The following is a 140,384-nucleotide window of genomic DNA, read 5'->3' on the forward strand; positions in this document are numbered from 1 at the left end:
ATTCAGGGTGCAAAGGTTTAGTTGAGTCTGATTTCAGGAGATCTCTTGTACAAAGTGTCTCCAAGTGTCCTGTCCTACTGAGATGTTTCAGAGCAACATCCTAACAGCACAGCTGAGGAAACGTGTTGGTTGGAGATGTTCAGGAAGGAAACTGCACATGTGGAGGTGACTGCTGTCACTTTTCTTTCTCTCCTTTTTCTTGAAGGTAAACATCCACCTTCATGCTGCCAACCCTACTTTGCATCTTCTGGGACAGAAAGCAAAGCAACATGTTGGTTTTCCTGAATCTTCTCCAGCTGCAGCAGTTTTCCACCTTAAAGCTGCTTCAGGGGAAATCTGAGGTAAAGTGGAACTGAGGAGTTCAGGAAATGTTAAAGCTTCATGTCTCACTGCTAAGCTTCATGTTTCTCTTCATGTGTCCCTGCAGGAAGCTGCTCCTCTCCCTCTGTGTCCTGCAGCAGCGCCACCTGCTGTCCAAACCAACTAACTGCAGCCATCAATTCTTCATGTTTGAATCTGGTTCAGTTCTTCTTTGAACCATCCTCTGTGTTGTTGCTCTGCTGGAATCAGACAGGAATCATGTTGGAAAGATCAGACTGTCTGCTGGAAGGAACTCAAAGATCATCTGAACGCAGTCAGATAAGACGGAGAAGCTTCAATATTCAGGAGTTTAGGAATTGTGATTTCCATGTTGTAACCTACAGATAACGTTGACTTCCAGAGCTCACCCTGGAGGATCTTCTCCCCCATCACTGTCACTATTTAAATGGTCAAATCAAGCATCTGTTTGTACAGATAGAAAAAGTCAAACTGTCAGTGAAGCAGATTTTAAAATGATTACAGTTTTTTCAATTGATTTGGCAGAAACTCAGAAGAATTTAAAACATCAGACAGGAGATGAACTGGACCTATAGGATCATTTTCATGAAGAGCAACTATCCAGTCCTCCACTTCATGTCCTCCTGCATGTCCCTGTCCACAGCGCTGTCCCTCCTCTCATTACTGGACATGTCCACTAATAAAGTAGGAAGAATATTTCCTCTGACAGGTGAAAAATCTGATTATGTTGATGAGACTCATTCATCTGAACACCAGAATATGCTTCAGTGAATCCATGGACCTTCATGCTAGTGACTACCTAAATTAGTCAACTTTGCCATTTCTGTTTCAACTGTAGCACAGCAACCACAAAATCCATATAGCAAGCCATAAGCGGAGGCTTTAGTCCTTGACGTGGCCATCCCGGGTTCGAGTCACGCTCCCGGCGACATTTGCCGGATGTCTTACCCTCTGGTCAGTCACTGTGTGAACGTCAATGATAAACTGTTCAGTTAGGAGCCAAGTTGCGTTAAAAACAGCGTTAACGTGGTGTAGCGGTGCATTGCTGCTGGTTGCAGCAATACTACAACAGCAGCCATTAGTCTGCACTAATTTCCTGAAGCTAAGAGGATCAGAGCTGCCTGGATCATAGCTGAAAAACTGAGGAGGGACAAAAAAAGTACCAAAGGCACAGCCAGTTTGTGATTGGAGGACTCTGAATCACCAGAAAAATTATGTCAGAGGTCAGATATCTGACAGACGAAGGAGAACGTTAAAAGCAGATGCCATAGCCATGCTGCGAAAAAATTGCCAAAGAAAAGGTTGTTGCTTCCTGTTGCTAAAAAGATCAAGACTAAGCAGGTAAGATTGCCTCCATCAGCCGTCCGCATGCCGCAGCACTGGTGCTCTGCCATCTGATGAACACGGACTTTCTTTTGACTCTGCTGCGTCTCTCTCTGATAGTAACTGAAATATATCTAAAGAAATATCAGATTCTTTGCTGCTGTCTGTGTTGCTGCCATTGTAGCAGCAGTCAGTTTACGTGCCGGGTTCCCTTCTGACATCATAAAAGAGCGCTAAGGAGTAGTCTAGAAATGCCTTTTTAGTGAAATTTATGACCATATATCTCAACTGTTCATAAATTTACAAATATTTTAATCAATGTTTCCTTTGCATACATGTAATTGGATTTATCGAACAAATTTGATGTCACAGGCACTTTAAGTTTTACTAAGAAACTAACCTGTGCAGAGCAGCGCCCTCTGGCTGCAGCAGACAGAACAGCACTGACCAGGAAGCAAAGTCCTTATGGGACTGGAACCGACATCTCTCAGTCTTCAGCCTTCATTGCTCCATGATCTCTGGGCCAAAACATGAAGAAAAGCAACAGCATGTCAAATCAGACCAGATGAAGGTTTTTACTCAGAGTCCAACAGTAACAACTGCTCTGATTGGTGGATTTTTCTCCACCTCTGTTACAGGTCATCCTGAAGCTTTCAGCACTCAGCAACAAGAACTTCTCAGATGTTCAACAAGTCTTATTAGCTTCATCTTTAAGCTTCCAGTTTCACTCTCATATTTGGAGACGGTCATTGATAAAGTGGAAAAGGCTCAGCCATGATGGAGACATGGACACCAAAGCTGATTATCACTGGAAATGCTTCAGAAGACAATGTTCTTCAGCTCCAAATCAGACTCACTGTTCTCCACTCAATTGTTCTTCAGAAACTCCTCCTGGTTCTTTAGAGCTGATTCTGTTGAGAAGCAGAACGAGGAGAAATAACTGGGTTTACAGGTTTACAGCTGGAAGCAAACCTTCAAAGAACAGCTTCAACATTCCTTCAAGAAGCCTGGAGAAGTTCTCCTCAAGATGAATATCAGATGTTCCCATAAGGTTTGTCTGAGAAACTTCTGGCTGGGATGAAGAATAAAGGAGCTCAAAGCAGATATGGACCTTTAAGGCAGTTGGGAATGTACCAACTCTGTTTCTGATTCTGGGTTCAGTTTCTGTTTGCACATGTTTTAATAAATTTCCTGAAGCTATTTTAGATTCTCCAGAACTAAATGTGAGGAAATGAGGGCTGGTTCAGGACATTTCCACAGAGATGGAAATGAAAACAGATCTGAAACCTGCTTCTGAAATCCTTAAATCCGCTGAGTGCAGGAATCTCCTGGGACGTCTGGAAGTTGGTGTTTGGATTAGAAGAGGAAAAGTGAAGCTTCAGGGACAGCGAGTGAAGCTCTGAGGAGGAGTTGGGTTTCATGCAGGAAGTGAAGATCCTGGAAGATCCACTCGTTCGAAACGTTTAAACTGAGAAGCTGTGTTCTGCATCAAGACCTGCAGACAGAACCTCAGTGTTTGTCTTTGGGCTCATCTGATTCAGACAATGACTGATCCCAGCTGGAATGAAGACATCACTGATGGATGAAGACAGACGAATTAGGGAAGCCAAGACCAGAACCTCCAGAACAGGAAGAACATGAACAGAATCCTTGTTTTATCCAACTAAACTGTCACATTTTGGTGGATCTAGACGTTCTAGATTGAAGCTTCACTCATTATTGCTCTTTGCTTGATGGAAAGTCTTCATTCAGGCTGAAAGAAACACTTTCTAGTTGTTCTTGTTTCCATGGTAACAGTTTCTGTGTAATGTTGTCATTGTCTCCTCCGAGTCGGGTCAAAAGATGGAACCATCTGGTCTTCCCAGGGTGGGACAGCAGCAGATGATCAGATGGAAGATGTAAAGTCTTGAGAAGCAGATGGATGAAGCTCGGCCCACTTTATAGAGTTAGAACCTTGTTCTGTTGGTTCTGTCATTAAGCTAGACAGCTTTTCTCTTCTGGACACATTCTACTGATCCATCAATGGACTCAACTAAGGAGAGTTAATGAAAAAGAATCATTTGGTTCTGTTTAGTTTGACCCTGATGTGAAAAGTCCAATAAGTGGAGCTGATTCCAGTTTTGAACTGTTGTTCTTTAACAAAGTTCATTCTGATCATTGTCTCCACCAGCAGAAGGTCCAACTCTCTTTATTTTAACATTTCAGAAGAACCAACAGAATCATTTAGGTGGAACAAGGTTCCGACCCAGTCAGAAAAGTCACTTTAAGCACCAACAGGTTGATAAAAGCAGCTTTTCATATTTTCCATAAAACCAGGAAGAAAAGAAAATTCCTGACAAGTTCAAACGTAACAAAGACAGAAAACAAACCAAGTGTTGGTTGGACTCAGGACGTCCTGGAGGAGGACAAACATGGAGACATTTTTTAACTTCAAACCAGGAATAAAACTGATGAACATTTCTTCAGCAGCAACATTTAAACTCTACTCAGATTCTCAGTTAGTTAAAGGCTCCACCTTGTGGCTGAACAGGGAACAACATCAACAGTTCTCTTCATTTTCTGCCAGTGACAGCAGATCCATCATCAACAATGTTTTCAAACATACAGAACTCAGAACCACCAACAGGGTCCAGACGTTCCCAACATGAAGCTGAAAGCAGCACAGAAACACAAAGAACCAAGAACAACAGACCAACTGAGACATCAGCTGAGACACTGAAGCAAAGATTAAGGCTCAATCCCATTTTCTACCCTGGATTAGCAGGAAGTGGGCTGTTCCAATATTTACTGTGATGGGGTGGGGGGGGCTTTTAGACCAACATGATGTTTTACATGTTGGAGGGAGGACATCCCATCTGGTTCTGAGAAACACTCACTAATGTATTTCCTCTGTTGAAATGTTGCTATGGAGACTAAAACCTTTCTAATATCTAGTTTCAGATGTTCTGATAGACCATGTTTGGTTTCTTTGTCATTTATCTATAAAATCCATAAACAGTAGATGAAATATTAGTAAATAAACCTATTTTAGTGTAACAGAACCATCAGGTTTAGTCTGATGTTCTCTGGTTTCATTTTCAGTTCTTCTTAAACACAGAAAATGATTCATTTCTCTGCTCAAATATTTTATTGTCTCTATAAGACAAATATAAATGGCTCTAAAATGTCTGCTTTGATGGATTCTGATGGATCATGTTTGGATGTTTTTGTTTTTTAATAAACAGAAGAAAATGATGTGTGCTGGCATCTGTTGATGGCTTGATAACTGTCTACAGAACATTTATGGGTTATTTTTAAGTTCTGGTTCTGTAGGAGGACTCTGGGACACATGATGATGTCCTGGTTCCTCAGTGGACTATTTTACCTGTTTGGGACTAGAGTTCAGGGCCCAGGGACAGAGACCAACATGAACATAGGGACAGAGACAGCAGCAGGAAATGGGGTTGAGCCAGAGGCCCTTCAAATTAAGAGCTCTGAGCTGCATTAACAACAAACTCAGAGATATTCTCAATGAAGATCTTCTGTCTCAACAACCATTGTAAGGTCTCCTTTGAGGAACTTTGATGTATCTGAAGCTTGTTCAGTTTGTCCCTCTTCCTGAACAAGCTGACCCGGTTCTGCTGCTTGCCACTGTTAGCTCTGGAACTAGTTAAACAGGCATCAACAGGCAGACCAACATATCTGATTATGAAAAGCCATGTCAGCAACAGCTGACGGCTTCTTAAAGAGCCGTCTCCTTCCATTACTGAATGATGGAACTGCTCCCTGTTGTAACTTTAAATTAAAGGTCAAAGGTCAGGGTTCACTGGAACAGTAGGATAAACACTAGGAACATGAACTCTGTGAAGTCTGATCTGGAGGCTCTGAAATTTCAGGAAGACTTCAGGGACTTTTCTGGAAGCTGGGGAGGTGAAACCTTTCCCTCCATCTTTGCTGAGCTTCAGGTTGTCTTCACTGAGCTTAGATCTGGAACTTTGAAGGTTTTTCTTTGCTGACTTTTCCCCCAGAACAGTTTGGTTCTCCATCATTACGGTGCTGGCTGGGCTGAGAAGTGGCTCCATCTGTGCTGCTCTGCTTCTAAAGGAACAAACATACAAGGACAGTGGAACTCAGGGTTCCTGCAACAGTTTACAATCATGGCATCAAGCTATGACTACAACTCTGAGCTAAGGAGAACTTCTACCCTGAACATTTTCAGATTGATGCGTATTAATAAAACAATCCTCAGAAAAGGGTCCTGTCATTTAGAACCAGGCAGATCTTTACCAACCTCACAGTGGGCCTCCAGACTGCTGGCTTCCTGCTGTGGGTCTGCTGGTGTCGTTTTAGATGACCTGAAAGCTTAAAGGTCTTCCCACACTGATCACAGCTGTATGGTTCATCTCCAGCATGGACATGTTGATGAGCCACAAATGATGTCTTGTGCATGAAGAGTTTCCCACAGAGATCACAGCAGTATGGTGTCCCTCCCGTGTGGATACTCTGATGTGTTTTTAGCTGGTTCCTCTGAGTGAAAGTTCTCCCACATGTGTCACAAGAGAACCTTCCTTTAGCATTGTGGATGAGGTTGTGTACTTTTAAGTTTCCTTCCTGAATGAATGATTTTCCACACTCCCCACACCAAAATGGTTTAACTCCAGTATGAATCCTCTGATGGCTTCTGAGATTTGATTTTCTGTAGAAAGCCTTCTCACACTGATCGCAGCTGAAACGTCTCTCCTGAACATGAAAGGTCTGATGTTCTTTTATTTGTCGTCTTGTTGTGAAACACTTTCCACATTCTTCACAGCTGTAGGGTTTAACTCCAGCATGAACAAGCTGATGGGATTTGAAATCAGGCTTTTGAACAAAACCCTTTCCACACTCAGCACAGACGTACGGTTTCTCAGCACTGTGGAGGCGGCGGTGTGTCGTTAAGGCAGTGTTGTATGTAAAACATCTTCCACACTGGTCACAGCTGTAGGGTTTAAATCCAATGTGAACATTTTGGTGTTCTGCTAAGTGAGGACGGTTTGTAAAGGTTTTCCCACACGTGTCACAGGAGTATCTTTGTCTTTCAGTGTCTGCGTTTGTGGGCTTGCAGGTATGATGAACGTTTGAAACTCTTTCCACACTGATCACAGTTGTACTGTTTTTCTGTTTCTCCTGAGTGGGTCTGCTTATGGAGATAAAAGCTGGATTTGTGGCTGAACATCTTTTCACACCGATCACATTTGAAAGGTTTTTCTCCAGTGTGGATGACACTGTGGGCTTTGACTCGACTCTCCGTGCGGAAACATTTTCCACAGTCATGGCAGCTGTATGAATCATTCCCACTGTGGATCCGTTCATGAGTCTTTAGGTCCCTTTTGAGTTTAAAAGACTTTGAACACGTTTCACAGGTGAAAGGTTTAACCCCACTGTGGATCAGTTGATGTGTTTCTAAAGCTGTGGAACAGATGGAACCTTTCTCACAGCTGTATGGTTTCACTTCACAGGGAACACTCTCCTCCATTATGAGGATCTACAGAGGAAAGAAATGTTCCACATTGGTCAGAGATGTTTGGTGTTGATGGGTCTTTGTGGTTCTCCTGAAGGTTCTGAGTCTTCACTTCTTCTTTGCTTTGATGTTCCTGTAGAGACAGAGAGACAAAGAAACACATGAACAGGTCCAGTCAATGACTTGTTTCCTTTCAGAACTGCAGGTTCTGACTGAACAATATTCAACCTTCAGGAGGTTCTATGAATGTTGTTAAAATTCATTTCCCTGCTTTAGTCAGAAAGGAAGGCAGCTGTATGATTTCAATCAGTTTTTATTCAGTCTGATGCATCTATGCATGATGAAGAAAACCCAGTTTGCTGACATCAGTCTGAGTAAGCAGAGAAACATGATGATGAAGCAGCAAACGTGTTAAATGTCACTTTCAGAGCAGAAACAAGACAAATATGATCGACTCCAAGATGAATCATAATCCATAACGTCAACAATAATAATCTGTCAACATCACTAGTTTTTAGCAGTTTTCCTGCAAACTGCTGAGTGAGCAGAGACCCCTGTGTGTGTGTGTGTGTGTGTGTGTGTTCATATAAAACAGGAATGTCTCTGCCTGTAAATCAACAGTAAGTGATGCAACAACCAATCACTGCTCAGATCACTGATGATGGGCGGAGCTCTGCAGCATCTCCAATCATCTCCGTGGTTTATGTTAAAGTTCTGCTTTCTAGAGGTGTGCGATACTGGGAATTTTGACATCAATCCAGTACCAAGTAAATACAAGGCTAGTATCGCCGATACAAATACCAATACTTTACTTGAAATCATGATCTTTGAATAATTTTATGATTTTGTCTTTAGTAAGTTGATTCTAATTATGATAAAACAAAGGACAAAGATTTTAGCAAATAAAAAGGTATTTATTAACTAACTACATCAATATTAAAGAATTTTACAGTGCTAAAATAATAAAATAATTTCCTTATCCATGTGAAATAAAAAAATTATTATGATAATTAAGTCTGTAACTGTGATCTGCATGTAGCCTTAATAGAAATACTATTTTTCCTTCAACAGTTAACACAAAGGGTTTTTATATTCAGCCATATTTACATTTCAGGGTTAAGGTGTACAGGTCCTTCTCAAAATATTAGCATTTTGTGATAAATTTCATTATTTTCCATAATGTCATGATGAAAATTTAACATTCATATATTTTAGATTCATTGCACACTAACTGAAATATTTCAGGTCTTTATTGTCTTAATACGGATGATTTTGGCATACAGCTCATGAAAACCCAAAATTCCTATCTCACAAAATTAGCATATCATTAAAAGGGTCTCTAAACGAGCTATGAACCTAATCATCTGAATCAACGAGTTAACTCTAAACACCTGCAAATGATTCCTGAGGCCTTTAAAACTCCCAGCCTGGTTCATCACTCAAAACCCCAATCATGGGTAATACTGCCGACCTGACTGCTGTCCAGAAGGCCACTATTGACACCCTCAAGCAAGAGGGTAAGACACAGAAAGACATTTCTGAACGAATAGGCTGTTCCCAGAGTGCTGTATCAAGGCACCTCAGTGGGAAGTCTGTGGGAAGGAAAAAGTGTGGCAGAAAACGCTGCACAACGAGAAGAGGTGACCGGACCCTGAGGAAGATTGTGGAGAAGGGCCGATTCCAGACCTTGGGGGACCTGCGGAAGCAGTGGACTGAGTCTGGAGTAGAAACATCCAGAGCCACCGTGCACAGGCGTGTGCAGGAAATGGGCTACAGGTGCCGCATTCCCCAGGTCAAGCCACTTTTGAACCAGAAACAGCGGCAGAAGCGCCTGACCTGGGCTACAGAGAAGCAGCACTGGACTGTTGCTCAGTGGTCCAACGTACTTTTTTCGGATGAAAGCAAATTCTGCATGTCATTCGGAAATCAAGGTGCCAGAGTCTGGAGGAAGACTGGGGAGAAGGAAATGCCAAAATGCCAGAAGTCCAGTGTCAAGTACCCACAGTCAGTGATGGTCTGGGGTGCCGTGTCAGCTGCTGGTGTTGGTCCACTGTGTTTTATCAAGGGCAGGGTCAATGCAGCTAGCTATCAGGAGATTTTGGAGCACTTCATGCTTCCATCTGCTGAAAAGCTTTATAGAGATGAAGATTTCATTTTTCAGCACGACCTGGCACCTGCTCACAGTGCCAAAACCACTGGTAAATGGTTTACTGACCATGGTATCACTGTGCTCAATTGGCCTGCCAACTCTCCTGACCTGAACCCCATAGAGAATCTGTGGGATATTGTGAAGAGAACGTTGAGAGACTCAAGACCCAACACTCTGGATGAGCTAAAGGCCGCTATCGAAGCATCCTGGGCCTCCATAAGACCTCAGCAGTGCCACAGGCTGATTGCCTCCATGCCACGCCGCATTGAAGCAGTCATTTCTGCAAAAGGATTCCAGACCAAGTATTGAGTGCATAACTGTACATGATTATTTGAAGGTTGACGTTTTTTGTATTAAAAACACTTTTCTTTTATTGGTCGGATGAAATATGCTAATTTTGTGAGATAGGAATTTTGGGTTTTCATGAGCTGTATGCCAAATCATCCGTATTAAGACAATAAAAGACCTGAAATATTTCAGTTAGTGTGCAATGAATCTAAAATATATGAATGTTAAATTTTCATCATGACATTATGGAAAATAATGAACTTTATCACAATATGCTAATATTTTGAGAAGGACCTGTATATCTTTAGGGAAGTGTATATTTTGGAGTTCCAATAAACTATTAAGATTGTTTTCAATGGGCAGAATATATAATAGTTGATAATAGTGTGCTAAACCTGTATCTCTGATCACTAATTTCACTGTAGAAAACATTTCTTTATGCTGGAGATTATCTGGATATTCCTGATTTTTGACTGAAAGCTTTTGCCAGAAACCTTTGTCAGTGTTTGGGGATCTCCCTCCTCTTCCTCCTTCCTCAACAATTTTAACAGCTCGGAGATCTCAAGTGTTTTTATATGTTTCTGTAAATGGGTGATGTTCCCACAGTAGCAAATGACTTTTCTGCACACATCATGTGGCAGTGTCCTTATCAGCTGCAGTGAATAACATCCACAAAGTGCTTCTCTTTCTCTCCGCCATCACGGGCTCCTCTTATTACTCTCTGCCAGCAGAAAAGGGAGTTGGACGGGCAGTGGGCAGCAAGGAAAGAGAAGCTGTGGTCGCTGAACTCTGTGAAGAAATTTGAGAAATCTGGTGGACGCATAGAAGAGAATCTGACACTAACGTATCGATCTCACCATGTTAGTACTGATCCCAACTTGGCCTCGATGTTATCGATATTTTGGATTGATGTGCCCACCTCTACTGTCTTCTGCTGCATCAGACGGTGGCTAAATTCTTCAGGTCAGATGGGATGTTCTCTCAGGTCTAAGAGAACCAGGAACCAGCAGTTTCTGATCTCTGACCAACAAGATGATCACAGTGGAAACCCCTGCAGGACTGTTTAGTGGATGTAGAATATAAACCATCTATGTATGTAACTGACATGTGTACATAGAGCAGTGGGGTTCAAGCTTAGGGAGTGAAGTAGAGAGTCCAAAGTCATAAATTAGTGAAGGACAAGGAATCACCGATGGGGGAGAAGAAGACAGGGGAGTACAGCGCACAGAGAGGGCAAGGTCATAAATTGGGGAAGGAGACAGGGCTGGAGCCAGACACGATAAGTTTGTTATAGGAGAAGGACTAGAAGTACTCCTTATTTGGATATGAGGTTATATGGTTGATGGGGAGATATCCACAGATAGAATGATTGTGTATGTGTACTGCATAGCAGCGAAGGGTATATAAAGATATTGTGGCCCCTCCAAAACGGACAACACACAGACGTTTCCAGGTACCAGTGTAAATGTGTGTCTCCTCTCTGAATTCAGATTGTTTTTAATAAACTTGTGGAAACGTACAACTGATCTCTGACTGAGGATTGTCCTTTAGGTGCCAAATAAAAGAGTCGATGAGAGGTGAGGAGTAATGTAAGAGTTAACTGACGGCCAGTAAAGTTTTCCTACCTCAACATGGACCTCACCACCTCTCCTACGTCTACATTAATGACCACAGTTCATCCAGATGGAAGATCATAAAATAATAAAAACGTTTGACTTCATAAACTCCTAATATTATCTGAATATTTCTGAATGTTCTTACAGGAAGCTCTATTTATAAAACACTAGGAATGAAAACCTCGAGAACTTTGTAGTTTTTGCTCTCAGGACTCTTCTTCTACAGTCGTTAAAAGCCTAGTTTTTATTTCTAGGTCCTTGTTAGCCTAGCATGCTAACTGAGCACCCAGCTCAAGACACTTTCTGCTTCCAGCTGCTGAGAAACTCTTTCTGAAGCAACTTTCTACCTGCAGGATCAACATCATTGATCATCAGTTTCTCATAAAAAGGATTTTAATTATTTTTCATAAACAGCAAATCACAGAATCTTACCTTCTGCTAGCATGCTAACTTAGCTGCAGCTAACTAGCTAGTGATTATCATGCAGCTGGAGGTTTAGCTGATGATATAGAGGTTCATTTCTCCACAAATTCACAGCGTCTCTGAACTTCATTTCCCTCCAACAGAAGAGAGATGAAGCAGCAGAAGAAATAGTTCAGCAGATAAAGAACAACTGTACTCAGGCTAACGTTAGCATGGAGATTACCTTTGGACGAGTTCCGATCCTTCTTCTTCTTCTTCTTCTTCTTCTGGAGTTTAATGGCGGTTGGCAAAACTCTGCAGTGGTGGCATTACCGCCACCACTGGTATGGAGTTTGGTTCATCATGGATTAATATCTTATAAAATAAAATTCTATTAAGTAATTTTGTTCTTTTTAGAAATCGTGAAATAATTTGTATATGTTTGCTCCCTATTTTCTTTTGCAATGTATCTATTATGCTAAACGTTTCTTAAATTCTTTTATATTTATTATTTATTATTATTTATATTCTCTCTCATTACTCTTCTTTCCAGCTCATATTTCTGGCACTCCATAAAAATATATTGAATTGTTTCATTTATCCGACAGTTGTCACATTTTCCTGTATTGTGTTTTAGTATTTTAAACAGTGTATAATTAAGTCCTGTATGTCCTAATCTTAATCTTATTAATATTTCCTCCTTTCTGCTCCTTCTTCCAGTTCTTATTTCTCCTACTGCCTTTTTAACCCTATAAAACCATCTTCCTTTTCTTTCTCCATCCCACCTTTTCTGCCATTCTTCCTTCAACTTTTTGTTTGATGATGTTCTTTTCCTCTGATCATTGAAATGTACTGTAAAATTGACATGATTTTGTGTTGCCTTCTTAGCCATCTCATTTCCTTTAACTCCAATATGTGCTGGAACCCATAAAACTATTATTGATAAACCCATCATTTGTAGTCTGAATAAAATATGCTGTATTTCTAGTAAAATCTCTGGCCTGCTGTCTGAATGGTTATGTTTTAAACTCAACAATACCGAGCTTGAATCTGAACAAATTATTGTTTTTAAAGGCTTATGTCTTCCACCCACTGTACTGCTAAAAGTATTGCTAACATTTCTCCTGTGTATTCTGATAAACCATTTGTGATTCATTTTCCTATTTTTAATTGATTATCCAGTACTATAAATGCTATTCCTATTTTATCATTTGTTTTTGATGCATCTGTATAAATCTGAAGGTATTGATAATAATTATTAACATATTCCTGTACTATATTTAACTCTAATATACATGTCCTTTTCTTTTTTTTCCATTATTGACATATCTACCTGTGATTCTGGTCAAATCCAGGGTGGTACAACAGCTGGTGACAGTATCGGACTTATTACTATATTTTGTACATACAATTCTTCTGTTATCCTTTTAATAATCCATCCAAAACTTCTTGTATCTTTTTTTCTTTTTCTCAGCATGGCATCTTGTGTCGGATGATCCGGGTTATTGCCTTATAAATTTACCCAGTAATTTATTGTCAATTGTGTTCTCCTTCGATCTAACGGCATTTCTCCCATTTCTACTTCAAATGCTGCTCTTAATGCTTGATGTTGCATTCAGTTCAATTTTTCCAGATGTGTCTTTGCTGCTGAACCATATATAATACTTCCATAATCTATATTTGATCTGATCAATCCTGTGTTCATTTGTTTTAAAGCTTACCTGTCTGCTCCCCAGTCACTGTCAGCCAAACATCTCATAATATTTAATACTTTCTTACATTTGTCATTTTCTAACAAATATGTATATTCCATAGGATTTTCTCATCAAACCATATTCCTAGAAACTTTTACTACAAACTAAGCTTTTAACTTGTTTTAATTCTTGATCATATAATTTAAATTTTATTTCCTCTCTTATTGTTTTCTGTGTAAATACCATAACTTTTATTTTCTCAACTGAGAACTTGAATCCCCATTGAGACGCCCACTCCTCTATCCATCTTATCTCAGACTGTATTTTCTTTCCAGTTATCTTTATATTTCTCCCTCTTTTCCATATGGCTCCACCATCGGCAACAAGTGAACAACCTATTTCTTTTCTAATGTCTGCAAATACATCATTTATCATTATGGTGAACAATAATGGGCTTATAATACTACCTGGAGGTGTTCCATTGTCTATGACATATTTTGTTGACATTTCTTGATCTATTCTAACTTGAAGATTTCTATTTGTTAAAACGTTTTGAATCCAGTAAAACATTTTCGCAGTAATTTTCATTTTATTTAATTTAATCAGGAATCCTTCAACCAACATCATGTCATAAACTTTCTCTTTGTCAAAAAATACAGAAACTACACTTTCTTTATTAACTTGCGCTCTTCTGATTTCATGTTCTAAACATAACGTTGGGTCATTAATATTTCTCACTTTTCAAAAACCACTTTGCACCTTAGTAATGTACCTGTTGCTATTCAAATAATATGTTAATCTATTATTAATCATTTTTTCCATTATTTTGCATATATGTGATGTTAAAGCAATGGGTCTATAATTTTCTGGTTTCGTGTTGTCTTTTCCTGGTTTAGTTATTGGTTCGATGATTGACTCCTTCCAGCTCTGAGGCAGCTCCTCCTCCTCCCAGACTTTATTATAAAGCTCTAATATGACGTCTTTAGATGTTTCACTGAGATGTTGTATCATTGTGGATCAGATCTGATCTTTACCAGGTGCTGTATTCTTTATTTTCCTGAGTACAGAGTTGAGTTCAGCTTTTGTAAACCGTTCATTCATTAAGTTATTTGTTTCTTCATTGTTCTGTAGTAAATCTTTGTATTGCCTCCCTTTCCTTCCCTCATCAATAATGTTACTTGAACTATGAATTTTACCAAATGTTTTAGCTAGTATTTCAGCTTTTTCTTCTAGTTGTGTTATCTACTTCTAATATTGGATATTCATATTCTTTCTTAATACCATTCATTCTTTTAATTATTTTCCATATTTTATAAATTTATGTTTCTCTCTCGACTGTAATAAAAAGTTCCTCCAATATTCTCTTTTTGCATTTTTAACAATTTTCCTCACCATTGCTTGTTTTTTTTTAATATTCAATTAAGTTCTGAAACATTGGAATTATTTTAAGTGCTTTAAATGCTTTATTTCTTAACTTTATTACTTCTCCACATTCACTGGTCCACCATATTTCACATAAATAGAATATACTTAGTTTAAATGCATCTGGATAAATTATATTGTGTGTGATTTAAATACAGAAAATTACATATATTTATTTTAAAGTAAATAATAAATAAATAAAATAATTAACATGATCACCTATGTGTGAAATGTGTCAGCTATAAATGATATATTAACATGTGTCAGTGACTTTTTCAGTGCACCTCCAAGTGATTTGGAAACCTGTTCTGGTCTGGGTGAGGTCTCCTCAAGACTGAAAAATAAAAACGGGTTACGACAGCATTAGGAGGAGTACTCTGTTCATTTGGATTAGAAGGTTTGTTATTGTATATTTGAAATAGTGGAGAAACTTCACTGTTGGCGTTGAGATATTTATAAAAATGGTTCCTATTTTTAGGAGCTCCTCACCTGTCTCCACAACAGCTGGCATGGATCTGTAAAATATCCAGCAGATATTCCTCTTCACATACTGGACAAGCTGCCTCAAATTAAAAACTAAAAAATGAAATGGAGAAGTTGTTTCTTAGTTTGTAAAATGAAAGTTGTTCAGTTCAGCAGCTTTATGGACAGATTTATTCAAATAAGTTTTTTTAGGTGAGATGCTGTATTGTGTAAGTTGTTGGTGACCGAGTTTAATATTAAATTAAAGTTTAAAACAACAACTGGTATGACACTAAACTGCTGTAATATTTAGTACAGGTTATGAATTAAAAAGGACAAAAAAGTACTTATTATTTTTGAACATACAGTATGTTTCCTGCCCACTATATTAAAAGAGGTACAGGTCATACAAAAAGAAATGTTTCCAAAGTTAACACATAGTCCTGCATTACCAGATGTGTTCCAGGGAAACTGGCATCATTTGTACTTGATGTTGATGCCACTGGAGTACCTTCATTAGCACTGCTTTCATGATGAGAATACTTTTAAAATATATTTTTGTAAGAAAAAGTAGAAAAATAAAATAAAGAGCATAAAGATATTAAAAAATCTTAGAGATTTCAAAGTCGTCTCCTGAAGATCTGAGGTCAACACATGATTTTACACGGACAGCCAAGACTTACAACTGCAAGGTAACACTGCAAACTTCCCATGATGCTTTAGGCATGCTTTGAAGTTCTAGAGCATCCAGAGGAAGAGGAGACATATCAGTTTTCTCCTGAAGTGGAAATATGTAGATCATGTTTTTTCCTCCTACTGTCACAGTTTTCAAAAGGTTTCCATGGTAACCCTCAGTCTCTGGAGGTATAAGTGAAAGTTTTCTCCGTCCAGAACCTCCTACAAAAAGAAATAAACAAGCAATATAATAGAAGAGCACAAATAAATTCTGTAAATAACAATTTTACAGTTTTTAATACTTAATGTTTATAAAGCAGCCATCCCCCTGTTAGATCTTGAAGTTTTGGGTAGTGACTGGTCAGATGTTCTGAAATCTGTTCATGGAAGCTAGCTGGAAACCAGCTAGCTGCTGAATCAGACTAGTGCCCTCTAGTGGATACAGTGTGTAACAACAACCAAAGTAAGGTTAATTAAAAGTCTAATTGCTCCATTCTTGATTACAGCGAGCAGAGACTCCAGCTATTGCTGCAGATACTCTTCTAAGTATTCACCTCTGTTGATAATATGCATTACATAAACGTGGGGTATTATGGTTGTAATGAAAACAGTTTTAACCGTCAGCTGTTGTGTTAAACTTTGTATAAACAGGATGTTTCTGTTCAGACTGAATTAAACCCTGCAGTGAATCTTATTCGTGTTCAACAACTGTAATTTAAGATGATTTTATCTGACTTCATAAAAGTGAAAATTATAACAGAAAGATAAACAAAACATCCGCTGAACAATTGATGAGAGAAATATCTGTAGTTACAAAATATCACCACCAGAGGGCAGTGATCTGTCATAATCAAACACAAAACGGTTAAACTTCATATTTTTCACTAAATACTTTTTGACTACATCTACATTGATGTAATCCTATAAATAACAATATACATATTTTATAAATGTATGTTATTAGAGATGGAGATTCATTATAAACATAATCTTAATGACTACATGGTAAGCAGTATAACAGGTACATAGAAATTATAATTTCTTTTTATTTTAGACAAAAAAAACAAAAACAAAAAAAAAAAACATTGAAATTTACTTCAGTTAAAATCATCTCAGAAAGATTTGCCGTTGTTATTTTGACAATCAAGGCCTGGAAAATTTTCAAATTTATTAAAAATATATTTTATAGTGATAAACAAATGCTACAATCAGGGCTTTATGCAGGGCAGAAAAATCTAATTTAAAAAATCATAGATAAATCTTCAGTAAAATGTTGCAAATATTACACAACTGCACTAAACAACTAACCCTAAAATTAAGATTTTAATCATTTTAGCCCTAAACTCAGTCTTGAAACCGCCCTCCTGTGATAAAAATGAAAAACACAAACAAAAAATAAACAACTTTTAAATTTATGTCAGTAAACATCATCCCAGAAAGATTAACAGTTGTTGATATTGAAAATCAAGGCCTGGAAAAACTATAAATATTATTAAAAATCTATTTTTGTGATAAACAAACACTGAAATCAGGCCGTTCAGCAAATTTTTATAATAATAAAAATCTTCAGGTAAATGTTAAAAATATTACACAACTGCACTAAAATAAAAAATAAGATTTTAATAGTTTTTGTCCTGAACTAGGTTTTTATACCACCCATCCCCTCCCTTCAGAAACTGGACCGCAGGGCAGCTTTCCAACATAATAACGACCCCAAACACGCCTCCAAGACGACCGCTGCCTTGCTAAAGAGACTGAGGGTAGAGGTGCTGGACTGACCAAGCATGTCTCCAGAACTAAACCCGATTCAGCATCTGTGGAGCATCTTCAAACAGAAGGTGGAGGAGAGCAAGGTCTCCAACATCCATCAGCTCCATGATGTCGTCATGGAGGAGAGGAAGAATAATCCAGTGACAACCTGGAAGCTCTAGAGAAAATAACATTTTTCTAGATATTATTCAGACATTTTCTCTTAGGGGTGTACTTACTTTGTTGCCACCGGTTAAAGAGTTACTTTCAGGTGTCAGTAATTATCTTGTTATACAGTATAAGTTTATACAGCTGCACAATGACTACTTTACATTGTATCAAAGGGTCGTATCTTCAGTGTTGTCCCATGAAAAGATTATATTACTATAATATTACTAAAATGTAAGTTTCATTTCTGCTCAACAGAAATTAATTTGACCTGCAGTTCATAATATTATGAACGCTTCAATAAAGTATTTGTCTTTGACTCGTTGTAATGAGTCAGTTCAGCAAACGTTGGTAATCTTGACTTTTCATGTAATCTTCACTAAAGTGAATTAAACACCATGTTGGTCTGAGGTGATATGATGTTAATAGATGGAGAAGGAGTTAAACAAGCTGAAGATCTGTTAAAACTGAGAGATCCTGATATCATTTATGCTCTCATCAGCCTCCTGAATAATATTTCTCTGTTCAATTGGTTGCAAACATAAACTGGAACCACAAATCAAATGGCAGCAACTCATTTAGATGTCTAGACGCGCTGAAGTTCAAACTGTGCATCAGAACGGAGAAGAAAGATGATTTCAGGGACTTTGAACAAACTAAAATACAAAAACCTCCTTGCATGCTGGTACTTTAACAACAATGACAAAATTACAAGTTTAGTAAAAAACTGCATTGATAAAAACAAGAACTTTACACAAATTAAATACGTCTTTCTGCAAAGTTTTGACCTTTTTTCATTCTGTAACCTTTAAAATCCAGTGAAGCTGCTTCATTGTAGACGTGGAGGTGGGTCTTCTTTGACCTTGGCTGACCTTGTCTGATCAGTGGTTTATACAGAGTGCAGATGGATTAAAATTAGGACACATCCACAGTTAGACAGTGGGACATTTTCACCTGTAGAGTGAAGCTTTGAGACATGGTTGTGCTGCAGCTGAGCTGCTGGGAAACTGCCTGGAATGATTCCTTAGGAGTCAAACGTTGGAAGAGATCAACATGTCTGTGAAGCATTTTCCTCATCTGAACCTGTCTGTGACAAACTGAACTAACTTCAACATTTCTGTCCTGCAGCTCAGAGTCTCAGCAGCTGTTTAGTCCCACCTCCTGACTCAGGTTCTGTAGCGGTCCAGTCAGCCTGCAGGGTCATCAGAGGTGGAGCTACACAGGTGGTTCTGCTGCTTTGTGCTTTAAGGAAATGGATCTTGTTGGACTCTTGTTGTTTCTTCTTATCAGGATGTTTCAGGAAACCTGAATGATTCTTGTCTCAGTTGTTTCTAACAGACTGAATTTAAAAACATTACCGTAATAAATGTAATGTCTCCCTCTGCTGGTCAGAGTCACACACTGCATCAGTCACATTAACTAAATGAAGACAAACTGCTGCTTCAGATTTATCAGCTCATTTGACCTCTAACCTTCTGCTGAATGTTTCAAACTTTAATGCCGCCTTCTTCTCTGAACCAAAACTCTGTTGGACAAACTGGGAACAAGAAAACTGTTCTGGGATCAAATAAATCAAGAATAAAGTGGTTTTTACTAATCATGGATGCTGCAGAGAACATCCACCTTGTTATTAGAACTTAGTTCAAACTCCAGCATCTCTGCTGGTTTGGGAGGATGGATTAGTGTAAATAAACAATCAATCAATCCTTGGATATATTTACAGGTTTAAGAGCAGCATGTGCTTCCATCCAGACAGTGTTTCCTTCAGAGAAGACCATGAATATTTCAGCTAAACAACATTAAACTGCATCCATCATCTATTCTAATGACAGATCTTCTAACATCATCTTCAGAAACATGTTCTTCACAGCTAAACTTCTTCTGTTTTCTCTCTTTTAAAGCAGTTTTATTGCTCCTTAAAGGGATGATTAAAGCAACCTGTGAAGACAAAGTCAGACACGTCTCACAACAACCAGCCTCTAGGATCAGTTCCTGCAAACAGGTTTTTCTGGGTTTCCTTCATAGTTTCTGTTCAACAGAAGAATTCAACTCAGGATAGAAAGTTCAAACCTTTTCTCTGGAAATGAAAGATGAAGAATGTCTGAGAAGTTGCTGCTGCTCCTCCTACCTGTCTCTTTAGGCTCCGCCTCCATCTCAGGTGAAGCTCTGACTCATTCCAGGAAGCAGCTCACCTGTATCTCAGTCCAAGTTCACACATCAAGTGTCTTCAACACTTTCTGAAGCTCTAACAAACTGTAAGTTCATTTTTATTCATAGTTAAACTTTGACTTTAATCATTTTTAACTCTTTTATGTTTGGAAAACTTTTTATTTCAGCTCAGAGTTTCAGCAGTTTTATGTTTAAAGGAACATTTACAGGATTATTAAATATCTGAAATCAGTCAACATGATGAACAGCTGATGTTTAAATATTTTCTTCATTAAATAAAATTAATCTTTTTTATTATGAGAAGCAAACTATCATCTCCATGATTAAAATCAGACACCACAACTTCCTGCTGCTTCCTTTAATCCTTTCAAAATAAAATGACATTAAATGAATTAAATTGCTTGATTTCAATGAGGTAAAGTTTGTTGCAGCTTTAAATGAGCAGATAATCCAGTTGTTTAGTTTGATGGTTGTGAAATAAAGTAGTTTCAGTGTTTATTCTGTTTTAGTATTTGAACTGGTTTTATTGAGCAGCTGCAGCAGGAAACAGTCTGACTGATCAGGATCTACAGTCTGGGATCCTGCAGCTCCTTCAGTCAGACTTTAAAGTCAAACTGGAATCACTTCATTCCTTCAACAACTTGTTTTTCTATCGTTTAGCTCAAACATTGAGCTGTTCATTCAGTTTTAAACTGTTAAATATAATTTAGTTTCAGACTCTTTGTCAGTGATGCCTCGTTGTTGTTGATTTATTAATTTGTGACCTCAGTTGAGATTTATGTGTCAATGTTTGGAGTTGCTTTTCTAAAGTCCTGTTAAATTAATTTATATGTTAAACTGAGTGAATGTGATGGTCTGAAGATTCTAGTCAAAGTCAATCTGTGTGTTGGTGCTTTGCAGTTATGATTATTTGATTATGAATATTTAAAAAAATATAATTCTTGATTTATAATTTCTAACCAAAATGACCCACAGCAAATAGATATTAGAGGTACACTATGGGATTGTGATTACTCAGCTACTTTAACAATAATTAATGATTATTAGCCAAAATCAAGCTAAATGTAACTATATCAGACCATTAACCAAATGATACAAATAAAAGTCTTATTGACACCAAATCACTCTTATATATGGAGCTTTAGTGGCTTCCAGAAATGTTTTGTTCAGCAGGACTGAGGCTAGAAAAGGTTTTTTTAAAAGGTTTCTGATCCCTGGTCTGTTTATTCAGTTACTTTTAGAAACTCTGGAAAATGTTTTATTGCTTTGCTGTAAAATATGTTTGTGTTTCTATTTATGTATAAAATATATTTTTATTTTATCTTTAAAATCCTGGCCAACATGGGTCTAATTTTTGTTTTGTGCACATACTTTAGTTGTTTATATTTTTAAAGTAAGTTTTGTAATATTTTCTCCTCCTTTTATGGTGAAACATTACATGAAATCCCTTTCGGGGTCAGACTGGTCTACGTTCCTGAATGAAACAGACCAGTTTGACACAGAATAGAAACTCAGAAAGTTAAATCTAAATTCTGATGAAATAAGAGTAAGATGTTATTTAATGGGGTTTTAAACATTTATTCTTTTTAAAGTTATTTTAACAATGAATATTTTTTCATGGAGGAAGTTAGTTGTTAAATTCCTTCTCCTGCTGAATGACATCATCAGTCATCTGACTGATCAATATCTTCACATCATGCAGTGTTTCAGTCTGCAGCTCCTTCATTTTACAGTCAAACTGCAATAATTTCATTCATTGAAACAATCTTTTAATCTCTAACAAACGTCCAACAATCTGTTTTTCTCCAGTTGGATGATCTGATCTTAAAATTCAATTCAATTCAAAATCAAATCAGAGCTTTAAAGTTAGTTTGTTTGTTCATAACTTCATGAGTTTAAGTTACCTTGAAGTGATTCAGAGCTTGTTATTTTAGGCAGAATTAGACCTTCATCATAGCTACATTGTCCTGTGATGGTTTGGCGACCTGTCCAGGGTGAACTCTGCCTCTCACCTGTAGACTGCTGGAGATAAGCACCAGCTCCCCACTGTGGAATAAGCGTAGAGAAGATGAATGATGAATGAATGATATCTACAGTTAAAGTTTTCTATGCCTTTCTGCTGAGAACATACATTAGGATCAGCAATATTCACCTTCTGATGTTTCCACCTGCATCTTTTAGAAATAAAATAACATTCTTACTGGTTTTCCTGCAGGTAGAACAGACTGGTTTTGCTCCTCTTCCTCCTCATGCCTCCAGATCAGGTGAAACTGTTAGAGGTTGTTGTTCATAGAGGTCGAGCATCTTCAGCCTTTTGGACAGTTTAACCAATCTGTAAGTTGCTCTGTTTCATATCTGATCTTAGTTTTTAGAGTCTTTCCTGTTTATTTCTGCTCTCTGATGTCTGGAGAAAATGTTCCCTTCTTATCTCAGCCCAGTTTAATCTTTCTGCTTTTTATAAAGACAATTCTAAAGGAGTATTGATTAACCATCAATTATCAATCAAACAAAGTATAAAAAGCTGATAATTTCACTTTTTTACCACAAATAAATTATATTTCAATCAGACAAAACACCTTCCTGTTACTTCCTGTATTGCCTTATAAGGTCAATTGATTTTCAGATTAAAACAGTCCATGTATGAATTGTACGTAGCTGCCTGTGAAATAAAGTAGTTTCAGTGTTTATTCTGTTTTAGTATTTGAACTGGTTTTATTGAGCAGCTGCAGCAGGAAACAGTCTGACTGATCAGGATCTACAGTCTGGGATCCTGCAGCTCCTTCAGTCAAACTTTAAAGTCAAACTGGAATCACTTCATTCCTTCAACAACTAGTTTTTCTTTCGTTTTAACTCAAACACTGAGCTCCTCTTTCAGTTTTCACCTGTTAAATATAATTTAGTTTCAGACTCTTTGTCAGTGGTGCCTTGTTGTTGTTGATTTATTAATCTGTGACATCAGTTGAGATTTATGTGTCAATGTTTGGAGTTGTGAAGTCAAACACGTCTCACAACAACCAGCCTCTAGGATCAGTTTCTGCAAACAGGTTTTTCTGGGTTTCCTTCATAGTTTCTGTTCAACAGAAGAGTTAAACTCAAGATAGAAAGCTCACACCTCCTCTCTGGAAATGAAAGCTGAACAAGGTAAAATGTTTCTGAAGATGTCTGATAAACTGATGCCCATCCTCTTACCTGTCTCATTAGGCTCCGCCTCCATCTGAGGTGAAGTTCTGACTGGTTCCAGGAAGCTGCTCTGCTGCCTCAGAGTCTGTTTTGTTCAAGTCTTCTTCTGTTCTCTGTCTTGCTTAAAGAAACCGTAAGTTTACTTTATTTCATAGTTAAAATTGATTTGAACTTTAATCATTTAATAGTGTGTTTCTGCTCTCTGGTGTTTGGAGAACATGTTCTCCTCTTATTTCAGAACCAAGTTTTAGTTTTACTGTATATGAAGGAACATCTACAGGATTATTAGATTATTGTCTGAAACAGTCAACATGATGAGCAGCTGATGTTTGTTTTTCACTAAACTAACAGCTTCGTTTTCAGGTCATTCAATCAAACTTTTATTTTCACCTTTAAAGTCACAGAATAGCTGCTTCCTGTCAATCATTTCAAAATAAGATGACGTTAACGTTGTTAAAATGTTTCATGTTATTAAATGGTGTGAAGCTTTAATGGAACATATAATCCATCTGTATAGTTTGATGACTGAGAAATCCAGCAGGTCCAGATGTTCAGAGTTTGTTCTGCTTCATTTTGTGGAGCTGCAGCAGAAGAAGTTTGACTGATCAATATCTTCACATCATGCAGTGTTTCAGTCTGCAGCTCCTTCACTTTACAGTCAAACTGCAATAATTTCATTCATTGAAACAATCTTTTCATCTCTAACAAACGTCCAACAATCTGTTCTTTCTATTATTAATGTTAAATATGGTTTAGTGTCACAATCTTTGTTTCTGGAATAGAGGAACAACAACTACCTAGACTGTTCATTTGTAGCTACAGGTGTGTGTCAGTGAATGAAAATGTATCTTCATCATGTGTGTTCTTGGCTGCAGCTCCATGTGTGTGAGCTGATGTGAACTGAGCAGCATGGATCAGTGTGAGGACAGAGAGGACAGAGTCCCTCCCTCTAAAACCACTCTGTGTGGAGAACATGAGGACCAGAGCAAAGTTCAGAGGTCAGATCACCATCTCTAACTGTCCAGGACTCTTCTCCATGTCAGAGCTCAGCTCTCACATCACCAAACCATCTTTATTCACAGGAAACGATCAAAATCAGAACCCGGACCCGGACATGAACCCAGCTGTGTGTCCTTAAAGAGAAACTGGTCAAATGATCCTATTATTGATTTTAAATCAGCTCAACGTTCAGCTGCAAACAGGTGAGCTGTTTCTAAATGTTCAAACTAATTAGTTGAAACTAACTTCATTCCAACATATTAATGAGAAAACAACTCTTTCTCACACATGTCTGTGTTCACATGTGAAGCAGTGTGTGATGGATGCTAAATCATGGAAATAATCAAACCATTGTATTATTGTGATGATATGAAATGATCTTGTTAGATGATATTGGAGCTAAAATCAGTTGTTCTTCCATCCAGTTGAATCATTCTGTATCACCTTGTGTCACATTAGTTCATCAGAGTTGGTGCTTCTGCAGAGCTTAAGGTGACTGCACATGTAGGCAAGTCATGATGCTGATTCAAGGATTAGATGTCAACTAAATAATCCAAACTAAATCTGATGGAAAACATGATCTCTCACTGTTATATGCAAACATCAGTGAAATCAACAGCTTCTAAAGTACATTTGTGTTCATTCAAAATGATCATCAGTCTTATTATCAGCAAACTGCTCCACAGTCTCCTTCAGCAGCCACTAAATGTCATCAACAATACAAGATCATCTACGTGCTGCTGTGATGAAGTCTGATGATGAGAACAAGATCAATGTTTTAGAGGACATTTAGTGTGGATTACTTGATTTATGAAAGGTCCTTGAATGCACCACCATGGCCTGTATGACCATAAAAAGCTTCCAGAAGCTCAGAAATGATGAGCTGAGAATAAAGCTGCTGCTCTAAAGAGGTTCCATCATCAGTTTAAGACTAGAACAAGTAAAACAAACGACAAGAAGATAAATGAACTTGTTTCTCCATCAGCAGTTCTGACTCTGATCCAAAGGAAGAAAGTTTGTCAGGATAGAAGATCAGAACACATCAAACACTGTTCTACAGAAAAACTTTCTGATTATTGTTCAGTTCCTACTACCAAACCAAAAAATCATCCCTTAGTGAGAGAAACATATGATGGAGTCCGCACAGTTATCTGGAAAAGTCATCCTTTGGAGCAACAATGAGGTGCAAGCTTTTCTGGCGATCAAAGGATTTCGGTTTATATCTTCTTGGAATTGAAGAAGAACCCCAATCAAGCTCACAAATACGACACATGATGCTTTAAAGACGCGCCTCCAGGAGGTGTTCCCTTCAGTGGAGCGAAAGCGGGTCTATGGAAATGCAACACACAACGTGCAGAGCCTTGCGGAGCTGTTCCGGGCTGGCCAAATTGAGCCAGTGGAAAAGGGGCATAAGTCCTTAATGCAACGTTCTGTATGGCAACTTTTAAAAGTATCACCAAAACAAAACAGAGAGGACTCCCAGCTGTCACTAATCTCTGCTAATTGGGAACATTACGGTTTCTCATGCAGCTACAGTGGAGAAAGAAATGAACTAGAAGATTTAATGAACTAGAAGATTATGTCAGTGTACCATCTTTCATCGGCAATGAGGTTCATAGCTGCTCTGCAATTAACTGAATATCTCACCTCAAACAACTTCAAGCTTGAATGTAAACATCACTGGTTCTGGAAAAAAAAAATCAGCTTAGGTTCAAAGGGCTACATGTAGTATCCCATCAGCCCAAACTCTGTACATCTCATGAAATGCAAGTTTTCCCAGCAGCTGCTCATGCTGCATCCAGGAACAGCTGGGACACTAGGCTGTTGAAAAATCGAAACAACTATAAAGTGATTGAAACATGTTTTATTCTCAATTATGGTCACAATCTGATTTAGATATTTATAAAGATCAACTTTGATCGTGTTTAAGTGGTCCTATTGTTGTATAATCTATCCAGGCATCGGCCATGCCTGCCGCCACTACTGTGGATGCGAGTCAGTTCTATACTTTCTACTTTACTTAAAATTTAGAATAAGACTGTATAAATTGAATTCAGAAAGATTATTTGTTTACTGCTGACCAACGTAAAGCAAAAAAAGAACATGTTTTTATAATTTATTTTTCTTGATTGAAGTGTAGTGAACACCCAGTGTTTCAAGGAGGAGTAAATATGCATCAGAACATGTGGTCCAATCTGGAATAGTGTTATGTGGAAACATCATTTAGTTTTCCACTATTTGCAAACAGCTGCAGGATATTTTCTCTAAAACAACAACAGGTCGTGTTTGCAACTCAATCTGTACAGATTAAAACATCATTCAAAGTTTAATTGGGTCACAGAACATAGAAATGTGTCTAAATCACATTTTGTTCTGTTTTAAGGTTCTCTCAGGTCTAAACAGTTTTATTATATTATTTAATCATGGTGAGAAAATAAGAGTCCATATTAATATGAAAGCTTAATAATTATTATTTATATCGGAGCTGAATTGGTCCTGAATTGATTAATTTACTGTAGTAAAACATATGACCTGTATCTTCCAAAGCAAAAGCAGCTCCTCTAAACTCATTACTTCCTCTTGGTTCTGCACTTGGAAGCACATGAAAAACTTTTAAAATTTTCCCCATAATGAATCTCACTGGAACATTTCTGACAAGATCAAGTTAGAATTATTTATGACTCTTTTTAATGAGTGTTCATTTAATAAACCAGGTCTGAACCTTGTTACTTATTGGTTAAACTTAATCACCACACTCAGTCTTCAAGCAGCCCTATCTGATCCACTGGACACAAAGATTTAATGACTGCTGCTTTGTTCTGGCTCTTTTCCAGCAGTAACCTGGTCTGGTGGCTAAAGCTGCTACTGAAGGGCTAAAAGACCAAAAGTGTCTCATTCAGGGGGAGTCGCCGCATGCTGTATTTAAAGGACTTTATAACATCCACATTACATTACATACAATCAGAGGACAATTTGTCATCTTCATTTATGAACCTGAACAGTGACAGTTCAGAATGTAGTTGAATCTAATTGCTGGTATCTCACACTGTGTAAATGTTTGCTCAGTGGTAGCGCCAAATAATAAGCAGACATACAGAAGCAGATGATAACTATACTGGTGCAAAACATTATGGAGATATCATGAGCCTATAGATAGCCTGATTAAAATTATTTTGTTTACATTAAGGATGAGCATTTATATTTCTCTTCTATGAATCATAAATAACAAGATGAGCGTGATAAAATAAATCACATTAACCGTAATACAAATAAACTCCAACTGAACACCAAAAACTGACAGAATGGTTGGGATTGTTTTCTTGTTTAAACATTTAGTTTTATGTTTGGTTCAATGAGATCATAAATAAAATAAATATTTAGTTTAAATCCTAGTGACACATATTTATTTTGATAGTTATAGTAATTATGATTACTAGAGCAGTTTGTATTAGACCTTTTTTGGTGGTGGTGAGGGGGTTACAGGGAGTAATCCAATTCTACAAATGTTATTCCTATTTTTTTCAATTGTTTTTGATGCAAATAAATCTGAATCCGATTTCAGGTGGGTCCAGTGGCCCCGCCCAACCTCTAGCTCCGCCTCTGATCTTTTTTTAAAGTGATTTAAAAATACTGTAATTAATTTTAAAATATATTTTTTTAATCATCACTTTTATCCTCACAATAAATATCAAACAATATTGTGATAGTCCATATTCCCCATGCATTGTGTCCACTACGGTATCCTGCAAGGGACACAAGTCTCTTCTCTTTTCCTCTCACTCTGAGGGCTTTTTTTAAAACTATGTAGCACAGTTGGTGGTGTCATATTCCAGATGTTTCCCCTTTCATTCTTCCTTTACAGAAACACATCAGTCATTTTTCAGTAACCGAGAAAGGTTTAGAACAGGGGTCCCTACATCCCTCCTCCACTTAGATGTTTCAAATGTCAGAGATATGGACACATAGCTGCAGTTTGTAGAGGACAGCAAAGGTGTCATATGGGGGGGTGAAGTAAGAAAGAAGGTGGCAGAAATTCAACAAGTAAAAGTGGTCAACAATGTCAGTTATGCAGAAGTTTAAAAAAAAAGTGCAGGGACAGAGAGTAAGAGTAGAAACAGTCAGAGTTCAACAAGATTTAACTCCAAATCACATGTAAATGGAACAAACAAACAGAGACGTAACAGTAGAAAAGATCATGCTGTTCATAGCATATCTGATCAACTGTAGGGACCAATTAAAACACAAATCAGAAAAAAATAAGATTACAATGAAAGGAGCAGAGAAGTTTTGTGGGATAAAGGATGTAATTTGGGAGAACATTATCAAAATACTAGGGGGAGATGGGAAACCTGGAACAATGGGGGACAAGGAGGTATGATCATTTTACAATGAAACGATAGAAGTTTAATAGTAAACGGTCAGGAGTTTAAAGGATTCATTAAAAGCAGCATCAACAAACCAGACATAATTTGCATTCAGCAAACATGGCTTCAATCTAATCTAGAATTTGTAGTTAGAGGATATGTCACTATAAGAAGAGATCAAGATGTGGGTAGGGGAGGAGGCTGTATTATATTTATAAAAGAAGGAATTAATTATAGGGTTTTAACATAAGGATTAGATTTGGAGTTTGTAATTATCGAAATATGGAGGAGAAATAAAAACATAAAACTTATACATTTTTATAACCCAGAAAAAACAATGTCAGTAGAATCAATGGACATTATTGTACTTTTAGAAGAGAAAGTAATTTGTTGCGGTGATTTTAATGGACATAATACATTATGGGATAGGTATAATGATCACAATTGTATAATAACTGAAGAAGTTATGGATAATAGAAATTTGGTATGCATAAATGATGGAGGAGTACAAGAATTGATGTAGCAACATGAAGGAAACCAGCAGTAGATATTACATTAGTTTCAAGCCCTTTGGCAAGTTTCAGTTCATGGCAACAATAGCCAGCGATCACAATCCCATAATAATCAAACTGGATGTAGGAAAGCAGTATTATAATACAATGGGAATACAGAAATGGAGTTTCAGGGATGCTGATTGTGTAACATTTGTGAGTTTTAGTGATAAAGAAATGGATCAAATAGATCTGAATATGAATATTGATCAATTAAACATGTCAATTTGTTTAACTACATTAGAAGCAGCAAACAAGTCTAAAAAAAGGAGGAAAAAAGAACCAAATTGTACCATGTTGGACAAAGGAGTGTGAAACATTAATAAAATTTAGAAATAAAGCTTTTAACATAAAAAAAAAGAATCATAATACTCAAAATCTTATTGAATATAAAAGTTTTCAAAGTATTGTAAGAAGAACCATAAAAAATACTAAAAGAATATTGGAGACAGTTTTGTAATCCAGTGGGAAGGAAACAGAAGTTAGTAAAATTTGAACAATGATAAAAAGAATGAATGGAATAAGACAAGAGTATGAGTATCCAGTTCTCCATGATGGAGAAGACGTAGCTGCTGGAAATAATGAAAAAGCAGAAATGATGGCTAGAACCTTTATGAAAATTCATAGTTCAAACAATATTAGTGCAGAAGGAAAAAGAGGAAATGAGAAAACTATTAGGGAGAATAGAGATTTATTAGAAGAAGAGGAAACAGAAAATGTTTAATTAAATATATCATTTACCAAGAATGAATTAAACCGTGTACTTCAAAAATGTGAGATATCAGCACCAGGAAAGATGAAATATGCTATATAATGATATAATCTCTTAGTGAGTCATCAAAATATATTATTTTAGCGTTATATAACAAAGTCTGGGAGGAAGCCGATGTTATACTCATACAAAAACCAGGCAATTATCGACCAATTGTTTTAACTTCTAACATATGCAAAATTATGGAAAAAATGATAAATAAAAGTTTAATATACTATATAGAAAAGAAAGGATATCTGTCAAATTATCAGAGTGGTTTTAGAAAAGGAAGAAATAGCATATGATATGATGTGGAGAGAGGATTTACCTATAAAACTGAAATAAATAAGAATCAGTGGTCAAATGTTTAAGTGGATAAAACATGTTCTATCAGAAAGACAAATACAGGTAAAAATAGAACAAAATGTTTCCAATAAATTTTTCATAGAAAGTGGGAAGCAACAAGGGAGCTTAGTGAGTCCTTAATTATTTTCTTTAATGATAAATAATATGTTTGATGATATAGATACGGTGGTGGGACGCTCACCTGCTGCTGATGACGGGGCTTTGTGAAAAAGAGGGAAACATTTAGAATATATAGTTAATAAATTACAATTATCAATTAAGACTGTTGAAAAGTGGTCAAATAAGTGGGGATTTAAATTTTCAGTTGATAAAACAAAAATGTTATTTTTTACTAGAAAAGGTGTAAATTATGATATTTTACTCAAATTATTTGGACAAAAACTTGAAAGCGTAAAACAATTTAAGTTCCTTGGCATCTGGTTTGATGAAAGAATAACATGGAAAGTTCACATTCAAAAAATCAGAAATAAATGTAAGATATTAAACATTATGAGGTGTCTAATTGGAAGAGACTGGAGAGCAGATAGGAAATCATTGAAGGGTATATACACAGGATTGATTAAATCAGTATTAGATTATGGGAGTATTGTTTATAATTCTGCTTCAAACACATCTTTAGAAACATTAAATACTATTTAATATCAGGCAATGAGAATTATTACTGGAGCATTTAAAACAACATGTACAGGATCTTTATTAGGAGAGATAGGAGAGCCACCATAAAGTATCAGAATGGATCAGTTTGCTTTAAACTAATCAGCAACATTTAAAAAGGCATGAACAAAACCATCCAACACAAGAAGTGTTAAAATCATGCTGGGAAAAAGACAAGAGACAAACAAAAAGGTTTGGTTGAAACATAAATCAGAAAGCTGCAGAAATTCAGATCAATAATTTTAAAATCAGTCCAATAGTACCTTTGCCAATCATAAGTCCATGATTACTTACAGAACCAATAGTAGATCTGGAATTATTAGAAAAGAAGAAAGGATATAAAGATTTTTTAGATTTAGATAGACTTCTAGAATACATTAATAAATATTATGGACATGTTTAAATATAGACAGATGCATCAAAGAATATACATTATTCATGAGTTTGAAGCGAAAGTAGAAAAGAGAATAAGTGATAATTTATCAGTATACACAGGAGAAATGATAGCAGTACTACCAGTACCAGTACTTTTTGCTCTTTAGTGGATCGAAGTTAATAAAAAGATTTAAATTATTACAGAGAAATTTAATATCTGATAGTTCTCAAGCTTTGATGAATTATCTTAAAATGACTCGTTTATTTGAAAGGATATGATTTTTTTTTCGTTGTTTCAGTCCACACTCCATACCAGTTGGTGGCAGTAATGCACATCTACAGTTATTTGCCAACTGCCATAAAACTCTACAAGAAAAAGAAGAAGAAGAAGAAGCTATGCGGGGTCCTTGAACGCGGGTTGCTAATGACCCTTTTCTAGTGGCCCGTTTTAGGCGGTCCGGCTTCGCTCCTTCCATTCGGCTTCACTCTACTGGTTCTGGTACCAGTTGTGTTCCCACTGATTTATGGCTGGAGCTATGGTGCCTGAAGCTCCGCCTCCAGCTATGGGTGTGGTCTGCTGTTAACGTTAGTGTTAATAGCTGATAAGTTACTAGCTTGGGAGCTCACGCTTGCTGACAGTACAATGACTTGGTGGTGCACAGATGAGTGAGTAAAAGAAGATGAGTTTGTCAAAAATACATAAAGTTCATTATGAAAATCACACATTTAAGATGAATGGACAGAAGCATACGCTTTCCTTTGACCTTCAGTAGGGTCTAAGGTCGGTCTGCCTTATATGTTCTGAATCAGTTGGACTTGTAAAGATTTGAAATCTAAGGAGACATAATAAAACCAAACATATTAGATGGAAAAGAAGGACAACAACCTAAGGAAAAGTTCAGCAAATTGCCCTGCCTGCCACAAGCAACAAGGAGAGCAGAACTGTTCTACCAAGATGTCCTGACCCAGTTAGACTGAGCCATTCAAAGCGTTTAATATTGGTTCTTAAATTGGATTGCACTTTTCTGTTCAGTAGATGATTTCATGGGCAAATGAACAATTGATCAGTAGTTAGAAAACAAAAACGTTAATTAAATGTTAAATAAAAATGAAGGGAAGATATTTGACAGTTGATTTAAAATGTTCAGACCCCAAAGTGTTTGGATGATGGAGGTAGTGGACCTCCAGCTATCTTAGTCTGGGACCCCTGCTGTAGTGGATTTAACTATATTAAAAATAAAACACAGAGATTAAACTTTTATATGTAATTCAATAACAAGAGTATATAGAACAGTTTTAAAGCTACATCAAAATTTACTCAGATTCATCTCAGAATCCATCAGCTCAAATAGGAGCAGCCATAGTTCCAGAATTCATAATTAATATAAGGATGAAATTAAATGAAGGGTTATCTGTTTATACTGCGGAGATGATTGCATTACTGCTTGCAGTCGAATGGATTGAGGAGACCAGACCATTGGAATTGTTCAGGTTCAAGTTCTTCATTAGTCAGTTTACAAAGAAATGTACAGTAACAAGAGGATATTAAAATCAATTATTTATACAGGACTAATTTACAACAAATATTTCAGCATACTGTACAAAAAAGATCAGATATTTTACAAACAGTGGTGGCAGGTTCTTCTCAGACCAAGACATGACTTTCAAAGGTGGTAACTTTTTTAATCCATGCAGACCCAAAAAATAAAATTAAATGTAAACTAATGTTTTAAACTTTTCCAGTAAAACTTAAGGATTAATAGAAGGTTTTAATTAACTGTTTAACTCTAAAGCTGCTCATCATCTTCTATCATTTATCAGTTGAAGCAAAAAACAAGTAATTATCTACAAATCTTTTAAAAATAGTAAAAGCCATCTGCTGGACTGAAGATGTAGTGCAGTTTTATTTAAAGTCTAAAGTCTTTTGTTTCATTTTGTCTCTCAGACTTAGATCCTGTAACCTCTCAGGGAGAACTTGTGAAGTTCTGTCATCAGTTCTTAGCTCCCAGTCCTGCTGTCTGAGAGAAGTTGACCTGCAGAACAACAACCTACAAGATTCAGGGGAGAAGTTGCCGTCTGGTTCAGACTGTACACTGGAAATATTCAGGTGAAGATTCATCAAACTGGTTCTTCTGGGTTTTAATGAGGAACAGTATTCTCTGTTTCATAAATTAAAATGGTTTAAATGCTAAGTTGATGATTTTCTGGTAAATTCTTCTGAGTCGTTAGTTTGTTTCTCAGCTGGAACAGACAGCAGTTAGTTCATCATCTGTTTCATTGTCTTATTTAGAATCATGTGGGACCAAGATCAAACGCTGTCCTGGTCCCTCTGACCCGACTCTGGTTTTATGGAACGTCTCTTTAAGTTCACTTTTCTAACCAAACACTTTAGTTCTGACTACTTACAGAACATTGACTCTTTTGGACCTTATAGAACCATCTACTCACCAATTCCTGGAGAGTCTGTAGACTCAAGATGGCCTCCAGAGATACACCTCACTTCAAAGAACAAAGCAGGAGGACACAGATAGTGACAAAGCAAAGACAGGAGAACCTGCTGGAGTCAGAACCGGTCCCAGTGAACAGACACCATGATCCAGTTCCCAGTGGATGATGGTTGCTGGTTCCTCAGTTTCTGGACATCAAACTGGATCATCTGTGTCCAGAGTAAAGTTACAGCAGAACATCAGAGATTTGAACCTTGTCTGCTTCTCTGAGACATGGAGAACCTCAGTAGTTCTGGACCTCACCATGATACGGTCCAATTGTTTTACGCTGCACTGGGTGGACAGAACAGTAAAGGCAGGAACATCACCAGGTGGTGGAGTGTGTCTCATATCTAATAACAGATGGTTTGATGGTGAGAACATCAGGACTTTCTCATTCTGATTTAGCACATCTGGAGCATCTGTCCATCAGTTGACCTGCTCTGACCATCCTTCTGGATCAGAACCTTTCCATCAGTAACTAACACAGCTGTCTATATTCCACCTCAGGCAGATAAAGATCTAGCTTTGACTGCACTACATGATGAGCTCAGTGAAGATCAGAACAGTCACCTGGATGCTGCTCCTATCATAGCAGAGGACTTTAATAGTTCAAGTCTCAGACAGGTCAGGACTCTTTGATGAAGATCTTTGAGCAGATGAAGCTGCTGCAGCTCATCTTGTCGAGGAAGCAGAGCTGATAGATGCTGAAGAACCTGCTTGATTGTCTCTCATATCATCAATCAGCTTCAGTCTCAGTGTGGATGTTGGACTAAATAAACCTTGATGATGTGAGTGTTCTTCAAACTGGAGATGAAGAACCAGACTGGATGGTGTCCTCCTCCTGCCTGATTCAAAAAGATGAAATGAAAAGAATGAGTTCAAACTGGGCTGAAACATGACAACTACAGGACAGAACTTTAGAGACGCTCCATTCAAATGGATGAGTCCAAATGTTGGACAGTTGTCTTCTGAGTGAAGAAGAACCGAGCCATGTAATGTCTGCTGTGGCAGAACCTTCAGTAATGAGAAAGGAAAAGCCAGCTTGGTTGATTTGGACTCTTGAATGTAAAAAGTAGGAAATGAAGAGAATTGGGTCCAGAGGCCCGGCTGACTGCAGCTTGGCTGACCCAGACATGAGCCAAGGTTCCTCAGTCATGAGCAGCTTTATACAGCATAGTTCATTGTTAGCAACTGACAGACAGTACAGGCTGCGTCATGTTGTCTTGGTTGATTCTGCTCTATCAGTCTGGTTCCTCCCACAATGGACCAGACAACGTATGCAGCAGGTCACAGAGTCCAAATGACCCAGATCCAGTTCTTCCAGCAGCATGTCAGAGTGGAATCTGATCTGATCTATTACAATGTCCATGTTTGCTGCTGAAAGAGACTGATGGTCTGACCCTCCTCCTCCTTTCAGGAAGCCTGATGGAGTCCGATGGTTGAAACCAGGTCTGAGGAAGTGTAAGTGTGTTTTTCATTTGATTCATGACAACAAAGCAGCTCACATTCAACCATCTTCAAACTGTCCATCACTCATTCAGGAGTCATCATCAAAGTGTCAATAAATGATCAATAACTGCAGCTGGATTGTGTTTGTTCTCTCCATCAGATTCCTGTCAGCTCACAATCGACACAAACACAGTGAACAGAAACCTCCAACTGTCTGAAGACAACAGGAAGGTGACATGGATGAAGAAGCTTCAGTCATATCCTGATCATCCAGACAGATTTGATGATTACTGGTCTCAGCTGCTGTGTAGTGATGGTCTGACTGGTCGCTGTTACTGGGAGGTCGAGTGGAGAGGAAGAGTTTATATATCAGTGAGTTACAGAAGAATCAGGAGGAAAGGAGACATTTATGACTGTTTGTTTGGATTAAATGATCAGTCCTGGAGTCTGAGCTGCTCTGATGGTGGTTACTATGTCTATCACAATAAGAACAAAACATCAGTCTCCTCCTCCTCCTCCTCCTCCTCCTCCTCCTCCTCCTCCATCTCTAACAGAGTAGCAGTGTATGTGGACTGTCCTGCTGGCATTCTGTCCTTCTACAGAGTCTCCTCTGACTCACTGATCCACCTCCACACCTTCAACACCACATTCACTGAACCTCTTTATCCTGGATTCTGGATCAGTTCTGGTTCCTCAGTGTTTCTGTGTTGAGTCTAAAGAGTCTCCTCCTGTCAGAGAAACACTCTCACTGTTGAACAGATAGTTCAGTCTCTACATGTCTGTCTCTTTCACTCAGAAATATTTTCACATTCAGTCGGTTTCTTTCTGAAACTCTTGGAAAAGATTCCTTGTAAACTTCGTCCTCTTCCAGTCCTTTAAAGATGGTTGTTTACTGGTTCTTTACTGGTTCTTTACGTCTCTTCCAGTAAATGTTTGATCCTGGCTCTTAATATCACCATCAGAAGAAGTTTTAACATTTCTATCTCCAATCTTTTCTGTCATGTTTCTTGTTTGTGTCACTAATGTAGTTTTTCTTCATCTGATCTGAACAGTTTTGTACTTTAGTCCCAGATAAACAGGCTGCCTCCTCAGGATCTGTGGGCTGTGAAGCTCAGGGTTTCTGGAACTGATTTGTGATGAAAAATGATGACGTGAGTGGAGCTGCTGTTTTAACTGCCCAGGTGGTTGTTCAGTTCCTCACTGTTAGTATCTGCTATGTTTTAATGAGCCAGATCAGTTCACAATATGACTTCTGATGAGACTGTTCCTAAAAGAAGAATCATTCCAGACTATCTGTGGCTGAACTGCAGATGATGGAAATGTAAATATTGGAGAATAAAACAGTATTTGCTACCAGTTTTCTGACTGTTATTTTACAGAACATCAAATATGTCTAAAAGGTTAAAACAGTGATGGACTCAGCCAGTCTCAGTCTCCTGCAAATACTCATTTGACCTTTAGTCCCAAGAGAGGAGGAGGGGGTGTCTGTCCCAGCAGTCATTAATGGACTACAGGCTGAGGACACACTGGACAGGTCACCAGTCCATCACAGAGTCAGGGTTGGATCTACCTCACCAAAGTCTAGATTCTGATTGGGTCAACTGGACCAACTTTATAAAATGATGTCAAGTTTGTTGTTCAGGTTCTATTAATTCAAGTCCTGCCTGCATCAGAACCTGGATCAGCAGAAACCAGTCCCACTGCAGTGGGTAGGGGAGGCTGTCTTCCAGCAGGAATTGTTGGAATAAATAAATGGAAGAAAAGCTCAAAACATGAAGATAACTTTGTTCCTCCAGGTTCTTCTGTCAGCAGATTAACATCTGACTTTTAAAGGTATCAGAAGGAGACACATATCTGATGGACAGGAAGACAGAGGAACCATTTTCTGGGTCTCTTTGGGTTCCTGTTCTGGTTTATTGTTGAGAAACACGCCTGCAGTCCAGATCTATCTCCAACTGATACTTGGACCATCCTGAAGAAACTAGAGAGAATACCATCCTGTTAGTGGATCACAAGAGAGACGATGATTGTCATCTGGAGTGATTTCAAAGTACATCACCCCACCCTGTTAGTGGAGGCTGCCTGGCCCCGCCCTATAAGAGGAAGTGGAAGCCTTCACTTCCTGTTTGACAGTCTGACCTTTCACCTGAGCTGGTTTGGATGGAGGAAGCACATGGAGCCAACATTTGGGTAACTACACTTTGATATCAATCAGTGACTTTAAATCTGTAGCTGTATTAATGTGACTGTGAATGTGGAGTTCAGATGGTGAGTGAAGAGGAGAAGGTTTAGATGTGAGGAGACCTGAAAACTGCTGCTTTGGTTCTCCAACTTCTGGATGAGCTCAATGAGATTGGTTTAAATGTTGGATTGAAATAAAAGTTTGTTGCATTGAAACACTAACTGAGGTCATTTAGATCCAAGGTTCTTCTAGCTCAGCTTTGGAGTTTGATCTGTTTGCTGAAGAACTTTCACAACATGTTGGTGTTAGCATGTGGAGGAGAACATGCTAACAGGTTTGAACTGCTTGAAGATGTTTGACTGTCTTCAGAGACTTGTGTTCAGTTGTGATGTTGAGTTTCTGAAGGTTGGTTGAACTTCTTTCAGCAGTTTATCTGAATTTAGCATGTTGTTCTCCAGATGCTGATGCTGAGATGTTTTGTAAGTTGCTGCTGAAACTCAGATCAGATGTTGGTGTTGAACCAATCTGGATGATCTGTTTTAGAGTTTCCATGTAAGAAAATTAGATTTGAATCCAGCTTTGAAGGCATTTTGATTGAGAAGATCCAGAAGCTAAAGAAAGAAAGCAGCAGCAGGTTCTACTCAGGTCCAAAGTTGTTCCTGTTCTCCCAGTAGAACTCCACATTCCCAGTGATTTTAATCCAGTTTCAGGTTTAAAGTCACTGGTATCAAAGTTTAGCCAAAAGCAATCAGGTCCAAGCAGTGAAAGTGTGTCAGTGCAGAAGATCCAGAGTGTGTAATAAAATATTGATCCTGTGTTGTTTAGAAGATCATAACCTCCTCCATTTACCTCCTGAGAAGCCGGGGAGGGGACACGGCCCCCTCACCCACTCTCTGCAGCAGGACTAGATCTTCTCTCCAGGTCGTAGCTCAGGCAGGACTTGAACCCAGGAACTCCACCACTGGCATCTTCTGGTCACAGACAGTTCCTCCACACCATCAGGTCTGCTCCTCTCTCATCTCTCTTCTCTTGGTGCTTTTCAACTTTTCACTTTCATCCCTGAACTCCTCAAAATACAGACTCTGAGGTTCTTCACAACAAATCAGATCCTAAATGGTTCCTGATGAGAAGTTGAACCCAGACTTTCTTGAATCTCCACCCTACGGTCCATCATGTTGAGCTATTGACTCACACTGGTTCAACTCTTTGAAATGTTCTTCAAAGTTCTCTCAAATTATTCAGTTTTGGTTTTTAAAAACTTGGATCTTCTCAGTCTTGATCCCATGACCTCCATGTTGATGATTGCTGAACAAACACCTTGAGCTATACAACCAGACACTTTACTGTTGTATCCTATAGCCTTTCAGTCATGACCTCTGACCTATTGGCTCAATCTGATGGATGGAGCTGACAGCAGCTGGTTTATCAACTAATGTGAATTTTCTTTCAACTTTACTAACTAATGACAAGTTGAACATAGTCTCAACATAATTTATGGTAAAGATCTATTAATATAAGCTCTTTGGTCAGTTGAGGACTTGAACTAGGACACTAGATGTTCTCAGTACTTTAGTCTATCACACTGAGCTGTTGGCTCATTCAGGATTTCTGTCTTTTTCTGGACTTTTATCTTTTTATTTCCATAGTTGGACTGAAGTTAATGTCACCACAGACTTTGATCCCATGCTGTCTGAGCTTTATTCCCTCCCTTCCTCCCCTTCTATTATGTTCTCACACATTGAAATCATGCTGGGGTTTGGTTATCTGCTGGCTTTCAGCACAGGTGACATCCAGCTCAACAGTGTTTGGCTCCAGCTGGAAAACATGGTTGAACTTTCTGAAGGTAAATGTGAATTTGTATCCAGTAACAGGTCATTTCTATATCAGCAGCCAAGGAATCATTTTATGTGTGTTTACTGTAACCTTCTGTTTTTATTTGCTTTTATTCATGCTGTCGTTTTTTACAGCTCTCACTTTTAGAGCAGTGGGTGGAAATTTGTTGCTGTTGTTTTATTTGACTTGTTTTATTTTCAGTCTAAATATTTGATTAAAAACACATCATGAAAAATGAACATGACACACTGAGTTCTTTCCTTCAGCATTTCATCTTGTTTTAGTCGTGTTAAATGTGTTTGTCAGTGTTTGGTTTCTTTATCCTCCAATTCTTAATAAAATGAGTTATTGAGTCAGAAAGCTGGACGTTGCTTCTTAAGACTATTTGAAGTAAAACAAGGAAATAAAAACAGACATTTCTTTATTCAAAGATTTAACAAAGTAGTCAAATAACACTGAATGCAGTTATTTCATCTTTAAGTTTGAAGCAGAACCTGTGGAAGTATCTGTGCTCCCTCTAGTGGACAGATTAGTTGTAGCAGAAGGTAACTGAGTTGGGACGCTGCACAGATATGATCATTCTTGATCAGTGTCTCCATGAATCAGATGTTTTCTGTGTTTCATACCCTGTCTGTCCTTCCTCCAGTTTGCTTGGGGTTCTGATCCATTTACTAAAGATAGATTAGTCATATCTAAAATGGGACTGGTAATCAGAGGGAACACTTCCTTAAATAATTTGGTTGGGATTGGGTCTAACATACAAGTTGAAGGTTTAGATGAAGCTAATATTTCTGATAACTCAGGAAGCTTCACAGGATCAAAACAGTCCAAACACAAATCAGGTTCTGCAGTTATTTCCAATGTTGTCTCACTTGCTGAGGATGAAGTAATCATCTTTTGGAGTATGTCAAATATTTTATTTTTAATATAATTTATTTTATTTAAGAAGAATCCCATAATGTCATGACTGCTAAGAGCTAAGGGAATGGATGGCTCAACAGAGCTATGACTCTGTGTAAGTTTAGCAACTGTACTAAATAGAAACCTAGGATTATTCTTGTTCTCTTCTATTAATGATGAGAAATAAGCTGTTCTAGTTTGGTGAAGTGTCTTTTTATACAACAATAGGCTATTTTTCCAGATTAAGTAGGAATCCTCTAGGTGTGTAGAGCCCCATTTTCTCTCCAATTTTCTAACATTGTGCTTTAAAGTACGCAGCTCTGAATTAAACCAAAGAGTTAGCCTCCTATGAATGATTACCTTCTTTTTCAACGGGCTGCATTGTCTAATGCATCACGCAATGATGAAGAAACACTATGAACAAAAGAATCAATTTGTGAAGGGGATGAAACAGAATTATTGCCCTCCACTGTGCTTTTCAATGATAATGAGGAAATTAAAAGTGGAACAGATTCTTTAAAGGTTGTTACAGCATCGTCTGATAATGATCTACTATAATGACATTTTTCAGTGATTTTTCCCATCTGTTTCTAAAGTTTCTTCAGATCAGGGCATTAAATAATGCTTTTGAGTTCTTTTAGCCTACTTCATGTTGCCATACAGGTTTTATTGAAGTGATTAGTTTCTGATTCTAATGGTAGCTGGTAAATAGGTCTTGGTTTGGTAAATTACATTTAGCCAAAAACTGTTGTTAATCAAAGTTACCATAATTTATGATTTAACAAGGATATCATTATATTTCTAAAAAGGACCAGGTTGGTAAGGAAAGCTTCTTCCCCTAATAACTCATATCATTATTTGAAAACAACATTTTCTTTTTATTCAGGTTATTTATGTCTGATATTACAATTAGTTTGATGATCTGAAACATTTAGGAGCTGGGAGGAGGGCTAATCAAGAGAAACATGGAATAGGTATGGACCAGAGCTGCCGGGAGACTGAGGGTGAACCTCAAATTGAACCTAATGAGCAGAGGGAAAACAGGGACATGTTTCCTGAACAGAAAGTTAACAAAGACACTAGACTATGAGATAACACCAAGGGAAATCAAGATCTATAGGGAAATATAAATAAACACATCTAACAGAAATCTATAAAGTAATACACTAAGAATCTAATAAATCAGAATGAACAGGGAAGAACCTGGCTGAGCAGAAAAGTAGACAAACACAAAACTCAAAAACACTGACACTGGCTGAGTAGATGAAATAAACAGAACAAACACAAAAACCTAACACTGGCAGACCATGACAAAGGTAATGTTTTATGATTATTGTGTTATTTCATGTAACTGATGTCTTGTGTCTGTGCTGCAGGTCTCTCTTGTATGTGAGAACATCATTCTCAGTATAGTTACCAGTCTATATAAAAATAAAATAAATGAAATTGAGTCATTTTAACATCTGTCTTTTATGTGATTATCATTTATGTTTTTATGCTTTATTCTGAGATGCTTCATTTGTATTTATTTCTAAAATGTTTTAGCCACTAGTGGCTTTTATTGACAGTAAACAGACAGGAAATGGGCAGAGAGAGACATGCAGCAAAGATCTCAAGGTTTAAAATCGAACCCAGGACGGATGCCTCGAGGATTATAGTCTCTGTAAGTGAGACGCCTGCTCTACAGCTACACCATGCAACACCCCATCATTTGTCTTTTTAATAAACCAGGTGGTTTCTTGTGTTTATTTCTGTTCTTTTGGTCTTCCTGTAGAACTTGTTGAATGATCCTGTGTCTGAATGTTGCTCAACAAATAAACCACACCTCACTTTGCTGCATTGCTGGGAGCGTTAATACTTTTGTCTGATGCAATATATTTTCGAATGCAGACTCTGCGGTGGGAGCGTGCTCATCTGTGCTCCCATCAGGGTTCACCTCTGCTGTGTGTGACACACGTCTTTTAATAATTCAATTCAATTCACTTTATTCCTATAGCGCCAATTCACAACACATGTCGTCTTAAGGCACTTTACAAAGTCAATTAAATCCACTCATCCAGATTTAAATTCTGGTTCATACATTCCAATTAATCCTAACTATTGAACAATGCAGTCAGATTCAGTTTTTTATTCAAATTGGTGAAAATGTTTTTATATCTGAGGAAACCCAGCAGATTGCATCGAGTCAGTGACTTGCAGCATCGCTTGCAGTGTGTCGTTGACTTTGGGTAACAGTTTCACCCTTTCCGGCTCCCCATTTGATTGATTTAAAACCATTAATACTTGTTTGTAAAGCTCTAAATAGTTTGGCTCTATTGTGTTTGTGTGATCTTTTAACTTTCTGTGCATGTCTGAGTTTTAAGGGCCTCAAATCAGCGTCTGTTGGAAGAGTGCTGGTCTAAATATAAGAACTGGGTGATGGGGCTTTTTCTGTGGCGGCTCCTAATCTCCCAGTTGAATTAAGACTGATCTCTGACCTGGGCCTCTTCAAGTCAAGACTTAAGACATATCTCCTTAGGAGATCTCCTATTATTACCTAGTAGTGGGACACTTTTACATCTCTCTATTTTTATTGTATTATATTGTATATTATATATTGTATATTGTACTGTCTAAAGTCTGTGTTAAAAATCCTGATCTTTCTGTTTTTCTCAGACTTTAAAACTCCTCCCAATATGTGAGTCTTAATATGCAGAGGATACAAACTAAACTCAGCCAATCAGCTCTGAGCTGCAGGACAACAAACTGAGGACTGAGGGTGTCTTAAAGCACCTGGAAAGAAGCTCAGTAGGCAGCCCAGTGACCACCCTAAGAGAAACAAAGCAGAGGCATTTCTTTCTTTGCTCTGACCACTGAACATGTTTCTACAGACTGAATGTAATAATTATGTCATCTGATAAATTTTAACGACAATCTAACCATTGTATCTGTGAATAAATCAGTTAAAGGGATGAATTGTCCCACTGACTTCAACAACCTGGAGCTGTGCCCCCAACCATTATATTGTTAAACTAAAGGAGCACCGCTCATCACTGCTGAGGTGATGGTCGCCACTCGGTGACAAGAAGTGACATGCACTCCACCCACCCGTGTAGTCTGGTTCTGGTTCTGGTTAGGGAGAAAGGAGCACATTGTACCTGACAGGTAAAGCTTGTCACAGCCTGGTAGCTCAATGGTCCTCAGAGGAGGAGCCTTTACCTGCCTCCTCTGGTTAAACTGGTTCAAACATGTTTTTCTTTCATTCAGAAGGCAAACAGGGGAGTGGTGTCCTACAGGGGATTTGCATTCCAGAGAGGCCACAAGGACCTGGGTTCAATCCCACAGGCTGCCACTATGAGTCCCTGAGCAAGACCCTTAACCCCTGAATGCTCCCCGGGCGCCACACAATGAGAGCTCACTGCTCCCTAAGGGGATGGGTTGAATGCCTTTAATCTGCATTTAGCAGGGTAAAAAGGGAGATTTTCCTCTCCACTGTCGCTACATGCTCATCCAGGAGAAGTGACTGCTACAAGTCTCTGACTCAATGCAATCTGCTGGGTTTCCTTAGACAGAAAAACTTTTTATCCAATTTGAATAAATAACTGAATCTGACTGCACTGTTCAATGGAAGTAACAGCTGCTAGGAAAACGTGTCTCTGATCACAGGACGAGCAGCACCAGTTCCCCTCAAGGCTGTGTTCTTTCCCCTCTGCTTTTCTCCCTGTACACCAACAGCTGTACCTCCAGTCACCAGTCCGTGAAGCTCCTGAAGTTGTGGATGACACCACCCTCATTGGGCTCATCTCTGGGGGGATGAGTCTGCCTACAGGTGGGAGATTGACCATCTGGTGGCCTGGTTCAGCCAGAGTATGAAGCTCAATGCTTCAAGCTTTGACAAAAGTGGAGATGATCTTGGACTTCAGAAAGAGCACAGCCCCATCCACCCCCATTATCCCGTGTGACTCTCCAGTCGTCATTGTGGACTCCTTTCATTTCCTGGGCAAAATCATCTCAAGTGGGAGCTGAACATCACCTTTTTTTACCAAGAATGCTCAGCAGAAAATGTACTTCCTGCAGCAGCTGACAAAGTTCAGCGTGCAAAAGACAATGACGGTGCACTTCTACTCCGCCATTGAGTCCATCTTCACCTCCTTCATCACCATCTGGTACACTGCTGCCACCTTTAAAGACAAGGTCAGGCTGCAGCGTATATTTTGCTCTGCAGAGAGAGTGATTGGCTGCAACTTTCCTTCTCTCCAGGAGCTGCATGCCTCCAGGACTCAGAGGTGAGCAGGAAAGATTGCAGCTGACCCTTTCCACCCTGGACACAAACTGTTTCAGACTCTCCCCTCTGGCAGTACACTACGGTCCATCAGGACCAAAACCTCTCACCACAAAAAGGGCTTCTTCCCATCTGCAGCTAGCCTCATTAACAAGGCCATGGTCCACCACTAACAAACAGTCCCCATCTTACCGCCCAGCTGTACGATTGGGTCCCTAACCTGCGAGATAGAGGACCTAGTGCAGCGAGCTGTTCTGGATGACTGTGGGGCCGGGAACGGGGCCCCCCGGACGGACCTATGTACCAGCCACAGTGCGGCCCCAGCTGATTCACTGGTTTCACTCAGCCAAGTTCTCCATTCATCCAGGAGTCAGCCGAACCATTGCTGCGATTTCCAGAAGCGTCTGGTGGCCGTCTCTACATAGAGACATCAGAATCAGAATCAGCTTTATTGCCAAGTTCATACATACAAACAAGGAATTTGACTCCGGTACACTTTGCTCTTTTGTTTTGTTTTTGCATTACAGACTATACATGTTTATAATTTACAATTTACAATATACACATATATAAATAAAAAGGTGCATTTGGAACATCTGTATGCTGTTGTTTGGTATTAAATGTTCAACAGAGAAACAGCCTGGGGGAAGAAACTGTCTCTGTGGCGGCTGGTTTTAGTGAACAGTGCTCTGTAGCGGCGGCCTGAAGGTAAAACTCTAAACAGTTTATGTGCAGGGTGTGTGGGGTCTGCAGAGATTTTAGCAGCTCTTTTCCTGACCCTAGACCTGTATAAGTCCTGGATGGAGGGAAGGTCAGCCCTGATGATTCTCTCTGCAGACCTGATTGTTCGTTGCAGTCTGGACCTGTCCTGTTTTGTGGATGAACCAAACCACACTGAGATGGATGAAGACAGGACAGACTGAATGATGGCAGTGTAGAAGATGACCAACAGCTCCTGTGGAAGGTTGAACTTCTTGAGTTGCCTCAGGAAGTACAGTCTGTGCTGGGCCTTCTTTCAAACAGTGTCTATGTGTGAAGACCATCTCAGGTCCTCAGAGATGGTGGTTCCTAAGAACTTGAAGTGGTCCACGGCCGATACAGTGTTATTGAGGATGGTAAGGGGGTTTATGGGGGTGGTTCTCCGAAAGTCCACAGTCCATCAGGGAGTATATTAACGCCTGCACCACGTGCGCCAGAAGCAAGTAGTCAAATAAACCATCTGCAGGCTTGCAGCCGCTCTATGTCCCCAGGCGACCCTGGTCCCACATCGCCCTAGACTTCGTCACAGGTCTGCCGAACTCCCATGGAATGACTGCAGACGATCGTTGACCGGTTCTCCAAAGCCTGCCACCTGGTTTCCCTCCGGAAGTTACCATCTGCTCTCCAGACCGCCAAGCTGATAGTCAAACATGTTTTTCACCTCCACGACATCCCTCCGAACCTGCTGTATGATCGGGGGCCGCAGTTCACCTCCCAGGTCTGGAGACATTTCTGCGCTGCCCTGCGGGCTAAAGTGGCGCTGACCTTGGGCCACCTTGGTGTGTTGCCTCGGCAAATCCCAAAGAATGGAGCACCCACCTGTTGTGGGTTGAATACTCCCACAACTCCCATGTCTCGACGGCAACCGGTTGCATTCCTTTTGAGGTCTCTTTGGGGTACCAACTTCTACTCTTTCCTTCGGAGAGGCAGACATCGCTGTTCCATCAGTCCAACATCACGTCAGCAAATGCAGGCGGATTTGGAATTCTACCGTCAGGGCGCTCCACCGCAACGCAGCTCAGAACAAGCGTATGTGGACAAACGACGCACTCCTGCCCCACAGTACCGCCCCGGTCAGAAGGTCTGGCTCGCTGCACTAGACGTCCCACTGAAATCCCTGTCCAGGAAACTGTCTCCCTGGTACATCGAACCGTACGTCATTGACTCCCTTGTTGGACCCACCTCTGTTCGCCTACGTTTACCTTCCAATTTCCGCATACACCCTGTGTTTCACGTCTCTCAGTCGAAGCCTGTCCAGACCAGCTCGCACCTGAACCATCTGCTCGCTGTTTTGGAAATGTTTCCTTACTTGGACTGAACCCAGCTGGCAATCCTTGGACCCTCCGGAGCTCATGCCTGCGGCACGAACCCTGTCCACCTCCAGACTCTGAATCCTCTCCCTGGCGGGTTACACGGCCCTACTAGTAAGCACGCTGGCTATTTCAAACCAAACTTTGAGGTTCGGTTTCCTTACCTGTTGTCTCTCTCTGTGCACTGTGTGGGGCCCCCAGGTTGAATTCATCAACATCTTCACTATAAATGCAGCAAATTTGGACTGAATAAGCTGAAGCATATTTGTTCCACAAATGTTTTAGAGGGCAATGAAAAAGTTACCAAAACCTTTCCAAATGTGTTCACCTCATAAAAGGGAATCTGGTCAAACAAAAGTGCTGATTTCCATTGTAGGAGTCCTTTTGCATATGACATAGGCCTTGGTTTTGACATTTAGCCTGTGTATGATCAAAATGAACAATTGTGAATAGCACTTGGAAGCTAACGGAGTAGTGCACAAGCTAGCAGCTGGCGGACAGCAACCAGCAGACTGTAATGTGCACACAAATTACATCACTGGAGAAGGTGCTAGAAAGATTAGTTCTGCCTTGTTAGAAAGGTGAAGTTCTCTAGTTTGTAATGATATGAAACATGTGGGGCGCTGCAAAGAGAAAGGTGCTTTTAGTATCATTTTGTTTACAGAGTCAGCAATGTCTGAGGGACCTTAAAATGTCATCTGTGTTTAAGTTGTGGTAAAACAAAAACAAAACTCATTTGGAGAATTGTTTTGTGAACAATAAAGCCTCCTCTTGTGAAATATTAAGAAAAAAAAACAAGTGGTGTTTTACCTAGTTTTATAGATGCTGAAAAATGGGCGTGGCCAGAATATTATTGCATGAAGTACTTTTGTGGATATTTTGTGACTCTCAGCAGGTTTAGTTGAGTCTGATTTCAGGAGATCTCTTGTACAAAGTGTCTCCAAGTGTCCTGTCCTACTGAGATGTTTCAGAGCAACATCCTAACAGCACAGCTGAGGAAACGTGTTGGTTGGAGATGTTCAGGAAGGAAACTGCACATGTGGAGGTGACTGCTGTCACTTTTTCTTTCTCTCCTTTTTCTTGAAGGTAAACATCCACCTTCATGCTGCCAACCCTACTTTGCATCTTCTGGGACAGAAAGCAAAGCAACATGTTGGTTTTCCTGAATCTTCTCCAGCTGCAGCAGTTTTCCACCTTAAAGCTGCTTCAGGGGAAATCTGAGGTAAAGTGGAACTGAGGAGTTCAGGAAATGTTAAAGCTTCATGTCTCACTGCTAAGCTTCATGTTTCTCTTCATGTGTCCCTGCAGGAAGCTGCTCCTCTCCCTCTGTGTCCTGCAGCAGCGCCACCTGCTGTCCAAACCAACTAACTGCAGCCATCAATTCTTCATGTTTGAATCTGGTTCAGTTCTTCTTTGAACCATCCTCTGTGTTGTTGCTCTGCTGGAATCAGACAGGAATCATGTTGGAAAGATCAGATGTCTGCTGGAAGGAACTCAAAGATCATCTGAACGCAGTCAGAATAAGACGGAGAAGCTTCAAATATTCAGGAGTTTAGGAATTGTGATTTCCATGTTGTAACCTACAGTTAACGTTGACTTCCCAGAGCTCACCCTGGAGGATCTTCTCCACCATCACTGTCACTATTTAAACGGTCAAATCAAGCATCTGTTTGTACAGATAGAAAAAGTCAAACTGTCAGTGAAGCAGATTTTAAACTGATTACAGTTTTTTCATTGATTTGGCAGAAACTCAGAAGAATTTAAAAACATCAGACAGGAGATGAACTGGACCTATAGGATCATTTTCATGAAGAGCAACTATCCAGACCTCCACTTCATGTCCTCCTGCATGTCCCTGTCCACAGCGCTGTCCCTCCTCTCATTACTGGACATGTCCACTAATAAAGTAGGAAGAATATTTCCTCTGACAGGTGAAAAATCTGATTATGTTGATGAGACTCATTCATCTGAACACCAGAATATGCTTCAGTGAATCCATGGACCTTCATGCTAGTGACTACCTAAATTAGTCAACTTTGCCATTTCTGTTTCAACTGTAGCACAGCAACCACAAAATCCATATAGCAAGCCATAAGCGGAGGCTTTAGTCCTTGACGTGGCCATCCCGGGTTCGAGTCACGCTCCCGGCGACATTTGCCGGATGTCTTACCCTCTGGTCAGTCACTGTGTGAACGTCAATGATAAACTGTTCAGTTAGGAGCCAAGTTGCGTTAAAAACAGCGTTAACGTGGTGTAGCGGTGCATTGCTGCTGGTTGCAGCAATACTACGACAGCAGCCATTAGTCTGCACTAATTTCCTGAAGCTAAGAGGATCAGAGCTGCCTGGATCATAGCTGAAAAACTGAGGAGGGACAAAAAAATACCAAAGGCACAGCCAGTTGTGATTGGAGGACTCTGAATCACCAGAAAAATTATGTCAGAGGTCAGATATCTGACAGACGAAGGAGAACGTTAAAAGCAGATGCCATAGCCATGCTGCGAAAAGATTGCCAAAGAAAAGGTTGATGCTTCCTGTTGCTAAAAAGATCAAGACTCAGCAGGTAAGATTGCCTCCATCAGCCGTCCGCATGCCGCAGCACTGGTGCTCTGCCATCTGATGAACACGGACTTTCTTTTGACTCTGCTGCGTCTCTCTCTGATAGTAACTGAAATATATCTAAAGAAATATCAGATTCTTTGCTGCTGTCTGTGTTGCTGCCATTGTAGCAGCAGTCAGTTTACGTGCCGGGTTCCCTTCTGACATCATAAAAGAGCACTAAGGAGTAGTCTAGAAATGCCTTTTTAGTGAAATTTATGACCATATATCTCAACTGTTCATAAATTTACAAATATTTTAATCAATGTTTCCTTTGCATATATGTAATTGGATTTATCGAACAAATTTGATGTCACAGGCACTTTAAGTTTTACTAAGAAACTAACCTGTGCAGAGCAGCGCCCTCTGGCTGCAGCAGACAGAACAGCACTGACCAGGAAGCAAAGTCCTTATGGGACTGGAACCGACATCTCTCAGTCTTCAGCCTTCATTGCTCCATGATCTCTGGGCCAAAACATGAAGAAAAGCAACAGCATGTCAAATCAGACCAGATGAAGGTTTTTACTCAGAGTCCAACAGTAACAACTGCTCTGATTGGTGGATTTTTCTCCACCTCTGTTACAGGTCATCCTGAAGCTTTCAGCACTCAGCAACAAGAACTTCTCAGATGTTCAACAAGTCTTATTAGCTTCATCTTTAAGCTTCCAGTTTCACTCTCATATTTGGAGACGGTCATTGATAAAGTGGAAAAGGCTCAGCCATGATGGAGACATGGACACCAAAGCTGATTATCACTGGAAATGCTTCAGAAGACAATGTTCTTCAGCTCCAAATCAGACTCACTGTTCTCCACTCAATTGTTCTTCAGAAACTCCTCCTGGTTCTTCAGAGCTGATTCTGTTGAGAAGCAGAACGAGGAGAAATAACTGGGTTTACAGGTTTACAGCTGGAAGCAAACCTTCAAAGAACAGCTTCAACATTCCTTCAAGAAGCCTGGAGAAGTTCTCCTCAAGATGAATATCAGATGTTCCCATAAGGTTTGTCTGAGAAACTTCTGGCTGGGATGAAGAATAAAGGAGCTCAAAGCAGATATGAACCTTTAAGGCAGTTGGGAATGTACCAACTCTGTTTCTGATTCTGGGTTCAACTTCTGTTTGCACATGTTTTAATAAATTTCCTGAAGCTATTTTAGATTCTCCAGAACTAAATGTGAGGAAATGAGGGCTGGTTCAGGACATTTCCACAGAGATGGAAATGAAAACAGATCTGAAACCTGCTTCTGAAATCCTTAAATCCGCTGAGTGCAGGAATCTCCTGGGACGTCTGGAAGTTGGTGTTTGGATTAGAAGAGGAAAAGTGAAGCTTCAGGGACAGCGAGTGAAGCTCTGAGGAGGAGTTGGGTTTCATGCAGGAAGTGAAGATCCTGGAAGATCCACTCGTTCGAAACGTTTAAACTGAGAAGCTGTGTTCTGCATCAAGACCTGCAGACAGAACCTCAGTGTTTGTCTTTGGGCTCATCTGATTCAGACAATGACTGATCCCAGCTGGAATGAAGACATCACTGATGAATGAAGACAGACGAATTAGGGAAGCCAAGACCAGAACCTCCAGAACAGGAAGAACATGAACAGAATCCTTGTTTTATCCAACTAAACTGTCACATTTTGGTGGATCTAGACGTTCTAGATTGAAGCTTCACTCATTATTGCTCTTTGCTTGAAGGAAAGTCTTCATTCAGGCTGAAAGAAACACTTTCTAGTTGTTCTTGTTTCCATGGTAACAGTTTCTGTGTAGTGCTGTCATTGTCTCCTCCGAGTCGGGTCAAAAGATGGAACCATCTGGTCTTCCCAGGGTGGGACAGCAGCAGATGATCAGATGGAAGATGTAAAGTCTTGTGAAGCAGATGGATGAAGCTCGGCCCACTTTATAGAGTTAGAACCTTGTTCTGTTGGTTCTGTCATTAAGCTAGACAGCTTTTCTCTTCTGGACACATTCTACTGATCCATCAATGGACTCAACTAAGGAGAGTTAATGAAAAAGAATCATTTGGTTCTGTTTAGTTTGACCCTGATGTGAAAAGTCCAATAAGTGGAGCTGATTCCAGTTTTGAACTGTTGTTCTTTAACAAAGTTCATTCTGATCATTGTCTCCACCAGCAGAAGGTCCAACTCTCTTTATTTTAACATTTCAGAAGAACCAACAGAATCATTTAGGTGGAACAAGGTTCCGACCCAGTCAGAAAAGTCACTTTAAGCACCAACAGGTTGATAAAAGCAGCTTTTCATATTTTCCATAAAACCAGGAAGAAAAGAAAATTCCTGACAAGTTCAAACGTAACAAAGACAGAAAACAAACCAAGTGTTGGTTGGACTCAGGACGTCCTGGAGGAGGACAAACATGGAGACATTTTTTAACTTCAAACCAGGAATAAAACTGATGAACATTTCTTCAGCAGCAACATTTAAACTCTACTCAGATTCTCAGTTAGTTAAAGGCTCCACCTTGTGGCTGAACAGGGAACAACATCAACAGTTCTCTTCATTTTCTGCCAGTGACAGCAGATCCATCATCAACAATGTTTTCAAACATACATAACTCAGAACCACCAACAGGGTCCAGACGTTCCCAACATGAAGCTGAAAGCAGTACAGAAACACAAAGAACCAAGAACAACAGACCAACTGAGACATCAGCTGAGACACTGAAGCAAAGATTAAGGCTCAATCCCATTTTCTACCCTGGATTAGCAGGAAGTGGGCTGTTCCAATATTTACTGTGATGGGGTGGGGGGGCTTTTAGACCAACATGATGTTTTACATGTTGGAGGGAGGACATCCCATCTGGTTCTGAGAAACACTCACTAATGTATTTCCTCTGTTGAAATGTTGCTATGGAGACTAAAACCTTTCTAATATCTAGTTTCAGATGTTCTGATAGACCATGTTTGGTTTCTTTGTCATTTATCTATAAAATCCATAAACAGTAGATGAAATATTAGTAAATAAACCTATTTTAGTGTAACAGAACCATCAGGTTTAGTCTGATGTTCTCTGGTTTCATTTTCAGTTCTTCTTAAACACAGAAAATGATTCATTTCTCTGCTCAAATATTTTATTGTCTCTATAAGACAAATATAAATGGCTCTAAAATGTCCGCTTTGATGGATTCTGATGGATCATGTTTGGATGTTTTTGTTTTTTAATAAACAGAAGAAAATGATGTGTGCTGGCATCTGTTGATGGCTTGATAACTGTCTACAGAACATTTATGGGTTATTTTTAAGTTCTGGTTCTGTAGGAGGACTCTAGGACACATGATGATGTCCTGGTTCCTCAGTGGACTATTTTACCTGTTTGGGACTAGAGTTCAGGGCCCAGGGACAGAGACCAACATGAACATAGGGACAGAGACAGCAGCAGGAAATGGGGTTGAGCCAGAGGCCCTTCAAATTAAGAGCTCTGAGCTGCATTAACAACAAACTCAGAGATATTCTCAATGAAGATCTTCTGTCTCAACAACCATTGTAAGGTCTCCTTTGAGGAACTTTGATGTATCTGAAGCTTGTTCAGTTTGTCCCTCTTCCTGAACAAGCTGACCCGGTTCTGCTGCTTGCCACTGTTAGCTCTGGAACTAGTTAAACAGGCATCAACAGGCAGACCAACATATCTGATTATGAAAAGCCATGTCAGCAACAGCTGACGGCTTCTTAAAGAGCCGTCTCCTTCCATTACTGAATGATGGAACTGCTCCCTGTTGTAACTTTAGATGAAAGGTCAAAGGTCAGGGTTCACTGGAACAGTAGGATAAACACTAGGAACATGAACTCTGTGAAGTTTGATCTGGAGGCTCTGAAATTTCAGGAAGACTTCAGGGACTTTTCTGGAAGCTGGGGAGGTGAAACCTTTCCCTCCATCTTTGCTGAGCTTCAGGTTGTCTTCACTGAGCTTAGATCTGGAACTTTGAAGGTTTTTCTTTGCTGACTTTTCCCCCAGAACAGTTTGGTTCTCCATCATTACGGTGCTGGCTGGGCTGAGAAGTGGCTCCATCTGTGCTGCTCTGCTTCTAAAGGAACAAACATACAAGGACAGTGGAACTCAGGGTTCCTGCAACAGTTTACAATCATGGCATCAAGCTATGACTACAACTCTGAGCTAAGGAGAACTTCTACCCTGAACATTTTCAGATTGATGCGTATTAATAAAACAATCCTCAGAAAAGGGTCCTGTCATTTAGAACCAGGCAGATCTTTACCAACCTCACAGTGGGCCTCCAGACTGCTGGCTTCCTGCTGTGGGTCTGCTGGTGTCGTTTTAGATGACCTGAAAGCTTAAAGGTCTTTCCACACTGATCACAGCTGTATGGTTCATCTCCAGCATGGACATGTTGATGAGCCACAAATGATGTCTTGTGCATGAAGAGTTTCCCACAGAGATCACAGCAGTATGGTGTCCCTCCCGTGTGGATACTCTGATGTGTTTTTAGCTGGTTCCTCTGAGTGAAAGTTCTCCCACATGTGTCACAAGAGAACCTTCCTTTAGCATTGTGGATGAGGTTGTGTACTTTTAAGTTTCCTTCCCGAATGAATGATTTTCCACACTCCCCACACCAAAATGGTTTAACTCCAGTATGAATCCTCTGATGGCTTCTGAGATTTGATTTTCTGTAGAAAGCCTTCTCACACTGATCGCAGCTGAAACGTCTCTCCTGAACATGAAAGGTCTGATGTTCTTTTATTTGTCGTCTTGTTGTGAAACACTTTCCACATTCTTCACAGCTGTAGGGTTTAACTCCAGCATGAACAAGCTGATGGGATTTGAAATCAGGCTTTTGAACAAAACCCTTTCCACACTCAGCACAGACGTACGGTTTCTCAGCACTGTGGAGGCGGCGGTGTGTCGTTAAGGCAGTGTTGTATGTAAAACATCTTCCACACTGGTCACAGCTGTAGGGTTTAAATCCAATGTGAACATTTTGGTGTTCTGCTAAGTGAGGACGGTTTGTAAAAGTTTTCCCACACGTGTCACAGGAGTATCTTTGTCTTTCAGAGTGTCTGCGTTTGTGGGCTTGCAGGTATGATGAACGTTTGAAACTCTTTCCACACTGATCACAGTTGTACTGTTTTTCTGTTTCTCCTGAGTGGGTCTGCTTATGGAGATAAAAGCTGGATTTGTGGCTGAACATCTTTTCACACCGATCACATTTGAAAGGTTTTTCTCCAGTGTGGATGACACTGTGGGCTTTGACTCGACTCTCCGTGCGGAAAAATTTTCCACAGTCATGGCAGCTGTATGAATCATTCCCACTGTGGATCCGTTCATGAGTCTTTAGGTCCCTTTTGAGTTTAAAAGACTTTGAACACGTTTCACAGGTGAAAGGTTTAACCCCACTGTGGATCAGTTGATGTGTTTCTAAAGCTGTGGAACAGATGGAACCTTTCTCACAGCTGTATGGTTTCACTTCACAGGGAACACTCTGCTCCATTATGAGGATCTACAGAGGAAAGAAATGTTCCACATTGGTCAGAGATGTTTGCTGTTGATGGGTCTTTGTGGTTCTCCTGAAGGTTCTGAGTCTTCACTTCATCTTTGCTTTGATGTTCCTGTAGAGACAGAGAGACAAAGAAACACATGAACAGGTCCAGTCAATGACTCGTTTCCTTTCAGAACTGCAGGTTCTGACTGAACAATATTCAACCTTCAGGAGGTTCTATGAATGTTGTTAAAATTCATTTCCCTGCTTTAGTCAGAAAGGAAGGCAGCTGTATGATTTCAATCAGTTTTTATTCAGTCTGATGCATCTATGCATGATGAAGAAAACCCAGTTTGCTGACATCAGTCTGAGTAAGCAGAGAAACATGATGATGAAGCAGCAAACGTGTTAAATGTCACTTTCAGAGCAGAAACAAGACAAATATGATCGACTCCAAGATGAATCATAATCCATAATGTCAACAATAATAATCTGTCAACATCACTAGTTTTTAGCAGTTTTCCTGCAAACTGCTGAGTGAGCAGAGACCCCTGTGTGTGTGTGTGTGTGTGTGTGTGTTCATATAAAACAGGAATGTCTCTGCCTGTAAATCAACAGTAAGTGATGCAACAACCAATCACTGCTCAGATCACTGATGATGGGCGGAGCTCTGCAGCATCTCCAATCATCTCTGTGGTTTATGTTAAAGTTCTGCTTTCTAGAGGTGTGCGATACTGGGAATTTTGACATCAATCCAGTACCAAGTAAATACAAGGCTAGTATCGCCGATACAAATACCAATACTTTACTTGAAATCATGATCTTTGAATAATTTTATGATTTTGTCTTTAGTAAGTTGATTCTAATTACGATAAAACAAAGGACAAAGATTTTAGCAAATAAAAAGGTATTTATTAACTAACTACATCAATATTAAAGAATTTTACAGTGCTAAAATACTAAAATAATTTCCTTATCCATGTGAAATAAAAAAATTATTATGATAATTAAGTCTGTAACTGTAATCTGCATGTAGCCTTAATAGAAATACTATTTTTCCTTCAACAGTTAACACAAAGGGTTTTTATATTCAGCCATATTTACATTTCAGGGTTAAGGTGTACAGGTCCTTCTCAAAATATTAGCATATTGTGATAAAGTTCATTATTTTCCATAATGTAATGATGAAAATTTAACATTCATATATTTTAGATTCATTGCACACTAACTGATATATTTCAGGTCTTTTATTGTCTTAATACGGATGATTTTGGCATACAGCTCATGAAAACCCAAAATTCCTATCTCACAAAATTAGCATATCATTAAAAGGGTCTCTAAACGAGCTATGAACCTAATCATCTGAATCAACGAGTTAACTCTAAACACCTGCAAAAGATTCCTGAGGCCTTTAAAACTCCCAGCCTGGTTCATCACTCAAAACCCCAATCATGGGTAAGACTGCCGACCTGACTGCTGTCCAGAAGGCCACTATTGACACCCTCAAGCAAGAGGGTAAGACACAGAAAGAAATTTCTGAACGAATAGGCTGTTCCCAGAGTGCTGTATCAAGGCACCTCAGTGGGAAGTCTGTGGGAAGGAAAAAGTGTGGCAGAAAACGCTGCACAACGAGAAGAGGTGACCGGACCCTGAGGAAGATTGTGGAGAAGGGCCGATTCCAGACCTTGGGGGACCTGCGGAAGCAGTGGACTGAGTCTGGAGTAGAAACATCCAGAGCCACTGTGCACAGGCGTGTGCAGGAAATGGGCTACAGGTGCCGCATTCCCCAGGTCAAGCCACTTTTGAACCAGAAACAGCGGCAGAAGCGCCTGACCTGGGCTACAGAGAAGCAGCACTGGACTGTTGCTCAGTGGTCCAAAGTACTTTTTTCGGATGAAAGCAAATTCTGCATGTCATTCGGAAATCAAGGTGCCAGAGTCTGGAGGAAGACTGGGGAGAAGGAAATGCCAAAATGCCAGAAGTCCAGTGTCAAGTACCCACAGTCAGTGATGGTCTGGGGTGCCGTGTCAGCTGCTGGTGTTGGTCCACTGTGTTTTATCAAGGGCAGGGTCAATGCAGCTAGCTATCAGGAGATTTTGGAGCACTTCATGCTTCCATCTGCTGAAAAGCTTTATGGAGATGAAGATTTCATTTTTCAGCACGACCTGGCACCTGCTCACAGTGCCAAAACCACTGGTAAATGGTTTACTGACCATGGTGTCACTGTGCTCAATTGGCCTGCCAATTCTCCTGACCTGAACCCCATAGAGAATCTGTGGGATATTGTGAAGAGAACGTTGAGAGACTCAAGACCCAACACTCTGGATGAGCTAAAGGCCGCTATCGAAGCATCCTGGGCCTCCATAAGACCTCAGCAGTGCCACAGGTTGATTGCCTCCATGCCACGCCGCATTGAAGCAGTCATTTCTGCCAAAGGATTCCAGACCAAGTATTGAGTGCATAACTGTACATGATTATTTGAAGGTTGACGTTTTTTGTATTAAAAACACTTTTATTTTATTGGTTGGATGAAATATGCTAATTTTGTGAGATAGGAATTTTGGGTTTTCATGAGCTGTATGCCAAAATCATCTGTATTAAGACAATAAAAGACCTGAAATATTTCAGTTAGTGTGCAATGAATCTAAAATATATGAATGTTAAATTTTCATCATGACATTATGGAAAATAATGAACTTTATCACAATATGCTAATATTTTAAGAAGGACCTGTATATCTTTAGGGAAGTGTATATTTTGGAGTTCCAATAAACTATTAAGATTGTTTTCAATGGGCAGAATATATAATAGTTGATAATAGTGTGCTAAACTTGTATCTGATCACTAATTTCACTGTAGAAAACATTTCTTTATGCTGGAGATTATCTGGATATTCCTGATTTTTGACTGAAAGCTTTTGCCAGAAACCTTTGTCAGTGTTTAGGGATCTCCCTCCTCTTCCTCCTTCCTCAACAATTTTAACAGCTCGGAGATCTCAAGTGTTTTTATATGTTTCTGTAAATGGGTGATGTTCCCACAGTAGCAAATGACTTTTCTGCACACATCATGTGGCAGTGTCCTTATCAGCTGCAGTGAATAACATCCACAAAGTGCTTCTCTTTCTCTCCGCCATCACGGGCTCCTCTTATTGCTCTCTGCCAGCAGAAAAGGGAGTTGGACGGGCGGTGGGCAGCAAGGAAAGAGAAGCTGTGGTCGCTGAACTCTGTGAAGAAATTTGAGAAATCTGGTGGACGCATAGAAGAGAATCTGACACTAACGTATCGATCTCACCATGTTAGTACTGATCCCAACTTGGCCTCGATGTTATCGATATTTTGGATTGATGTGCCCACCTCTACTGTCTTCTGCTGCATCAGACGGTGGCTAAATTCTTCAGGTCAGATGGGATGTTCTCTCAGGTCTAAGAGAACCAGGAACCAGCAGTTTCTGATCTCTGACCAACAAGATGATCACAGTGGAAACCCCTGCAGGACAGTTTAGTGGATGTAGAATATAAACTATTTATGTATGTAACTGACATGTGTACATAGAGCAGTGGGGTTCAAGCTTAGGGAGTGAAGTAGAGAGTCCAAAGTCATAAATTAGTGAAGGACAAGGAATCACCGATGGGGAAGAAGACAGGGGAGTACAGCGCACAGAGAGGGCAAGGTCATAAATTGGGGAAGGAGACAGGGCTGGAGCCAGACAGGATAAGTTTGTTATAGGAGAAGGACTAGAAGTACTCCTTATTTGGATATGAGGTTATATGGTTGATGGGGAGATATCCACAGATAGAATGATTGTGTATGTGTACTGCATTGCAGCGAAGGGTATATAAAGGTATTGTGGCCCCTCCAAAACGGACAACACACAGACGTTTCCAGGTACCAGTGTAAATGTGTGTCCCCTCTCTGAATTCAGATTGTTTTTAATAAACTTGTGGAAACGTACAACTGATCTCTGACTGAGGATTGTCCTTTAGGTGCCAAATAAAAGAGTCGATGAGAGGTGAGGAGTAATGTAAGAGTTAACTGACGGCCAGTAAAGTTTTCCTACCTCAACATGGACCTCACCACCTCTCCTACGTCTACATTAATGACCACAGTCCATCCAGATGGAAGATCATAAAATAATAAAAACGTTTGACTTCATAAACTCCTAATATTATCTGAATATTTCTGAATGTTCTTACAGGAAGCTCTATTTATAAAACACTAGGAATGAAAACCTCGAGAACTTTGTAGTTTTTGCTCTCAGGACTCTTCTTCTACAGTCGTTAAAAGCCTAGTTTTTTATTTCTAGGTCCTTGTTAGCCTAGCATGCTAACTGAGCACCCAGCTCAAGACACTTTCTGCTTCCAGCTGCTGAGAAACTCTTTCTGAAGCAACTTTCTACCTGCAGGATCAACATCATTGATCATCAGTTTCTCATAAAAAGGATTTTAATTATTTTTCATAAACAGCAAATCACAGAATCTTACCTTCTGCTAGCATGCTAACTTAGCTGCAGCTAACTAGCTAGTGATTATCATGCAGCTGGAGGTTTAGCTGATGATATAGAGGTTCATTTCTCCACAAATTCACAGCGTCTCTGAACTTCATTTCCCTCCAACAGAAGAGAGATGAAGCAGCAGAAGAAATAGTTCAGCAGATAAAGAACAACTGTACTCAGGCTAACGTTAGCATGGAGATTACCTTTGGACGAGTTCCGATCCTTCTTCTTCTTCTTCTTCTTCTGGAGTTTAATGGCGGTTGGCAAAACTCTGTAGGTGCGCATTACCGCCACCACTGGTATGGAGTTTGGTTCATCATGGATTAATATCTTATAAAATAAAATTCTATTAAGTAATTTTGTTCTTTTTAGAAATCGTGAAATAATTTGTATATGTTTGCTCCCTATTTTCTTTTGCAATGTATCTATTATGCTAAACTTTTCTTAAATTCTTTTATATTTATTATTTATTATTATTTATATTCTCTCTCATTACTCTTCTTTCCAGCTCATATTTCTGGCACTCCATAAAAATATATTGAATTGTTTCATTTATCCGACAGTTGTCACATTTTCCTGTATTGTGTTTTAGTATTTTAAACAGTGTATAATTAAGTCCTGTATGTCCTAATCTTAATCTTATTAATATTTCCTCCTTTCTGCTCCTTCTTCCAGTTCTTATTTCTCCTACTGCCTTTTTAACCCTATAAAACCATCTTCCTTTTCTTTCTCCATCCCACCTTTTCTGCCATTCTTCCTTCAATTTTTTGTTTGATGATGTTCTTTTCCTCTGATCATTGAAATGTACTGTAAAATTGACATGATTTTGTGTTGCCTTCTTAGCCATCTCATTTCCTTTAACTCCAATATGTGCTGGAACCCATAAAACTATTATTGATAAACCCATCATTTGTAGTCTGAATAAAATATGCTGTATTTCTAGTAAAATCTCTGGCCTGCTGTCTGAATGGTTATGTTTTAAACTCAACAATACCGAGCTTGAATCTGAACAAATTATTGTTTTTAAAGGTCTTATGTCTTCCACCCACTGTACTGCTAAAAGTATTGCTAACATTTCTCCTGTGTATTCTGATAAACCATTTGTGATTCATTTTCCTATTTTTAATTGATTATCCAGTACTATAAATGCTATTCCTATTTTATCATTTGTTTTTGATGCATCTGTATAAATCTGAAGGTATTGATAATAATTATTAACATATTCCTGTACTATATTTAACTCTAATATACATGTCCTTTTCTTTTTTTTCCATTATTGACATATCTACCTGTGATTCTGGTCAAATCCAGGGTGGTACAACAGCTGGTGACAGTATCGGACTTATTACTATATTTTGTACATACAATTCTTCTGTTATCCTTTTAATAATCCATCCAAAACTTCTTGTATCTTTTTTTCTTTTTCTCAGCATGGCATCTTGTGTCGGATGATCCGGGTTATTGCCTTGTAAATTTACCCAGTAATTTATTGACAATTGTGTTCTCCTTCGATCTAACGGCATTTCTCCCATTTCTACTTCAAATGCTGCTCTTAATGCTTGATGTTGCATTCAGTTCAATTTTTCCAGATGTGTCTTTGCTGCTGAACCATATATAATACTTCCATAATCTATATTTGATCTGATCAATCCTGTGTTCATTTGTTTTAAAGCTTACCTGTCTGCTCCCCAGTCACTGTCAGCCAAACATCTCATAATATTTAATACTTTCTTACATTTGTCATTTTCTAACAAATATGTATATTCCATAGGATTTTCTCATCAAACCATATTCCTAGAAACTTTTACTACAAACTAAGCTTTTAACTTGTTTTAATTCTTGATCATATAATTTAAATTTTATTTCCTCTCTTATTGTTTTCTGTGTAAATACCATAACTTTTATTTTCTCAACTGAGAACTTGAATCCCCATTGAGACGCCCACTCCTCTATCCATCTTATCTCAGACTGTATTTTCTTTCCAGTTATCTTTATATTTCTCCCTCTTTTCCATATGGCTCCACCATCGGCAACAAGTGAACAACCTATTTCTTTTCTAATGTCTGCAAATACATCATTTATCATTATGGTGAACAATAATGGGCTTATAATACTACCTGGAGGTGTTCCATTGTCTATGACATATTTTGTTGACATTTCTTGATCTATTCTAACTTGAAGATTTCTATTTGTTAAAAAGTTTTGAATCCAGTAAAACATTTTCCCAGTAATTTTCATTTTATTTAATTTAATCAGGAATCCTTCAACCAACATCATGTCATAAACTTTCTCTTTGTCAAAAAATACAGAAACTACACTTTCTTTATTAACTTGCGCTCTTCTGATTTCATGTTCTAAACATAACGTTGGGTCATTAATATTTCTCACTTTTCAAAAACCACTTTGCACCTTAGTAATGTACCTGTTGCTATTCAAATAATATGTTAATCTATTATTAATCATTTTTTCCATTATTTTGCATATATGTGATGTTAAAGCAATGGGTCTATAATTTTCTGGTTTTGTGTTGTCTTTTCCTGGTTTAGTTATTGGTTCGATGATTGACTCCTTCCAGCTCTGAGGCAGCTCCTCCTCCTCCCAGACTTTATTATAAAATTCTAATATGACGTCTTTAGATGTTTCACTGAGATGTTGTATCATTGTGGATCAGATCTGATCTTTACCAGGTGCTGTATTCTTTATTTTCCTGAGTACAGAGTTGAGTTCAGCTTTTGTAAACCGTTCATTCATTAAGTTATTTGTTTCTTCATTGTTCTGTAGTAAATCTTTGTATTGCCTCCCTTTCCTTCCCTCATCAATAATGTTACTTGAACTATGAATTTTACCAAATGTTTTAGCTAGTATTTCAGCTTTTTCTTCTAGTTGTGTTATCTACTTCTAATATTGGATATTCATATTCTTTCTTAATACCATTCATTCTTTTAATTATTTTCCATATTTTATAAATTTTTGTTTCTCTCTCGACTGTAATAAAAAGTTCCTCCAATATTCTCTTTTTGCATTCTTAACAATTTTCCTCAACATTGCTTGTTTTTTTTTTATATTCAATTAAGTTCTGAAACATTGGATTTCTTTTAAGTGCTTTATTTCTTAACTTTATTACTTCTCCACATTCACTGGTCCACCATATTTCACATAAATAGAATATACTTAGTTTAAATGCATCTGGATAAATTATATTGTGTGTGATTTAAATACAGAAAATTATATATATTTATTTTAAAGTAAATAATAAAAATAAAAAAATAATTAACATGATCACCTATGTGTGAAATGTGTCAGCAATAAATGATATATTAACATGTGTCAGTGACTTTTTCAGTGAACCTCCAAGTGATTTGGAAACCTGTTCTGGTCTGGGTGAGGTCTCCTCAAGACTGAAAAATAAAAACGGGTTACGACAGCATTAGGAGGAGTACTCTGTTCATTTGGATTAGAAGGTTTGTTATTGTATATTTGAAATAGTGGAGAAACTTCACTGTTGGCGTTGAGATATTTATAAAAATGGTTCCTATTTTTAGGAACTCCTCACCTGTCTCCACAACAGCTGGCATGGATCTGTAAAATATCCAGCAGATATTCCTCTTCACATACTGGACAAGCTGCCTCAAATTAAAAACTAAAAAATGAAATGGAGAAGTTGTTTCTTAGTTTGTAAAATGAAAGTTGTTCAGTTCAGCAGCTTTATGGACAGATTTATTCAAATAAGTGTTTTTAGGTGAGATGCTGTATTGTGTAAGTTGTTGGTGACCGAGCTTAATATTAAATTAAAGTTTAAAACAACAACTGGTATGACACTAAACTGCTGTAATATTTAGTATGGGTTATGAATTAAAAAGGACAAAAAAGTACTTATTATTTTTGAACATACAGTATGTTTCCTGCCCACTATATTAAAAGAGGTACAGGTCATACAAAAAGAAATGTTTCCAAAGTTAACACATAGTCCTGCATTACCAGATGTGTTCCAGGGAAACTGGCATCATTTGTACTTGATGTTGATGCCACTGGAGTACCTTCATTAGCACTGCTTTCATGATGAGAATACTTTAAAAATATATTTTTGTAAGAAAAAGTAGAAAAATAAAATAAAGAGCATGACGATATTAAACAATCTTAGAGATTTCAAAGTCGTCTCCTGAAGATCTGAGGTCAACACATGATTTTACACGGACAGCCAAGACTTACAACTGCAAGGTAACACTGCAAACTTCCCATGATGCTTTAGGCATGCTTTGAAGTTCTAGAGCATCCAGAGGAAGAGGAGACATATCAGTTTTCTCCTGAAGTGGAAATATGTAGATCATGTTTTTTCCTCCTACTGTCACAGTTTTCAAAAGGTTTCCATGGTAACCCTCAGTCTCTGGAGGTATAAGTGAAAGTTTTCTCCGTCCAGAACCTCCTACAAAAAGAAATAAACAAGCAATATAATAGAAGAGCACAAATAAATTCTGTAAATAACAATTTTACAGTTTTTAATACTTAATGCTTTATAAAGCAGCCATCCCCCTGTTAGATCTTGAAGTTTTGGGTAGTGACTGGTCAGATGTTCTGAAATCTGTTCATGGGAGCTAGCTGGAAACCAGCTAGCTGCTGAATCAGACTAGTGCCCTCTAGTGGATACAGTGTGTAACAACAACCAAAGTAAGGTTAATTAAAAGTCTAATTGCTCCATTCTTGATTACAGCGAGCAGAGACTCCAGCTATTGCTGCAGATACTCTTCTAAGTATTCACCTCTGTTGATAATATGCATTACATAAACGTGGGGTATTATGGTTGTAATGAAAACAGTTTTAACCGTCAGCTGTTGTGTTAAACTTTGTATAAACAGGATGTTTCTGTTCAGACTGAATTAAACCCTGCAGTGAATCTTATTCGTGTTCAACAACTGTAATTCAAGATGATTTTATCTGACTTCATAAAAGTGAAAATTATAACAGAAAGATAAACAAAACATCCGCTGAACAATTGATGAGAGAAATATCTGTAGTTACAAAATATCACCACCAGAGGGCAGTGATCTGTCATAATCAAACACAAAACAGTTAAACTTCATATTTTTCACTAAATACTTTTTGACTACATCTACATTGATGTAATCCTGTAAATAACAATCTACATATTTTATAAATGTATGTTATTAGAGATGGAGATTCATTATAAACATAATCTTAATGACTACATGGTAAGCAGTACAACAGGTACTTAGAAATTATAATTTCTTTTTATTTTAGACAAAAAAAACAAAAACAAAAAAAACGTGAAATTTACTTCAGTTAAAATCATCTCAGAAAGATTTGCCATTGTTATTTTGACAATCAAGGCCTGGAAAATTTTCAAATGTATTAAAAATATATTTTATAGTGATAAACAAATGCTACAATCAGGGCAGAAAAATCTAATTTAAATAATCATAATAATAGATAAATCTTCAGTAAAATGTTGCAAATATTACACAACTGCACTAAACAACTAACCCTAAAATTAAGATTTTAATCATTTTAGCCCTAAACTCAGTCTTGATACAACCCTCCTGTGATAAAAATGAAAAACACAAACAAAAAATAAACAACTTTTAAATTTACGTTAGTAAACATCATCCCAGAAAGATTAACAGTTGTTGATATTGACAATCAAGGCCTGGAAAAACTATAAATATTATTAAAAATCTATTTTTGTGATAAACAAATGCTGAAATCAGGCCGTTCATCAAATTTTTCTAATAATAAAAATCTTCAGGTAAATGTTAAAAATATTACACAACTGCACTAAAACAAAAAATAAGATTTTCATAGTTTTTGTCCTGAACTAGGTTTTTATACCACCCATCCCCTCCCTTCAGAAACTGGACCGCAGGGCAGCTTTCCAACATAATAACGACCCCAAACACGCCTCCAAGACGACCGCTGCCTTGCTAAAGAGACTGAGGGTAGAGGTGCTGGACTGACCAAGCATGTCTCCAGAACTAAACCCGATTCAGCATCTGTGGAGCATCTTCAAACAGAAGGTGGAGGAGAGCAAGGTCTCCAACATCCATCAGCTCCATGATGTCGTCATGGAGGAGAGGAAGAATAATCCAGTGACAACCTGGAAGCTGTAGAGAAAATAACATTTTTCTAGATATTATTCAGACATTTTCTCTTAGGGGTGTACTTACTTTGTTGTTAAAGAGTTACTTTCAGGTGTCAGTAATTATCCTGTTATACAGTATAAGTTTATACAGCTGCACACTGACTACTTTACATTGTATCAAAGGGTCGTATCTTCAGTGTTGTCCCATGAAAAGATTATATTACTATAATATTACTAAAATGTAAGTTTCATTTCTGCTCAACAGAAATTTATTTGACCTGCAGTTCATAATATTATGAACGCTTCAATAAAGTATTTGTCTTTGACTCGTTGTAATGAGTCAGTTCAGCAAACGTTGGTAATCTTGACTTTTCATGTAATCTTCACTAAAGTGAATTAAACACCATGTTGGTCTGAGGTGATATGATGTTAATAGATGGAGAAGGAGTTAAACAAGCTGAAGATCTGTTAAAACTGAGAGATCCTGATATCATTTATGCTCTCATCAGCCTCCTGAATAATATTTCTCTGTTCAATTGGTTGCAAACATAAACTGGAACCACAAATCAAATGGCAGCACCTCATTTAGACGTCTAGACGCGCTGAAGTTCAAACTGTGCATCAGAACTGGAAAGAAAGATGATTTCAGTGACTTTGAACAAAATAAAATACAAGAACCTCCTTGCATGCTGGTACTTTAACAACAATGACAAAATTACAAGTTGAGTAAAAAATTGCATTGATAAAAACAATAACTTTACACAAATTAAATACGTCTTTCTGCAAAGTTTTGACCTTTTTTCATTCTGTAACCTTTAAAATCCAGTGAAGCTGCTTCATTGTAGACGTGGAGGTGGGTCTTCTTTGACCTTGGCTGACCTTGTCTGATCAGTGGTTTATACAGAGTGCAGATAGATTAAAATTAGGACACATCCACAGTTAGACAGTGGGACATTTTCACCTGTAGAGTGAAGCTTTGAGACATGGTTGTGCTGCAGCTGAGCTGCTGGGAAACTGCCTGGAATGATTCCTTAGGAGTCAAACGTTGGAAGAGATCAACATGTCTGTGAAGCATTTTCCTCATCTGAACCTGTCTGTGACAAACTGAACTAACTTCAACATTTCTGTCCTGCAGCTCAGAGTCTCAGCAGCTGTTTAGTCCCACCTCCTGACTCAGGTTCTGTAGCGGTCCAGTCAGCCTGCAGGGTCATCAGAGGTGGAGCTACACAGGTGGTTCTGCTGCTTTGTGCTTTAAGGAAATGGATCTTGTTGGACTTTTGTTGTTTCTTCTTATCAGGATGTTTCAGGAAACCTGAATGATTCTTGTCTCAGTTGTTTCTAACAGACTGAATTTAAAAACCATGACCGTAATAAATGTAATGGCTCCCTCTGCTGGTCAGAGTCACACACTGCATCAGTCACATTAACTAAATGAAGACAAACTGCTGCTTCAGATTTATCAGCTCATTTGACCTCTAACCTTCTGCTGAATGTTTCAAACTTTAATGCCGCCTTCTTCTCTGAACCAAAACTCTGTTGGACAAACTGGGAACAAGAAAACTGTTCTGGGATCAAATAAATCAAGAATAAAGTGGTTTTTACTAATCATGGATGCTGCAGAGAACATCCACCTTGTTATTAGAACTTAGTTCAAACTCCAGCATCTCTGCTGGTTTGGGAGGATGGATTAGTGTAAATAAATAATCAATCAATCCTTGGATATATATACAGGTTTAAGAGCAGCATGTGCTTCCATCCAGACAGTGTTTCCTTCAGAGAAGACCTTGAATATTTCAGCTAAACAACATTAAACTGCATCCATCATCTATTCTAATGGCAGATCTTCTAACATCATCTTCAGAAACATGTTCCTCACATCTTCACATCTTCTTCTGGTTACTAAATTATAAAACAGTTTTATTGCTCCTTAAAGGGATGATTAAAGCAACCTGTGAAGACAAAGTCAGACACGTCTCACAACAACCAGCCTCTAGGATCAGTTCCTGCAAACAGGTTTTTCTGGGTTTCCTTCATAGTTTCTGCTCAACAGAAGAATTCAACTCAGGATAGAAAGTTCAAACCTTTTCTCTGGAAATGAAAGATGAAGAATGTCTAAGAAGCTGCTGCTGCTCCTCCTACCTGTCTCTTTAAGCTCCGCCTCCATCTCAGGTGAAGCTCTGACTCATTCCAGGAAGCAGCTCACCTGTATCTCAGTCCAAGTTCACACATCAAGTGTCTTCAACACTTTCTGAAGCTCTAACAAACTGTAAGTTCATTTTTATTCATAGTTAAACTTTGACTTTAATCATTTTTAACTCTTTTATGTTTGGAAAACTTTTTATTTCAGCTGAAAGTTTCAGCAGTTTTATGTTTAAAGGAACATTTACAGGATTATTAAATATCTGAAATCAGTCAACATGATGAACAGCTGATGTTTAAATATTTTCTTCATTAAATAAAATTAATCTTTTTTATTATGAGAAGCAAACTATCATCTCCACGATTAAAATCAGACACCACAACTTCCTGCTGCTTCCTTTAATCCTTTCAAAATAAAATGACATTAAATGAATTAAACTGCTTGATTTCAATGAGGTAAAGTTTGTTGCAGCTTTAAATGAGCAGATAATCCAGTTGTTTAGTTTGATGGTTGTGAAATAAAGTAGTTTCAGTGTTTATTCTGCTTTAGTATTTGAACTGGTTTTATTGAGCAGCTGCAGCAGGAAACAGTCTGACTGATCAGGATCTACAGTCTGGGATCCTGCAGCTCCTTCAGTCAGACTTTAAAGTCAAACTGGAATCACTTCATTCCTTCAACAACTTGTTTTTCTATCGTTTAGCTCAAACATTGAGCTGCTCTTTCAGTTTTAAACTGTTAAATATAATTTAGTTTCAGACTCTTTGTCAGTGATGCCTTGTTGTTGTTGATTTATTAATCTGTGACATCAGCTGAGATTTACTTGCTTATGTTTAGAGTTGCTTTTCTAAAGTCCTGTTAAATTAATTTATATTTTAAACTGAGTGAATGTGATGGTCTGAAGATTCTAGTCAAAGTCAATCTGTAGGTTGGTGTTTTGCAGTTATGATTATTTGATTATGAATATTTAAAAAAATATAATTCTTGATTTATAATTTCTAACCAAAATGACCCACAGCAAATAGATATTAGAGGTACACTATGGGATTGTGATTACTCAGCTACTTTAACAATAATTGATGATTATTAGCCAAAATCAAGCTAAATGTAACTATATCAGACCATTAACCAAATGATACAAATAAAAGTCTTATTGACACCAAATCACTCTTATATATGGAGCTTTAGTGGCTTCCAGAAATGTTTTGTTCAGCAGGACTGAGGCTAGAAAAGGTTGTTTCTAAAGGTTTCTGATCCCTGGTCTGTTTATTCAGTTACTTTTAGAAACTCTGGAAAATGTTGTATTGCTTTGCTGTAAAATATGTTTGTGTTTCTATTTATGTATAAAATACATATTTATTTAATCTTTAAAATCCTGGCCAACATGGGTCTAATTTTAGCTTTGTGCACATATTTAAATCTTTTATATTTATAAAGTAAGTTTTGTAATATTTTCTCCTCCTTTTATGGTGAAACATTACATGAAATCCCTTTCGGGGTCAGACTGGTCTACGTTCCTGAATGAAACAGACCAGTTTGACACAGAATAGAAACTCATAAAGTTAAATCTGAATACTGATGAAATCAGATTAAGATGTTATTTAATGGGGTTTTAAACATTTTTTTTTTTTTTTTAAAGTTATTTTAACAATGTATAATTTTTTTTTATGAAGGAGGAAGTTAGTTGTTAAATTCCTACTTGAGCTGAATGACATCATCTGTCATCTGACTGATCAATATCTTCACATCATGCAGTGTTTCAGTCTGCAGCTCCTTCACTTTAAAGTCAAACTGCTATAATTTCTAAATTAATAATGTCTAAAAACTCATGCAGAAAGTCTGATCCCAGTCCTGACAAAAATAATAAATTGGTCCATTAGAGATTGTATATTTCCAGATGCATTAAATACTTGTATTTAAGTCCGGAGACAAACGAGAGGTTAATAACTATCGGCCCATTACCATCTTCCCAACCATCTCCAAAGTCTACAAAAATGTTGTGGCAGAGCAACTAAACCAACATCTTGAAACCAATGCTTATTTAAATCCTTTGCAATTTCGTTTTAGGAAAAAATATTCAACAGAGACAGATTGTTCCTACTTCCTTGAAGAAATTAAATCAAACCTAGACCAAGGAGGGGTAGTGGGAGCTGTTTTCCTAGACTTACGAAAGGCTTTCGATACTGTTCCTCACAGTATTTTATTAAGTAAACTATCAAACTATGGACTGTCCAACCAGACAATAAACTGGATAACATCACACCTGAGTGGCAGAAAACAATGTGTTCGAGTAAATCACACACTGTCCACCCTTACAAATTGCACCATGGGAGTCCCACAGGGCTCTGTATTAGGGCCACTGTTTTTTAGTTTATACATTAACGATCTCCCCTTGGTATGTAACATCAATACCATCATGTATGCGGACGACACTGTTCTGTTCACTCATGGAAAAAATATAAGTGAAGTGGCTGAAAGATTAATAGGGGAATTGAAAAAAGTTTCTGCCTGGCTAAAAAGTTGTTGTCTCACCTTAAATGTAGAAAAGACTGTTGCAATGTATTTTACAAATATACATAAATCTTTAGATTATACAGACATTTATATAAATGGGAAAAAAATAATAAATGTTAACAGCTTCACTTATTTAGGTGTTACTCTGGACCAAACCTTGACTTGTAAAAAAATCAAGTAAAAAAATTTTGCAACTCTTTAAAATTTACTCTGGCAAATTTTAGGTTCATCCGAGGATCCCTAACCATTGAAGCATCACATATGTATTTAAATTCCATGATTTTGTCCCGTATTCTGTATTGTGTGACTAGCTGGTCGCAGGCATGCAAAACAGTCTTAAAGCCTCTTCAATCAACCTTCAAATGTGCAATAAAAATTCATGACAAGAAATGTAGACAGTATCACCACTTTCATATTCTTTCAAAATACTCGTACTCGTCGTCTTCCGCTTTATCTGGGACCGGGTCGCGGGGGCAGCAGACACAGCAGAGACGCCCAGACGTCCCTCTCCCCAGACACCTCTTCCAGCTCCTCCGGGGGGAGCCCAAGGCGTTCCCAGGCCAGCCGAGAGACATAGTCCCTCCAGCGTGTCCTGGGCTGTCCCCTGGGCCTCCTCCCGGTGGGACGTGCCTGGAACACCTCCTAAGGCAGGCGTCCAGGAGGCATCCGGTATAGATGCCCGAGCCACCTCAACTGGCTCCTCTCAATGTGGAGGAGCAGCGACTCTACTCCGAGCCCCTCCCGGATGGCCGAGCTCCTCACCCTATCTCTAAGGGAGTGCCCGGCCACCCTACGGAGGAAGTTCATTTCAGCCGCTTGTATCCGGGATCTCGTTCTTTTGGTCATGACACAAAGTTCATTGCCATAGGTGAGGGTAGGAACGTAGACCGACCAGTAAATTGAGAGCTTTGCTTTTCGGCTCAGCTCTCTCTTCAGCACAACGGACCGGCACAGCGCCACCATTACTGTGGCAGCTGCACCGATCCGTTTGTCGATCTCCTGCTCCATTCTTCCCTCCCTCGTGAACAAGACCCCGAGATACTTAAACTCCTCCACTTGAGGCAGGAACTCCCCTCCAACCTGAAGAGGACAAGCTACCCTTTTCCATTCGAGAACCATGGCTTCGGACTTGGAGGAGCTGTTCTTCATCCCAGCCGCTTCACACTCGGCTGCAAACCGCCCCAGTGCATGCTGTAGGTCTGGTCTAGAGGGGGCCAGCAGGACCACGTCATCTGCAAAAAGAAGAGACGAAATCCTCTGGTCCCCAAACCAGACCCCCTCCGGCCCTTGGCTGCACCTAGAAATCCTGTCCATAAAAGTTATGAACAGGACTGATGACAAAGGGCAGCCCTGCCGGAGTCCAACATGCACCGGGAACAGGTCTGACTTAGTGCCGGCAATGCGAACGAAACTCCTGCTCCGCTTGTACAGAGACCAGATGGCCCCTACTAAAGGGCCACCGATTCCATACTCCTGGAGCACCCCCCACAGGGCATCACGAGGGACACAGTCGAATGCTTTCTCCAGGTCCACAAAACACGTGTGGACCGGTTGGGCAAACTCCCATGAACCCTCGAGCGCCCTGTAGAGGGTATAGAGCTGGTCCAGTGTCCCACGGCCGGGACGAAAACCACACTGCTCCTCCTGAAGCCGGGGTTCGTCTATCGGCTGGACTCTCCTCTCCAATACCCTGGCGTAGGCCTTACCAGGGAGGCTGAGGAGTGTGGATCCCCCTGTAGTTGGAACACACCCTCCGGTCACCCTTCTGATGTAGGGGACCACCACCCCAGTCTACCAATCCAAACCAAAGGCACTGTCCCCATCCGCCACGCAATGTTAAAGAGGCGTGAGCAGGTTTGCACTCATTAGTGTTGAATGTGTGTAAATGAAAGTATAGTTGGTTCTTTTGGAAAGTATGTGAGAGTGCGAAAGTGTATGTGTGTATGAACAAATAGGTATGTTTATTGTATAGGTGCAAGTGTGTGATAGAGAAATAATAAATTCCTGGAAGTCTTTAATAACTGGTGTAACTGAGGGGCGAGGTCTGTTATGATTGTGTTGTATGATTAACATCAACCTGTGGAAATTAGCATCTTTTGCTATAACCTGGCACCATGCATATTTCCTATTTTTAGGTCAATGTATTGCTGTGCAATGTCCCTGTACAAATAAAAAAATCAATCAATCAATCAATTTCATTCATTGAAACAATCTTTTCATCCCTAACAAATTAACAAACGTTCAACAATCTGTTTTTCTCCTGTTGGATGATCTGATCTTAAAATTCAATTCAATTCAAAATCAAATCAGGGCTTTAAAGTTAGTTTGTTCATAACTTCATGAGTTTAAGTTACCTTGAAGTGATTCAGAGCTTGTTATTTTAGGCAGAATTAGACCTTCATCATAGCTACATTGTCCTGTGATGGTTTGGCGACCTGTCCAGGGTGAACTCTGCCTCTCGCCTGTAGACTGCTGGAGATAAGCACCAGCTCCCCACTGTGGAATAAGTGTATAGAAGATGAATGATGAATGAATGATATCTACAGTTAAAGTTTTCTATGCCTTTCTGCTGAGAACATACATTAGGATCAGCAATATTCACCTTCTGATGTTTCCACCTGCATCTTTTAGAAATAAAATAACATTCTTACTGGTTTTCCTGCAGGTAGAACAGACTGGTTTTGCTCCTCTTCCTCCTCACGCCTCCAGATCAGGTGAAACTGTTAGAGGTTGTTGTTCATAGAGGTCGAGCATCTTCAGCCTTTTGAACAGTTTAACCAATCTGTAAGTTGCTCTGTTTCATATCTGATCTTAGTTTTTAGAGTCTTTCCTGTTTATTTCTGCTCTCTGATGTCTGGAGAAAATGTTCCTTTCTTATCTCAGCCCAGTTTAATCTTCCTGCTTTTTATAAAGACAATTCTAAAGGATTATTGATTAACCATCAATTATCAATCAAACAAAGTATAAAAAGCTGATAATTTCACTTTTTTACCACAAATAAATTATATTTTAATCAGACAAAACACCTTCCTGTTACTTCCTGTATTGCCTTAAAAGGTAAATTGATTTTCCGGTTAAAACAGTCCATGTATAAATTGTACGTAGCTGCCTGTGAAATAAAGTAGTTTCAGTATTTATTCTGCTTTAGTATTTGAACTGGTTTTATTGAGCAGCTGCAGCAGGAAACAGTCTGACTGATCAGGATCTACAGTCTGGGATCCTGCAGCTCCTTCAGTCAGACTTTAAAGTCAAACTGGAATCACTTCATTCCTTCAACAACTAGTTTTTCTTTCGTTTTAACTCAAACATTGAGCTGCTCTTTCAGTTTTAAACTGTTAAATATAATTTAGTTTCAGACTCTTTGTCAGTGATGCCTTGTTGTTGTTGATTTATTAATTTGTGACATCAGCTGAGATTTACTTGCTTATGTTTAGAGTTGCTTTTCTAAAGTCCTGTTAAATTAATTTATATTTTAAACTGAGTGAATGTGATGGTCTGAAGATTTTAGTCAAAGTCAATCTGTGGGTTGGTGTTTTGCAGTTATGATTATTTGATTATGAATATTTAAAAAAATATAATTCTTGATTTATAATTTCTAACCAAAATGACCCACAGCAAATAGATATTAGAGGTACACTATGGGATTGTGATTACTCAGCTACTTTAACAATAATTGATGATTATTAGCCAAAATCAAGCTAAATGTAACTATATCAGACCATTAACCAAATGATACAAATAAAAGTCTTATTGACACCAAATCACTCTTATATATGGAGCTTTAGTGGCTTCCAGAAATGTTTTGTTCAGCAGGACTGAGGCTAGAAAAGGTTGTTTCTAAAGGTTTCTGATCCCTGGTCTGTTTATTCAGTTACTTTTAGAAACTCTGGAAAATGTTGTATTGCTTTGCTGTAAAATATGTTTGTGTTTCTATTTATGTATAAAATACATATTTATTTAATCTTTAAAATCCTGGCCAACATGGGTCTAATTTTAGCTTTGTGCACATATTTAAATCTTTTATATTTATAAAGTAAGATTTGTAATATTTTCTCCTCCTTTTATGGTGAAACATTACATGAAATCCCTTTCGGGGTCAGACTGGTCTACGTTCCTGAATGAAACAGACCAGTTTGACACAGAATAGAAACTCATAAAGTTAAATCTGAATACTGATGAAATCAGATTAAGATGTTATTTAATGGGGTTTTAAACATTTATTTATTCTTTTTAAAGTTATTTTAACAATGTATAATTTTTTTTATGAAGGAGGAAGTTAGTTGTTAAATTCCTACTTGAGCTGAATGACATCATCTGTCATCTGACTGATCAATATCTTCACATCATGCAGTGTTTCAGTCTGCAGCTCCTTCACTTTAAAGTCAAACTGCTATAATTTCTAAATTAATAATGTCTAAAAACTCATGCAGAAAGTCTGATCCCAGTCCTGACAAAAATAATAAATTGGTCCATTAGAGATTGTATATTTCCAGATGCATTAAATACTTGTATTTAAGTCCGGAGACAAACGAGAGGTTAATAACTATCGGCCCATTACCATCTTCCCAACCATCTCCAAAGTCTACAAAAATGTTGTGGCAGAGCAACTAAACCAACATCTTGAAACCAATGCTTATTTAAATCCTTTGCAATTTCGTTTTAGGAAAAAATATTCAACAGAGACAGATTGTTCCTACTTCCTTGAAGAAATTAAATCAAACCTAGACCAAGGAGGGGTAGTGGGAGCTGTTTTCCTAGACTTACGAAAGGCTTTCGATACTGTTCCTCACAGTATTTTATTAAGTAAACTATCAAACTATGGACTGTCCAACCAGACAATAAACTGGATAACATCACACCTGAGTGGCAGAAAACAATGTGTTCGAGTAAATCACACACTGTCCACCCTTACAAATTGCACCATGGGAGTCCCACAGGGCTCTGTATTAGGGCCACTGTTTTTTAGTTTATACATTAACGATCTCCCCTTGGTATGTAACATCAATACCATCATGTATGCGGACGACACTGTTCTGTTCACTCATGGAAAAAATATAAGTGAAGTGGTTGAAAGATTAATAGGGGAATTGAAAAAAGTTTCTGCCTGGCTAAAAAGTTGTTGTCTCACCTTAAATGTAGAAAAGACTGTTGCAATGTATTTTACAAATATACATAAATCTTTAGATTATACAGACATTTATATAAATGGGAAAAAAATAATAAATGTTAACAGCTTCACTTATTTAGGTGTTACTCTGGACCAAACCTTGACTTGTAAAAAAAATCAAGTAAAAAAATTTTGCAACTCTTTAAAATTTACTCTGGCAAATTTTAGGTTCATCCGAGGATCCCTAACCATTGAAGCATCACATATGTATTTAAATTCCATGATTTTGTCCCGTATTCTGTATTGTGTGACTAGCTGGTCGCAGGCATGCAAAACAGTCTTAAAGCCTCTTCAATCAACCTTCAAATGTGCAATAAAAATTCATGACAAGAAATGTAGACAGTATCACCACTTTCATATTCTTTCAAAATACTCGTACTCGTCGTCTTCCGCTTTATCTGGGACCGGGTCGCGGGGGCAGCAGACACAGCAGAGACGCCCAGACGTCCCTCTCCCCAGACACCTCTTCCAGCTCCTCCGGGGGGAGCCCAAGGCGTTCCCAGGCCAGCCGAGAGACATAGTCCCTCCAGCGTGTCCTGGGCTGTCCCCTGGGCCTCCTCCCGGTGGGACGTGCCTGGAACACCTCCTAAGGCAGGCGTCCAGGAGGCATCCGGTATAGATGCCCGAGCCACCTCAACTGGCTCCTCTCAATGTGGAGGAGCAGCGACTCTACTCCGAGCCCCTCCCGGATGGCCGAGCTCCTCACCCTATCTCTAAGGGAGTGCCCGGCCACCCTACGGAGGAAGTTCATTTCAGCCGCTTGTATCCGGGATCTCGTTCTTTTGGTCATGACACAAAGTTCATTGCCATAGGTGAGGGTAGGAACGTAGACCGACCAGTAAATTGAGAGCTTTGCTTTTCGGCTCAGCTCTCTCTTCAGCACAACGGACCGGCACAGCGCCACCATTACTGTGGCAGCTGCACCGATCCGTTTGTCGATCTCCTGCTCCATTCTTCCCTCACTCGTGAACAAGACCCCGAGATACTTAAACTCCTCCACTTGAGGCAGGAACTCCCCTCCAACCTGAAGAGGACAAGCTACCCTTTTCCGTTCGAGAACCATGGCTTCGGACTTGGAGGAGCTGTTCTTCATCCCAGCCGCTTCACACTCGGCTGCAAACCGCCCCAGTGCATGCTGTAGGTCTGGTCTAGAGGGGGCCAGCAGGACCACGTCATCTGCAAAAAGAAGAGACGAAATCCTCTGGTCCCCAAACCAGACCCCCTCCGGCCCTTGGCTGCACCTAGAAATCCTGTCCATAAAAGTTATGAACAGGACTGATGACAAAGGGCAGCCCTGCCGGAGTCCAACATGCACCGGGAACAGGTCTGACTTAGTGCCGGCAATGCGAACCAAACTCCTGCTCCGCTTGTACAGAGACCAGATGGCCCCTACTAAAGGGCCACCGATTCCATACTCCTGGAGCACCCCCCACAGGGCATCACGAGGGACACAGTCGAATGCTTTCTCCAGGTCCACAAAACACGTGTGGACCGGTTGGGCAAACTCCCATGAACCCTCGAGCGCCCTGTAGAGGGTATAGAGCTGGTCCAGTGTCCCACGGCCGGGACGAAAACCACACTGCTCCTCCTGAAGCCGGGGTTCGTCTATCGGCTGGACTCTCCTCTCCAATACCCTGGCGTAGGCCTTACCAGGGAGGCTGAGGAGTGTGGATCCCCCTGTAGTTGGAACACACCCTCCGGTCACCCTTCTGATGTAGGGGACCACCACCCCAGTCTACCAATCCAAACCAAAGGCACTGTCCCCATCCGCCACGCAATGTTAAAGAGGCGTGAGCAGGTTTGCACTCATTAGTGTTGAATGTGTGTAAATGAAAGTATAGTTGGTTCTTTTGGAAAGTATGTGAGAGTGCGAAAGTGTATGTGTGTATGAACAAATAGGTATGTTTATTGTATAGGTGCAAGTGTGTGATAGAGAAATAATAAATTCCTGGAAGTCTTTAATAACTGGTGTAACTGAGGGGCGAGGTCTGTTATGATTGTGTTGTATGATTAACATCAACCTGTGGAAATTAGCATCTTTTGCTATAACCTGGCACCATGCATATTTCCTATTTTTAGGTCAATGTATTGCTGTGCAATGTCCCTGTACAAATAAAAAAATCAATCAATCAATCAATTTCATTCATTGAAACAATCTTTTCATCCCTAACAAATTAACAAACGTTCAACAATCTGTTTTTCTCCTGTTGGATGATCTGATCTTAAAATTCAATTCAATTCAAAATCAAATCAGGGCTTTAAAGTTAGTTTGTTCATAACTTCATGAGTTTAAGTTACCTTGAAGTGATTCAGAGCTTGTTATTTTAGGCAGAATTAGACCTTCATCATAGCTACATTGTCCTGTGATGGTTTGGCGACCTGTCCAGGGTGAACTCTGCCTCTCACCTGTAGACTGCTGGAGATAAGCACCAGCTCCCCACTGTGGAATAAGTGTATAGAAGATGAATGATGAATGAATGATATCTACAGTTAAAGTTTTCTATGCCTTTCTGCTGAGAACATACATTAGGATCAGCAATATTCACCTTCTGATGTTTCCACCTGCATCTTTTAGAAATAAAATAACATTCTTACTGGTTTTCCTGCAGGTAGAACAGACTGGTTTTGCTCCTCTTCCTCCTCACGCCTCCAGATCAGGTGAAACTGTTAGAGGTTGTTGTTCATAGAGGTCGAGCATCTTCAGCCTTTTGAACAGTTTAACCAATCTGTAAGTTGCTCTGTTTCATATCTGATCTTAGTTTTTAGAGTCTTTCCTGTTTATTTCTGCTCTCTGATGTCTGGAGAAAATGTTCCTTTCTTATCTCAGCCCAGTTTAATCTTCCTGCTTTTTATAAAGACAATTCTAAAGGATTATTGATTAACCATCAATTATCAATCAAACAAAGTATAAAAAGCTGATAATTTCACTTTTTTACCACAAATAAATTATATTTTAATCAGACAAAACACCTTCCTGTTACTTCCTGTATTGCCTTAAAAGGTAAATTGATTTTCCGGTTAAAACAGTCCATGTATAAATTGTATGTAGCTGCCTGTGAAATAAAGTAGTTTCAGTATTTATTCTGCTTTAGTATTTGAACTGGTTTTATTGAGCAGCTGCAGCAGGAAACAGTCTGACTGATCAGGATCTACAGTCTGGGATCCTGCAGCTCCTTCAGTCAGACTTTAAAGTCAAACTGGAATCACTTCATTCCTTCAACAACTTGTTTTTCTATCGTTTAGCTCAAACATTGAGCTGCTCTTTCAGTTTTAAACTGTTAAATATAATTTAGTTTCAGACTCTTTGTCAGTGATGCCTTGTTGTTGTTGATTTATTAATTTGTGACATCAGCTGAGATTTACTTGCTTATGTTTAGAGTTGCTTTTCTAAAGTCCTGTTAAATTAATTTATATTTTAAACTGAGTGAATGTGATGGTCTGAAGATTTTAGTCAAAGTCAATCTGTGGGTTGGTGTTTTGCAGTTATGAAGTTCTGACTCGTTCCAGGAAGCTGTTCTGCTGCCTCAGAGTCTGTTTTGTTCAAGTCTTCTTCTGTTCTCTATCTTGTTTAAAGAAACCGTAAGTTTAATTTGTTTTATCGTTAAAGTTGATTTGAACTTTAATAATTTAACAGTGTGTTTCTGCTCTCTGGTGTTTGGAGAACATGTTCTCCTCTTATTTCAGAACCAAGTTTTAGTTAACAGCTTCGTTTTCAGGTCATTAAATCAAACTTTCATTTTCACCTTTAAAGTCACAGAACAGCTGCTTCCTGCCAATCCTTTCAAAATAAGATGACATTAACGTTGTTAAAATGTTCCATGTTATTAAATGGTGTGAAGCTTTAATGGAACATATAATCCATCTGTATAGTTTGATGACTGAGAAATCCAGCAGGTCCAGATGTTCAGAGTTTGTTCTGCTTCATTTTGTGGAGCTGCAGCAGAAGAAGTTTGACTGATCAATATCTTCACATCATGCAGTGTTTCAGTCTGCATTTCCTTCACTTTACAGTCAAACTGCAATAATTTCATTCATTGAAACAATCTTTTCATCTCTAACAAACGTCCAACAATCTGTTCTTTCTATTATTAATGTTAAATATGGTTTAGTGTCACAATCTTTGTTTCTTGAATAGAGGAACAACAACTACCTAGACTGTTCATTTGTAGCTACAGGTGTGTGTCAGTGAATGAAAATGTATCTTCATCATGTGTGTTCTTGGCTGCAGCTCCATGTGTGTGAGCTGATGTGAACTGAGCAGCATGGATCAGTGTGAGGACAGAGAGGACAGAGTCCCTCCCTCTAAAACCACTCTGTGTGGAGAACATGAGGACCAGAGCAAAGTTCAGAGGTCAGATCACCATCTCTAACTGTCTAGGACTCTTCTCCATGTCAGAGCTCAGCTCTCACATCACCAAACCATCTTTATTCACAGGAAACGATCAGAACCAGAACCTGGACCTGAACCCAGCTGTGTGTCCTTAAAGAGGAACAAGTCAAGGGATGAACTTATTTTATTTAAATCAGATCAACGTTCAACTGCAAACTGGTGAGCTGTTTCTAAATGTTCAAACTAATTAGTTGAAACTAACTTCATTCCAACATATTAATGAGAACACAACTCTTTCTCACACATGTCTGTGTTCACATGTGAAGCAGTGTGTGATGGATGCTAAATCATGGAAATAATCAAACCATTGTATTATTGTGATGATATGAAATGATCTTGTTAGATGATATTGGAGCTAAAATCAGTTGTTCTTCCATCCAGTTGAATCATTCTGTATCACCTTGTGTCACATTAGTTCATCAGAGTTGGTGCTTCTGCAGAGCTTAAGGTGACTGCACATGTAGACAAGTCATGATGCTGATTCAAGGATTAGATGTCAACTAAATAATCCAAACTAAATCTGATGGAAAACATGATCTCTCACTGTTATCTGCAAACATCAGTGAAATCAACAGCTTCTAAAGTACATTTGTGTTCATTCAAAATGATCATCAGTCTTATTATCAGCAAACTGCTCCACAGTCTCCTTCAGCAGCCACTAAATGTCATCAACAATACAAGATCATCTACGTGCTGCTGTGATGAAGTCTGATGATGAGAACAAGATCAATGTTTTAGAGGAAGTTTAGTGTGGATTACTTCATTTCTGAAAGGTCCTTGAATGCACCACCATGGCCTGTATGACCATAAAAAGCTTTCCAGAAGCTCAGAAATGATGAGCTGAGAATAAAGCTGCTGCTCTAAAGGGGTTCCATCATCAGTTTAAGACTAGAACAAGTAAAACAAACGGCAAGAAGATAAATGAACTTGTTTCTCCATCAGCAGTTCTGACTCTGATCCAAAGGAAGAAAGTTTGTCAGGATAGAAGATCAGAACACATCAAACACTGTTCTACAGAAAAACTTTCTGATTATTGTTCAGTTCCTGCTACCAAACCAAAACATCATCCCTTATTAATGATCATCAATGCTAATTATTAATCCATCATTAATATACGGTTTACAGTGAAACCAGGAATATTTGGATCCTCTTCAAACAAGAGCCACTGTGAGACACTTTAGAGTTCTGAGCTTCAGGGTTTAACTTTAAATACATTATTAGACTAAGTTTGAATTCAGTGTTTTTCCTTCAGGATCCAACAGACCCTCAAACCAGAACCAGAACCCAGCTGTGTGTCCTTAAAGAGCGATGATTCAAAGGATCTTGGTTTTAATTTTAAATCAGATCAACGTTCAGCTGCAAAGAGGTGAGCTCTGTCTAAATGTTTTAACTGTATGAAACTGAACTGATTCAGTTTGAAATGTTTTGATTCCACATTTTTCCACATTTTTATTCCTATTTATGAAACTATTTGTTTTTGCTGGAAGCTTTTCCACAAATTCAGTCTCCAGTGAGTTCAGGGTAAACATTGTTGGAGGTGTTTCTAAGTGTCTGTAGTTCACCTGTTGGTCCAGCAGGGGTCAGGCTGATTCCAGCTGAAGACATAATTCAGGTTCACCATTTTAAAGAAACAATCAATGACAAAATAAGTGTGTTCCCAGTTCAGACTCTAGTGGATTGTTTTGTTCCTGAATTTGTGCTTCTGATGTTTTTCTCCCTCAGTTTTAATTCATATGTTGAATCAGACGACTTTTAAAGTGAAGAACTAAAGGAGGGCAGATAATACAAGATAAATGACCAAATTAACAACCAACCCTTTTTATCTGATCATATTTAACTCGTAGGTTTAAGTGTGAGACTGTAACTAAATAGAAATGCACAAATGTATAAGGTAAGATTTTTTTCACATTTGGTGAAGATATGGAGCAAAAACAAAATAATTAACCTGTAAAAATACCTGAAACTTTACTGAATAAGGTTTCTTTAAAATAATTTATTGTTGCTTGAATCAAAAATCTCAAATTAAATCTGGGTTTTCTTTCATAGAAATTAATAATATTTTCATTGAAAGTAAAGAAATTACTTGTTGCAGCCACCTTCTTACCACACAGCAACATTATTTCTGGACATGAATCCTCCTGTTAGCTCTCTGCAGATGTTGGACGATGTTCATCATGAAGCACACAGATTCATCTCAGGATGTAAACCTCTTACCTACCTTTGGACTTTGTTCTGTCTGATTAACTTGCCTTCATTGTTCTCACACAGACTGTTGCACTGGAATATTTTCATTTCCAGATCAGTTCTTGGCTTAATAACTGTGTCTCCAGCTTCCTGTCAGTCATTGAAACAGAGCAGCTGCGGCCTCTGATCACAGACTTGTATTAGATTTACTGTTCCTTCAGTAGGGTTAGGGTTAGGGATGCTAAAGGTTGGAAAAACTCATTTTTCTAACAAACTACAACAGGAGCTGGAGCTGTGCAGCTTAATGTAATTGAAGGATTTTAAACACATTTTAAGAACAATAGAAAAATCACTGAATGTATTTTTCTGTTTTTAATGTTTTATTTATATCTTTGTTTTTATTTGAATTGATTTTATCATTATAATTATTAATATTTGATATGTTTGTTTAAAACACATTTCTTGAAAATGACACTCAGTGTCACTATTAGATTTATCTATATGAATAAAAGTGGAATAAAAAAATCTGAATAAAAATAAATAATCTAAAAAACAAAAGTAAAAACAATGTTTGTCATAAGACTTTAATAATTTAAGAAAAGTGTTCAACTGTAACTGTTCAAATATTCTACATCTACTAAAATATTTCACAATGAAGCCGATCAAGAACATTTATTGAAATGAAATTCAAATGTCCACAACTGAACCACTGGTCCACAATCTGCTTCATGTTCCTCTGGATGTTCAGTTTAAAGTTCTTGTAATCAGCAAGTGGAACAACTGAGCATTTAGAGCTCTGAGAAATCAGCAATGTTTCAACACAGTTACCATGACAACTCAGACTCTGCTCAGGTAGGAACTTCCCCTCTGGGGACAGCTGTCCCTGAATGGGAAAAGACGCGTAGCTTTTGGAGCAGGACACCACATGGACCTTCGTCTTTGTCTGTTTGTTGTTCTACAGAATGAGAGCTAATGCTTCCTGGTTCCTCTACAGAGTGGACCAGCAGAACTCAGAGGTTCCCAGTGGTCCGTCTGCCCAGCAGCATCAAACACAGCTGGACTCCATATTTATGGTCTGTACATGTACAACAACTACTTCTCCATCGGTTCTGTTCACAGTCATCTCCATGCTGCACTTTGTAGACCAGAGGACTGTCAGTCTGTCCAACATGGACCTGATGTTTGGCTCCATGATCTCAGTCTGATGTGTCCTTCTTATATTGTTCTGTTCCAGCTGCTGGAGGACAACATTGTTACTTTTGTGAAGAACGAGCTGAAGAAGATCCAGAAGGTTCTGAGTCCAGATGACCCAGAAGGCTTAGAGAGTCAGTGGGAGGATGAGGAGGTGTTGGAAGGTGAGGATGAAGAGCAGAGGAGGAGCAACAGAGAGGCTTTTGTGAAGATCACACTGAACTTCCTGAAGAAGATGAAGCAGGAGGAGCTGGCTGAACGTCTGCAGAGCAGTAAGAGGATTTCTCTACAGATTTAACCTGGAGATAAATTATTTATTTAGTTAAATATGTTTGATAAAACATTATATATTTAATCCCCTTTTAAATATTGTTTAAAATATGTTTAACTTCTGTCTCAAACAGAACATGTTGCTTCAGTTTGTCAACATAACCTTAAATCTGGTCTGAAGAAGAGGTTTCTCTACAGATTTAATCTTCAGGACAAATGCTGAATTTATTTCAGTTTCAAGAGCAGAAAAAACAGATATTTAAATGCTCTATTTAGAGAATTTTGTCTCATTGCTAATAATATTTTGTCTTCCTTCAGGACTTTTTTCCTCAGTTTGTCAACATAAACTTAAATCTGGTCTGAAGAAGAGGTTCCAGTGTGTGTTTGAGGGGATTGCTAAAGCAGGAAGTCCAACCCTTCTGAACCAGATCTACACAGAGCTCTACATCACAGAGGGAGGGACTGGAGAGGTCAATGATGAACATGAGGTCAGACAGATTGAAACAGCATCCAGGAAACCACACAGACCAGAAACAACCATCAGACAAGAAGACATCTTTAAAGTCCCACCTGGAAGAGATCAACCAATCAGAACAGTGATGACAAAGGGAGTGGCAGGCATTGGGAAAACAGTCTTAACCCAGAAGTTCACTCTGGACTGGGCTGAAGACAAAGCCCACCAGAACATCCAGTTCATATTTCCATTCACCTTCAGAGAGCTGAATGTGCTGAAAGAGAAAAAGTTCAGCTTGGTGGACCTTGTTCATCACTTCTTTACTGAAACCAAAGAAATCTGTAGCTTTGAACACTTCCAGGTTCTGTTCATCTTTGATGGTCTGGATGAGAGTCGACTTCCTCTGGACTTCCACAACAAGGAGATCCTGACTGATGTTACAGAATCCACCTCAGTGGATGTTCTGCTGACAAACCTCATCAGGGGGAAACTGCTTCCCTCTGCTCTCCTCTGGATAACCACACGACCTGCAGCAGCCAATCAGATCCCTCCTGAGTGTGTTGGCATGGTGACAGAGGTCAGAGGGTTCACTGACCCACAGAAGGAGGAGTACTTCAGGAAGAGATTCAGAGATGAGGAGCAGGCCAGCAGGATCATCTCCCACATGAAGACATCAAGAAGCCTCCACATCATGTGCCACATCCCAGTCTTCTGCTGGATCACTGCTACGGTTCTGGAGGATGTGTTGAAGACCAGAGAGGGAGGAGAGTTGCCCAACACCCTGACTGAGATGTTCATCCACTTCCTGGTGGTTCAGACCAAACTGAAGAAGGTCAAGCATGATGGAGGATCTGAGACAGATCCACACTGGAGTCCAGAGAGCAGGAAGATGATTGAGTCTCTGGGAAAACTGGCTTTTGATCAGCTGCAGAAAGGAAACCTGATCTTCTATGAATCAGACCTGACAGAGTGTGGCATCGATATCAGAGCAGCCTCAGTGTACTCAGGAGTGTTCACACAGATCTTTAGAGAGGAGAGAGGGCTGTACCAGGACAAGGTGTTCTGCTTCGTCCATCTGAGTGTTCAGGAGTTTCTGGCTGCTCTTCATGTCCATCAGACCTTCTTCAACTATGTAATTAACCTAAAGGAAGAACATGCAAACATTTCTTCTTGGTTGAAATTATTATACGAGCCAAATCTAACAAGTCTCCATCAGAGAGCTGTGGACGAGGCCTTAGAGAGTCCAAATGGACACCTGGACTTGTTCCTCCGCTTCCTCCTGGGTCTTTCAGTGGAGACCAATCAGACTCTCCTGCAAGGTCTGCTGACAAAGACAGGAAGTAGCTCACAGACCAATGAGGGAACAGTTCATTACATCAAGAAGAAGATCAATGAGAACCTGTCTGCAGAGAAAAGCATCAACCTGTTCCACTGTCTGAATGAACTGAATGATCGTTCTCTGGTCCAGGAGATCCAACAGTCTCTGAGTTCAGGAAGTCTCTCCACAGATAAACTGTCTCCTGCTCAGTGGTCAGCTCTGGTCTTCATCTTACTGTCATCAGGAGAAGATCTGGATGTGTTTGACCTGGAGAAATACTCTGCTTCAGAGGAGGCTCTTCGCAGGCTGCTGCCAGTGGTCAAAGCTTCAAACAAAATTCTGTAAGTTCTGACAGAATTTGGGTTTTGACACCAGGAGCTAAAACCAGGAAAGAGTGACTATTATCCTGGATGTTCTGCTCAACAACTAAGGATTTATTAGAAAGTAGAAAAGTTCATGTTTGACTGTCAGTTCATTCAAAATGCTTTTAATAAAAATACACTTGACAAGTTGTTTTAGAAACTATTTAACATTTTTATCCCACAAGTCCCGACTGACACTTAGAATCTGGTACCAAAATGGTTCCTCTCATAAAAGTGGAACAAAAATTCTAAATTAAATTTCTTTTTTTTTCACTTTTAACAAATAGTTTCTGTTAAACTTATTCAGACCCAAACACTGTTTTAAATACTGTTTGTTTATTTGTTATTTTATTAATTATGAATTATTTATTTACTTAAAGTGTTTATATATTTTTCAATTTGGGCCCAAAGGTTCCTCAAGGGTTAAACAGGCTGACATTATCATAGGACTCTTGGGTTTAAAGGTCAAAGCACAACTTCCTGCTCCAGAGGCAACATGTTTCCTGAAAATAGTGACTAGAATTTAAAATAACAGAATATTGTTGCTTGGTTCTGATAAGTAATATTCAGATTTCTGGTTGCTGTTCTGTTCTCTTAATGTTCTTCCCTTTAGTAATAACTTTCCTTCTATTTCCATCATGATTTTTATTTTACTGCTCGTCCCACAGTGTTTGAAGGAGGAGTAAATATGGATCAGAACATGTGGTCCAATCTGGAATAGTGTTATGTGGAAACATCATTTAGTTTTCCACTATTTGCAAACAGCTGCAGGATATTTTCACTAAAACAACAACAGGTTGTGTTTGCAGCTCAATCTGTACAGATTAAAACATCATTCAAAGTTTAAGTGTGTCACAGAACATAGAAATTTGTCTAAATCACATTTTGTTCTGTTTCAGGGTTCTGACATGCATTGCATTGCTTTAGAGTTTCTGAGTTCTTCTTTCATGAAGCAGTTTCATCTGTCTTGTTTAATACTATAAGATGTTTTTATTTAATTTTATTCCATCAGAATTGTTCTCATTCATTTTGATCTCTGTCTCTTCAGATTGAAGAACTGTAACCTCTCAGAGAGAAGCTGTGAAGTTCTGGCCTCAGTTCTCAGCTCCCAGTCCTCTAATATGAGAGAGATGGACCTGAGTAACAACAAGCTGCAGGATTCTGGAGTGGAGCTGCTGTCTTCTGGACTGAAGAGTCCAAACTGCAACCTGGAAACTCTCAGGTCTGGCCTTTTGAACTATTTCACAGATGTTAGTACACCCCTCACATTTTTGTTTATATTTTATTCTATCTTTTCATAAAACACTAAGAGTATGACACTTTGTTACAACATAAAGTAGTCAGTGTTCAGCTTGTATAACAGTGTAAATGTTCCGTCCCCTCAAAATATCTCAACACAAAGTCATTAATGTCTAAAATGCTGGCAACAAATTGAGTACACCCCTAAGTGGAAATGTCCACATTTTGCCCAATTAGCCTAATGTCATGTGACTCATTAGTTTTTCAAGGTCTCAGGTGTGAAATGGGAGCAGGTGTGTTAAATTTGGTGTTATCTCTCTCATACTGGGCACTGGATGTTCAACATGGCTCCTCATGACAAATAACTCTCTGAGGATCTAAATAAAGACTTGTTTCTCTACATGTAGATGGTCTCTGCTATAAGATTGTCAACACCCTGAAACTGAGCTGCAGCACGATGACCAAGACCATACAGCAGTTTAACAGGATAGGTTCCACTCAGTACAGGCCTCACCACGATCCACCAAAGAAGTTGGATAAACCTGCTCAGCATCATATCCAGAGGTTGTCTTTTGAAAATAGACTTATGAGTGCTGCCAGCATTGCTGCAGACGTTGAAGGGGTGGAGGTCAGCCTGTCAGTGGTCAGACTATATTCTGCACACTACATCAAATTGGTCTGCATGGCTCTTATCCTAGAAGGAAGCTGCTTCTAAAGATGATGCACTAGAAAGTCCCCAAACAGTTTGCTGAAGATAAACTTATTTGGTTCAAATTGTGTCAAGCGTTTGCAGTACAAAGCTAAGTGTGTCTTGTCTACAGTCATGTACGGTAGTGGAGAGTCAGGGTTTGAAGCTGCAGGAGCGCTGCTAGCTGTGGGGAGCTACAGTTCATTGAGGGAACCATGAATACCAACATGTTCTGTGACACAATGAAGCAGAACATTGTCCCCTCTCTTTGGAAACTGGGCCACAGGTCAGTAAGTCAACATTATAATGACCACAAACACACCTCTAAGACAACTACAACCTTGCAAAAGAAACTGATGGTAAAGGTACTGGACTGGCCAAGCATGTCTCCAGACCTAAACCCTATTGAGCATCTGTGTGGCATCTTCAAATGGAAGGTGGAGGAGCTCAAGGTCTCTGACATCCACCAGCTGTGTGATGTTGTCAAGGAGGAGTAGATTAGGATTACAGTGGCAACCTGGGAAGCTCTGGTAAACTTCATGTCCAAGAGAGTTAAGGCAGTGCTTGAAAATAATGGTGGCCACACAAAATAGTGACACTTTGGACACAATTTGGACATTTCACTTAGGGGTGTACTTATTTAATTTGGCAGCGATTTAGACATTAATGGCTGTGTGTCGAGTTATTTTAAGGGCAAAGCAAATTTACACTGTTATACAAGCTGCACACTGACTACTTTACATCACATCAAAGTGTCAGATCTTTAGTGTTTTCATGAAAAGATAGCATCAAATATTAACAAAAATATTAAATTTATTTAAGTTCTATGAGATACTTTATGTTTATAGAATCATTTTGTTATTGATTCCAATGTCAAAAAGTGTTGAAAAGGTGTATTTTAAATATTTCTCTTCTTTCATTTGACTATAATTTAAAATAACAGAATATTGCTGCTTGGTTCTGATAATTAATATTCAGATTTCTGGTTGCTGTTCTGTTCTCTTAATGTTCTTCCCTTTAGTAATAACTTTCCTTCTATTTCCATCATTATTTTTATTTTACTGCTCGTCCCACAGTGTTTGAAGGAGGAGTAAATATGCATCAGAACATGTTGTCCAATCTGGAATAGTGTTATGTGGAAACATCATTTAGTTTTCCACTATTTGCAAACAGCTGCAGGATATTTTCACTAAAACAACAATAGGTCGTGTTTGCAGCTCAATCTGTACAGATTAAAACATCATTCAAAGTTTAAGTGGGTAACAGAACATAGAAATTTGTCTGAATCACATTTTGTTCTGTTTCAGGGTTCTGACATGCATTGCATTGTTTTAGAGTTTCTGGGTTCTTATTTCATGAAGCAGTTTCATCTGTCTTGTTTAATACTATAAGATGTTTTTATTTAGTTTTATTCCATCAGAATTGTTCTTATTCATTTTGATCTCTGTCTCTTCAGATTGAAGAACTGTAACCTCTCAGAGAGAAGCTGTGAAGTTCTGGCCTCAGTTCTCAGCTCCCAGTCCTCTAATCTGAGAGAGATGGACCTGAGTAACAACAAGCTGCAGGATTCTGGAGTGGAGCTGCTGTCTTCTGGACTGAAGAGTCCAAACTGCAAACTGGAAACTCTCAGGTCTGATCAGCATTAATGACATAATTACTGTGAACATCATCTAGTTTCTGATTCCAACACAACTTTTTTCTACCTGAAAACCTGTAAGAGCCAAAGTTAATGTTTGTTTTGTTTATTTGTTATGGTGGCACAGGTGTTCAGATTTTTTCTACACTTCAGGTGATTGCTAGGAGGTGTGGTCTCAGTTATTTAGCTCATACGGGCATTCCCAACAGGTAGTTGGGTGAAGGGTTTTTTTGCAAACTTTTCTGTTGACCGTCATCTCACCAGCGTCATTCTAGATCATTATTTTGAACGTTATTTCACAATTCTGATCATAAGCGATGAATTTGTTTAATCGAACCAAAGTTTGTCATACATTTTAAAATAAATACACAAAGCGCAAATGGAACTTATCATGGCTTATTGGAGGCGCTACTGAAAACCCTACTCAGCCAGCAGCAACTATTGTTTTGAATCGAAGTTGCTACATGCAGAACTAAGTGTTCAATGCAATGTTCTGTAGGGTAACTTTAAAAAGTGACACCAAAACAAAAGAGTGAAAACTGCCAGTTATAACTAAACTCTGCTATTTGTTGCAGAGTTCTGTCCCCTTTAAGGTTTCTCCTGCAGCTACAGTGGAGAAAGGACTGAATGAGAACTTTGTCAGTCTACCTATTTCAACAGCAATAAGGTTCATAGCTGCTCTGCACTGAACTGAATTCCTCTCCTGAAACATCAAGCTGAATGTAAACATCACTGGTTCTGGAGAAAAATATGCTGAGGTCCAAATGGCTCCCTGTAGCATCCAATCAGCCCAAACTTTGTACATCTCATAAAAATACAAGTTGGAGGAATCTCTGTCATTGAGAATTTTACCAACATCTGTTCATGCTGCATTCAGGTACAGCTGGGATTCTGGGCTGTTGAAATATCTAAACTCTAAAGTGATTTAAACTTTTTTATTCTCAGATATGGGCACAGTCTTCAGAAATGTTGAACCCATTTCCAAGTGTTTCTGATTATGTATAATCTATCCAGCCACTGGCTATGCCTGCTTATACTACTTTATTCATTGGAACAAATCCAACTAAGTGTCCAGTTAATTCTATACTTTCTACTTTTTTAGTTTTAGAACATAATAAAATCTAATTTCAGAAATTGAAATAGATTCTTTATTTATTGCTGACTGAAAAAAGCAAAACCTTTTTGTCTTATTTGAAGCAAACTGAAAACATACCAAACTGATTTTTGTTTACCGTCCCTCCCTTAATATAAATACTGCAACTTTTATCATGACTTGTTCTGTAACAGGTTGAATAAAGGACCTGAAATTTCAGCCAGACACAACAGGTTAACATTAAGAGGTTCATTGGAATCTGTCGTTGTCGTTCGGCAGAAAACCAGCAGCAGGATCAGGAACCTCTGAGGGCAGACAGATCGGTTAGTATCTGAACAGAGAACTGAGAATAACGTTAAGATCAGAGAAAAAGCCACTGACCTTCTCAGAACCCGTAGGAGAGCGGGGATGCTGATTTTCGGCTCCAGGGTGATGTCACAGTGAGTCAGAGAGGCTGTGAACGGGAATCCTTGGTCTGACGTTATGATCAGATCCAGTACTGGACTGACGGATCCGGGGGTAAGGTAGAGGGCGACAGTCAGGACGCAGAATCAAGGTTGATGTCCAGAGATCAGAAGCCAGGGAGATATCCAATGAGGGCAAAGCAGAGAAATCCATGGGGCAAAAACAAGATCAAGATCAGGCAGACAGGCTAGGAAGAACGCTGGACATTTACCACACAAGGCTTTCAATAATCTGGCGCTGTTTGTCAGCCAGAGAGCAGCTTATAAAGCCAGGTAAACAGGTGGAGCAGGTGAGGCATGAATAGGGAGCTGGCCGGGGAGGAGCAGGTGAAAACAATCCTCTGAAATCCTTCAGCACAGCGATGATCAGCAGGCAGACAGAGACGGTGCAGAGAAACAGACCAGAATCATATCATGTTCTGACTGCATAAAACAAGGTTGAGACAATTTCTTAGGTACAAATTATTTTGTTGCTACTGTTTGCTTTTGCCTTAATAAATAAACAAATACATTTAATTATTAGAGCGGTATTTGTTCTTGTCGGGCTCTTGTGGGTTGCTGTGACAGTTTCATTAGGACTGTGATGATTTTTGAATATTTTTATCATCACTTTTATTGTTATCACAATAAATGCCACAAAATATTGTCACAAATTGTAAAGTCCATATTCCCCATGCCTAGTGTTCACTACAGTAGCCTGCATGGGACACAAGTCTCTACTCTGTTGCTCTCACTTTAAAGACTTTTGTTAAAATAATGTGGCCCAGTTGGTGGTGTCATATTCCAGAGCTTTCTCTTTTTATTCTTCCTTTACAGAAACACATCAGACATCTCTCAGTAACGGAGAAATGTGAAGAATAGCTAAACTCTATTAGCTAGCAGTTGGCTCCATGTGATTGGCTGATTTTGGTCACATGGTACAGATGAAAGCTGGCTGTAGAGAGAGCAGCAAGCAGCCTGGTCTGACTACTCTGTTCAACCCAGTTACTGACTTAACGTGACACTGGATCACCAGGGTTTCCTGGTTAGCCACTCCAGACCTTAAAACATGTACATATCATGATGCAGCCACTACTGTGCTTCAACATTAGGATGGTGTTGTTGGACCTGCATTTGTTTGAACAGATCCAGAACAGATTCAGGAATCTGGAAATTGTATCCAAGTTTAAAACAGATTAGGTCCAGAATTCACTTCCTGAAATCTGGGCTGACTTCTTTGAATTTTTTAATGATGTCACACAAGAAAGCACACTCTTAAATCCAACTAGATGACTGAAAAATCACTCGTGTGTGTGTTTTTTTTTTTAAACAAAGCTTAAAGAAAGTTTTTTGTTGACTGTGTTCACTGTCACTTTGCTGAAACGGATGCAAAATGCACTTTTCTTTTGATTAGAGTTTAAAAGTATGAGTTATTCAAATAATATAAGTTATTTTTATGGTAAAAGTGTTTAGCATCATTTTGCTTTTGCCTTTGTATAATACCATAATAACTGTATACATTTATACTGTTTAAAAATTCTGTATTTACACAGTGTCGTGGGTTGCCCATTGGCCTTTTTGTTTTAGCTTGTTTTCATAGAGCTGGTTGCTTGTTTCTCTTGCAAGATTTGGCAACATTGCCTTTATCTTAAAATCTCAGTTACAGTAATATTAAGATCACCAAAAACATTTACTGCTTTTAACTCTGTTTTAAACCAATAATAATACTGGTTAAATATCATTATTGTAACCCCTAGGTTATATATAACCCTTTTCTCTGACATACTTTGAGCATTTCCCTAAATATAATGCATTGTAGGCCTTTTCCACCTTAGATTGTAATAATGACCTTTCTACTTAACATTGTTAGTGTATTAGTTATACCTTTGAGGCTTTGCGCACTGTCAAAGTCTTAAACATTAAAACAACACGTGTATTGTAGTTGACTTTAAAACATGCAGTAAATGTTGTATTTTGCTCATACCTGCTATTTACTACCGCTGGTAAACGCATCGTTTCACCTGTTTCTACCTTACTGGTCAGTCAAAGGCAACATCAAGTTTAAGCATTTGATTGGCTGTGAAGGCTGGTGGGTGGGAACGGGTTTACGCAACCAGTGTTGCCAGGTGTACGATAATTATCGTATTTGTACGATAATTTTGCTCTCTGTATAATGTACAATAAATATTCCTAAAAAAGGCCAAATGTACAATAATTTGACCATTCCATGAATGTGTGGTTGTAAACAGTTTTCATCAGCCTATCGCCAAAGTTTGTCGGAGTTTTTTTGTGAACCCTGAAGGCATCTGTGTCCGGATTCGGAAACGGATGCTGGAAATTCCAGCCAATCGTGCTTTTCTAAATCTGACCTACGAGTGAGTTGGCCTCAGAACAACAGCCATGATTGGCTGAATAGATAATTTTATGTCTCTAGTACGATAATCCTGCATTTCTCACCTGGCAACACTGGTGCCAGCTATACTGACTGCCAGTCGGCCAGCGGCCGTTCCCAGAGGAAGGTGTCTCTATGCTGTTGTGGATTATTGTTGTTTTCCAACTAGCTGGAGCTGCGAAGTTTGATAAATTAATTTGCCGGCCTTTTTGTTTTTGTTCGTTTTTCCAGTTTGAGAGGATTTTTGTGTAGTTCTGTGACCGTGAGGTTTCACTCAATGTGCTTCTTATGTTCTCACTGATCCATTGGGATTTTGAGATTCATTTGTTGTTGCACTAGTTGTGATTATTACCTACTTTACAGGTGGGATACCTCCTAATGCTATTGTTCTATTAATAATAACATTACTGGGTTAAAGTGAACTGTTAAATGTTAATGTGCATTGTTCTGGGTTCCTTTTACTGACCAGTACGGTTCATTAAATTGGTACTTTACTCAATATTTCCCTTTTCCCTTCCTTATTTCAGAATCAGCTTTATTGCCAAGTTCGTACATACAAACAAGGAATTTGACTCCGGTACACTTTGGTCTTTGGTTTGTTTTTGCATTACAGAATATACATATTTACAATGTACAATATACACATTTATAAATAAAAAGGTGCATTTGCAACATCTGTATGCTGTTGTTTTGTACTCTATTGAATGTTCAACAGAGAAACTGGGGGAAGAAACTGTCTCTGTGGCGGCTGGTTTTAGCGAACAGGGCTCTGTAGCGGCGGCCAGAAGGTAAAGCTCTGAACAGTTAATGTGCAGAGATTTTAGCAGCTCTTTTCCTGACCCTAGACCTGTATATGTCCTGGATGGAGGGAAGGTCAGCCCTGATGATTCTCTGCAGTCCTGATTATTCGTTGCAGTCTGCACCTGTCCTGTTTGGTGGATGAGCCAAACCACACTGAGATGGATGACAGACAGACAGAATGATGGCAGTGTAGAAGATGACCAGCAGCTCCTGTGGAAGGTTGAACTTCTTGAGTTGCCTCAGGAAGTACAGTCTCTGCTGGGCCGTTTTTCAAACAGTGTCTATGTGTGAGGACCATCTCAGGTCCTCTGAGATGGTGGTTCCTAAGAACCTGAAGTGGTCCACGGCCGTTACAGTGTTGTTGAGGCAGAGGATCTGAAGGTAGGGGGTTGGTTACTTTATGGGAGAAATTTGTTCCTGAACGGGATGTGGAGGAGATGGTTTGAGGTGTGAGTGGCTTCTTGTCATGTCTGCAGTAGAAGCCATTCAGACGGTTAGCCAGGCGAGGACTCTGTTCAGGATGGGTGGGGGGGCTCCTATAGGCAGTCAGGTTTCTCAGACCAGTCCATACAGTTGAAGTGTCACCAGTAGAAAGGCTGTTCTTAAGCTTCTCACTGTAGCTTCTCTTGGCTGCTTTGATCTCCTTTGTTAATTTGTTCCTGGCCTGCCTGTACCGTGCCCAATCTCCACTGCTGTGAGCTTCATCCTTTTCCCTGCGCAGATTCCTGAGGTGTGGAGTAAACCATGGCTTGTTGTTCCCAAAGGTGCAGAAGGTCTTGGTCTGCACGCACATGTCCTCACAGAAACTGATGTATGATGTCACCACATCAGTTAGTTGGTTTAAGTCAGTGGCTGAGGTTTCAAAAACAGTCCAGTCTGTGCATTCAAAGCAGGCCTGTAGCATCTGCTTTGATTCCTCAGTCCACTTCTTAACAGTGTGAACCTTGGGTTTGGAAGCTCTTAGTTTCTGTCTGTAGGTTGGGATGAGATGGATTAGATAATCATCCGAAAAACCCAGAGCAGCCCTGGTAACAGCATGATATGAGTCCTTTAAAGCTGTGTAACAATGGTCCAGTGTGTTTTTGTCTCTGGTGGGACACTTAATATGCTGTCTGTAATTGGGGAGCTCATTAGAGAGGTTAGCGTTGTTAAAATCTCCCAGTATTATGATGAAAGAGTCCGGATCCTTTTTCTCCACGTCTGTAATCAGCTCAGCAAGATGTTTTTCCACGGCAGAAGTGCAGCCATGCGGTGGAAAATATGAGCCAATTATTATAAACGAGGAAAACTCTTGGTGAATAAAACGGTTATTTCAGTATAAGGTTAAAGTTGCACTGCACTTAGATTTCAGTTGTATGGTAAGTGATCCTGGTCTTGTTAATGTGATCAGTTGCACACTCTACTCACAAGATACACTGTTACCCGTTAAAATACTCATTACTCATGAGGGCACAGGTGTGTAGGATTCAATAGAGTGTAGGTCAGAGAATCTGGGCGCTGTTCATAGGGGAAAAGTCAACAGGGGTTACATTATTATAGAATAATATTCTTTGAAAAGTTTGCTAAGATATGCCACAAGTGAATCTAGTCACCCATGCAAAATTAAAAGGAACCGTTTTGAATCTGTAAGTTACTTTATTAAGCAGACAGCAGCTAATTGCCTCAATACAGGCTGACGCTCATGCTAACACTGAAACTAAAAACTGACAGAATCATCACTTTAACAATGGGCTAACATGAGTATTAAGCTAGCTTAGAAAGACAATATTGTCAAATGTAGCATTACAATTTACACCACTACGCTCGGTGTAAATTATGTTGCTTTCAGAAAAATACAGTTTAGACCCATTTCTGTTTCTGGGGATTTTAAAAAGCCCCAATCTTTTTAAAAGCCCTGGTTTAGGAAGCCCAGGATGCGTTTCAATGCAAATTTATCCTGGGTAATTTCACTTTCTTAGGGCTTTACTTTCACAGCACTCTGGGATTTCCTGCAACCTGTTATCTGTTTGTCGCCACTGAAATTAATACAAAGTTTTTAGTAGGTATGTGATGAATAACTGCAAGTACCAAAAATGAAAATTAAAGGCCTCTAGTGCAGAAAAATAGTAAAAGCCATCTGCTGGACTGAAGGTGTAGTGCAGTTTTATTTAAAGTCTTGAAGTCTTTTGATTCATTTTATCTCTCAGACTTAGATCCTGTAACCTCTCAGGAAGAACTTGTGAAGTTCTGTCATCAGTTCTTAGATCCCAGCCCTGTTGTCTGAGAGAGGTTGACCTGCAGAACAACAACCTACAAGATTCAGAGGAGAAGTTGCCGTCTGGTTCAGACTGTACACTGGAAATATTCAGGTGAAGATTCATCAAACTGGTTCTTCTGGGTTTTAATGAGGAACAGTATTCTCTGTTTGACAAATTAAAATGGTTTAAATGCTAAATTGGTGATTTTCTGGTAAATCCTTCTGAGTCGTTAGTTTCTCAGCTGGAACAGACAGCAGTTAGTTAGGAGAAGCTGCTGGAGTCAGAACCGGACCCAGTGAACAGACACACCATCATCCAGTTCCCAGTGAGTGATGGTTGCTGGTTCCCCAGTTTCTGGACATCAAACTGGATCATATGTGTCCAGAGTAAAGTTACTTCAGAACATCAGAGATTTTAACCTTGTCTGCTTCTCTGAGACATGGAGAACCCCAGTGGTTCTGGACCTCACCATGATACGGTCCAATTATTTTACCCTGCACTGGGTGGACAGAACAGCAAAGGCAGGAACATCACCAGGTGGTGGAGTGTGTCTCATATCTAATAACAGATGGTTTGATGGTGAGAACATCAGGACTTTCTCATTCTGATTTAGCACATCTGGAGCATCTGTCCATCCGTTTACCTGCTCTGACCATCCTTCTGGATCAGAACCTTTCCATCAGTAACTAACACAGCTGTCTATATTCCACCTCAGGCAGATACAGATCTAGCTTTGACTGCACTACATGATGAGCTCAGTGAAGATCAGAACAGTCTCCTGGATGCTGCTCCTATCATAGCAGAGGACTTTAATAGTTCAAGTCTCAGACAGGTCAGGACTCTTTGATGAAGATCTTTGAGCAGATGAAGCTGCTGCAGCTCATCTTGTCCAGGAAGCAGAGCTGATAGATGCTGAAGAACCTGCTTGATTGTCTCTCATATCATCAATCAGCTTCAGTCTCAGTGTGGATGTTGGACTAAATAAACCTTGATGATGTGAGTGTTCTTCAAACTGGAGATGAAGAACCAGACTGGATGGTGTCCTCCTCCTGCCTGATTCAAAAAGATGAAATGAAAAGAATGAGTTCAAACTGGGCTGAAACATGACAACTACAGGACAGAACTTTAGAGACGCTCCATTCAAATGGATGAGTCCAAATGTTGGACAGTTGTCTTCTGAGTGAAGAAGAACCGAGCCATGTAATGTCTGCTGTGGCAGAACCTTCAGTAATGAGCTTGGTAAGTCTGGTTCCTCCCACAATGGACCAGACAACATATGCAGCAGGTCGCAGAGTCCAAATGACCCAGATCCAGTTCTTCCAGCAGCATGTCAGAGTGGAATCTGATCTGATCTATTACAATGTCCATGTTTGCTGCTGAAAGAGACTGATGGTCTGACCCTCCTCCTCCTTTCAGGAAGCCTGATGGAGTCCGATGGTTGAAACCAGGTCTGAGGAAGTGTAAGTGTGTTTTTCATTTGATTCATGACAACAAAGCAGCTCACATTCAACCATCTTCAAACTGTCCATCACTCATTCAGGAGTCATCATCAAAGTGTCAATAAATGATCAATAACTGCAGCTGGATTGTGTTTGTTCTCTCCATCAGATTCCTGTCAGCTCACAATCGACACAAACACAGTGAACAGAAACCTCCAACTGTCTGAAGACAACAGGAAGGTGACAAGTGTGAAGGAGCTTCGGTCATATCCGGATCATCCAGACAGATTTGATGACTGGCCTCAGCTGCTGTGTAGTGATGGTCTGACTGGTCGCTGTTACTGGGAGGTTGAGTGGAGAGGAGATGTTTATATATCAGTGAGTTACAGAAGAATCAGGAGGAAAGGAGGCAGTTATGACTGTTTGTTTGGATGGAATGATCAGTCCTGGAGTCTGAGATGCTTTGATGGTGGTTTCTATGTCTGTCACAATAACAAGGGAATCTCCATCTCCTCCTCCTCTTCCTCCTCCTCCTCCTCCTCCATCTCTAACAGAGTAGCAGTGTATGTGGACTGTCCTGCTGGCATTCTGTCCTTCTACAGAGTCTCCTCTGACTCACTGATCCACCTCCACACCTTCAACACCACATTCACTGAACCTCTTTATCCTGGATTCTGGTTCTGGTTCAGTTCTGGTTCCTCAGTGTTTCTGTGTTGAGAAACACTCTCACTGTTGAACAGATAGTTCAGTCTCTACATGTCTGTCTCTTTCACTCAGAAACATTTTCACATTCAGTCGGTTTCTTTCTGAAACTCTTGGAAAAGATTCCTTGTAAACTTCGTCCTCTTCCAGTCCTTTAAAGATGGAAGCTGGGATTATTTCAGGATCCAAAGGTTTGGTTCTGTTTCCAGTCAAAGCTTCATTTAGGGATTTTCCTCCAATGTGCTTCCAGTGCTATACCAAGACTCCTGCTGGAGTTGGTTCTTTACTGGTTCTTTACTGGTTCTTTACGTCTCTTCCAGTAAATGTTTGATCCTGGCTCTTAATATCACCATCAGAAGAAGTTTTAACATTTCTATCTCCAATCTTTTCTGTCATGTTTCTTGTTTGTGTCACTAATGTAGTTTTTCTTCATCTGATCTGAACAGTTTTGTACTTTAGTCCCAGATAAACAGGCTGCCTCCTCAGGATCTGTGGGCTGTGAAGCTCAGGGTTTCTGGAACTGATTTGTGATGAAAAATGATGACGTGAGTGGAGCTGCTGTTTTAACTGCCCAGGTGGTTGTTCAGTTCCTCACTGTTAGTATCTGCTATGTTTTAATGAGCCAGATCAGTTCACAATATGACTTCTGATGAGACTGTTCCTAAAAGAAGAATCATTCCAGACTATCTGTGGCTGAACTGCAGATGATGGAAATGTAAATATTGGAGAATAAAACAGTATTTGCTACCAGTTTTCTGACTGTTATTTTACAGAACATCAAATATGTCTAAAAGGTTAAAACAGTGATGGACTCAGCCAGTCTCAGTCTCCTGCAAATACTCATTTGACCTTTAGTCCCAAGAGAGGAGGAGGGGGTGTCTGTCCCAGCAGTCATTAATGGACTACAGGCTGAGGACACACTGGACAGGTCACCAGTCCATCACAGAGTCAGGGTTGGATCTACCTCACCAAAGTCTAGGTTCTGATTGGGTCAACTGGACCAACTTTATAAAATGATCACCCCACCCTGTTAGTGGAGGCTGCCTGGCCCCGCCCTATAAAAGGAAGTGGAAACCTTCACTTCCTGTTTGACAGTCTGACCTTTCACCTGAGCTGGTTTGGATGGAGGAAGCACATGGAGCCAACATTTGGGTAACTACACTTTGATATCAATCAGTGACTTTAAATCTGTAACTGTATTAATGTGACTGAATGTGGAGTTCAGATGGTGAGTGAAGAGGAGAAGGTTTAGATGTGAGGAGACCTGAAACTGCTGCTTTGGTTCTCCAACTTCTGGATGAGCTCAATGAGATTGGTTTAAATGTTGGATTGAAATGAAAGTTTGTTGCATTGAAACACTAACTGAGGTCATTTAGATCCAAGGTTCTTCTAGCTCAGCTTCGGAGTTTGATCTGTTTGCTGAAGAACTTTCACAACATGTTGGTGTTAGCATGTGGAGGAGAACATGCTAACTGGTTTGAACTGCTTGAAGATGTTTGACTGTCTTCAGAGACTTGTGTTCAGTTGTGATGTTGAGTTTCTGAAGGTTGGTTGAACTTCTTTCTGCAGTTTATCTGAATTTAGCATGTTGTTCTCCAGATGCTGATGCTGAGATGTTTGGTAAGTTGCTGCTGAAACTCAGATCAGATGTTGGTGTTGAACCAATCTGGATGATCTGTTTTAGAGTCTCCATGTAAGAAAATTAGATTTGAATCCAGCTTTGAAGGCATTTTGATTGAGAAGATCCAGAAGCTAAAGAAAGAAAGCAGCAGGAGGTTCTACTCAGGTCCAAAGTTGTTCCTGTTGTTCTCCCAGTAGAACTCCACATTCCCAGTGAGTTTGATCCAGTTTCAGGTTTAAAGTCACTGGTATCAAAGTTAAGTTTAGCCAAAAGCAATCAAGTCCAAGCAGTGAAAGTGTGTCAGTGCAGAAGATCCAGAGTGTGTAATAAAATATTGATCCTGTGTTGTTTAGAAGATCATAACCTCCTCCATTTACCTCCTGAGAAGCCGGGGAGGGGACACGGCCCCCTCACCCACTCTCTGCAGCAGGACTAGATCTTCTCTCCAGGTCATAGCTCAGGCAGCACTTGAACCCAGGAACTCCACCACTGGCATCTTCTGGTTACAGACAGTTCCTCCACACCATCAGGTCTGCTCCTCTCTCATCTCTCTTCTCTTGGTGCTTTTCAACTTTTCACTTTCATCCTGAACTCCTCAAAATATAGACTCTGAGGTTCTTCACAACAAATTAGCTCCTAAATGGTTCCTGATGAGAAATTGAAACCAGACTTTCTTGAATCTCCACCCTACGGTCCATCATGTTGAGCTATTGACTCACACTGGTTCAACTCTTTGAAATGTTCTTCAAAGTTCTCTCAAATTGTTTAGTTTGGTTTTTAAAAACATGGATCTTCTCAGTCTTGAAACCATGACCTCCATGTTGCTGATCTCATATCAAACACCTTGAGTTATCCAACCAGACACTTTGCTATTGTCTCCTAAAGCCTTTCAGTCATGACCTCTGACCTATTGGCTCAATGTGATGGATGGAGCTGACAGCAGCTGGTTTATCAACAAATGTGAATTTTCTTTCAACTTTACTAACTAATGTCAAGATGAACCTAGTCTCAACATCATTTATGGTAAAGATCTATTAATAGAAGCTATTTGGTCAGTTGAGGACTTGAACTAGGACACTAGATGTTCTCAGTACTTTAGTCTATCACACTGAGCTGTTGGCTCATTCAGGTTTGATTCCTTTTTCTGGACTTTTATCTTTTTATTTCCACAGTTGGACTGAAGTTAATGTCACCACAGACTTTGATCCCATGCTGTCTGAGCTTTATTCCCTCTCTTCCTCCCCTTCTATTATGTTCTCACACATTGAAATCATGCTGGGGTTTGGTTATCTGCTGGCTTTCAGCACAGGTGACATCCAGCTCAACAGTGTTTGGCTCCAGCTGGAAAACATGGTTGATCTTTCTGAAGGTAAATGTGAATTTGTATCCAGTAACAGGTCATTTCTATATCAGCAGCCAAGGAATCATTTTATGTGTGTTTACTGTAACCTTCTGTTTTTATTTGCTTTTATTCATGCTGTCGTTTTTTACAGCTCTCACTTTTAGAGCAGTGGGTGGAAATTTGTTGCTGTTGTTTTATTTGACTTGTTTTATTTTCAGTCTAAATATTTGATTAAAAACACATCATGAAAAATGAACATGACGCACTGAGTTCTTTCCTTCAGCATTTCATCTTGTTTTAGTCGTGTTAAACGTGTTTGTCAGTGTTTGGTTTCTTTATCCTCCAATTCTTCATAAAATGACTTATTGAGTCAGAAAGCTGGACGTTGCTTCTTCAAACTATTTGAAGGAAAACAAGGAAATAAAAACAGACATTTCTTTATTCAAAGATTTAACAAAGTAGTCAAATAACACTGAATGCAGTTATTTCATCTTTAAGTTTGAAGCAGAACCTGTGGAAGTATCTGTGCTCCCTCTAGTGGACAGATTAGTTGTGGCAGAAGGTAACTGAGTTGGGACGCTGCACAGATATGATCATTCTTGATCAGTGTCTCCATGAATCAGATGTTTTCTGTGTTTCATACCCTGTCTGTCCTTCCTCCAGTTTGCTGCGTTTAAACCCTGACACAGTTGGTTTTAGATGAAGCCCATGCAGTTCATACTAACCAACACCTTGATCTACCAGGTCACACATGATACATGAAACATGGTTCAAACTTTCCACTCTGAGATCATCATCTCCAACAGTTTATCAGCAATGTTCCTCTCAGATGACCAGATGAAGAACTAAAGCCAACATTTATTTATCTCCGTTCAGAGAGAAAACCTTTGATTGAGAACATCTGGTCAGTTTGACACAGTTACAGGTTTAAAGTTATTGGAATCAAAGTCAAGCTCAACAAGTGAAATAAATTCCCAGCAGTCAAAATGTCTCAGTCCAGAACATATTGTTTGTGGGTGTCTGCAGCCTTCATACAGTGCAATAAAAATCCTTTATCTGTCTTTAATGTCTGACACTATTTGGGTCTTCAGTCAGAACCATTTCAGCTTCAAACTGGTCTCATGTTGTAGAGACCATCCAACAGGTCGACACTCTTGTGTCTCAAACTTTTTATGGATCCATTTCCTTGTCAGCTTGTTGGTCCTCAGGAACCTTCAGAGAACCGACCCTACAGACTACAGGAGATCCTCTAACAGACGGAGCTATTTGATCACAGCTAAAACACTTTCCAACTATGACCAGTCTTCGTTTTCACTAATGCTCTTCATCGTGGAAGAGTTTTGAAGCAATCTGAGCTAATCTGCCAGATGATGCCTTTTATCCTAGAAATATTTAGCTTCAAACATTTAACAAGCTCAAAGTGTGAAGTAGCAGGGATGCCACATGTAGTGCACATTATTTTACACAGTTTATCAGGAAAAACATGAATGCATGATGCATGTTTATATCAGCAGACTCTGCAGCCTGGAGAGGAAAATAAAGAGTTGGTTTAAAGTTTAGAGACAAAACCAAATAAAAGGACAGTTAAAGTTGAATTAGTTCAATATGATTCTATGGAAGTGAAATAAACAAAAGAAAAAGACTGATGAGAACAAATGAAGGAAAAAGAGTAGAAAATCTTTCAAACAGCTACTCTTCCTGAAAGAATAAAAGTAGGGTGTATGTGTTTTCCTGTTAGGCCATACATTTTCTCCTCTAAGATGTTATAAATGCCAGAGATATGGACATATCGCAGCAGCATGTAAGGGGAAACAAAGATGTCCAAAGTGTGGAGGGGAGCATGGGTATGATGAATGTAAAAATGGAAAGGATACTTGTTGGAACTGTGGAGGGCAACACAGGGTGACTCATGGAGGATGTGAAGTAAGGAGAAAAGTAGTGGAAATTGAACAAGTTAAAGTCATTAATAATAGAAGTTATGCAGAAGCTGCAAAAAGAGTGAAGAAACCAAAAGATGTGCCAGGAAAAGTTCAGCTGAGTCCAACACCAGAGCAAAGGCAGATTAGATCAGACACAGTACTGACATTTGAAAAGATGATGCTGTTTATTGCTGATGTAATTAATTGTACAGATCAAGTTAAGCACAAGACAGATAAAATCAAAATAATCGTGAAAGGAGCAGAGATGTTTTTCAGTATTAAGGATATATCATGGGAGCACATAAATAAGAGATTAGAGGAAGAAGGGAGGGTAGGAGGACTGGAAGAAAGAACAAATTGATCGTCTTACAATGGAATGATAGAAGTCTAATTTCAAATGGGCAACAGTTTAAAGGATTTATTAAAGATTTTAAAGAAGAATTAGATATTATATGCAATAAAGAAACATGGCTAAAATCAAATCTTGATTTTGTTATCAAAGGATATGAAAGCATTAGAAGAGATAGAGAGGGAGGATCAGGAGGAGGATGTATAATATTCATTAAAAAGGGGATTCAATTTAGAGTTTGAGGTAAAGGAAAAGAGTTAGAATTTATTATTTTAAGACTTTCTTTAGATCTAATGGAGGAATTTGGGAAGTATTTAGAGGATAAAGTGATTTGTGGGGATTTTAATGGACATAGCTCACTATGGAGTGATCATAATGATCAAAATGGGGGTATAGTTGAAGAAATAATGGATGTGAAATATTTGGTAGTTTTGAACAATGGGAGTGGGACAAAAATTAATTTGAGAAAAAATACAGTGTCGGAAATTGATTTAACATTAGTTTCAGATTCTCTAGCAGGTGTTAATGGAAAGTAATCAATAAAACAACTATAGGAAGTGATCACTTCCCTATTATTACTGAAGTAAAACTACATATAGAGAAATATTGTATAAATGGGATGAAAAAATGGTGCTTTGGATCTGCAGATTGGGAAACCTTTAGGAATAATAGTGAAATAAAACTACAAAAAGTGGATATAAATGGTAGTATTGATTAATGTAATCTTTCTATAATGCTATTATAGAAGCAGCTAATATTTTATTTTTTAAAACAGTGTAAGTTGTAGGATTTAGTGTATGTAGGGGTATGTATAAGTATGTATAGATGTCATGTGGTCCACACTCCTTACCAGTTGGTGGCGGTAATGCCTTCTTCAGTTGTTTGCGAACCGCCAATATAAAAGAAGAAGAAGATAGAGGAGGCTTTCAAGGTAAACCAATCAGAGGCAGAGTTCAGTTTACACAGAAACGCCCCCAGCAGCCCTGCTCAGGTAAACTAGCAGATGTAAGCTGCAACAATGGCGGGTCTGGAGGGAAGATTGTGTTTTCTAAGTGGAAGTACAGACACTACTTTATTCTCCTTGAGGTGTGGAAAACAATAATACATTTAGTCATGATTTCCGGTTCCGCTGGCCCCGCCCCCTCTTCCCAAACACGTGGATCTCTTCCGGGTTCTTCATCCTTTGTTATCTGTTCGTCAGCAGCCCAGAAGCGGGAGTGTTGATAAAGCTGTAAGAGAGCTGCAGCAGCAGCAGTTGATGAACTCTGGAAAGAAGTCCAGCAGCTTGAGGAACATCTGGTTAAAGAAACTGGAGGGAAGCAGGAGCTCAAACACCTCCACAATCAACTAGTTCTCCTTGTTTGGTTTGGGAAGAATATTGCCCCCTAGTGGCTGGTAGTGGCACCAAGATATGTTTGTGTTATTAATGTAATAAAGGGGATTTAATAAAACCTTTAGTTGTTTTTTATAATCAAAGCTTTATGCTTCCTCCTGCCTTGAAATGATTTAGTAACAACAGGTCTGTTAAGGGAGTTAAACTTGTCTCGTTCATCCCAAGAGAGGAGCTGCGTTGTTACGGCCGGTGGCCGTGTGTATATTTTTTACTTTTTTTGGTTCAGTCACCAGGATTACATTAAGATCCAGGACGCGCCCCCATTAAATGTTGCAACCCAGCTCAGCCAGGGAAAGGGGAAGCGACATTAAGCCGGGTGTTGTTGGTTTTTGAATAAAAGCTATCTAAGCTTCCTTAGTTTCAGGTTTTTGACAAAAAGAAAATAAAAGGAGGATTTTAACTTCCTAAAGTGAAGCTTCTGAGCCTGCCTTCAGAAGCTCACAAAAGCCTTTAAAGGTACACAAGACAGGCCGCTGTAAGTTAAAGTTAGACACACATGAGAGTCCACACAGGAGACAAACCTTTTGGCTGTGATGCATGTAGAAAAATATTTGCCTGGAAGTCACAATTAAAAATACACATGAGAATCCACACAGAATAATTTGCTTGTGTGTGGAAAACGTTTTGCTTTAAAATCATATTCATACAAACACATGACAAATCCACACAGGAGAGAAAATCCCATTGGTTGAGATGCTTGTGGTAACATTTTTTCCTTCAAGTCATCTTTAAACAAACACACAAGGATCCGAACTGAAGAGAAACGTTTTGGATGTGATAAATGTGGTAAACACTTCAAAAAATTCAAATCTAAACAAACACACTAGAATTTACAGTAAAGAAAAGCCCCTACTGGTTATGATTGTGGAAAAAATTTAAGCATAATTTAAGACCCTTTTACATCATACAACGTAGGGCTGGCTGATATGGCCTAGCAGTCCACCTCGGTGACAATAAATGATCGGTAACATTTACCTAAACATCCATCCGTCCTCTACTGTTATAGTCCAGTTGTTATTTGCTGGTTCAGTATGCCTTCAATTTTGAATAAATCCCCAACAGTGTCACCAGCAAAGCACCCCCACACCATCACACCTCCTCCTCCATGCTTCACGGTGGGAACCAGGCATGTAGAGTCCATCCGTTCACCTCTTCTGCGCCGCACAAAGACACGGTGGTTGGAACCAAAGATCTCAAACTTGGACTCATCAGACCAAAGCACAGATTTCCACTGGTCTAATGTCCATTCCTTGTGTTCTTTAGCCCAAACAAGTCTCTTCTGCTTGTTGCCTGTCCTCAGCAGTGGTTTCCTAGTAGCTATTTTACCATGAAGGCCTGATTCACACAGTCTCCTCTTAACAGTTATTCTAGAGATGCGTCTGCTGCTAGAATTCTGTGTGGCATTGACCTGTTAATCTGAGCTGCTGTTCCAGGAATAAAATATGTTCCAGGAAAAGTTCAGCTGAGTCCAACACCAGAGCAAAGGCAGATTAGATCAGACACAGTACTGACAGTTGAAAAGATGATGCTGTTTATTGCTGATGTAATTAATTGTACAGATCAAGTTAAGCACAAGACAGATAAAATCAAAATAATCGTGGCCTGATTCACACAGTCTCCTCTTAACAGTTATTCTAGAGATGCGTCTGCTGCTAGAACTCTGTGTGGCATTGACCTGTTAATCTGAGCTGCTGTTAACCTGCGATTTCTGTGGCTGGTGACTCGGATGAACTTATCATCCGCAGCAGAGGTGACTCTTGGTCTTCCTTTCCTGGGGTGGTCCTCATGTGAGCCAGTTTGTTTGTAGCGTTTAATGGTTTTTGCGATTGCACTTGGACACTTTCAAAGTTTTTCCTGTTGTTAGGACTGACTAACCTTCATTTCTTAAAGTATTGATGGCCACTCGTTTTTCTTTATTTAGCTGCTTTTTTTTCTGGCCATAATACAAATTCTAACAGTCTATTCAGTAGAACTATCAGCTGTGTACTGTATCCACCTCCTCCACAACACAACTGATGATCCCAAACCCATTTATAAGGCTTGAAATCCCACTTATTAAACCTGAAAGGGCACACCTGTGAAGTGAAAACCATTTCAGGTGACTACCTCTTGAAGCTCATCAACAGAATGCCAAGAGTGTGCGGAGCAGTAATCAAAGCAAAAGGTGGCTACTTTGAAGAACCTAGACTATAAGACATATTTTCAGTTGTTATCTCCCATTCCACCACATCCCAAAGGTGCTCTATTGGATTGAGATCTGGTGACTGTGGAGGCCATTTGAGTACAGTGAACTCATTGTCATGTTCAAGAAACCAGTCTGAGATGATTCGTACTTCATGACATGGCGTGTTATCCTGCTGGAAGTAACCATCAGAAGATGGGTACACTGTGGTCATAAAGGGATGGACATGGTCAGCAACAATACTCAGGTAGGCTGTGGCGTTGAAACGATGCTCAATTGGTACTAAGGGGCCCCAAATGTGCCAAGAAAATATCACCCACACCACCAGCCTGAACCATTGATATAAGGCAGTATGTATCCAGGCGTTCAGGTTATTGAAGCCAAATTCTGACCCCACCATCCGAATGTTGCAGCAGAAATCGAGACTCGTCAGACCAGGCAACATTTTTCCAATCTTCTATTGTCCAATTTTGGTGAGCCTGTGCGAATGGTAGCCTCAGTTTCCTGTTCTTAGCTGCCAGGAGTGGCACCTGGTGTGGTCTTCTGCTGCTATAGCCTATTTGCCTCAAGGTTCGACGTGTTGTAGGTTCAAAGATGCTCTTCTGCATGCCTTGGTTGTAACGAGTGGTTATTTGAGTTACTGTTGCCTTTCTATTAGCTCAAACCAGTCTGGCCATTCTCCTCTGACCTCTGGCATCAACATGGCATTTGCTCCCACAGAACTGCCACTCACTGGATATTTTCTCTTTTTCGGACCATTCTCTGTAAACCCTAGAGAAGGTAATCCTTAAAAATCCCAGTAGATCAGCAGTTTCTGAAATACTCAGACCAGCAATCTGGCACCAACAACCATGCCACGTTCAAAGTCACTTAAATCACATTTCTTCCCCATTCTGATGCTCGGTTTGAACTGCAGCAGATTGTCTTGACAATGTCTATATGCCTAAATACATTGAGTTGCTGCCATGTGATTGGCTGATTGGAAATTTGTGTTAACGAGCAGCTGGCCGGTGAGTGTATATCAGATTGTTCTAATCTTTATTATCTTTGTAACATTGTCAAGGTAAAGTTGTTCATAATGCATGTAATGTCTTTCAATGATGTCTGCAGATTTTAAAGAAGAGGCTCCTGAAGAACAGAGTCCTGATATGGACCAACAGGAGCTGGAGCTCCTCCACATAAAGGAGGAAAGTGAAAGAATCTGGGCCAGCCAGGATGGAGAGCAACTGAATGTGAAGGAGGAGACTGATGATACCAGGTTTCCAGTAACTGTTGTTCATATGATGAGTGAAGAGGATGAAGAGAAACCTCTGTTCTCTCAGCTTCATCAACACCAGACAGACGACAGAGATCTTCCAAGCAGCAGCTCAACTGACCAGATAAAAGCAGAAATTAAAGTAGAGGACTGTGGAACATCAGAAACCAGCATAAACCCAGATCTAAATACTCATGGAGGCTTTTCCAACTATTCACTGACTAAAGACAGTGAAGATGATGAAGAGGATGTGAAGCATCATGAATCTGAGCTTAAACACTTGTCAGACTCTGAAACTGAAGACAGTGAGGATGATGAAGAGGATGATGTGAAGTATCATAAATCTGAGCTTAAACACTTATCAGACTCTGAAACTGAAGACAGTGAGGATGATTGGAAGGAGAGCAGGACTCCAGGGTCAGGCAGAAACACTGTCAACAAATCTTTGAGCTGCTCTGAGTGTGGGGGAAAATTTGCTAACAGACGCTCTCTTCAGAGTCACATGACATGTCATCCAAGATTAACGTCTTCAGATTGTTCCGGTAATGAGACTTGTTTCAGAGAAAAGAAAATTATAGATTCACTGACAAATGTCCAGAAAGGTAGTAAAACGTTTAATTGTGGTGAGTGTGGTCAAGGTTTACCAGGAAATATAATTTAAAACAACACACAAAAGTCCATACTGGGGAGAAACCCTTTAGTTGTGATGCATGTGGAAAAAGATTTGCCTACAAGTCAAATTTAAACATACACATGAGAAATCACAAAGGAGACAAAGCCTTTGGTTGTGATGCATGTGGAAAAAGATTTGTGCAGAAGTCAACTTTAGATAAACACATGAGAATCCACACAGGAGATGAACCTTTTGGTTGTGATGCATGTGGTAAACGATTTGCAGTCAAATCAAAATTAAACACACACATGAGAATTCACACAGGAGATAAACCTTTTGGTTGTGATGTATGTGGAAAAAGATTTTGCTACAAGTCAGTTTTAAAAAAGCACATGAGAATTCACAAAGGAGACAAACCCTTTGGTTGTGATGTATGTGGAAAAAGATTTCACTACAAGTCAGATTTAAACACACACTTGAGCATTCACACAGGAGATAAACCTTTTGGTTGTGATGCATGTGGTAAACGATTTGCAGTCAAATCAAAATTGAACACACACATGAGAATTCACACAGGAGATAAACCTTTTGGTTGTGATGCATGTGGAAAAAGATTTGTCTTCAAGTCACAATTAAACACACACATGAGAATCCACACAGGAGACAAACCCTTTGGTTGTGATGTATGTGGAAAAAGATTTCACTACAAGTCAGATTTAAACACACACTTGAGAATTCACACAGGAGATAAACCTTTTGGTTGTGATGCATGTGGTAAACAATTTGCAGTCAAATCAAAATTAAACACACACATGAGAATTCACACAGGAGATAAACCTTTTGGTTGTGATGCATGTGGAAAAAGATTTGTCTTCAAGTCACAATTAAACACACACATGAGAATCCATACAGGAGACAAACCCTTTGGTTGTGATGTATGTGGAAAAAGCTTTGTGCAGAAGTCAACTTTAGATAAACACATGACAATCCACACAGGAGATAAACCTTTTGGTTGTGATGCATGTGGAAAACGATTTGCAGTCAAGTCACAACTAAACACGCACATGAGAATTCACACAGGAGACAAACCTTTTAGTTGTGATGCATGTGGAAAAAGATTTGCCTGGAAGTCATATTTAGACAAACACATGAAAATCCACACAGAAGACAAACCCTTCGCCTGTGATGCATGTGGAAAGAGATTTTCCTGGAAGTCAAATTTAGATAGACACATGAAAATCCACACAGGAGATTAACATTTGCTTGTGATGCATGTGGAAAAAGTTGTGCTTCAAAATCATATTTATACAAACACATGACAAATCCACACAGGATAGAAAAAACATTTGGTTCAGATGCTTGTGGCAACTTCTTTGCCTTCAAGTCATCTTTAAACATACACACAAGAATCCAAACTGGAGAGACACTTTTTTGATGAAATAAAAGATAAACCCTTTGCTGGTTATGATTGTTAAGCATAATTTAAGACCCTCTTTACACCATATTGCGTAGGTCCCAGGAAGCAATGTTTTTCCACGTCTGTTATCAGTTTAGCTAGCCAATAGTGGCAGATTCATGGAAGTCCCAGTTGCTTGTTCTGAAAAGCAGCAGCAGCTCGCTTATTTAGTTTGCCCAGGAGTGGATATACACCAGATAGATAGTGGTGAAAAAGTGTTTGCCACCTAAACCTAATAACTGGTTGGGCTAACCCTCAACAGCAACAACTGCAATAAAGCATTTGCTATAACATGCAATGAGTCTTTTACAGCCCTATGGAGGAATGTTGGTCCACTAATTTTTGCAGAATTGTTGTAATTCTGCCACAATGGAGGGTTTTCGAGCATGAGCACGTTTTTTCTCAGTTAAGATTATAATACAGTTTTAAAGTCACACATTAACTGTGACTGTCTTATCTTTTTCAGAAGTCTTAACTGTCTTATCTTTTTCAGAAGTAGAAAACTACAAGTATAATGAAAGCAACATGTATGATGATTTTCAATGTTTCTACAATTATTAAATGTAATGAAGAGTGGTAATGTTAATCAATTGTGATGTATTCATAAAAATGAAGTGATGGTTTTTTTTTTTAGCTATAACTGGTATGAGAGCAAGAAGCAGAGAAATGGTGTTAGAAAGCTTGAGGCTGAGCAGATAAGGAGGGCACCATGGCTTGGGAGCCAGAGGCGGCAGAGACATAACATTAGGACGGGAGGGGCAGAGCCAGCTCACGGGAACTGGGCATGGATGGAAGGTCAACGAGCAAGATCAAGTCATAACAAGCATGGGAGCGAGAAACGAGAAGCCAGGTTCATGCTGTTTTCATCAGTCTGAAGTTCGAAAAACAGGCAAAAGTCATCGGACCAGGATGGGAGCGGGAGTCATGAAGGTCAAAAAACAGGCAAAAGTCATAACACAGGGAGCCAGCTGGGGGATGTTTACGACTCTGTCTACGGAGGCCAGGAGACGGCACCGAAAAGTCACGGCGACCGTGTAACTCAATGATGGGATAGCCTGCCCGGCAACAGGGGATGAGCAGTGAGGCTATCTGCACTATAAAAACTCTGCCAAAGAAAGAAATGGGGTCGTTTCCTTGCAGAAGACCAGCGAACAAGATGGGAGAAAGAAAGAAGCTACAGATGAATCAGAAGACCGGAGACGCAGCCCCGCTGACAATTCTGCATTATAGAGAGGATCAACCCGTGTGCCCTGAGAAGAGCTGCAACTCAGAATTGAGAATCTGAATTTCATCTGTTGCATTTTTACCAAGAAAACTGAAGTGAACTTGGTCAGTGAACAACTGATTGCTCTAAGTTTCAGGCTTCTGGAAATCCTGAACCAACCTCAATTACACCTCAAAGGTTTCCTTCAACTATTCAGGCTCTGGAAGCTACCGACATTTGAAACATATGCCAACAAAGTTTTCGTTTTTTAAATTGAAAATTTTTTTTTTTCAACTTTGCCATTGAAACCCCGAGCATCAGTGCCTGTCCACTTAGAGGAAGAAAACTGAAGATTTGCCTCTCATCCAAGAAAACAATCACTTGTGGCCTACTGAAGAAATCACTCCAGTCGGATCCATGGTGAGCCTCCGTCTCCAAAGCCTCTTCAGCCTTACCAGTTTCAGCATTAGGGAAAGATAGGTTAAGTTGATTGATTTATTTCTATTATTCAATTTTGCTGATTGTTAATCTGTTACTGACACCTGCAAAATTAAATAAAGCATATAAAATTCTAGATTTATTGTGAACAATAATTTATTGTGGTGAATTATTTGAGTCACCTTATTTCTGGGTTTTTCGTTGGTGGTAAAAAGTCTTGTTGCCTGGTTCCAAATGATTTTAGGAGGTTTTTTATAGGTTTCCTTAAGCCAAACTTGTTAAAACAATGCCCTTGGGGCTCGTGCTGAGCCACTAAAATCAACCTAACCCATATACCAATTGAAAGTTGTAAAATAGGTAATGAGCCGCCATTAACAGAAGTGAAAATCGCTCCTTTTGGGTTTTTTTGAGTTTTTACGGATGCCGTTCGGCCATAAAGGTGCTGCACAGACGTTCCAGTGAATCATGGACTTGAGATGAGCTGTTTTTAAAACCTTCCAGCAGCAAAGTTTCTCTTCTGCTGTTGATCTTAGATTTGTTGTATATTATACCTAAAATAAAAATGCCCTTGTTTGCCTTAAAAAGCATTTATCTGTAAGACAGGAGTAAAGAGACATTCTGAGTAAAATCATAACCCATCAAAAGGATCAAGCTTTCTAATAAAAACATCAACAGTTATCAAAATCTTCAAAACAGTCAGTAATTTTTTATTCCAACGCAGGGCAACACACACCTAAGGGCAATTTAGAGAGACCAATTAACCTAACAAGCATGTTTTTGGATTGTGGGAGGAAGCTGGAGTACCCAGTGAGAACCCACGCATGCATGGGGAGAACATGCAAACTCAATTCAGAAGGACCCCCCGGCCAGGAGTTGATCCCAGGACCTTCTTGCTGCCAGGTAACAATGCTACCAACTGCGCCACCATAAAGAAAGACAATTAAATCATTGGATACCTTTGTGTTTTAGAATTTCATATTGATACCATGACACCGTGAAACCAACATATTTACAGTCCAGGTTATCACACCATTGTGGCATCTCTGATTTTACCTACTGTACTGTTCACTGATAATATTTATCAGATTTTCTTCTCTAGTTCTAAGATAAATTTGTTCATAATGCATGTAATTCTAGATCTAGCTCCATCATACATCAGAGATCTGATGGTTCCATACGTTCCTAACAGAGCACTTTGTTCTCGGACTGCAGGTTTACTGGTGGTTCCTAGAGTCTCTAGAAGTAGAATGGGAGGCAGATCCTTTAGTTATCGAGCTCCTCTCCTGTGGAACCAGCTCCCAGTTTTAGTCCGTGAGACGGACACCCAGTCTACTTTTAAGGCTAGGCTTAAAATTTTCCTTTTTGATAAAGCTTATAGTTGGAGTGGCTTAGGTTATCCTGAGTTATCTCTGTAGTTATGCTCCTATAGGCTTAGCCTTCTGGAGGACATAAAGAGACTTTCACCCTGTTCGCTACATTCTCGCACTACTCTCCAATTTTGCATTATTTGCTGTTATTTCAGCTTTTAACTTTGTTCTCTCTTTTCTCTTCCTAGAAGCTACAACTGGCCTGACTCTGTGTCTACCTGTAACACCTTTCTGGATAGGGGCATCATCCAAGCTTCTGCTGGCAACAACTTAATGCTCACCTTCTACCGATGATACACATGACCCTGTCTTTCAGTGTTTAACCCTTTCTCTCTCCTAGACATGGCTACTGACTGAGCTTTTACTCTGACTAACTCTATGTGCTCTCTTTCATTCTCTAACCTTGAAAACTGGCTCAGAGTTTATCTGTTCTTTCTTTCTAGGTGAAACAACTAAAGGAGCTACATCCATTAACATTTACTTTTCCTTCCCATAGAAAGTACTCCTGGATCAGTGCTTCTTTGTTCTCTTTGTGTGTCTGCTCTGTTCTCTCAAACCCCCAGTCGGTCATGGCAGATGGGCGCTCACACTGAGCCTGGTTCTGCTGGAGGTTTCTTCCTGTTAAAAGGGAGTTTTTCCTCTCCGCTATGAGGGATTGCTGCAAAGTCAACGCCAGTGACTGTCAACTGTCGCTACATGCAAAAAGATTTTCCCAGAAGTCACATTTAGCCCCACACACAAAAAGCCACACAGGGGAGAAATCCCTTAGTTGTAATGTTTGTGGGAAATGATTTATCCGTAAAACAACTTTAAACCAGCACATAAAAACCCACACAGGGGAGAAGTCCCTTGGTTGTGACAGTTGCGGAAAAAGACTTGCCTACAAGTCACTTTTAAACAACCACATGAGAATCCACACAGGAGATCAACCTTTTAGTTGTGATGGTTGTGGGAAAAGGTTTGCCTCCAAGTCAGATTTAAACATACACACGAGAATCCACTCAGCAGAAAAACCCTTTGATTGTGATGCATGTGAAAAGAGATTTTCAAAGAAGTCCAATTTGGGCAAGCACATGAAAATCCACACAGGAGACAAACCTTATAAGTGTGATCTTTGTGGGAAAATATTTACCCAAAAAACAACTTTAAACCAGCACACAAAAACCCACACAGGGGAGATGTTAGGTATTATTTCGTCAACTCAGAGGTAAGAACGATACCGTCAGAGTTACTTGTGACAAGGGTAGCCCACTTCGCAGTGAAACTACAAAGTTTTGACACCCTATCTCTTTATTTATATACACAATTCAACAGACAGTTCAGACAGGGTGTATGTGTGTGAGACGGAAAGGAGGCTGGTTCACACAGAGATAACAATGATCTCACACACACAGGGAGGAAGGCATAGTGCAGGTGCCTTGCAACCCAAGGTTTTTACATGAGTGATAACAAGTTTTTGCACCCATCCAACAGTCCCTCCTTTTATCACAAGTAAAAACATTTAATATAAAAACGAGTAAGAAAAATACTCTGTATGAGCGAAAACCCACGGACGGTAAACAGATTATATTTTGTGGGAAATACTCATACGGCCCCGCCGCCCTCGGCGACCATGAAAAGTTAAATGTTGAATAATACTTGAAATCATAAAAATAAAAGAATAATACTTGAAATAAAAGAATAATACTTGAAATCATAAAAATAAAAGAATAATACTTGAAATTATAAAAATAAAAGAATAATACTTGAAATCATAAAAATAAAAGAATAATACTTGAAATCATAAAAATAAAAGAATAATACTTGAAATCATAAAAACAAAAGAATAATACTTGAAATCATAAAAACAAAAGAATAATACTTGAAATCATAAAAATAAAATGATAATACTTAATTAATGAAAACAGTGAAACATAATAAAGGAATTTAAAAATCTGCCCTGTTTATGTCATCATTGTACTTTTTCTCATTTCACTTAAGCAACAACTTCTTTTGATTTTCTGCTGTAAGGTCATTTTATGAAATACAATGTATGAGTACACTCAGGCTTTTGATGTGATTTATTTACAACATGTCATCATAATCGTCCCCTTCATTTTCGTGCATTTCTACCTGGTTCAGTGTTGCATATGCCACCGTGACTGACTGAGTTACTATTCTTTGTACCATGCATTTGCAACATGGGATAATACATATTGACAGGAGACACAGAAGGCCCGTGCATGCTATTACTGCAACCAGGAGAACCTTAAACAGATTTATCCATCCCCCTGTGAGCATCCAATCTAACCAAGAAGAGATAGGATCTGGGTGGTCATGTGCCATGACATTTTGCAGATTCCGTAGGTTGTTTAATGCTCCCGTTATGTTTGCAGAGTGTATATTATCTGGGATATATGTGCAACAGGTGTTATTCAATAGAACACAAACGCCCCCCGTTGAAGCTGTTATAATATCCAAAGCCATGCGGTTTTGAATTATCATGGCTCGCATAGCGCTTATTTCTGTGTTTTGACCCTCTTCTACTATTATGGAGTTATTTAGAAACAATCCAAATCGATAACTTAAAGTTTCCACGCGCAGCATTAATTTGCCCACACCTAACCAGGGTAAGAGAGATAATAATGTTTTATCATCTTTAGACCAAAGTTTAAATTCATCTGGGACATTTGTTCCCCAAATGGGGTCATGTGGTTTAACATCTATTTCCCTTTTTGACCTCCTATGTGGTATAACTATAGTCTGCTTACTAAGTATCACAGTGTGATCTGATGTGAAAACTGGGGCACATACACCATACCAACTGGGTGGAAGTACATAATAAGCATTATTGCCACATAACCATGCCACCCCTTCTATCCAGTATGTGCCGTTTCTGGGATTATTCCTGTAAGTGTAGAAGTAGTTACATTTCGTAGTATTCCCTACAAAATGAGTATGATTTCCTGTAATATTTTGTCTTATGCAGTGTCAATGGTTTCCGGGGTCTGTTACATATGCTTTGAATGGTTCTGATATCCCTGTAATGTTGAGAGGTTGCCATTGTTTTCTGTCGCAAGTGCAGTTTTCTGGGTCACAGCTATAATTTAATCTCTGGTCACTGCGCAGTGTATAATTCACAACGATCTGATTTTTATCTGTCCACATTCCAGAAGTGTTAAATATGAAAGATTGGTTTGGCATAAGAAAGAACTTTTTATTTGTATATCCTATCAGGCCCATTGATATGGCGCAACTTGTCTCGGTGAGGTTCATAGCTTTGACATATATAGTGGGGCCTTGGAAATGCACGGGCATTATAGAACACACATAACAATCAGTTTTATTTTGAGTTTTAGCTGTGTCATACACATAACGATACCAGTAATTTTGCAGAAATGGGTGTGTGTCATGTCCTTCCGTCAGTGGTCTGAGATGGGTCCCGTCTGATGTCCATCTCTTCTGGTTCGGTATCCCCTCCTGTGGATCCTGCTTTAGATAGAGAAAGAGTCCTGCTACCAGAATTAAGCTCAGGCTTATCAGTCCTGTCCACATGTTACAGAGAGCCATTTTATAATTGGGCGCAGATCAGCTGTTTTCTTCACCGGTTTGAGACGCTGGGCCATATGGGTCCTCCAACCCCTTTGAATCCGGACTTCCTTCTGCTTACCCCGTCGGTTGGTTTGGCTCCTGTAACGGCAAAACTGGCTCACAGTGGCTTTTATGGATCCAGGAAGGCCTCTCTGCTATTTTCAGAGCTGTGGGCGTTGTTAGGAGTATTTGAAACGGCCCTTTCCAGCAGGGGGTGCTCCAATCCTTCCTGTGGAGTGTCTTAATCAGGACCAGGTCTCCAGGCCTCAGGTCGTTCTGTGGGATAGGAGCAGAGGTTATCGGCAGACCACTGGACATTTGTGCTTCTTTTGTCTGCAACATTTTGTTCATCCACTCAGCTAATGAAGTTTCCTGTTGTGCTTTCTCTATTTCATTCATATCAGAAGGCAGAGGAAACGGTCTGCCATGTACTATTTCAAATGGAGTGAGCCCAGATTGATTTGGAGTTATTCTCATCCATAGTTTGACCAGAGACAGACAGTCTGGCCACGGTCTGCCTGTCTCCTCAACTGTTTTTCTCAGTCTGTTTTTTATTGTCCCATTTGTTCGTTCAACCAGCCCAGCAGATTGTGGGTGGTAAGAACAATGATTTTTTAACTGAAACCCTAATGCTTTAGAGCACAGTTCTATTACATTATTTACAAAATGAGTCCCATTATCTGATCTTATGATTTTTGGGATACCATATGTAGGGAAGAAATGTGTCACAAAACTTTTTGCCACCGTGAGCGCATCACAGTGTTTTGCAGGATACATCTCAACCCACTTTGAAAATGCATCTATAACCACTAAACAATATTTATTTCCCCCTGACCATGATAATTCTATGAAATCCATGTGTATTGTGTGAAAGGGATGAATTGCTGCTGGGAACTGGCCTCTTTTGGGTCTCATGTTCCCCTGTGGATTATGTTTGCAGCAGATAATACATGATCTACAAAAATTCTTTGCATAGTCAGAAAAATTTAAAGCATAGAATTGATGTTTCACCAGATGTGACATATTTCTCTGTGACAAGTGGCATTTACCATGAGTCACCACCGCCGCCGTTTTATATAGATTTTTTGGTAAAACGGGTTTGTTTTCTATGTGGTATATATCATCTTTTTTCTCAGCCCCTCTTTTCAGCCAGGCCTTTATTTCAGTACTGGGTGCTGTCTGTTGCGCATCTTTCAGTACTGACATGTCTATAAATAGCAGGTCAGTCATTTTTAGTGTTAGGGGTTCTGTTGCTGCTTTCTTTGCAGTTAGGTCAGCAAAAGTATTCCCCTTTGTTTCTGTGCTAGAATCTGTTTGGTGAGCCTTACATTTACAGAGTGCTATTTTACCAGGTAGCTGTATTGCTGATAATAATCTTTTCAAAAGATTAAAATGTGTTAACTCTGTTCCTGATGATGTTTTAAAACCTCTATTCTGCCAGATTTTAGCATGGTGATGTACTGATCCAAAAACGTATTGGCTCTCTGTGTATATAGTAAGTATCTGTCCCTCATGTAGTTCACATGCTCTCACTACAGCATACAACTCTGCAGTCTGAGCTGAGCATGTTTTGGGCAAGGATTTAGCTTCTTATATGCTGTCAATGGTTGTCACTGCGTAACCAACTCTATTTTTCCCATATTCATCTTTTGATGCTGACCCATCTACAAACACAGTTTGTGAGTTAGGCAGTGGCGTTTGGGAAATGTCCTGTCTGGGTTTGGTGTCCTCTTCTACTTTTGCTTTACATGAATGTGGCTGTCCGTCCTCTGCCGTAGGTATTAAGGTACTTGGGTTTAACGGGCCACATCTTTGCAAGGTGATATTTGGTTGTGAGAGTAGTAAAGAAGTTAATGCAATATGTCTTGCATGTGTCAAAAAAGGAAGTGAGGTCTGTAGTAAAACAAGTGAAACAGAATGGGGAACTTTTAACGTCAGCGGGTGGCATAGAACTATTTCAGCTGTTTGCTTCACTGCTTCAGCGGCAGCAGAGCATGCTTGCAAACACGCAGGAAAACCCCCGGCCACCGCGTCGAGTTTCTTTGAGTAAAAGGCTAGGGGTCTATCTTTAGACCCAAAGGGTTGTGTCAGTACAGCTTTCATATAGCCCTGACATGAGTCCACGCACAGCGTGAATGGTTGGCTGTAGTCTGGTAAGGCTAATGTAACTGTGGTTTGCAGTAAGTTCTTTAAGTTAATAAATGCTTTTTCCCCCTCTTCTGTCCAAATAATTTTGTCCCTTAATGTCATGTTTGTTCCATAAATCATAGATTGTAATGGTTGCACTATGGCTGCATAGTCGGGCAGCCACTCTCTGCAGAAATTACAAAGTCCTAAAAAGGACATCATTTGCTGCTTTGTTATTGGTTTTGGGGCTTCATGTATGGCTGTTTTTCTGCTATTCAGCAGGGAGCGTCCATTCTGTGACAGTGTGTGCCCTAAATAAACTACTTCATTTTTACAAAACTGCAGCTTATCTCTTGACGCCTTGTGGCCTGTTTCGTGTAGGTGCTTTAACACAGTAATTGTGGCCTCTTCACAGTGTTTTTCTGTGTCTGATGCTACTAAAATGTCATCCACATATAGCAGAACTTGACTGTGTTCTGGTATTATGCAGGTGCTCATTGAGTACCTTAATGCTTGTGTATATACATGTGGGCTTTCACTGAAACCTTGTGGAAGCCTAGTATAGGTGTATTTCTTTCCTTTAAACTGAAAACCAAACAAATGCTGTGATTCTTCATGCAGTGGTACTGTGAAGAAAGCATTACTAAGATCTATTACTGAGAAATACTTTTTATCTGGGGTCAGTGAATGCAGCAATGTGTGTGGATTTGAAACATCTGGAGCTGCATGCTGTACAATATCATTTATTTGTCAGAGATCTTGAACCATTCTCCACTTTCCTGTGCTGGCTTTCTGCACTGGAAAAATAGGTGTGTTACACGTAGCTTCAGGGGCTTCTCTTAATATTCCTGATTTTAACATGTCCTGTATTACTGGCTTAATACCTTCCTCGGCTTCTGGCTTTAAGGGGTATTGACGGACTAATGGCCTTTTTTCAGATATTAGTTTAACCTTGTATGGTGGGAACCCCTTTATTAATCCTACATCAGTTGATGATTGGGACCACAGTTCAGGTGGGACAGCTTTCAAGGCAGAGTGTTTTAGATTTTGTTTTTCTTCAACCAGACACTGTAGCTTTCAATCAGCTTCATCCATATGCGTTTTTGGATGTACTCTGATCACCCACCCTAGAGTGAGTCTCCAGATCCCTGTATTATGATCTATTTTCCAGTCAGAGTCTGTTGATGCCTCATATCTCCCTCTCTCAGCTCTTTGTAGAGAATGTTCTGAATTCTTCCATTGACCCCCTACAGGTTTAGTCAGTGATAGATGAGGGGTGTGGTCTTTAAACAGTTGTAGTTGTTTTTCCGACAGTAGGACTGAGGCAGAAGATTTCCCTGTTTTGGGGTCAACATACAGATTTTGTATGGTAACGGTTTGATTATTCTCTCTATGAAAAACAGTGTCATATTGATAATCTGGCCCTGCAGTGTTTTTGTATCTCATAGTCACATGGAGTTCAGTGTCTGGCATGTACTGAGTTTGTTGAAAAATTTGTTTTTCTCTTGTTTTTCTTAGCAGCTCTCTAGCTGTTGGGGATGGTCCTAGATCTAGAGACCAGTAATAGTGTGGTTGTGAGGACCCGTGTACAACTAGGGCTCCCTCCTCAACAATAGCTTTCATGCCTGTTTCTGTAGACACGATGTTTATGTGTAACTTCTGCATAATGTCTCTCCCTAGCAGATTTACTGGACATTTCTGACTAATTAGAACGGGAGCCTGGCATGTGGATCCTGTTTCAGGCTCTTTTATGAACACCGGTGTGCTTAGATAATGGACCTCTGATGTACCGGCTGCAGATCTAACATGTACTGCAGTGTTAGAATATTTTACTCCAGGTGGGGGTTCAGTTAATACTGTCCTACATGCCCCCGTGTCACACAAGCAGTTGTACACTTTTTCATTTATTATTATGTTCTTGTAGGGTAAATCTTGTGATTTGCTTAACGCTATCAGTTCTAAGGCTGCTTGTATGTCAACTTCCTCCATATCAGAGTTATCTTCTTCCCCTGCAGAGGGCTGAGGCGGTAATTGTCAATTTTGGTTGGAGTTGGGGTTGTATACCGGTTTCTCCTGACAATCTCTTGCGAAATGTCCTTGCTTGTTGCAAAGCCAACAGTTCTCATCTCTTGCTCTGGAGCTTTGTAAGTTTACTTTGCATCCTCTGGCGTAATGCCCTGTTTTGCCACACCTCCGACACACAATGCTTTGTGTGTTTCTGAATTCTCCTCCTCCTCTGCTCCCCCCGCCTCTAAATCTTCCCCTCCCCCTTGACGAGTGTGCTGACACTTGTTGCAATGTTATTAAACCATCTTGCATTGTGAATGTGTCTGTTTTCCTGTGTTGTTGCGTTTTGTGTGCATGGTCTGCATATTCCAACGCCTGGGTGACAGTGCCTGTATTCTGGTGAACCCAATGTTTATCTATGTATCGGCTGAGCTCAGGTTTTAATCCTTGCAAAAACGCTCTCTTCAGCTGCTGTTGATATGCCCCGCCTTCTACCTCATTGTATGGTATAGCAGAGTTTGCTCTGAAAACACGTCTCATTCTATCCAAAAAATCTTGTGGGTCTTCCTCATCTTTCTGTTTACATTGTGAGATTTTGCCGTAATCTGCTGTCTGTGTGTATTCTGTTCTGATTCAGTCATAAAGGATGCGTAAGGCATCTCTTAAATCTGCTGAATTGTGCGCCATTGAATTTTCCTGGGCATCATTTCCAGTGAAATCTCGGGCTACTCTACACCAGCGATGGCCAAAGAGCTGAGAGAGACACTGGTGCATTTCTCTGCCATTAAGATGGAAACTTCCTCTGAGTTCTGTGATAGCTGCTAAAAATTCCGGTACACCTTCCTGTATGTTTGGGATACCTTTTAAAGCGGCAGTTCTGTCTTCCTGCGTCCATGGCCTATATACTAGAATGGTTGGCGGCTGTGGATTATCAGCGTTACCTATGTTTGGATTGGCCACTTCTACAAGAGGAAATGTGTCTTCCTCTATTATTATTTTTTTTTTTTCAGATGGATGAAATTTCTGTTCATGAGCCTTTAAGGCTTCATTCGGGTATAAGCCGGGGTCAGTAGTGGGTTTTTTTTTACTCCTAGTTTGTACGCCTGTGCTCCCCCAGAAATTAGGAGATCAGGAGCTCTGTTCTTCTGTTTTAAGAGGGTTGCTTGATTTATCTGGCTTTTGGTCGGGGGTTTGAGGAGGTGCTGCTGCTGCGCCTTCTTCCTCCTCCTCACGCTGTACCACTGCCTGTGTAGCAGGCGGCTGCGCTCCTGGAGGCTGCCGCCTTTGCTGTCTGAAAACAGCTGTAGTCTCCTCCTCTTGCCGCACCATAACTGCGGCTGTTAACTTTTCTTTTCGCTTCTCCCTCTTATCCTGCCTCTGTATGTCTCTCAGCTTGCTCTGTTCCAACCATTTTTCTGACAGTTTATATTCAACCTTCCTTTGTCCTGTCTTTTGTCTCTTTTTAGTTTTCATTATTTCTAATTTTAGATCCCCTTGTAATTTTAAGACAGCCTTTGTTTCTAATTTGCCCAAAAACCCATGTTTTTTATTCCACCTATGGCAGATCATGCCTGCTCCTTCCACATAATTCTCCATACATTTTACATCTCCCTCCAAAGTATTTTTCTGTTTACTTTGTTTTTTCCCCATTATGTTTTATGTTAGTTTAATTGTAGTATGAATGTCCCAGATAAAAGGTCACTGGCATGAGACTTTAAGGAGAGGACATTAACACGGCCTTCTACTGCGACTAATTCACAGCGGTGTTAATTTTCTGGAATGAAATCCAACCTTAATCTCCAAAGTCACCAGTATGTAGTTTTAATCTGGGCAAAAGAAAAGACAGGACTAGCAGAATCCTGCTGATTCTATTAAAATGCTTAGTCCTCCAAACACACACAACACAGTCACACAGTTAGTTTCAGGTACCTTGTAATTTTTCTAAGTTAACTTGGTGTTATTTTATGAGCTCAATTTACTCTGTTCTTTTTACTTTTATAGCGCTTATTCTATTCTCTCGCAGAGGAATAACCCTTAGTCGTTTTATTTGGCCCCCTTCTTGGCGGGGCCCTACTTTAATTTGTCACTATCCCTTTCACGGTGGAATAAAACCATCCCAATGCAGCGTCCTTACTGGCGACGCACTACCAACGACTGTTAAGTACTTTTCTTATGAACTGTATTTTAAAACTGTCTCACCTCGGAGTTGACTTCTTGGTGACTCTCTGGACCCTGTGAGAGTCACCCCGCGCCGAGGAAGGCGATAACCCATTGGCCAGGTGTGAATTCACACACACCGGGACTTTCAGCCACTCCGGCTAGTGGAGGCTGTGCAGCGGTGCTTCGCTCGACGTCAGGCTTCCCCCACGGATCCCAGAGTCACTGTTAAAGCAAAGAGAAATAAGGTTATTGAATTAATCCGGCTACGAAGGACCAATAAATGTTAGGTATTATTTAGTCAACTCAGAGGTAAGAACGATACAGTCAGAGTTACTTGTGACAAGGGTAGCCCACTTTGCAGTGCAACTACAAAGTTTTGACACCCTATCTCTTTATTTATATACACAATTCAACAGACAGTTCAGACAGGGTGTATGTGTGTGAGACGGAAAGGAGGCTGGTTCTCACGAAGATAACAATGATCTCACACACACAGGGAGGAAGGCATAGTGCAGGTGCCTTGCAACCCAAAGTTTTTACATGAGTGATAACAAGTTTTTGCACCCATCCAACACAGATGATGCTGATAGGGGTATTTGATTTATTTGATCACACAGCTCTTGTTTTTGTTTCCCTTCAAGTAGTGTTTCAGCTACTGCACTCATGCATTCTTTGACAACCCCTGCCTCAGTAAATGTTTTTTTGTGTTGACCCAAAATCCAAGCAACTCTGAGGGAACATTGATGAGCCCGTTGTTGGGGAATAAAGGTGTGGCTCAGGATCCTGGTGGACTGCTCATACTGGGCTCTCAGACAACTTTTTGTGCTCTTCCTTCAGCTTTGACTGGGTATGTATGTTCAAAGCATTTATGTTTTGTCTCATAATGATGTTTCATATTGGCCCTTTTAATAAGTGCTACGGTTTCTGAACATATGAGACACACTGGTTTAGTGCTTCCAGGATGAATCCAGGAAGGATGAATAAAAATGAGTCTGTCCATTCCGGATTAAAGATCCTATTTTCACTGTCCACTTTTCTTTTTTTAGAAAGCGTCTGTTCCTTATCTTTCCGTTTCTCTGCCCCACCCATCTTGTTCAACTCTCTGTAGCACTGACCTGACTTCCTTTCTATGGCGCAGTCATTACTCTCCCTTTCTTCATCTTACTAGTCTCTTTCTCTACTTTCTATGATGTGGCTCTCTGTATTTCCTCAACTTTCGTGTGTCACTTTGATTCCTTCTCGTCTGACTTCTCTGCACTTACTGCAGTCACAATATTTACCACCAGGAATGCACAGACTTGTTTGGCTGAGAGCTATCACGTGGTGTGGGTTAACTGTCATACAATTGGTCTGTCCTTTTCCGTACACACTAAGATGCTACAGTGAAGTCTATAAAAGCGATGAAATTTAAAATAAAAGCGCCCTTCAAGTTTTAAATATTACCCCTTTGATTTTCTGTAGGTATGGGTCCAGACGGGACAGCTTCTGGGTCCAGACCCGGACCGCGGTCCGCCAGTTAATGACCTCTGGTATAGAAGATGAATGAATTGGCAGACAAGGTCACAAAAGAGGCAACCAGACACATTTTAGGTGAAATGGATATCAAGGTCCGTCGAATGGAAATTGAAAGTTTCATAAAGAATAAAATGAGGGAAAGATGGCAAAAACAATGGGAAGAAGAGAGAAAAGGCAGCTGGTTTTATAGAATTCAGTGGAAAACGGGAGAAATGGGGAGTACAGCAGGGAAGAAATAGTATGTCTCAGATTTGCGCACACATGATTAAATAGTACCTTATTCATCGTAGGAAAACATATTATAGGTAAATGTGATTATTGTAGAAAAGATTAAACTGTTTAACATATTTTGTTTTATTGTTAGAAATATAGTATTGAAAGAGTTCAGCTAATTTACAATCAATTAGATTTGAATTATTACAGACAAATTCAATATCTGATAGTTCTGAAGCTTTGCTAAATTATTTCAAAATGACTCGTTCATTTGAAAGGATATGATCGGTTTTTTTTAACTTTTTTATTTTTGTATTCGTCGTTCCAGTAAACACTCCATACCAGTTGGTGGCGGTAATGCACATCTACAGGTATTTGCCAACCGCCATAAAATCCTACAAGAAGAAGAAAGGATTTCCGGTTCCGCTGGCCCCGCCCCCTCTTCCCAAACACGCGGATCTCTTCCGGGTTTTTCATCCTTTGTTCCCTGTTCGTCAGCAGCCCAGAAGCGGGAGTGTTGATAAAGCTGTAAGAGAGCTGCAGCAGCAGCAGTTGATGAACTCTGGAAAGAAGTCCAGCAGCTTGAGGAACATCTGGTCAAAGAAACTGGAGGGAAGCAGGAGCTCAAACAGCGGCAGGACGCAGCAGAGGAAGAGACACCAGATGATGGATGATGTTTTCCAGCCCAGATTAGGTTTGGATGTTTCCTTCTTCATGCCAACTGTGTGGATGGTAGTTAAAGTTTAGGAGCCGTTTTCAGTCTGCTGGTGGATTATTCCTCTGAATTAGAACTCGTTGTTAGGATAGTGAAACATCAGCAGGAGCTTCTGGAGCCCAGCTCAGAAATATTAGAGTTTGAAACGACAGAGGATCATCTAACTGCGGTGAAGTGAGCCGATATAAGTCAATGGATCTGATGTGTGTGTGTGTGTGTGTGTGTGCTAATAAAGTAATTACACTGAATTTCTCCAACAGAATGACACTAAATGAACTTGTAATATATTTTTGATCTATTTTTCTTGTCATCAGGTTAGAAACTCTGTGGTGTTTTTACATCATTTTCCACAAATATCAACATCCAATAGAGGAAAATGTGTCCATCCTCTTTTTTCTCATTATTTTAGAACCTAAAAATAAAATAGATTCTTAAAAATTAAAACACATTTTAACATAGTAGATATTTATCAGAAATTATAAGTTGTCTTTTTCAAAAGGTCATGTAACGTTTGTGTCTTTAAATTAGTTTTATGTAGCTGGACTGAGGACAAAAATTGCTCTTTTTATTGTAAATGTGACAGACCTCTAGTTTAGGACAAAACATCTCACTGAATATGAAGTTCAATAAAATAACCAGAAACTGTTCTGTAATCTTCTTGTTGCTGATGTAGAGAGAGCTCCTTCAGTGCATATTAAACTATCGTTTGCACGTCAAATATTCTGAACATAAAGCCACAAGCATGGAGTAACACGTGTTCCCATCATTGAATAATAACGCTCACTGATATAAAAGTGATACTTAATAATTAAAGCTACAACTAATCATAAAATAGAATAGATCTCATGGGTTCTGATGGATTTCCCTCAGAAACTGTCCACTAATGCCGCCTGATGCATATTTCACACATTGAAGGATTGTTTAAGGAACAACTAGTTGTTGGTTTATGATAAATTATGTCTCCTTTTTCTTATCACTGAACTAAATGATGAAATGTGTTTATTTCTGGTCTCTGTGCTATATTCATATGAACAATCTCTACTTCACAAACCATCTGCTTCACAGCAAAACTCAGGCAATTATGTTTTATATAATAGTGATTTAATTCAGGGGTTAAATATGAGATTCTGCACATGACCTAAACTGTCAGTTCTTGAGGTTCAGTTTTCTCTAAACTGCTGATCAGATGTTTTTCTCTAATGTGAATCTTTACCAGCTTAGAAACATAAAGTTAAAGTTGTTCATAATGCATGTAATGTGTTTCAGTGCTGCCAGCAGATGTTAAAGAAGAGGCTCCTGAAGAACAGAGTCCTGATGTGGATCAGCAGGAGCAAGAGCCCCTCCAGATAAAGGAGGAACAGGAGGAACTCTGGACCAGTCAGGAAGGAGAGCAGCTCACTGTGAAGGAGGAGACTGATACCAGGTTTCCATTAACTGCAGCTCCTATCAAGAGTAAGGATTTGTTTGTGTGTGTGTCTCCTGTCTGGCAGCTAACAGTCTGGTGCATCTGGTTGTCTTTTATGATCAAAAGTAGATTAGCTTCACAATAAGGAGGAAGAAATGAGACGTTTCCTGAGCTGAAACTGCCGGGAAAATATGACAAACAGAATATAAAAATATCTACGCAGAATCTGGAGAGACTAAATTAAACTATTCTGCTCTCCTACAGACTCAAAGTTCACAACAAAAGGCTAAAAAAGTGAACTTTGCAGATGTCCCCTTTAACACTGCTCTTAATGCGCCTGAACCTGTTCCTCTAGAAGCTTCCAGAGAACTCTGTAATTAGTTTCTTAATTTCTTGGACAAGGTTGACATTAGGGCCTGTATTTCTCTTCCCTCCTATGACCCGTCCATCTTGGTCACCTGCCTCGCTGTCTTTGATCACTGGGAGCCTTATTTCCTTTCCTCTCTAGAGACACTGGTTATCAGTATGAAACCATCTGGCTCCCCCTGTGATGTTCTTCCTCCACGTCAGTTTGCTTTGTTAAGCTTTAGGCCGATCTCCAAGTTACCCATTTCTGTCCAAAATTTTGGAACAACAGTTTACAACCAGCTGAAGCCTTACTGGATAAATATATGATTATGGAAGTGTTCCAGTCTGGGTTTAAAACTTACCACTGAATCGGCTCTTTTAGGGATTTTTGATGATGTATTCTTAGCAACGGATTCTAGGAACTGCTTTTAGATTTACCAGCTGCTTTTGATCCAGTGGATCATAACGTTCTCATCTCCAGACTGGAGCAGTGGGTGGGCATCACTGGCTCAGCTCTTTAATGGTTCAGGTTCTACTTCTCTTATAGGAGTTTCTGGGTCATGGTGGATGATTTTACCTCCCCTGGGGGATACCTCAAGGCTCCATTCTTGGAGCCCTGAGGTTGCGTTTTATTTTTGTGCTGATGACTGTCCAAGTCTATTTCCCTTTAAAACATAATGTTTCTGTTTAGCCTCTCCTTGATTGTCTTAGTGACATCTGGGCACTAAAATTTAAAACAAGTTTGAATGTCCCACCCCAGTAGCAGCATTAATTCTGCTTCGTTGTTACATCAACTACCTCTCAGCGGTAGCCTGAAGGTCCTGGGTCTGACTCCCCCTCCTCATTTATCTTCTGCATGTAGCTTTGATATCTCTGTTGACCAGGTGCGTAGAGAGCTTTAAAAGCTTCACCCTAGGAAATCTCCTGATCCTGACGGTATCAGCCCAAGGGTTCTGAAGGCTTGTTCGGGTCAGCTGAGTGGAGTGCTGCAGTACCCCTTTGTTATGAGCCTGAAGCAACAAAGAGTTCCAGAGCTATGGAAAACATCATGTCTGGTCCCAGTGCCAAAGAAAGTACATTCTGAAGGACTTCATGGCTATAGACCCATAGCTCTGACCTCTCACATTATGAAGGTCAGAGAGAGGCTGGTTCTGGTGCACCTGAGGACACGGGTGTCTGCAGCCCAGAAGCCTCTGCAGTTTGTTCACCAGCCCCATGTTGGAGTTGGGTTCTGTGTGTGTCTTTTAGACTTTTATTGGTGCATGTTGTTTGTTTTTATGGGTGTATTTTATGCTGGGACAAATGAATTTCCCCTTTGAGGATTAATACAGTTTCAATCAATCAGTCAAAGCTTGGCTCACAGGTCCTCTATCTTTCAGTTGAGGCGGCCGTCAGAAATCAAGCCTCTTTAGTCTTTCTCTGTCTTGATGTGACATTTAGTGGCTAAAAGGCAACCAGCTTTGTCGGGAAACTGTTGGTCTAGAGTTGATGCACGCGCTGGGGATAGTATTTATCCTGATATTTAATTCCAGCTCCAGACCTTCTACAGGTAGAAGTCACCTTGGGCAAGAGGCGCTTATTCCCAAGGTTCCACATCGATGTATGGATGTACTGGCCTTGTGTGTGTGTGTGTGTGTGTACATGTACTTGCTGCTGATTAAGAACCATTTTTTGTATTTTTATCGTAAAGTGAGGACATTTTGACAAAGTGAAGACGTTTCCTGGTCCTCACTTTTTCAATTTCCGATTTTGGGACAGGGGTTAGGTTTAGGACTAAGGTATGAATTGAGTTTAGGCTCAAGAAATCAAGGATAATGGATGGAAGTAACTGAAAGTCCTCATGAAGGTAGAAGTACAAGGATGTGTGTGTCTTTGTTAGAATGGCATGTTGTGAAATTATGATTATTTGATTATAATTATTTAGAAAAAAATTGAATTTAAACATCATAATTAATATATAATGTATCATTCATATCCAAAATCACCCACCGTGTTTAGATATTCAGAATAAACTATGAAAATGTGATTGTTTGGCTGCTTGCACTTAATAATTGGAAGTATTAAGTGAGAAGCATGGACGTGAGGACATGATGAGTGGCTGAGATCTCGTGAGAGCTGTGCTCAAGTAATAACTCAAGTAAAACAAGCCAGTAAATTGAAGCCCAACATAGAAACTTTTAAAATACTAACCACTGTCTCATATTTCCCAATAAAACAAACTGGAAGAGGAAACCTTAGACAGCCTGGAGAGCTAGGTAAACAAATGTTTTGACAACATAGTAATGGGCAAAACACAAAAATCTGCATCCATGACCACAACAGCATCAAGATACCCCCGTTCAGAATGCTCGGCCAGCACCTCCACTATCTCTCCAGAGAAAAGATACACTGATGTCCTGGACTCTATTGACAAGAAGCTAACCAGCCTTGATGCTCGTCTTACCCTGGTGGAAGTTCTCCACAAGGAATTTTCAAGCTCTGAGGGAATCTCTGGAGTTCAGCCACAAACAACAAGCTTCGCTCACAGCCAAGAAACAAACGCTGAGGGATAAGGTAAAGAAATGTACCGATGGAATGATGCAGCTGTCTGAAACAAAGAAATGAGGGACACCATCCTGAATATACAAGCTTGCGGCATGTGGGACAACCTTGTCTTCTCTGGCATCCCGTAACGGTCAGAGGAGGACGCTGAATCCACTATCTGGGAATTTCTCCAAAGTCAGCTAAAACTCCCAAGTGACGAGGTTAAAAACATCACATTCCATTGTGTTAACTGGCTCGGAGGTAAGAAGCCCGACAACAACCGGCCTCGGCCATTTGTAGTGAAATTCAGCCACTACAAGCAGAAAGAGCAGGTCAGGAGTCGGGGCAGAGAGCAACGGGGACGAACTTCAGTGTCATTGACTAGTTTCCAAAGGAGATCCTCGATTGGAGGAGAGTATTATTCCCAATCAGGAAGAAATATATCACTGAAGTGGCTGTAGATAAACTCTGTTAATGGTCAGTTGTTCAGGGACCTGGTTGGATAAGAGGTTAGATAACGCAGTTATAATCTAATGTAAAGCACAGCTCAGCATGATGAAAACATGTACCTGTGAGGCAGGAGGAAAGAGACTCAAGATTGAAAATCCTCAAAAATAACAAAAAAAGCTTTATATATTATATACAAAATAATAAACATACGGTATTTTTATCAACAATGTAATAACTATTATTTTTCAGCTTTAAATTAAAGCATTTAAATCACTATATACATTTGTGTTTTAGAATATGGTAATTAACACTAGGACTCCCAAGCCCGTCAATTTGATGGCGAGCATTCTGGATGCGAGGCGGTGATGATGTCATCACATTACATTGGTCAGAATGCTAAAGGTTTTCTTGCACGCTATAAAATGATGGTTTTGACAAGAATTAATAGTATTTGATCAAAACCTATTATGTTTTATTATTATTTATATATAGTACTGAAAAATAATACAGAGTAGCGGGTACATTTAAAAAAAAAAAAGCTTTACTAATCTGACCAAAAGCTGGACAGTTCCATGTTACGCCCCCCTTTCACTCCGCGGACATAAACTAGCGCTAAACATGCCTTCAGCTCATCCACACTCATGTCCCAGGAGGAATCATCTCCTAAAACTCTGCGGGCCTCAGCCACCCTGCAGTCCTGAACATGGATGAGCATTTTGGCATCCACCAAGCAGAGGATCGCGGTCTGGGCATCTTGGATCTGGCGCTCTGTCTATACGTTCTGGCTCTGACGCCTCCCTCTACTTTCTTCCTCCCCTACTACTGTCCACACAGTGCCATCCTTTCCTATCTCCTCCTCCTTCCCAGGTGTGCTCTCGTCTTGCAATGAAAACGCAGTAAAGCGCAGAATAGATTGTTGTTCCTGGGCTACTATATCTATGACCTAACTTATTGTTTATTTCTTTGTCCATCATCAGTACCTTGTTTTTTAGTTTCTCTCCTGCCAGCTGGATTGGTGGGTTTATAGCTGTGCTGTGATTACCTGGCACGTCTCCCTGTCTCTGAACCTGCGCTGATTGTGGCACTGTTGCTGTAGTTTATATATTATTAGTATATTAATCTGTAAACTATAGCCTAAAATGATAAAATTGTCACATAGGCTAGTCTTTTACTACCTTGAAATAATGCGCCACAACCTCCTGCTAAGGGGGCAACTCGTGTTTTTTTAAGGCTCACTCTCTGACCCGCTGTCACTGGAACTGAATACTGACCAAGAACCGTCAGAATCCCTCTCGACCCCAGAATCACAATCATCTAATTTTTGAATCATCTCCAATGCCTCTTGAGCAGAAAATATCCTTCTAGAAGCTATTTGTAGGATGCCAACAATCTCCTTCTCTGACTGCGTTCTAGAGTGGCGGTTGCTAGGCAACGCTCGCGCGTATACTCAGCCACGGGAAAAAAAATATCAATGTAAATAATAGGGCCGTCAAAATAGTGGCTGTAGTAGTTAGAGGTAGAAATACTTAGATCTTTAAATAGAGACATAGGAATACACAAGACACAGGTTTAGAAAAATTCAGGATGCCAGGAAGATAAGAGTTTTAAGAAACCAGAGTTATGGCATGTCAAACTTTCAAAACCGTCAAATTGGCGGCCCTGGGAGTTCTAGTGTTAAACCATGACACCGTGAAATCAATATATTTACAGTCCAGGTTATCACACCATTGTGGCCTCTCTGATTTTACCTACTGTACTGTTCACTGATGATATTTATCAGATTCTTTTCTCTAGTTTTAATCTTTATCATCTTTGTAACATTGTCAAGATAAAGTTGTTCATTGTGCATATAAAGTGTTTCAATTATGTCTGCAGATCTTAAAGAAGAGGCTCCTGAAGAACAGAGTCCTGATATGGACCAGCAGGAGCTGGAGCTCCTCCACATAAAGGAGGAAAGTGAAAGAATCTGGGCCAGCCAGGATGAAGAACAACTGAATGTGAAGGAGACTGATGATACCAGGTTTCCATTAACTGTTGTTCATATGAAGAGTGAAGAGGATGAAGAGAAACCTCTGTTCTCTCAGCTTCATCAACACCAAACAGAAGACAGAGATCTTCCAAGAAGCATCTCAACTGACCAGATAAAAGTAGAAATTAAAGAAGAGGACTTTGGAACATCAGAATCCAGCAGGAACCCAGATCTAAATACTCAGGGAGGCTCTTCCAACTATTCTGAAACTGAAGACAGTGAGGATGATGATGTGAAGCATCATGAATCTGAGCTTAAACACTTATCAGACTCTGAAACTGAAGACAGTGAGGATGATTGGAAGGAGAGCAGGACTCCAGGGTCAGGCAGAAACACTGTCAACAAATCTTTGAGCTGCTCTGAGTGTGGGGGAAAATTTGCTAATAGACGCTCTCTTCAGAGTCACATGACATGTCGTCCAAGATTAACGTCTTCAGATTGTTCTGGTAGTGAGACATGTTTCGGTGAGAAGAAAATGATGGATTCACTGACAAACGTCCAGACGAGTAGTAAAGATTTTAACTGCGGTGAGTGTGGTAAAAGTTTTAACAGGAAACATGATTTAAAAAAACACACGACAGTCCACACAGGAGACAAACCCTTTAGTTGTGGTACATGTGGAAAAAGATTTTCCCAGAAGACAAGTTTAGACAGACACATGAGAACCCACACAGGAGACAAACCCTTTGGTTGTGATGCATGTGGAAAGAGATTTTACCAAATGTCAGATTTAGACAAACACATGAGAGTCCACACAGAAGACAATCACTTTAGCTGTGATGTTTGTGGAAAAAGATTTGCCTGGAAGTCAGTTTTAACCAGGCACGTGAGAATCCACACAGGAGAAAAACCCTTTGGTTGTGATGCATGTGGAAAAACATTTGCCAGGAAGTCAAATTTAGACGAACACATGAGAATCCACACAGGAGACAAAGCCTTTAGATATGGTATATGTGGAAAAAGATTTTCCCAGAAGTCAAGATTATACATACACATGAGAATCCACACAGGAGACAAACCCTTCAGTTGTGGTAAATGTGGAAAAAGATTTTCCCAGAAGTCAAGTTTAGACAAACACATGAGATTTCACACAGGAGAGATTCCCTTTAGTTGTGATGTTTGTGGAAAAAGATTTGCCTGGAAGTCAAATTTAACCAGACACATGAGAACCCACACAGGAGACAAACCCTTTAGTTGTGGTAAATGTGGAAAAAGATTTTCCCAGAAGGCAGGTTTAGACAAACACATAAGAATCCACACAGGAGACAAACCCTTTGGTTGTGATACATGTGGAAAAACATTTTCCCAGAAGGCAGGTTTAGACACACACATGAGAACCCACACAGGAGACAAACCATTTAGTTGTTATGTTTGTGGAAAAAGATTTGCGTGCAAGTTACTATTAAACATTCACATGAGAATGCACACAGAAGACAGACCCTTTAGTTGTGATGTTTGTGGAAAAAGACTTGCCTGCAAGTCACATTTAAACATTCACATGAGAATCCACACAGAAGAAAAACCTTTTAGTTGTGATGTTTGTGGGAAAAGATTTGCCAGGAAGTCAGATTTAACCAGGCACGTGAGAATGCACACAGGAGAAAAACCCTTTGGTTGTGATGCATGTGGAAAAACATTTGCCAGGAAGTCAAATTTAGATGATCACATGAGAATCCACACAGGAGACAAACCCTTCAGTTGTGGTAAATGTGGAAAAAGATTTTCCCAGAAGTCAAGTTTAGACAAACACACGAGAACCCACACAGGAGACAAACCCTTCAGTTGTGGTAAATGTGGAGAAAGATTTTCCCAGAGGTCAAGTTTAGACAAACACATGAGATTTCACACAGGAGAGATTCCCTTTAGTTGTGATGTTTGTGGAAAAAGATTTGCCTGGAAGTCAAATTTAACCAGACACATGAGAACCCACACAGGAGACAAACCCTTCAGTTGTGGTAAATGTGGAAAAAGATTTTTCCATGAGTCAAGTTTTGACAAACACATGAGATTTCACACAGGAGAGATTCCCTTTAGTTGTAATGTTTGTGGAAAAAGATTTGCCTGGAAGTCAAATTTAACCAGACACATGAGAACCCACACAGGAGACAAACCCTTCAGTTGTGGTAAATGTGGAAAAAGATTTTCCCAGAAGGCAGTTTTAGACAAACACAAGAATCCACACAGGAGACAAACCCTTCAGTTGTGATGTTTGTGGAAAAAGATTTGCCTGCAAATTACAATTAAACATTCACATGAGAATCCACACAGGAGACAAACCCTTTGGTTCTGATACATGTGGAAAAAGATTTGCCAGGAAGTCAAATTTAGACAAACACATGATAATCCACACAGGAGACAAGCCCTTTAGTTGTGATGTTTGTGGAAAAAGATTTTCCCAGAAGTCAAATTTAGACAAACACATGATAATCCACACAGTAGACAAACCCTTTGGTTGAGATACATGTGGAAAAACATTTGCCAGGAAGTCAAATTTAGACACACACATGAGAACCCACACAGGAGACAAACCCTTTAGTTGTGATGTTTGTGGAAAAAGATTTACCTGCAAGTTACAATTAAACATTCACATGAGAATGCACACAGAAGACAGACCCTTTAGTTGTGATGTTTGTGGAAAAAGATTTGCCTGCAAGTCAGCTTTAACCAGACACGTGAGAAGCCACACAAGGGAAAAACCCTTTGGTTGTGATCCATGTGGAAAAACATTTGCCAGTAACTCCAATTTAGACCTGCACATGAGAATACGCACAGACAAGAGAAGCCCTGTGGTTGAGATACTTGTGTTATCAGATTATAAGAAAAGTCAAATTTAAACACACACATGATAACTCACAGAGGAACTAAACCCTCAAGCTGTGATGCTTGTGCAAGTCATTTTTAAAAATACACATAAGAACAGACAATGGAGAGAAACCTTTTGAATGTGATGATTGCGGTAAAAACTTGACCTTTTATGTCAGGTCTAAACCAGCACACTAGAATTTACAGAAAACATAAGCTCGTTGCTGGTTATGATTGTGGACAAGATTTAAACATAGTGTTTCCCCCTAATCATATATCGGGCGCAAGTGTGGCTGACATGGTGGTAGTTTGTACTTTAACTGGAGGGTTCCTGAACCCCCGCTCTGTCAGTCTCAGTCGTTGTGTCCTTGGGCAAGACACTTCCTTCACCCTCCTTGCCTGCTGATGGTGGTCAGAGGGCTTGGTGGTGCTGATTGCATGCCAGACTCGCTTGTGTCAGTCTTTTGTGTCAGTCTTCCCCGGGGCAGCTATGGCTGCAATGTAGCTCACCACTGTCAGTGTATGAATGTGTGTATGAATGGGTGGATGACTGATTGTAGTCTAAAGCGCTTTGGGATCCTCGGACTTGATAAAGTGCTATACGAGTGCAGGCCATTTACCAAATAGCAGCAATAAACTTGCAGCCTGAAGTTATGGATAGCTTTGTCCGTTCATAGCTGCTCTTATCTACTCTGGTCTCCTTAGTCAGTATTGTTTTTGGCCAGCTTATAGAGGGGCCAGTCCCCTCTGGTGTGGGCTTCTTCATTTGGTGTGGCCCAGCTTCCTCAGGTGTGGTTGCTGTTGTTGTATGTGCAAAATGTCTTGGTGGACACACAAATGCCCTCACCAAAACTGGTTTATGATGTCATTGTGTCAATGAGTTTGTTGAGGTCAGTGGCTGTAGCTTAAAAAACACTCCAATCTATGCATTCAAAGCAGGCCTGTAACTTCTGATTTGATTACTCTGTCCACTTCCTTATAGTCCTCACCACAGGCTTACAACTTCATAATTTCTGTTGGTTTGTATAGTCTTGAAGCGGCTCAGGTTGCAGCGCCGGCATCTTTTAAAACTGTGTAGCAGTGGTCCAGAGTGTTAACCTCTCTGGTTGGGGTCTCTGTATTTAGGAAGTTCATACCTGAGATTTGTTCTGTGTTAGGGTTTTTAAAACTTTTGTATTGTTTATCACTCATGTCTGCTCTAAGTGCTTTTCCCTCCTTACATGTCACAGGAAGGGAGATGGGGACAAGAATGAGTTATGCTTTTATGCTTTTATTAGCAGCATCTGGGGGCTATTCACTAGGTCCCCACTTCCTCTGTTTGTTTATAATCAAGACAAATGAACCCTAACCTTTCTGACCCCAACACACGCACCCTCACACACACACACACCCTGAATGTTTGTTGAACTGTGTGTGAACCAGCATGTATAAATAAAGAGAGAGGGGTGCCAACACTGTAGATTTGCACTGCAAAGTGTGAGCTACCCTTGCTGCAAGTACATCTGACTCTGTGTCGTTCCTTACCTCTGAGTTGATTAAATAATACCTAACATAACTTGGTCCTTCAAGCCGGATATTATAAGAACTAAACTGATCTTATTTTTCTTGCAGTGACTATGGCGGACCTCTGGGAACAGCCTGACGTTGAGTTAAGCGCTGCCGCACAGCCGCATCTAGGCCTGGTGGCTGAAAGTCCCGGTGTGTGACATTCGCACCTGGCCAGTGGGTTATTGTCTTGCTCGATGCCGGGCGGCTCCGGGAGATCCGACAAAGTCACCTAGAAGTCAACTCCGAGGTGAGATAGTTTTAAAATACAGTACATAAGATAAGAGTAAGCGTTATAGAAATAAAAGAAGAAAAGTACTTAAAAGTCGTTTGGTAGTGTGTCGCCGGTTAAGGACACTGCATTGGGAAGGTTTTATTTCGCCACAAGGAAATAGCGATAAATTTAGGTTGGATCTCGCCGCAAGGAGATCAGAAACGACTAGGTAGTTCCGCCGTAAGGGAACCGGATAATTTGGTTGGTAACATTTCGCCGGAAGGAAATGAAATTTAATGTTGAATAATAAGAGAGCTCATAAACTAAGCTAGGTCGACCATACATATTGCTGAAGGGACATAAATATGTTAAAATACTGTATGATATAATCTATATTATTATTCTTCCTTTTTTATTACACATTAACCATCATCTCCTAAAAAATGAAAGGGAAAAGTGGGGATTATTGTGTTAATTGTGCTTTAATTTGGGAAGATAAGTTTGATTTTTCACAAAGTGGAAGTTTGAGTGTAAATAAGTTAAATAGTTAAATAGTTTCAAGTAAAACAGTTGATGGATGGAGATGAGAAAAATAAAAAACATAAGAAAAAGATTAAAAAGCACAGAGTGCATCAATTATGGGGTTAAAGAGTTAAAACTTTCCTGAAGGAAGTTTTGTTTGTCTTAAATACAGGTCCTTCTCAAAATATTAGCATATTGTGATAAAGTTCATTATTTTCCATAATGTCATGATGAAAATTTAACATTCATATATTTTAGATTCATTGCACACTAACTGAAATATTTCAGGTCTTTTATTGTCTTAATACGGATGATTTTGGCATACAGCTCATGAAAACCCAAAATTCCTATCTCACAAAATTAGCATATTTCATCCGACCAATAAAATAAAAGTGTTTTTAATACAAGAAAACGTCAACCTTCAAATTATCATGTACAGTTATGCACTCAATACGTGGTCGGGAATCCTTTTGCAGAAATGACTGCTTCAATGCGGCGTGGCATGGAGGCAATCAGCCTGTGGCACTGCTGAGGTCTTATGGAGGCCCAGGATGCTTCGATAGCGGCCTTTAGCTCATCCAGAGTGTTGGGTCTTGAATCTCTCAACGTTCTCTTCACAATATCCCACAGATTCTCTATGGGGTTCAGGTCAGGAGAGTTGGCAGGCCAATTGAGCACAGTGATACCATGGTCAGTAAACCATTTACCAGTGGTTTTGGCACTGTGAGCAGGTGCCAGGTTGTGCTGAAAAATGAAATCTTCATCTCCATAAAGCTTTTCAGCAGATGGAAGCATTGAGTGCTCCAAAATCTCCTGATAGCTAGCTGCATTGACCCTACCCTTGATAAAACACAGTGGACCAACACCAGCAGCTGACACGGCACGCCAGACCATCACTGACTGTGGGTACTTGACACTGGACTTCTGGCATTTTGGCATTTCCTTCTCCCCAGTCTTCCTCCAGACTCTGGCACCTTGATTTCCGAATGACATGCAGAATTTGCTTTCATCCGAAAAAAGTACTTTGGACCACTGAGCAACAGTCCAGTGCTGCTTCTCTGTAGCCCAGGTCAGACGCTTCTGCCGCTGTTTCTGGTTCAAAAGTGGCTTGACCTGGGGAATGCGGCACCTGTAGCCCATTTCCTGCACACGCCTGTGCACGGTGGCTCTGGATGTTTCTACTCCAGACTCAGTCCACTGGTTCCGCAGGTCCCCCAAGGTCTGGAATCGGCCCTTCTCCACAATCTTCCTCAGGGTCCGGTCACCTCTTCTCGTTGTGCAGCGTTTTCTGCCACACGTTTTCCTTCCCACAGACTTCCCACTGAGTTGCCTTGATACGGCACTCTGAGAACAGCCTATTCGTTCAGAAATGTCTTTCTGTGTCTTACCCTCTTGCTTGAGGGTGTCAATAGTGGCCTTCTGGACAGCAGTCAGGTCGGCAGTCTTACCCATGATTGGGGTTTTGAGTGATGAACCAGGCTGGGAGTTTTAAAGGCCTCAGGAATCTTTTGCAGGTGTTTAGAGTTAACTCATTGATTCAGATGATTAGGTTCATAGCTCGTTTAGAGACCCTTTTAATGATATGCTAATTTTGTGAGATAGGAATTTTGGGTTTTAATGAGCTGTATGCCAAAATCATCCATATTAAGACAATAAAAGACCTGAAATATTTCAGTTAGTGTGCAATGAATCTAAAATATATGAATGTTAAATTTTCATCATGACATTATGGAAAATAATGAACTTTATCACAATATGCTAATATTTTGAGACAGAGCTGTATTTAGCATTTCCTTTGGCATGTATGAAAAACCAAAATTGCCACAATTCAATAAATTAAAAAGTCTCAAAAGTTATATTTATAAACGGAGAAATTTTATTAAAACCAGAGAAGCATGTTTCAGATAAATCAATAAATCCACTTGTCTTTATCTTTAATAAATAAATGCAGAACTGACTTTCATCTGGCAAGGCAAGTTAATTTATATAGCACATTTCAGTAGCAAGACAATTCAAAGCGCCGTTCATGGAAAAAAATAAAAGGAAAATTACATTACAGTGGCATAAAAGTAATAAAAAAAAAAAAACAGAATAAATAAGAAAATGAAAGGAAAGTTGGACTGAAAACTTAACCAATAATGTTTAGATAACACATTCAAAGAAGACTCTAATCAAATAAGTTTAATCTTGATTTGAAGCAACTTAGGGTTTCAATGCTTATACAGTTTTCTTGGAGTTTAATTAAAATTTAAGATTTAAAGAATTGGCAATTTACTTTTTAAAAGTGCAAATAATAATCTTTATGGTTTCATTGTTGTGTTACCATAGTTACAATCTGAGTTTAATCCTTTCTTTGTGTTTGAGCTCAGTTTGGTCACAAATTCACTTAGCAAATAATAACTAATAGTGGAGACCCCATTATACACCCATCCCCCCAAACTCAGACCCAGACCGACATCCCCGATATACCCCTCACCCCAGACCCCAACCCAGACCGCACAGAACTCTCCCATTTCCCCACTGAGCCCGCTTTTTGCTTTACTAGATTCTGATAACATGAAAGGAGCTCTTAAAATCGGGACCCAAATGCTTCTGACATCTTCTCCATTCAACACCCCCCGTGGCCGAGGCCCCGCTACTAAACCAACATCTTATACGTGATAGAAAGAATAAAGCCAAAAGGATAAGAGACAGTAATAAACAATCAACAAAAGCCATAAAGTGTCAGGTACAACCAGACAGAGAGTTAATATCAGCAACTAAGTCATATAAACTGACTTTATTGAATATTAGATCTCTGTCAGGTAAATAATTTTTAATCAATGACCTCATTACTGACCACGATCTTGATGTTATGTTTTTAACAGAAACATGGTTACATGAATTTAATGAAGCTCCCATTCTGATAGAGGCGACGCCTCCGAACTACAATTTTCTTTGTGAGAGCAGACAGCAAAGAAAAGGTGGGCCACTTTGTTTAAATATTTATTAGAGTGTAAAAAATTATTTCTGGGCAAATTTGACTCTTTTGAATATTTGGCTCCCCAGGTAAAGAGTCCGGTCCGAACCATATTCTTGAATATTTACAGGCCTCCTAAGTCCAAAACAAACTTTATCAGTGATTTTAATAAGCTTTTATCTGTGATATGTGTTGATTATGACTGTTTAATTATTGTGGGAGACTTCAACATTCACATGGACAATCCTGAAGACAGAAGTGCAATAGATCTATGTGACACTCTTAGAAATGTTGGTTTGACTCAACATGTTAAACAGCAAACGCACAAACAGGGACATATTTTGGACTTGATCATCACTAAGGGTCTAAACATTTCCAAGGTGTCTGTAACTGATGTTGCCCTATCTGACCACTTTTCTGTTATTTTTGAAAGCATCATCTCCAATGACTCAATTTGCCAAAGAGACATGATAAGAAAACACATCTTTAAGGACGGTGCTGCTGAAACCTTTAAC

General features: G+C 39.5%; 5 protein-coding genes and 4 long non-coding RNA genes across 15 annotated transcripts; 5 read left to right on the forward strand and 4 right to left on the reverse strand.

Moving 5' to 3' along the window:
* Positions 1-3,834: 3,834 nt before the first annotated feature.
* LOC124865156 (zinc finger protein OZF-like) lies at positions 3,835-6,954 on the reverse strand. The gene is made up of 2 exons (XM_047360121.1): positions 5,933-6,954; positions 3,835-5,739 (listed from the first exon to the last, which is right to left on the reverse strand). Exons 1-2 carry the CDS (start codon positions 6,952-6,954, stop codon positions 5,451-5,453), a joined length of 1,311 nt encoding a protein of 436 aa, XP_047216077.1. The 3' UTR covers positions 3,835-5,450.
* A 207-nt stretch (positions 6,955-7,161) lies between these two features.
* Positions 7,162-11,543, forward strand: LOC124865155. The gene is made up of 3 exons (XR_007037475.1): positions 7,162-7,276; positions 8,157-8,159; positions 11,460-11,543. It is a non-coding gene; the product is annotated as an uncharacterized LOC124865155 (long non-coding RNA).
* Positions 11,544-14,661: 3,118 nt separating this feature from the next.
* LOC124865153 lies at positions 14,662-16,205 on the reverse strand. Its single transcript, XR_007037474.1, has 4 exons — positions 16,152-16,205; positions 15,627-16,071; positions 15,202-15,288; positions 14,662-15,046 (listed from the first exon to the last, which is right to left on the reverse strand). It is a non-coding gene; the product is annotated as an uncharacterized LOC124865153 (long non-coding RNA).
* A 3,473-nt stretch (positions 16,206-19,678) lies between these two features.
* Positions 19,679-24,240, forward strand: LOC124865151. Of its 2 annotated transcripts, XR_007037472.1 has the most exons (6): positions 19,679-19,768; positions 19,907-20,021; positions 22,151-22,269; positions 23,137-23,248; positions 23,991-24,113; positions 24,198-24,240. It is a non-coding gene; the product is annotated as an uncharacterized LOC124865151 (long non-coding RNA). The 2 variants fall into 2 exon arrangements; XR_007037471.1 differs by lacking the exon at positions 19,679-19,768 and having other exon boundaries at positions 19,820-20,021.
* Positions 24,241-24,284: 44 nt separating this feature from the next.
* On the forward strand, positions 24,285-97,786 carry LOC124865148 (NACHT, LRR and PYD domains-containing protein 4A-like). Of its 4 annotated transcripts, none has more exons than XM_047360112.1 (13): positions 78,275-78,366; positions 79,016-79,138; positions 79,223-79,336; positions 80,430-80,543; positions 82,356-82,434; positions 82,596-82,824; positions 82,957-83,008; positions 83,193-84,935; positions 86,005-86,178; positions 88,340-88,513; positions 95,435-95,596; positions 96,902-96,945; positions 97,094-97,786. In XM_047360112.1, the coding sequence occupies exons 2-13, from the start codon at positions 79,050-79,052 to the stop codon at positions 97,639-97,641; spliced, it is 3,522 nt and encodes a 1,173-aa protein (XP_047216068.1). In that variant the 5' UTR covers positions 78,275-78,366; positions 79,016-79,049; the 3' UTR covers positions 97,642-97,786. The 4 variants fall into 4 exon arrangements, with proteins under 4 accessions (XP_047216072.1, XP_047216068.1, XP_047216070.1 ...); XM_047360114.1 differs by having other exon boundaries at positions 82,957-82,995; positions 83,180-84,935; XM_047360113.1 differs by lacking the exon at positions 82,957-83,008 and having other exon boundaries at positions 83,141-84,935.
* LOC124865150 (stonustoxin subunit alpha-like) lies at positions 33,074-35,827 on the forward strand (the record flags this gene model as incomplete). Its single annotated transcript, XM_047360120.1, has 3 exons — positions 33,074-33,282; positions 35,082-35,125; positions 35,274-35,827. Coding segments are annotated over 3 exons (804 nt in total), but the record flags the coding sequence as incomplete, so codon positions are not given.
* Positions 51,074-59,142, reverse strand: LOC124865149 (zinc finger protein 883-like). 3 transcript variants are annotated; one of them, XM_047360118.1, is made up of 3 exons: positions 59,079-59,142; positions 53,171-54,514; positions 51,074-52,977 (listed from the first exon to the last, which is right to left on the reverse strand). In XM_047360118.1, exons 2-3 carry the CDS (start codon positions 54,394-54,396, stop codon positions 52,689-52,691), a joined length of 1,515 nt encoding a protein of 504 aa, XP_047216074.1. In that variant the 5' UTR covers positions 54,397-54,514; positions 59,079-59,142; the 3' UTR covers positions 51,074-52,688. The 3 variants fall into 3 exon arrangements, with proteins under 3 accessions (XP_047216074.1, XP_047216073.1, XP_047216075.1); XM_047360117.1 differs by lacking the exon at positions 59,079-59,142 and adding an exon at positions 58,865-59,072; XM_047360119.1 differs by lacking the exon at positions 59,079-59,142 and adding an exon at positions 57,676-57,862.
* LOC124865152 lies at positions 62,068-63,479 on the reverse strand. The gene is made up of 5 exons (XR_007037473.1): positions 63,379-63,479; positions 63,085-63,298; positions 62,854-62,943; positions 62,429-62,515; positions 62,068-62,273 (listed from the first exon to the last, which is right to left on the reverse strand). It is a non-coding gene; the product is annotated as an uncharacterized LOC124865152 (long non-coding RNA).
* Positions 97,787-107,532: 9,746 nt separating the features above from the next.
* On the forward strand, positions 107,533-136,434 carry LOC124865147 (uncharacterized protein DDB_G0283697-like). Its single transcript, XM_047360111.1, has 5 exons — positions 107,533-107,937; positions 124,760-125,051; positions 126,339-126,524; positions 131,674-132,354; positions 136,241-136,434. Exons 1-5 carry the CDS (start codon positions 107,533-107,535, stop codon positions 136,333-136,335), a joined length of 1,659 nt encoding a protein of 552 aa, XP_047216067.1. The 3' UTR covers positions 136,336-136,434.
* Positions 136,435-140,384: the final 3,950 nt, after the last annotated feature.

This window comes from Girardinichthys multiradiatus, unplaced genomic scaffold (assembly GCF_021462225.1).
Source record: "Girardinichthys multiradiatus isolate DD_20200921_A unplaced genomic scaffold, DD_fGirMul_XY1 scaffold_29, whole genome shotgun sequence".
NCBI lineage: Eukaryota > Metazoa > Chordata > Actinopteri > Cyprinodontiformes > Goodeidae > Girardinichthys > Girardinichthys multiradiatus.

Bases quoted from the DNA above. Each gene is read 5' to 3' on its own strand.
- LOC124865148 (XM_047360112.1), top strand. From the start codon at position 79,050: ATGGATCAGTGTGAGGACAGAGAGGACAGAGTCCCTCCCTCTAAAACC. The intron at 95,597-96,901 runs GTGAAGATTCAT...TCCTCCTTTCAG, and splicing joins TGTACACTGGAAATATTCAG to GAAGCCTGATGGAGTCCGAT. The intron at 96,946-97,093 runs GTAAGTGTGTTT...TCTCTCCATCAG, and splicing joins GAAACCAGGTCTGAGGAAGT to ATTCCTGTCAGCTCACAATC.
- LOC124865149 (XM_047360118.1), bottom strand. From the start codon at position 54,396: ATGGAGCAGAGTGTTCCCTGTGAAGTGAAACCATACAGCTGTGAGAAA. The intron at 52,978-53,170 runs GTTGGTAAAGAT...TTGTTCCTTTAG, and splicing joins GTCTGGAGGCCCACTGTGAG to AAGCAGAGCAGCACAGATGG.
- LOC124865147 (XM_047360111.1), top strand. From the start codon at position 107,533: ATGTCTGCAGATTTTAAAGAAGAGGCTCCTGAAGAACAGAGTCCTGAT. The intron at 126,525-131,673 runs GTAAGGATTTGT...TTATGTCTGCAG, and splicing joins AACTGCAGCTCCTATCAAGA to ATCTTAAAGAAGAGGCTCCT. The intron at 132,355-136,240 runs GTGAGTGTGGTA...TTTTTCTTGCAG, and splicing joins TAGTAAAGATTTTAACTGCG to TGACTATGGCGGACCTCTGG.
- LOC124865156 (XM_047360121.1), bottom strand. From the start codon at position 6,954: ATGACTGTGGAAAATGTTTCCGCACGGAGAGTCGAGTCAAAGCCCACA. The intron at 5,740-5,932 runs GTTGGTAAAGAT...TTGTTCCTTTAG, and splicing joins GTCTGGAGGCCCACTGTGAG to AAGCAGAGCAGCACAGATGG.